General features: G+C 43.7%; 1 protein-coding gene and 1 long non-coding RNA gene across 4 annotated transcripts; one reads left to right on the top strand and one right to left on the bottom strand.

Annotated features, from left to right (window-relative positions):
- Positions 1-10,700: 10,700 nt before the first annotated feature.
- On the top strand, positions 10,701-108,154 carry Gpr176 (G protein-coupled receptor 176). Of its 3 annotated transcripts, none has more exons than XM_030251820.1 (3): positions 10,701-12,231; positions 101,153-101,344; positions 104,896-108,154. In XM_030251820.1, the coding sequence occupies exons 2-3, from the start codon at positions 101,259-101,261 to the stop codon at positions 106,019-106,021; spliced, it is 1,212 nt and encodes a 403-aa protein (XP_030107680.1). In that variant the 5' UTR covers positions 10,701-12,231; positions 101,153-101,258; the 3' UTR covers positions 106,022-108,154. The 3 variants fall into 3 exon arrangements, with proteins under 3 accessions (XP_030107680.1, NP_958755.1, XP_011237950.1); NM_201367.3 differs by having other exon boundaries at positions 11,831-12,231; positions 101,092-101,344; positions 104,896-108,152; XM_011239648.2 differs by lacking the exon at positions 10,701-12,231 and adding an exon at positions 83,129-84,062 and having other exon boundaries at positions 101,092-101,344.
- Positions 77,084-80,336, bottom strand: 1700054M17Rik (RIKEN cDNA 1700054M17 gene). Its single transcript, NR_045919.1, has 3 exons — positions 80,315-80,336; positions 79,291-79,373; positions 77,084-77,423 (listed from the first exon to the last, which is right to left on the bottom strand). It is a non-coding gene; the product is annotated as an RIKEN cDNA 1700054M17 gene (long non-coding RNA).
- Positions 108,155-117,467: the final 9,313 nt, after the last annotated feature.

Here is a 117,467-nt window from a genome sequence, read left to right as displayed (position 1 = left end):
ATGTATGATAGTTTGTATACCTAGAGAAACTCCACATTCCACTCACTTGTCTCTTAGATAATTCTCTTTAGACTTTAATAGCTGGTGTCTTAGTTATTTTTCTATTGCTGTAACAAAACACTATAACCAAGGTAACTTGTAAAAGAAAGCATGCAATTCAGGGCTCAAGGTTCCAAGGGGCTAGAGTCCATGATCATCACAGTGGGGGAACAGGCAGTAGGCAGCAGGCATGGCCCTGGAGCAGAAGCTGAGAGCTTTCATGTGATCCATAAGTATAAGATAGAGAGAGCTAACTGGGCTGCTGTGGCTTTTGAATGCTCAAAGCCAACACCCAGTGACACACCTCCAACAAAGACATACCACTTAATCCTTCCCAAACAACCCCACTAACAGCCTGAGCATTCAAATATATAAGCCTATGTGGGACATTCTTATTCAAATCATCACAGTTAGATACCTACTATTTATAAGAAACATCAAATGGCACAAAATACTAAGTATAAGTAAGAGATTCTCACATGGCTGTTTTATAAAGAGAATGGGGCCCAAAGGGTTTGAGTGTTTGTTGTTGCAGCTGGTGTTATAGCACTTCAATGGAACCCAGCCTGAAGCTAGTATGGATTTTTCAGTTTTACTGTCTTAGTTAAGGTTTTACTGCTGTGAACAGATACCATGACTAAGGCAACTCTAATAAGGACATTTAATTGGGGCTGGCTTACAGGCTCAGAGGTTCAGTCCATTATCATCAAGGAGGGAGCTTGGCAGCGTTCAGGCAGATATAGGTTGGAGGAGTTGAGAGTTCCGAAGGCAGCAATGAGAAGATTGGCTTCCAGGAAGCTAGGATAGCAGTCTTAAGCCCATGCCCGCAGTGACACACTTCCTTCAAAATAGTGCCACCTCCTAATAGTGCCACTCCCTGGGCCAGGCATATGCAAACCATCACATTTACTGTGTCAAGATCATCTTTTCTCTCTAAGCCAGTTGAGCCTGGATTTCTATGAACTATTCTGGTAAGAAGACGGTGTGAAATAGGCTTTAACAAATTAGAACAGGGCGAGGGGTGTGGTTCAGTATTAAAGTAGTTGACTCATATGCATGGGACCCCTGGGGCTGGAGATGATGTCTCAGCAGTTAAGAACACTGACTACTCCTTCCAGAGATCCCCAAATTCACTTCCCAGCAGCCACATGGTGGCTCACAACCATCTGTAATGGGATCTGGTGCCCTCTTCTGGTGTGTCTGAAGACAGCTACAGTGTTCTCGTATACATTAAATAAATAAATAAATAAATAAATAAATAAATAAATAAATAAATATTAAAAACAACAACAAAACCCTGACATCTCAGGAGAAAAGAGGGGGAAGAGCCAGGAAATGCAACAAAAGGACAGGGAGCAACAGAAAATGAATAGTAAGTACATCAGAGGATAGGTTGCAACTATGTCTCAATTTTAGAAGGCCTGCTTCATCGATGATGTCACTGTTGCTTCTTGGTGGATCTGAGTGTTTGCCAGTGGTCTTTTCTGATGAGCAAAAGCACGACTTCCAAAACCTGCAATTCAGTTGCTCAGGCCAGTCTGGAATACAGGCAGGTTTATTAGGAGGCAGCTCTCAGGTGGGATCCCTATCTCACAGGCAGAGGGCAGTGAAGCCACGCTTCCAGGCCAAGGCAGATGAGTTTTATGAGCCTGGGCGCAGGGTGATGATGTATGAGCTAGGAGCTAGGATTGTGCCCATACACAGTCAAGGACTGAACCCCTGGTGGCCACTCTTTTGGTGGGTTGTGTGAAACTCGAAGAGGAGCAATGATGATAGCCTCATGTTAGCCCTGAGGTTTTCCAATCAGACAGGGGAGGTTTCTCTGTGCAGACAGGGTTGGGGGAAGGAGGGCAGACGGGGTTTCCCCAGCCTGTGCAAGGATGCTCAGGGGTTCCAGCCTAATATTCATCTCTCCCAGTGGTCAAGAGGGTCAAATGCATTGTTTGTTTAATTGTAGCTCTGGGGAGGGATAAGTGGTGCTCTAACACTGAACCACATCCTTAGCCCAACAAAGTCTCTTAGCACAGTGCGCAACCCCACAGCACTTACTAGGGGCCTGCTTTTCTCACGGTTCAGATTCCAGGAGAGCATCGACTCCTCTGTGTTCTGTAATAGGCATGTTGCTCAGAAATCGACCAATGCAGCTTCTTTCTGCTAAGCAAAATCTGCAGTGCAGTCCCTGGACAGTCAGTCTGGGCCATCCCACACGTGGTTCGGCATGGCTGTTGCATGGCCTGTAGTCAAAATGTTGGATCAGAAGCCTTTAATCTTAGCACTATGGGCATTCCAGACCAGAAATTCTGAGTTGCAGGGAGCTACTGTGGGATGCTGAGTGATGTCTCTAGCTGCTGTCTATCGTGGGCTGACTGTATAGAGCAGACTGGGTTTGAACTCACTCATTGTGTCTTACTTTGCATTTATGTCACCAATAGTTTGATCATCTTTTCCTATGCTTATTTGAAGCCCTTGTATCTTCTTTTTTACCTGACCCATGGTGCACCTAAAGTGTTGAATTGTCTTATGAGTTTAGAGAGCCATTTATATATTCTCAATGTACATTCTTTATCATCATATATGTGATTGTTAGCATATCTTTTCATTCTCTTGACAGAGTTTTCTAGAGAACAGTCGTTACTTTCGGAACCAATGAATTTTTTTTCATTTGACAATAGAATCACACACATACACATACACACACATGTATATAAACACTCACAAAGATATACAAGCACACACATGTTAAGCATGTACCTATGCAGTTCTGCACCATGATTCCATTCCTGTAATATACTAAGAAACACACATTTAGTAATAGAAAGAGGATAAGTGCTTGCCTATGGCCAAGACTAATTGAGGAGGAGGAGAGAGGGATCCCACAGACACTAAATGTCCATTTTGTGGGTGATGTATACATTCATTATCTTGTGGTACCCGTTATCAGGACTAGGGTTACAGCTTAGCAGAGCACCTGCTTGGCAAGTACAAGGCCTTAGGTTCTATCCCCAGCAAGGCAAAGCAAAAGGAAATAAAGTTAAAACGCTGCACTAACCATCAAAGTGTAATGTGTCATATATGTGCTATATCCTAACATGCTGGTAAAAGAAATTCCTCTATTTGCAGTGGCTTATTAATCCAAAAATCTAAACAACATGTTGCTTTGGGTTTCTGTATGTTCAGTCAAGGGTCAACCCAACAGGTTTAGAATCTATAAACATACATTTCAAGGCTTGTTAGGAGTGGTTTTGTCTGTCTGAAGTCCCCAAGCCTCTCAGCATACTTGGAGATTCTCTTATTCTTTAAACCCTCTCTTCCTTCTGTCCTTCCTTCTTCCTTCTTTCCTTTGTGGTACAAAATTCTTCATTTCTGAAGGATATTGTCACTGGATGGATAACTCAGTCAATCATTCTGTTCTTTCAGCAATAATGAAACAAGGCGTTTTAAAGATGTTTATGTGGCATAAGATAGTTGTCATATTTAGGGGGTGCAGCACAGTGACACTGCTGTACGCGTACGCAGTGTGTGAGGACCAGATCGAGATGTCCACCATCTCAAACGCTGTACATTTCTTTGTGTGAGGAATACTCAAGGTCCTCTGTGATGTGGCTGTTCCTGGTTGTCAACTTGACTATATCTGGAATGACCTACAGTCCAGAATTGGAGGGCTCACCTGTGATCCAAATCTTGAGGCTGGAAGACACAAGTTTCTGACCTGGATCATGGCATGGAGATCTTGAGGCATAGTGGCCATAAAAAGCTTAGGCTCAGGTATGGTAGTACATGCCTTTAATCCCAGGAGACTGAGGCAAGCAGATCTCTGAGTTCAAGGTCAGTATGGACAAAGCAAGTTTTAGATCCAGGTGTGGTGATACACACCTTTAATCTGGGTCATACCTTCTGCTGGAGGCCTACATAAAGACACTGGAAGAAGGAAGATTCAGTCTTCTTTGACTGCTTGTACTTACATCTGTTGGAAACTATTTCTTCAGGATTCCAGCTTATACCAGAGACTAACCGAAACAACCAGCTTCATGGGACGGAGCAGCTACTATTGTCTTGGACTTCCCATTCATAGCTGCTCATTGTTGGGTTAGTTGGACTACAGACTGTAAGTCATTACAATAAATTCCCTTAATATATAGAGACCTTCCATAAGTTCAGTGACTCTAGAGAACCCTAATACATTCTCTTTTCTAGATATTTTGGAAATATACAATTTTTGCCTACCTGAGTTAACCTATTAGGCTGTAGAACATTAAAAGTTGTGTGTTATTTATGTGTATGTGTATGCATCTTCACGTGTATGCAGAAGCCTGAGGTTGGCTGTCTTTCTTGATTACTCTCCACCTTATTGAGAAAGGGTCCCTTGCTGAGCCCAGAGCTTGCCATTTTGGCTTGTCTGGCTAGCCAGCTGGCTCTGGGAATTCTCTCTTTGTATCTCAAGTGTTGAGATCATAAGTACACTACCATTCCCACCCAGCTAGACAACTCCCAGCTTCTATGCTACTTAACTGTTGTCTATGTTTCTCTTCTATTGCCATATAAAACACCATGACCAAGGCCATGTATGAAAGGAAGCATTTGAGGATTTGTGGTTCCAGATGGTTAAGAGTCCATGATCATCATGGCTGGGAGCATGGCGGCATGCAGCCTGACATTGCCCTAGAGCAGTGGGTGAGAGCTTACATCGAGAGAGAGAGAGAGAGAGAGAGAGAGAGAGAGGGCAAATGAGCTAACTGAACTGGGAATGGAATGGACTTTTGAAATCACAAAGTCAACCCTTAGTGACACACCTCCTCCAACAAGGCCACACCTCCTAAACCTTCCCAAATCATTCTATCAACTGGAGACCAAGCATTCAAACATATGAGCCCATGGAGGCTATTTTTATTCTAGCCACCACAACTGTTCTCTTTCCTCTCCTCTCCTCTCCTCTCCTCTCCTCTCCTCTCCTCTCCTCTCCTCTCCTCTCCTCTCCTCTCCTTTCATTTTCCTGACTTCAGTTACCACGAGTCTACTCTACTTTAGTGAGATGAACATCTTTAGCTTTCTCACTCCTGTTTCTTAGCTCAATGTCCTCCAGGCTCATTCATACTGCTGGGAATGACAGAATTTCATTACTTTTACGGTGGAATAAGATTCCATTATATGGTTATTCCATGTTATATCTATTCATCCATTAATGGATGCTTGGGTGGCTCCCTTTTGTCTATTGTGAACCAGAGCAGCAGTAACCATGGTGCCCTGAAAGAGTGGCTTCCTTCATTTCCTTTGGAATCATGCCCAGGAGCAGGATTACATGATTTTTATAGTAGTTCTGTTTCCAATTGTATTTTTTTAATTGCCATACTGTTTCTCATGATGGTTGTACTAATTTATATTCCCACTGATAGTGTGTAAGAGTTCTTTCTTGTCATACCCTCCAGAATTTTGTCTTTTGGTGACAACCATTTTAACTGTGTGGGATGTATCATTACAGGATTCACTTGCATTTCCCTGATTCTGCTGAGCAGACCTTGCACACGTGTCTCTGCTGCTTTCTTTCTGACCTACAATGGTTTCAGTGAGAAACTTGATGTCATTCAAATGATTTTTTTCTTCTATAAGAAATGTTGTGTGTCTCTTCGTCTACTTTTAAGATTTTTCTTTTCTTCTGTGATTACATTCATAAGTTTAGTGATGACAAGGCTTAGTGTAAATTTTCTCTAAGATAACGGCTTTTTGTTTTTGTTAATTATAGAGTTTTGCCATTAATTTTCTGGACACCTGTTTTGAATTATTCCCCCTTTTCACTTTTGGTAGGTAAAGGCTCTCTGTGTCCTGGCAGCCAGACAAGGAGACTCAAGGCTGTTCCTGCTGTTCCAGTCTCTGCATATACAGTCCCAAAGGTGTCCTGTGAATCTGTCCGTCCGTGTCCCTGTGTCTGTCACCTGTAAAGAGCTTGCCTTGCCTCTATTGAACAGCACAGAAAGCATCCCAGGGAAGGAGTGATACTTTATTGAAATCTTAATGGAGTCTTACAAGGGAGTAAGTTACAGACTCCACAGCACCCAAGTAACATCACTGTTCAGCAAGTAATAGCCCTGTGTTGGATTCAACATTTATGGTGGATATTCATTTTTAGAAGATCGCTTTCAACATCCATTTTTGCTGCTTTCTGCAGGTGAGTATTAGAACACAGGTGCATTAGTCTGGTCAGGGTAGTGGAAGAGTATGTAAGATTGCACAATGCATTAGCTTAGGTGTAAATGTTGATTACACGGCAAACCCAAGGCAAAAAATGTTAGTTGTTACACTATTCTAAAGGCAGGTTAAATAGGCTGAGTGCACAGCAGGATAGCAGTCTTAAGTAACCTCAGGGCATAGTGATTACTCTGGCTGTGAGGTCCAGTAAAAGTTCCAGTCTCTTAGAATGTAAGAGATTTTTGTCCTAACATTGCACTGCACCTGTGAGTCTTGCCTTTTAACTTTTGGAATAAATTAAGTATATCCTTTTATCCCAAAGCTATGCTGTGTCTTCCAAATTAGGTTCTGAGTCATAGCCATGGCTCATCTTTTACTGAAGGAGAGATATTACTGTATTGATCACTTAATTCACCAAAATTGGTTCTAGATAACTTTCAACTCTGACAAAAAAAAATCAAACTTATCTTCAAAGGATATATTTATCATGAACAGAAACACAGGAAAGAATGTGCTAGATCCCTAATTTTACAGTAACAGAGGCGCTCCAAAAAGGTTAAGTCTCAAAAAAATATCCCACAACTATGTGGCTTCCCAAGACTACTGGAGGATGACAGTATTCATGGAGATTTTTAATTTACTACTAGAACCTGGCCTGGGCTGGGGATGTGACATAGTGATAGAGTGCTTGCTTAAGATGTGCAAGGCATTTGTTTTGTGTACTGGGAAGAGGGGTTGCTTTATGATCAGTACATATCTGTATGTGAATGTTTGCGTGTGCATGTGTGTGTGAGTGTGTGTGTGTGAGTGTGTGTGTGAGTGTGTGAGATGTTGGTGTGTATGTGACTACTGAGGCTTCCCTGTGAAGGAAGGAACTTCGTATTTTCCTAATATCCTCGAGAACTTTAATAGCAAGTCTTTAGGTGCAAAGTCTACTAAAACACATTTGTAGATTCATATCCATGGGGAACCATTCTCCAACTGATATACTGGGATTGTTTAGAATACGTGAAGGTCTACATTAATATTACTATCTTTTATGAGACAGGGTTTTCATTATATTGCCTGGAACTTGCTATTTAGACCAAGCTGGCTTTGAACTTAGTGTTCCACCTGTCTCTACCTCCTCAGTGGTGAGGTTAAAGATGTGCGCCACAGTTCTAGAACAGTAGAATATTTATAATTATGGACATCTAAATCTTTTTTTTTAATTAGGTATTTTCCTCGTTTACATTTTCAATGCTATCCCAAAGGTCCCCCATACCCACCCACCCCCCACTCCCCTACCCACCCACTCCCCCATTTTGGCCCTGGCGTTCCCCTGTACTGGGGCATATAAAGTTTGCAAGTCCAATGGGCCTCTCTTTGCAGTGATGGCCGACTAGGCCATCTTTTGATACATATGCAGCTAAAGACAAGAGCTCCCAGGTACTGGTTAGTTCATATTGTTGTTCCACCTATAGGGTTGCAGTTCCCTTTAGCTCCTTGGGTAATTTCTCTAGCTCCTCCATTGGGGGCCCTGTGATCCATCCAATAGCTGACTGTGAGCATCCACTTCTGTGTTTGCCAGGCCCCGGCATAGTCTCACAAGAGAGAGCTATATCTGGGTCCTTTCAGCAAAATCTTGCTAGTGTATGCAATGGTGTCAGCATTTGGAAGCTGATTATGGGATGGATCCCTGCATATGGCAATCACTAGATGGTCCATCCTTTCGTCACAGCTCCAAATTTTGTCTCTGTAACTCCTTCTATGGGTGTTTTGTAAATGGTACATCTAAATCTTAAGCAATTTTTTTTTTTAACAAAAAGCTACTGTGTCCTTTGCTAATTGAAAATAACTTGCCTGGTATGGTGTCTCACGTCTGTCATTCCAGCACTCAGGAGGCAGGAATATCAGGAATTCAAGTTTGTCCTTGGCTCTAAAGTCAGTTCAATGTCAGCCTGGGCTACTACCAAAGACTTTTTGTGAACATCTTCCCTCAATTAAAAAGAAGCAAGAAAAGTAAGTGATTCTTTCATTTTTGGGGGGAAATACAGAGTCCGGTAAGTGATATTTTACAGAGCCTACACAGAGAAGCTTTAACATGTTGGAAGGGGGATGTTTCCCCCTCTGTGGTATTTGCTTTCTATAATCATCAACAAATAGGACTTGATCTAATAGTGAAGTTTAACATATCTGACCTTGAGGTTTTTACTAATTCAGTATTGCAATCTCCTCAAAAAGCCTCCCCAAATGGCTCCTCCTATGTCTATTTGATAGAGGAGGGCACCAAGTTCACAGAGGTCAAGAGGGCTGGAAATGGCACAGGCATTTGCACACAGGTTTGAGGGACCACTCTTCATGCTCTGCCTTCTTTGCCCCCACTGCCCCTCCGGCTAGATGGACTCTGTGATCTTGAGAAGGTTTGTATGTCTGCCTGGGTCAAAAGCCAGTCCAGGTTTCCAGAAGAGAAATGGCTTAGCACCCATATTAAGTTTAAATACTCTCAAAAAGCCATTTAAATGAAGTAAGTTTATCAGAGACTGACACAGGTTGGACATGAAAAGCCCAGCAGTTTAATTCAAAGGTTCCCAGGGGCTCAGTTATCCATTACCACTCTCATTTCCTGAGGACCAAGAATTTTCTATTGCCACTACCAATATACACAGAGATTTAAAAAAAAAAGTATCAGACTTAATACCTGCTGTGCACATAAATAAAGTATATTCCCTTAAATATGCAGGCCTATTTCCATGAGTGTCTGCCAGCACAGGCTGGGTTGTGCTGTAAGAAGGAATAACTGTAAAGATATTTGTAGCTTAGTACAACAATGTTTATTTCTTGCTCACACAAAATTTATTGTGGGTGGCTGTGTCTCCAGGACATGAGTCCTCCCATGTGGTGACTCAGAGGCTGCTCTGTGTTTAGGCAGTTCCATTCAGAACAAGACTCCCTTCCCAACCACTGTGGCAGGGCAGAAGAGGGACTGGGTAATCAGAAGTAGCATTTCACTGTCTCAGCCTACAAGCACCTCATCATTTCTGTTCAGACTTCATTAGTCATAATAGTCATGTGGCCTTGCTTACTTGAAAGGGCAGTTGAGAAAGATTGCTTTCTGTGTGTCTAGAAGAAGAGAATGGGAAGCTGTTAACATGAGTAATGTCTGCAGAGTAAACCACCGACTATAAGCACAGGACTATATAGGTACAGGGCTATAGGCACAGGACTAGCCACATACAAATACAGAACAGCCTACTCAAGATGGGAAGTCACCTACCACAGGACTGAGGACAAAATACTTGTCTCTCCAGCCTTCTCTCTTCCTTCAGTAAAAGCCACAGAAGAGCACATGGAGGTGTGATGTAAGACAGGGGTCAGAAGGAAGGAAAGAAAACCACAGCCCACAGCATCCATCTTACTTAACCATCAGTTTGGTCTTTGCAAGAATCCTAGATCCCATTCCATCTGTTTTTCCTCCTACCCAGGATCCTTCCTGCTTTTAAATGAATGTCTAAGAATACTAAAATCCAAGAATTCTTCTGAACATAAATGAAGAGATAAAAGGAAATAAGCTCTCATGTATACAAGCGTTAGTGCTCTTTTGGACCTCCCAGTCTGGAGCTACCAGAAACAAAACTTTGTTGTTTATAAGCTGCTTGGTCTAGGGCATTTTGTTTCAGTAGCCTAAGCAAATCAGAACAACCACAATGGGTTTTGACCCGGTCATAACCAATTCTAGAAAAAAATATCCAAATTAAATTTTTTTCAATAGGAAGCTCTTTTGACATATTTTTATTTAATGACTGCAATATCAGGCTCCATATTCTACATGTTCGTCTTACTAGTGATCGACACCCTTGAGGTTTGCCTGCTTAAATGTAGTATGGTTTTGTGACTGCTTCAACAAATCTAGTGCAGAGGACATGGTACCATGTAGATTCTAAAATGACTTATAAATGTCAGTGTAGTTTCTGCGAGTCCTCACTTGAGGAACAGCATTGCCTATGAGGACGCTAAGCAGCTACGTAGTAAGGCCATATGTAGATTATTCGGAGCACAATTGCGTCTGACTTCTAAGTTACGGCCAGTATCTCCTGCCAGCGACGAATAGCCTCCAGATGCCAGACGCTGGCGACATAGGTTGTTCAAGCCGCTGAATTTTGTGAATTTGCTGTATATTAACCAGAAAGTATAACATTTAAATGATGTCTCACCTCATGTCATATAGAACCTTACCCCTGACTCATCATTGTAGTCAGTGGAAAATCCACCTAAGACGCGACCGTAAGACCGATGTTACCTTGTCCCTGGTTCTGTATTTTCATAAAGAATGTGTGTCTCAAATTTGGGGATCAAGGTGACCTCCACTTTTTTTTTTTTTTTTTTTTTTTTTTTTGCCGTGAAAGGTCTCACATATTCAAGCCTGCCAATTTATTTTGTAGCAAATTCCCAATTCTCTTGCCTCTCCCTCCAAAACTCTGGGATTAGAGGTATGCACCACCATGCCTGGCTCATTTCTATATTTTTCTTCCCTTGATCCTTCTCTTAGTTCCTTGTTTCCATTTCACTCCTCCTGCCTTATTATTTCTTCTTGTATGCCTGCTTATCCCAACTTCCCAATTTACATCAGCCTGCAGGAAACCCCCTCCAAGTCTTCATCGCTGAATTCATTAGCAGTGCCCCGTGTGGAGGTGAGGCCCAATGAAAGGGCCTGGGAAACCATCAGTGGGTTCCTTTAGTCCACCTTTCGAAGATGGACAAGGCTTTGACTTGACGGAGGGCCCGGGAGGCTGGGCTCCCTGCCCAGATGGCAGTGGCAAATGATATAGAGCCTGCAGGCTGTACCTCTAAGGACGCTGGGGCAGTAACCACAGCAGCAAACGCAGTGCATCCTTCAGCAGCTAGATACTGAAACTGCGCGCCTCCCACGCGCCCCGCGACGAAGTCACGCTCCACTGGGGCAAAATGGCGCTACGTCCCTCACCAGCAGCGTGAGGGGGTGGGTCGTGCGTCACGTGACCTCGCCTGCCTGCCGCGCGGCCCCGACTGCCCCAGGCACGCGCTGGGAGCCCGGCTGCAGAGCGGGCGGCGGCTCTGCCCCGCTAGGGGCATCCTACCTGGTCCCTGCTAGGTCACGACAATCTGTCCAAGCCAAGATCCGACCTGGAGTGGTGGGGCTGAGGCCAAGGGTGGGGGCGGCTTGTAAAGGCAAAGTGGCGGGGGGTGCAGAGCCGGCTCCAGGGGTTCAGGCAGCCCTGGGGATTAGACCCCAGCTGAGCGTCCCAGAGTCCTGGCGTTCAGCCGAGTGTGCGGGGGCCAAGCTGTGGACACTCAGGGCCTGTTGCCCAGCCTTGGCTGCCCTTGGTTTAGCCCCCACCTTCCCAGCTATGATCACTAGGCTGGGGCATTTCATGGGGATTCGCACCGCCCCAGCTTCGAAGCTACTAGCGGCATTGAAATATAGCTTCAGCCAAATGCTCCCATCCCACTAGGGAGAGAGGATCAGAGCGTGCGCGGGGTCCTCCGCAGCCACCGATGTGTGTGCTGGGTGGGCTTGGCCGCGCTGCCCGCCCCCTCCCCCCCCCTCGGGAGGAGGGCCCAGCGATGCTCTGTGACCGTGCCGCCTCCATGTGGTTGCTGACGGGCCCAGGGGGGAGCAGGCATGGGGCGCGGCCGCACCTCCCTCCCACCCCTCCTCGCGGATGGCTGGCTAGGCGATGAGCAGACGTGAGGGGCTAGCCGGCTGGCCGGCTCTGCAGGACGCTGCCTGGCTCCCGAGCGTCGGTCCCTCCACGCCCGGGGCAGGAGCGGCTGTGCGCTGGGCTCAGAGGCCAGGCGGACGAGCGCAAACCCCGGGCTTCGCTATGGGGCACAACAGCAGCTGGGTGTCACCGAACACCAGCCACCCGCGCAACACGTCGGGCGCCGAGGCTGGCGCCAACCTCAGCGCGTTCGGGGAGCTGAGCGAGGCTCAGCTGTACCGCCAGTTCACCACCACCGTGCAGGTCGTCATCTTCATTGGCTCGCTACTGGGTAAGCCAACCCGCGGGGCCACCAGCGGGCCGGACTTTCCCGAGGACACAAGAGCTGCCGTGGGGTGCGGGGTGCCTGGCCATGTGCGGGGAGTTGAAGGAGGTTTAAGTTAAGCAAGGACGGTCACCTCCAGCCTGGAGGCTGGAAGCAGAAGAGTTGGGACAGGGCTTCTCTTGGCAGGATGGTACAGGTACAGGGTTCTGGCGAAAGACCTGTCCAGACAGCCCTTGTCCAAAGCTTCAGACTCCGCGCATCACCGCTTACCTTCTGGTGCCCGGGAGCATCGCTGCCTCTAGCTCTTGTTTACAAATAGGAGCAACGATTCCCGGGGAATTTGTGACTGATGAAGGAATGTTAACTCAGTCAAAAATGTGTTTTTGCGCTACTATTTCCGATATAAGATAATTATTTTTGAGAGAGCTCTATTTTACATGTCAGTTTTGGTTTGTTTCTAGTAACGGGGACTTTTTTTTTTTTTTTTTTTAAGAGCGTGTGAAGTTAAACTTTACATTGTCTTCAGATAATTTTACAATCTTTGAGTAAAACGAAACCCACTGGACTCCTCCACCTGTATTTTAAGTGCATAACAGAGATAAGAAAAAAAAAAAAAAACCAACAACAAATGTCTCAAACCACTCACAGAAGATTATAGATTTCCTCCCTTGTTCAGAGGGGATTAAAGAAAATAAATTGACCAAAATGAACTGCGCTACTCTGTTACAGGGCACTGGATCCGTTTTCAAAAAGAGCTGCAGGACATAAAAAGGATGAAAGAATTACTGTTCTTGTAATTTCTTGTGCAATGGCTAGTAAAATGTGTGTGGGTTAGGGTGAGACTCATCTTTCCTCCCCCCTACTCTTAAATGGCTCTTGCTTTTTAGGGCAACTCTTTAAACAATAAACAGTACAATCAGACTGCTTTCCATTGAGGTTTGGCAAGCACAATGGATACTAGCAAACAGGCTTAAATTCTCTGTTGTGACATTTTTAAGAATGTGAAAAGATTACAATTTATGTGTGGATGTTGTGGAGAAGAGAAGTCAAAGTTTCAAAGTCAGAATAAATTATATTTCCTAGACACTTGAGAATTTCCATGGAAACCAAGACATCTGAGATATTAAAAGACTATATTTGGAAAAAAAATAACGTGTGGAATTTCCCTTCATACTTTCTCAAGTTGTCATCCTTCTAGCCCTTTCTGTTGTAATAGCTAGCTTCCACGTTCTATCATGGAGCATTTTCAGCTGTCCATGTGACATTGTCTAGATGTGTGTTTTCAAGTGGACCGCTAAATGCACATTTACACAGTAAAACCCTATGTTCCAAATATTTCTGAGATTCATTTAACAATCACTAACTAAACATTTACTATGCAAAAGTACTATGCAAAGAGTTAAATTCCAATATTGCTTCTCTTAAAAGGTATATTAATGGGAAAGTCAGAAAAAATGACTTTGGGTTTTTCAAATATACACCTCATATATATATATATATATATATATGCATATATATGTATGTATGTATATACTCACACACACATACATACACACACACACATAGCTTTTTCCCCATGGTAACTTTGGTGTTGAAATTTTTTTCATGGATTGAATTCAAAAGGTATTATTGGAATAGAAGATAGATATCATGTCTACAAAAGACATAGTGAACAGTGGGTATAGAAATGCTTTTTCAGCTGTCTCTCTGTATTTTTCTCTTTCCTGTCTTTCCTTGAATTGGATTCAGGAACTTTTAGGTAAATGGACTCTTATTTTCAGTTCTTTTCCACACAGCACTTGTGAGTGACATGCAAAACTGCCTTCACGGATAGGTCTAAAAAAAAAAAAAAAAGGACTAATTTCCCATTGATCTTTGGTTATTCCTGACTAGACCTACTGAGAAATCTATTTGCTCTATTCTATTTCCAGAAAATACAAATATAGATAGCATTTCATGTTTCCTTGAAAACATTGTAACATTGTCCTGTGAGTTCACTCTTTGTGGGTGATCTTGATTCATTGTTCTAGATTTCGATCAATTCAAACAAATCTATGTACATGAGATTTTCCTGGAAATGCCAGTTGAGGCTCAGTACTTACAGTCCAAAGCTATGTCCAGTTACATGCAAGGCGTGCAAACTTAGGAATGAAGCTCCAAAGTCCACAAATACAGGGCAGCCATGGATTAGCAGGAGGAGGAAGGTAAAGTCTTTGGAGAACGGAGTGCTGTCTCCTGATAGATTAGCCATGACTTAGTGTACCTGCTTCTCATCTCAAACACAGGCAAGTGAGTTGTTCTTTACTTTTTCTCTCTAAACAAATACAAACGCTCTTTACACATCCTCCAAACAGGTTTCCCCTTCCTAGGCTTCCTGAGACGCATTAGTACTCCGGAATACTTTCCTTGCACTGCTATCCTGTAAAACATTAAGCACGTTAACGGGAAAATGTCGCAGTAACTTGGGATAACTGTAATATTTCTGTCATAGCAATATTATTTACTGTGCTGAAAACGACTCAAGCATTGCTCAAATAATGTGCCCTTTGGGGATCTGGGTAAATGAGAGTTTCTCAGCCATCGTGATACAACATCTTGGGATGCCTTCAGTTAAATGGGAATCCTGGAAGAGCCACATAATCTAGGTCCTCTAGTAGGTGCCTCACACCACCTCTAGAGTCAACAGTTAGAAAGGAAAGACTCAGAAAGATTTGGAGTTGCCAATTCCAATAAGATAAAACTTGGAGGGCATGGTGGCACATGCCGCGCCCTTCATCCTAGTGCTTGGGAGGCAGAGGCAGGCAGATCTCTGCATTCCAGACCAACTTGGTCTACAGAGGGAGTTCCAGGACAGCTAAGGCCACACAGAGAAACCCCATCTTCAAAGACAAAAAACAAACAAACAAATAAAAACCTGAACCCTACAGGACTGATCTTTCTTTTCTCGGTCTCCTTGGATTCCCAATGAAAATACCCGCAGAGGTATATTTCTCTTTGTTGCTTTGCCTTAGAAAGGTATGACTGACTAAGGTATGACCACTAAGCTACGCCTACCCAGATCGCTTGTCACCGTGCCTGTTATCCTTGGAGACATGGGAGATATTTCTAAAAAATGAATTTCCCATTAAAGTCACCACTGCAAACAATAGCCAGCATGTAAGTATTCTACACTAGAATTTACCTAAAAGTGTTTTAAAATATAGACGTCAGTTTTCCTTCCTCCCGGCAAGCCATTATGTATAAATGGTTCTCCTTTTGTAAGTTGGCCTCCTTTGCCAACTGCTGTGCACTGAATATTTGCCGGATACCCGCACCCTCCTGCATTCCCATGTTACAGATAGAACCCCTGTGTGATGGTCTGAAAGAAGTAGGTCTTTTGGAGAAAGTTTAGATGAGGTCAGGTTTAGGGCTCACAGACTCTGTCTCTATCTCGTGAAGATGTAGCAGGAAGGCAGTAGTCCATAAATCAGGAAGGTCTTCCTCAGAACCTGCCCAATACTGCATCTGATCTGGGACTTTCTAGCTTCCAGAATTGTTAGAAATAAACGTTGTTCAAGCCACCCAATCTATGCGTTTTATTTGTTTCTTTTTTAATGGCAGCCTGTGCAGGCCACTATGCACTAACACTATTGGTGTATAGTGAATCATGGTGAAAATGATGACCACAAAGTAATTCTTTATCACCCTTCGTCTTATTCTTTCAAAACAGGATCTCTCTCACTGACCCTGAGCTAGGCTGCTGGCCAGGAAGCCCCAGCTCTCTCCCTGTCTCCGCTCTCCTTCCCTCACACCACTAGGATTACAGCTTGGCCCTTTACATGTGCTCTGGGATCTGAACTGAGGTCCTCATGTTTTCAGAGTAAACACTCCTATCCACTGAGCCATCTCCATAGCCCTAAAGTAGTCATCTTAAAGGAAAAATAGGCAGAAGGTACATGCAGCTCAGTTAGGTAGCGTGCTTGCCTAGCATGCAAGAGACCATTGGTTTGATTGGAACAACTGGCGATAGGGTGAGGGAAGGAAGGGAGAGAGAGAATGAGCTTGTTGAATCTGTTCAACAGATAGATGATAAACACCGTTTTGCCTCTTGCTTGTTTTTTATAGTCTTCCAGCAAAATCACATTGCATACAAGGGATGGTCATGATACTTGGTAGAAACATATATTTGTGGCTTTGATATGAGCTAGATGATTCTTAGAGTTTCCTAGTTAAACATTTGACAGGTGATGTATTACGCTAGCTTGTACTCATAATTTATAATTATATAGAATAATTTTTGGTTAACCATAATTATAGACAATAGTAACATAATACCAGCTGCCTTACATCTATATGCCGTTTCTGTTTTGGCATGTTTAGAAGCCTGTATAGACTGCGTAAAAAAAAAAAAAACCAAGGTATCCTAGTCAGGTGTGGTGTTGCACACCTGTAATCCCAGGATTTGGGATTTGGGAGGTGGAAGCAGGAAGATCAGAATTCAAGGCTTAACTACATAGTGAGTTCAAGGCTAGGCTGAGCTGCACAAGATCCTGTCTCAACACACACACACACACACACACACACACACACACACACACACACACACACACACACACACACACACACACACATACAGATGGAGGGAGAGGGAGAATAATATATATCAAAATCAGGACATGGCAGGGTCAGTAATTAGCTTGGATAGATAAACCCAATATTTTGAGTCCAAATGCCTCATGTTTGATTTTCATATGATAGAAGTCCATCTTCCTCCCTCCATTTTTATGCTCGTGTGTGCATGTGCATATACGTGTGTATGCATGTGTACATGCATGAACATTTTAGTGGCTATGAAGTGATATCTCATTGTGACTTCAGTGTAGATTTCTCTAATGGCTAATGAGATTGAGCATCTTTTCATGTGCTCATTACCCATTTGGGTATCTTCATTTTAGTCGCATCTATTCAGATCCTTTGTCTTTTTTGTTGAATTGTGAGTAAGCCGTCAGGACACCAAGCTCTTAGGTAATTTGCAGATATTCCCCCGACTCTGTGTGTTGTCTGTGCTTCATTTTCTTGTTGCCAAAGTCAGAAGTTGAAGAACAAATGAAGCACATTAAAAACAAAAATTGGGGTGATTGCTGTACTTGATGCCAGACGTCTTTAAACCAAATTTAAATTGCTTGCAAAATGGCATGGTGAGATTTGATTAGAGTAAAACTGTTCTGTGAGAGTTTGGAAAATTGGCAGTGGAAGTGAGAAAGAAAACACAATAGTAGGGAAGCTAGCCTGAAAAAAAGTAAAGATGACTATACCCATATACACATTGTTTATAGATGTATATATTCATTTAATTTTAATATTACATGTATGATTCTAAAATTTTGTTTGTAGGTGCATTTGCTTGCACATATGTGCACCATGTGTGAGCCTGGTGCCTGTGGAAGCCAGAGGAGGGTTACAGACAGTTGTCAGCTGCCATGTGGGTACCACTGAGCCATCTCTCTATCCCCTTTGTATTTCCAATACTTGATCATGTTTGACATTTAAATTAAACTGTAATTCTACATCTGCATTAGTTCCTCTTGTATCTCTGTAGCCGTGACCTAGCGTTGGTGTACGCAACTTGCCTTGGCAAATGCCCCATGTTCTTGGCATCCTCAACATCCTGGAGTCTTTATTCTAACTTAGGCTTTACCCTCACAGCTTTATGCATAGTCCTCTCAGGAGTTCCTGCAAGGAATCTAATCTGACTTCACTGGCTTTTCTCTTGAATTTTGGTGGAAGCCTGCATGACCCTGTAACTCTTGTGTTATGCATCCTTGCAAAACCAGCAACATATATGAGATGCCAGTTTCAGCTGCCAGTTTGAGCAGTAGCCTGGGCCTCTTGGACCATGGTTGCAGTGCCCTTTGAGTGCCCGAGTGGCTGAACTATGGAAAACACTTCCCTACTGTGCTGGCTTTATGTAAACTTGACACAGACTGTAGTGATCTGAGAAGAAGGAACCTTGATAGAGAAAATGCCTCCATGAGATCTGAGTGTAGGCAAGCCTGTAAAACATTTTTTAAAATAGTGATTGAGGGGGGAGATCCCAGTCAAATGTGGGTGCTGCCATCTCTCAGCTGGTGGTCCTGGTTCTGTAAGAAAGCAGACTGAGCAAGCCAGTAAGCAGCACTCCTCCATGGCCTCTGCATCAGTTCCTGCCTCCAGGTTCCTGCCCTGTTTGAGTTCCTGTCCTGACTTCCTTCAATGATGAACAGTGATATGGAAATGTAAGCCAAATAAATCCTTTCCTCCCAAGTTGATTTTGGTCATGGTGTTCCCTCACAGCAATAGAAACCCTGACTAGGACATTTAGTGAGCTCTTTTTAAAAGTAGAGATCCCTTGATAATGCTATTTATTTGTTTGTTTGTTTGTTTGTTTATTTTAGTATAGGATAGAGTTTATTCAGGTCATGGAGAGGGGAGTCAAGAGGGTAGTAGAGGGAGAGAGAGAGAGAGAGAGAGAGAGAGAGAGAGAGAGAGAGAGAAGAGGAGAGGAGAGGAGAGGAGAGGAGAAGAGAAGAGAAGAGAAGAGAAGAGAAGAGAAGAGAAGAGAAGAGAAGAGAAGAGAAGAGAAAATAGAGGAGTAGAGGCCAGCCATGAGCACGTGGAGAGAGCGGGGAAGGGAGTAGGGAAGAGCAAGAGAGGAACAAGAAGATAATGCTATTTTTTATTGTGTTATATTAAACTTTATTTCTATTTATGTGTGTGTATATGTGAGCACCTGATTGCCTGTATGGGTACCACCATGTGCATGTGCCTATGACGATCAGAGGAGGGTGTTGGAATCTCAAGAACCATAATTACAGGCTGTTGTGAGCAACCCCAACTGGATGCTGGGAACTGGCATGAAACCTACATTATCTGCAAGAGCACCAAGTACTCTGAGCCATCTCTTCAGCCCCAACACTTTCCTTGAGAAAGAAATGCTTTTAAATGAGTGCAGTTTTATATCCTGGAACCTACTATGGGTGCTGGGTCTTGCCTGTTCTTGAAATGCGCACAAGACATCTTTCCTGTTGTTACAGTGTAACACGTTTAGTTTCTTGTAGCCCCTGAGTTAGATGGAGAGCCCACAACTTGAGTGAGGCAAACTTAACTTCTCAAGGGAGGAGTAGAGCAAGTCTGAGATCGAGATCCAAGCTTTTTAGCCAACATACTTATAAACTCAGTTCTAGCCTAGTAATCATTATATAGCTGACCATTTCCAGGACACCTCTTTGAGCTTAGATCCATGATTTAGTTGTTTGGTCATGATTTGTGTAAGTTTGGTTCTCTTAAAATTCCACTATAGGCTAGAGTATTGCTAAGGATTAAGAGGAGAATAATTACAAATAAAAACTTTCTCAACATAGTTTAAGGTGTGTGCAAAAGTCCAGAAGCCAAGTAGAGTCCTGAGCCCTTCCCTTTATTACTGCATCCGTTAAAACGGTAAAACAGTAGCTCCTCCCCTAGCACACACAGATTTGTTAACCTTATGCTGAAAACTGGAGTGACTGTCTTCACGAAATTGGTTCAGTCTCTCTCTGTGTCTGTCTGTCTGTCTGTCTGTCTGTCTGTCTGTCTCTGTGTCTGTCTCTCTCCTTCTCTCCCTTCCTCCCTCCCTCTTCCCCCTTCTCCCTCCTCTCCTTCCCTCTGATGGTCTAGGCACTTTTGACTTATCCACCAGCATGGTGACCATCAAGCAAGGTAACTTACAGAAGCCTCACTTTCACACAGAGCTTTTTAGTTTTTTGGCAAAAACCATATTATTTCATTCCGTCATATTTACTATGTGAAATGATGTAAGGGATATTTTATTTCTTTTTTTTCTTCTTTAATAGTAAAACCCCAAAAGTTCCAACAGGGAGTAGCTGGAGCCTGCCTACTGGAGACTGCAGAGCTGTGTTGGCTTTCTGTCACTGTCATAAAATGCCTGAGGTTATTAGTCTTATGTGGAGGAAAGGTCTGTTAGGTTCTTGGTTTTAGTTTATGGTTATCTGGCTCCATGATTTGGGGCCTACAGGCTGGACAGTGAAACAAAGCTGTTCATCTCACAGCATCCAGGAAGTAACAGACAAAGGAGATGCTGGGGTCGCAACATCTTCTAGGCTCTACCCCAGCACCTAACTTCATTTCTCTAGGCCTCATCTCCTAAAGATTCTATTCCTGCCAGACAGGGCTGCAGGGCGGGTACCAAACCATCAATTTATGGGCCTTTAGGGGATAAGCCAGATCCAAACAACATCAAGATCCCATTGTCCAAAGAAGAGTCATATAGTAAAGAAAGGTGCTCACCTGAGAGGAGGAATTGCAAGCATTTTCAGGTTTTACAGAAGGGAGCCCAGTCTTGGCAAAGAAAGCCTGCAATAGGCATTAGATAGAAAACAACCTTCAGATTGTAATGTTCCACGGCTCTCTTTTGTGATAGCCCTTCAGCAACTGCACAGCCCCACTCTTACCCTGGGGAGAGAACGGGCACTCGAGCCAGCCTTGCTGATCCTAGATCATATTTACTTGTCCTCAGTGATTATGTCCGGACTAACATGGAATGCATGCTTTACCTGTCAAATCAATCAGGGTGCTTAGTATGGAGCCCTTGGTAGAGAAGCCCTCTTTCCCCAAGGGCATCTTCAGGAAGCCCTGGACATCTGGCAGGTGTATGGTTGGAGAACATGCCACCTTGTGTCCTGATTTTTACCACCAAGGGTTTGGTAAGTAGTCCAATGGATGCTGAAAGCTGTCTGCTTAGGCTATGAGGCTAGCGGGAGAAGCAGATGTAAAGATAAGATGAGGAGAGAGAAACGGAGACAGAATGAATGTGCTCTGATACTGTTTGATTCCCTGGAGCTCTGGAGCCCATTCTATTTATATTTTCCAGTTACACAAACCCCAAAACCACAAATCTTTTTTAGAATTTAAACTGGAGTTGGGTCACAGTAAAATTTACAGGAGTAGCATTATTCTTATTACTCATTTGGGTAAAAAAAAAAAAAACCCAGAGGGCTTCGTGGCTAGTTTAATAGCACATTTTAACAGCCAGGAAGACCCTCTGCAGTGGAAACTAGAGGCCTTGCATGAGCAGCATTGGAAACCCAGAGCTGTGAGAACCCAGCAGGAACCAGAGAGGCTCTGGCAGCTGGAGACATAGTAACAGGCTCTGAGGATGGTCAGGCCCAGCAGAGGACAAGGTCAGGGTAGGGAGGTCATGCTCAGGCTCAGAGGGTCACGAACGCAGGAATGTGTTAATGCTAAAACCGTGGGTCTGGCAAGATGCTTCATGGCTGCATAGAAGCAGAAGCCCAGAAGTGATTCATTGAGTCAGGAAATGTTTTAGCTACTGTCTGGGACTAGCACACAGCCTCTGATGTTTTTAATCTTCATTTAAACATGTACTTTTACTCAGTAACTTTTCACACATAAATATCATTGATGGTTAATATAAAAACCCAATAATTAGGAAAGAAAACCTAGCTGCATTAGAAAAGGGAAAATGCTGTCAGCTGTCGCTCCCCAGAATGGCTCTGGGTTGGATGGAAGCTGACTTATGCATTCTTAGTGTTTCTAGCCTCTGACTGGGAATAAAGCTTAAAGGTGAGGCATGAGAATCCCAGCCCTCACTATAGTCGTTTTGGGACAGCTTTGGGAAGCCCTGGGCATCTGGCAGGTGTATGGTTGGGGAACATGCCACCTTGTGTCATCTGCTTTTTTCATCATCAATATCCAGCAGGTCACTTCTGTGAGGTTGAAATGAGTGTTGTCAGCTGAGCAGTGCCCGGGGCTTGGCAGAGAAGTGAAAGCTTTGCTAACAGGAGATCCACATATCCAAGCACTGAGAGGAATCTGGGCCAAGCTCTTTACCGCATTGTCAGGTTCAGCAGACAGTACAAAGGCAGAAAGCAAGAAGTAGGAGAGGGCCAAAGCAGAGGCAGCACACGCCACCTGCACCTGCTCTTGGCTTCTTTGACACATCAAGTTCAGTCCAGTGGAAGGCTCGTTCCTGGATGTTCTGTCTGCCATGGAATACTCTTCTCTGGCTGTTTCCCATAGCTTGTCTGTCTGTCTCCCTTCTTCCTTCTCTCCCTTTTCTCAATACATAGCACGGGCTGGTTTTGAACTCTTGATCTTCCTGCTTCTGTCTTTCCCACCATCATGACTATCTGCCCTCTTTTAAGTTACAGCTCACATGCCATGGGCCTTTTCTGTGCATTTATCTAAGGAACTCTCCCCACTTCTGTTCTATCTACCCATTTGTAGAAATTGTATCCCCAGGAATGATTGTACTGCTGCTGTATTATCATGTTCTGTATGAGGACAGAGACTTTGCTGAAAGCATTACTGTGTCTCTGATGTCTGTCTTGTCTGGCACTTAGTTGGTATTCAATAGTCAGTGATTTGAAATATTTGTGAGGATAAACAGTTAATTAACTTCTTTCCTGGTCTGCTTGAGACCTAGGAACATATAGGAATGATAATGAAGTTTACACAGCCAAGATTCAGATACATGAAGCCACGTTCAGTGGACTGGAGCAATGCCTTCTAAAGTTGCCTTTCTGGAAGGATGGCAGCTCTTTTGATGGAAAACCATAAGGAAAGAATTTATGGCTCGATTTAAGCTAGAATGAGTCTATGAGATGACACAGTATGAAACAGGCAGAATAAGGGATGTGAGGACATCACTACAGATTCTGGAGTCTTTGGGATCTTTGGCAAGACTGGAAGTATTGCTAGAAGTATTCTGAAGTCACAATGTTTCCTATGGCTGAGGCATAGAGGGGCTGAGAGGCAGACGTTGTCACAGGGAATCAGTTGACATTTGGCTATCTCTGCTTTGAAACATGGCTCCTGGATGTGTGGGATCAAAGTGGGCTTTTTGTGTTTCTGTCAAATGTAAGGAAAGCCTCTCTACCTGTATACCGTGGAAGCTTAGCAGTGGAAAGGGAAGTCAAATAAGAATCCACAATAGTGAAATATCTTCATCCTAGTCAAGGTAGCCGGCAAATGTTTGAGCAAAAGTCTGAGTTTTGCACAATGAAGGTAGTAGATTTACAAATGAGTTGAATGAAGCATCGCCTGTTAGTGGGATGTGTGTCTGACAAAGGCTGTTTGTCACTTGTTCCAGCCACTTGTGCATACACAGCTCTCAGTCTAAACAAAATAAACTTATTTTACTTGGACATAATTATAGATTTCTATGCAGTTACAGACAGCTGGGCATGGTGGTGCACACTTGTAAATCCAGGAGGTTTGTGACTTTGAGTCTAGCTTGGGCTACATAGCAAGACCCTGTATTCTTTACCCTGTTTCCTAATGACAGCATTTTGCAGTACACAATCAGTACATATGTGGGCTTGTGTGTGAGGTGGGGTCCAGTATCACAACCAGGATCTCACTGTTATTTCTGTCACTGCAAGGTTTCCTCTTGTTGCACATTTATAGCCATGCCCACTTCTCTTCTGCCACGCAGATACCATCTTTGTCCTTGGCCACTAGTGTCTTCTCCATTTAGGTGACTTTTCCATCTCAATGACATTATATAAATGAACCAATATCTTACATGACCTTTTGCAATTGGCCTTTTTTATTCAGTCTAATTTTGAAAAATTATTCAAATTATTGCATGTATCAATAATTGTTCCCTTTTATTTTGATTCCACTTACATGACCTTTTTTGGATGAATGTATGGGCAACTGTCTACACTTTCCTGGTCCTTCGTAAGCCACACACTCTCTGTGCTATGAGATGAAAGAGTCAAAGTGCTGAACTCCACTTAAAACGAAAGGCTCTCCTGTTCATGAAATCCCCAGTCCAGGCCTGTTCCTTGGGAGAAGGCTAAAGTCGGATAACCAGATGTGAAGTCACGTCTGGTTCCTCCCTCATCTCAAGTCTATGGCCAGATTCTCTTGGCTGAGGTTTGAGGAGTGGATAAGGGAAAGAGATATAGATGGCAGAGAAATGCTTCTCACTGATGCTGCTGTAAGTGGTCCATAGTCTCCAGGTTTCCTTGGTGGCCATGATGCTTCCTTTGTGCTCTCCACCTGGGAGTGCCATTAACCCCAGCTAACTCACCAGCCACCCTCATCGCTCCTGTGTTATAGATGTGCATGGTGTATTACATGGGTCTGGGGAATCTGAATGCAAGACCTCGTGTTTGTGCAGCAAGTACCCATCATCACTGAGTCATCTCTTCCGCCCTGAAGTCTGAACATGCCCTCCCAAAGATATATTTTGAATTATGTAAGTGCATATGTGCACTTGTGTGTGGGTATATGCTTGTGTTCACCTGTGTGTGGGTATATGCTTGTGTGCACCTGCGTGTGGGTATATGCTTGTGTGCACCTGTGTGTGGGTATATGCTTATGTGCACCTGTGTGTGGGTATATGTTTGTGTGCACCTGTGAGTGGGTATGTGCCTGTGTATGAGTATATGGGTGCTCATGGAAGACAGAAAAGGGCATCTGATCTGCTGGAGCTGGAGTTACAGCTGGTTGTGAGCCAGCTAATGTGGGTTCTGAATACTGAATGCTGGTCCTCTGCAAAAGCAAGCACTGCTAAGCACTGAGCCACCTTTCCAGCTCAGGCTCTGACACCTCACTGTACAATGCTCCGTTCTATCTGGTGCCTTGGTCACATTTTCTCTTGCCAGTCACACAGCATTATGCTAATTTAGAAAAAAGAGTTTGTACCTACTTAAAACTTGAGAGGCAAACAAACAAACAATCACAAAACCCTTGAAGTTTCTAGGGTTTGCTGCCATTGCTTCAAGTTCTGGAGCCGAGACACTAACTACCCTTTTTTAAAACCTCACAGATGGCTTGGCCGTTGCGTATTTTACAGCAACCCAGAGGCAACCGGTCTGATCTTTCTGTGGCATTTTTTTTTCCTCCTCCCCATTTGTGTGGCCTCCATTCACAAAGTCCATGAGACAAACGATGAGATTCACTTTTCAGAGTCCTTAACAAAGCTTGAAGTTCCCAATTCACACAGCCAGGGATAAAGATGACCTCTCCTCCAGTTCTTACTGATCCTGTGAGGTGACCTCTAGTGGACCTAATATATCATCAACAGATAATTTCAGGTTATATTGCCTTCTCCAAAGTTCAGACAATTTATTACTTGTTCTGGATAAAGTAATTGGAGAGTGCCTTGTATTAAAAATGACTTCATATTTTCTGAGCCAGGATATTTGAGGACATCTCTGTCTTGTGTGCTCTAAATGTAGGTGTTATTGACTCCCTGGTTTTCCCCGGCATCCTTGTGTGTACTCATTTGCACCTTTAATTACAGCTACATTTTGTTGGGACCTACTGTGCAGTTTCTTAGGACAAGAGACACTTTTTGCAGCTGCTAAGTGGAAAGGAAAGAATAACTTTCCAAAGTCTATGTGAGTGTGAATTTAATTTCCAGGAACACAGAGTTCAATAGAGACTCACACAGAGACAAAATAATCAAATTTCAGTTCCTAACCCCTCTCACCGATTGACGAGAATAGCATCTTTTATGTGTGTCCTGTTGTTTCTGTGGCTTGCTCCCAAGACTGTAGATCATTAGAGGCAATGAATCTACCAATGATCAGCCTGAAAATGAAGCCTTTGGCCTGTGTGAAAGGGAGGGCAAGGGACTGGAGGGCTAACTGTCTGTTTCTCTGTGGGATGTTACCCTTGTTAAGATTGGATAGGACTTAGCTCTGAAGAGCATCCAGTCATTTTTTCTTGTTAGTAACAAATCAATGGGATTTAGCAGGCAAGGATCACAGGAGGAGGGATGAAGTCTGGCCTGGCCCTGTTGCTGAGTCAGATGGATACCAGGTAAAGTTGTTTCTTTGTGATTTTCATCAAAGCCTAAGATTCCTGGACTTAGGAAGCCCTCCCTGGGTTGTATCCCTATCCCTATATAAAGTGAGTGTGGTACTCCTATAACATCAGAAATTAGGAGGTGGAGGCTGGGGATTCAGAGGGCCAAAGTCATCCCATGTTACACTGAGAGTTGAAGTCTAGGCTGGGATACATGAGACTGTGTCTCAAAAAAAGAAGATAAAAAACACCTGTTAAGCCGGGCGTGGTGGCGCACGCCTTTAATCCCAGCACTCGAGAGGCAGAGGCAGGCAGATTTCTGAGTTCGAGGCCAGCCTGGTCTACAGAGTGAGATCCAGGACAGTCAGTGATACACAGAGAAACCGCATCTCAAAAAAACAAACAAACAAACAAACCAAAAACAAACAAACAAACAAAAAAACCAAAAGGAAAAAAAAAGAAAAGAAAAAAAGAAAAAGAAAAAAAATGCAGGTTTCTGGGCTGTCGATATGGCTCAGTGGTTGAGAGCACTGACTGCTCTTCCAGAGGCCCTGAGTTCAATTCCCAGCAACCATATTGTAGCTCACAACCATCTGTAATGGGATCCAATACCCTCTTTTGGTGTGTGTGACAGCTACAGTGTGCTAACATACATAAAACACATAAATAAATGTTGAAAGACAGAAAGAAAGAAAGAAAGAAAGAAAGAAAGAAAGAAAGAAAGAAAGAAAGAAAGAAAGAAAGGAAGAAAGGAAGGAAGAAAGACCTATCAGTACATTCTAACCAACTAACAAACAAAAAACAAAACAAAAAAGGTTCTTGAGTTCTCCTAACAGAAATTCTATTTTAGTGGGTTGTTTTGGTCTCCCAGAATCTGTTGTTTTGCTGGAGACACTGGGTGATTTTTAAGCAGGTGCTTCACATTGACTGAGGGATGCCTGAACATTTCCTCAGAGTCTATTGAAGTGGCAAGCGGGTACCAGCATCAACCCCCACCCCCAGCATATAGCCCTGGGAGTTAAATGACAAGGGCGAACGTCCAGAGACCGGAGGAGAGAAAGTTGATTATGTAATGGACAGAGGTCATTAGGAGACCTCCATCCTCTTTGGGGAGTAGACTTGTCTGTAGTCAACTTTTTCTTGTAAAGGTAAAATTGGGAAGGGGAGGTATAGGAAGTTAGTCTGGAGTAACTGGCACCAGTTTTACTATGGCTTTATTTTTATTATTTCTGTGTACATACACCAGAGGTCAACCTTAGCGTAATTCCTTTGGAGCCATTTATGCGATTTTTTAAACAGAACTCTTCATTGGTACCTGGGGCTAGGCTGGTTGGCCAAGGAACCTCAGAGACCTGCCTGTCTCTGCATTCCCAGTGCTGGGATGACATGGTGATGTACTAACTGAGTGTTCTACTTCCTCTACCCATGCTCTAATGAGCAGTGTTACCTGAAAGCTGAGGGGGATATAAGAAAAACAGAGAGACTCTAATACAGCTGGGCAGGACCCCTTCAAAACTTGATGGCTGAGATCACTGAATTTCCAAGCCATGTTCCTGCTAACCATCTCTGTGATAATTCCCACCCTGTAAGTAGTCAGTAAGTTACCTATTCCAAAGGCAGAAAGGGAATGCTGACGGTTGGTTTTTATGATGAATCATTTTATAGATATTGTGTTGGATGACATCACTATTTTTTCATTACTTTTGGGTGTCCTCGAAGCCTCATATCTCAGCATAGATGACCAGATGGGCCACTGGGCTGTCAGAAACACGGTGGGACTTCCTACCGTGCTCTATATATTCTGAAAAAACCTGAATCTTTCTTTACTTGTTCTGGGTAGAATTTTTTAAGACTCACAAAACTTCAATTGACCCAAGCACTGTCCCAGGGAGTCTGGTCACGTGCATTCTGGATTCTTCTCCCCCTTGAACCATTTCGATCAAATTTACTTCTACCATCTTCTGGGACTGTGGTCAAAAATTGTTTTCAGCTGGGCACAGAAGAGATTGGAGAGGGCATGTGGGTGATCAGAAAGAGCAATTAAGGGCTATTTGGCTCTGGGGAGAATTGTGACAGATTTAGCCTGCAAATCTGTTGTTAGAACATAGGCGACCAGGGAGCAGGTGGGCAGTGTTAAAAGTACATTTCTCTGCGATTTGCCTTGTTTGTTAGGCCTTTTTATTGTTGGGATTAGACATCTTTAATTTGGACTCTGGGACCTCCATGTATCACCTCAGGCTGTGTGCACAAAGGCTGGTTTAAATCTCTTCTGCCCACTTTCCATCTCTACATGAGTCTTGCGACATTAGGTTGTGGGAAACTTGGCTTCATTGAATTTCATGTAATCCTGTTGACTTGTGCTGATGGTAACTCGTCGACCCATTGAGTTAACTGCTTACTGAGCCTTTATGTCACGTGCTGTTGTTTTGCTTCTCTTTCACTGGCCTTGTCTTTGTCTGATTTAGGAGGTCAGATTAGCACTTTAATCATTTCTTAACTGAAATGTAATCACAACTTTTTGCTTTTGGATAAGGTTTCTCTGTATAGCCCTGGCTGTCCTGGAACTCATTCTGTAGACCAGGCTGGCCTTGAACTCACAGAGATCCACCTGCCTCTGCCTGCCTAATTCTGTGATTAAAGACCTGTGCCACCATGCCCAGCTAGTCACGGTATTTTAATTCCTTTAACAACCTATTAGTTTGGGGGTGGATACGGGAGGATCTGATTATGCTATGCGACAGTATTGCTCTCAGTGAACTTTGCTATGTGTCTTTTATATCTTCATTTAAGTGATTAGTTTAAACAGGGTTAGTGGTGAGGGAGCAAGATTGCCTCTCCAGGTTGATTTTAATTAATCAGTCATAATCTTTTGGGAATAATTGTGAAACTAATTATGAACACACAGAGTATTACTGTCATCCAGCTCACATTGGTTTATCTTGTTTACAAAAGTATTCTGATACATTTTGTCAGAGACGGCACTGAATGCCACATGGTGTGCGTTTGCAGTGTGTGCCTTCCTGCCAAACACTGATACCACTCTCAGGCTGACCCGTATGAAGTTTGCTCTTCCTTCTTCCTCCTTTCACTGTCTTTAGCCTTTGGCTGGTCTGTTTGTGCTTCCCACGATTCCTTGGAGCTCTGCAGAGTTGGTGTGCGATCGTTCTCACATTTCAGTGTGTAAAGGATCTCTTAAGTGAAGATTCTGATGCAGGAAGTCTGGGATGCTGCACTTCCAGCAAATGTTTGGGCAGTGTTGACACCGATGGTGCTCAGACTATGAACTCTGAGCATCTAGAGGCTAGAAGACTTGGCGTTCCAGATAAAAGTCTAAATTTGAGTTGGAGGTCAGAGGTGTGTCTGATACCAGGTGTGTCTCCTTCAATCAGTCTGCACTTTATTTATAAGTGGGGTCGCTTTGTTGAACCCAGAGCTCACCCATTTGGCCAGTCTATCTATCCAGCTAGGCCTGGGAGTCCCTTGTCTCTCCCTCCACCCACCATGCCTGCCTGGCCTTATGTGGTTGCTGAGGATCTGAGAACTGACTGGTCCTTCCATTTGTGCAATAAATGCTTTACCTGGCGATCAGTCTCCCCAGGCCCAGTGCTCTTCAGTATACATCACTGAGCAGATCTTTGTCTCTTGACTCGTCTTCAGGGCTGCTTGCCCCACTGCTTGCTCACCCCTGCCCTGCCTCTATGGTGCCTTTCTCCTTTCTTCCATTCATGCCCTGGGAAGAACAGCCTTATTCTTTGTCCTTGTTTCATCCCTTTCTGATCTCTCTTCAATCCACCAGTCCGATCATGTCACTCTTCTCTTTAAAAGCTTTCCCTGGCTCCTCACCCTCTGTAGCTCTGTATAATGACATCTCTAATGGGGCTCCCACTTCCCTCTAGCCTGCTCCTTACACTGCAGGAGCACCACACTCTATTTCATTCTTACTGCGCAGCAGTGTGGTCGCCCTCCTTGCTGCTGTGACTTAGCATCTCTTGTCCCACCGTCCATAATTGCCTCTTTTTTTTTTTTAACATTAATCACTTGACTAACCCCTCTCATTTTCTGTATATTCCTCTCAGTCTTTCATTCCTACAGCTAAGAGTTTGCCTCAAGTCTCAAAAGAGACTTTGAAGAGTAGGCTTTTGAAGAGTTTTAGGTCTGGGAAGACTGTGGGAGACTGGTGAAGGTGGAGTAAACGCTTTTTGCATTGTGAGGTGCCCACGAGCCCTTCAGGGTAGGGGTAGAAGATTACAGTTTGGATCTAAAGTGTTCCCCGCAGGCTCTCATCTGAAACGCTTGGCCCCTGGCTTGTAATACTAGCAGTGAGAGTCTCTGTCTCTGCTTGGATTTATTTCTTGAATAATTCAAGAACAACTGAAAGGGGTTCTTGTGCATTCCCTTCCTAGGCTGCAGCTATAACAGTGGGTTATGATGGAAGATGCGCTATCCCAGCTTCTCACTGAAAGGTTTAAGGGCACTGAGTCACTCTGTAAAATGACCATCAATCTTATTTTAAACAATCTTTATTTTACCCATCTCTCTGTGAATGACGAGAGAGAACAATTTAAAATTAGTTTATCAGTGTGTGAATTACTCTCGCTTATCTACACAATATTTGTTATCTTCATGGGAATGGATTAGTAAAATTTCGTCAGAGGTGAATACACTCATGGTGTCTGTAGAAATAACAATGAATGGTAAGCTTGGCACGCCAGTGTCATCTTGCACTAGCCTCCCTTCATAGCTTTGTTGGTCTTCAGAGTGGCTGGTCACAGACATCGCTGAATTAATTTGGTTTTCTGAACAGAAATGGAGACTAGAGGAAGCAAGCTGACAGCTGCCTGCAAGGGTGCAGATGTTGAACCATTCATGATGCAGCACAGAGAGGCGCAGGAAGCTGAAATAAATTAAGACCCAGAGAAACTGGGCTGTGGCCAAAGGAACATTTTTGATAAAACTTGAAAATGTTTTCCATAGCTGTGGTCATGATCCCTGAGGCAACCAATGCCATTTGCTGTTAGACAGGTTGCCATGGCCCTTGCTGACCACAGGAGGGTTAGTGAGAGGAGACCGAAGGGCTATCAGACTTGACAGTTTGTGCCTTTTGTGGAAGCACTAGGGATAGGTCTTAATCCTCTGAACACAACAGGCACTTAATGAGTGTATATAGAATGAAATATTTACAATTAAGGGGAGGGAGCACCAAGTTTTATAATGAGGTTTTGGGTCTGCTGTGCCTCATGGTGACCTAGATTTCTGTGCTGCTTAGAAAGCCATGTGAGGGGAACTGGCAGTTTCATTAGGACGTCACGAGTATTGATCTAATATCCTTTCCTCCTGGGACACGGGGCTGCTGCTGAATTATGTTCTAGCCAAAATGCCTGAAGAGGGAACTCAGGCCCCTTTGCCTGTGACTGATGTGCTGGACAGTCGGTTTCTGGGTCTCTGCCACCCTTCAGCCTAAGGCATTAGTTTAAACTGAGCTCAGCCTCCAGCAGGTTGTACCAGAATCCCGAAGAACCACAGCCTGAGCTGGAGGTCATAGTTTGAATTGTGGAAGTTCCTAGTCATAACAGTTTGTTTTGTGAAAAAGCACTCGGCCATGACAAAGCAATTCTTCTGAGGATAATGTTCCTGGGGACAAAAATAGACTTTTACACAAGACCATTGTGAGTTCTGTGGCTAAAGGGTTCAGAAGTCAGGAAGCTTTTGGGGTTAAATCCTGGCTCTGCCACTCGCTGGCGTTTTATCCTTGGCTCAGCATCTACTTTTTAAAAATAATGCTTTTTTTAAAAAATTGTAATAGATAAATCCGGGGCTGGGGAGATGGCTCAGTGGGTAAGCCATGCAAGCATGAGAACCTGAGTTTGAACCTTCACTACCCATGTGAAAGCTGTGCATGGCCTGTGTGCATGGCCCTGTGTGCATATGACCCTGTGTGCATGGCCTTGTATAACTTCAGCGTTTGAGGGCAGAGGTGGCTGACTCCCAGAAGTTTGTGGTGGCTAGGCAGCTAGCCTAGCAGAAACAGCGAGCTTTAGGATCAGTGAGAGACCCTGTTCCCCAAAGTAAAGTATGGTAGCCAGACAAAGTGATGGATGCCTTTAATCCTAGAACTCGGAGGCAGAGAGGCCTCCTGTTCAGGACCAGCCTAGCCTACATAGTGAGTTTAGGCTAGCCAGGAATACCTGGTAAGACCCTGTCTCAGTAGATAAACAAACACTAAATAGGTATTAATAGACAACTGACCACCCTCCTTTTGTCCCTGAATGCGCCACATGCAGATCACATACATATACATTTAATAAATGAACAAGTAAATAGATAAATAAGGTGAAATTTCTCATCTTATTTTTTTCCATTTCCAACATTCTACTGTGTTCCTAGGATTATAGCACCAAACTGTCCCAAGCCAAATGGTCTAAAACATCTGAAGTTTGTTCTCTCAGTTTTGGGAGGCTAAAACTCTGAAATTGGGGTGTGTGGAGGGCTGACTCCTTCTGAGAGCTCTGAGGAAGAGTACCCTGCCTTGTGCCTTTCTCATGGTGTATGGTAGCTTCCATCATCCTTGGCTTTCCTGGACTTTAGCTGTGTCCCTACATTCTCTGCTTCTGTGGTCACATGGCCTTCTTCCCAAGGTGTCTCCTACCAATGTATGTTCCTTGTTATAAGGACACATGTGCATCACACACACACACACACACACACACACACACACACACACACACACACACACTAAACTATATTATTTAGTAAATAAACCAGGAAATACTAGAACAGGGCTTTCTTATTTTACTGTAACCTTGCCTTAATTTAATGACATCTGTAAAGACTTTCCTTTTAAGTATGATTGTGTTCACAGCTCAGGTGGGAGGAGCTAGATAGAAGAAGATTTAGGATTTGAACATAAACTTTTTGAGGGACAGCTGGACCTCTTCAGTGGTGAACTCACTAAGTTCACATAGACATTAATGATGTCATTTCTCCTTCCCTCCCCTCTCCTCCCCTCCCCTCCCCTCCTCTTCTCTTCTCTTTTATTCTCTTCTCTTCTTTCTCTTCTCCTTTCCTCTCCTCTCCTCCCCTTCCATGCCCTTCCTCTCCTCTCTCCTCTCCTCTAGCCTCCTCTCCCTCTCCTCTCCTCTCCTTTTCCATCCCCTCTCCTTTCCTCTCTTCTTTTGTGGACTGGTGTGTGTGTGTGTGTGTGTGTGTGTGTGTGTGTGTGTGTGTGTATCTTATGTTGTCCAAGCTCACCTCAAGCTTGCAATGTAGTGATCCTCTTGCCTCTACTTCCCAAGGCTGGGCTCACAGGGTTCATCAACTTGCCTTGCTTCTCCTATTGTCTTTAACTTGTAGTTATCAAGTCATTGACTTAATTGTTGGCTTCCCATTACCTACTGTATTTAGTATGATTCCCTGTTTTGCATTCCCTGATGGTGACTTTTTAAAGTCATTATATCTAATGATATAATGAAATCTGTACATATTTATAGGATGCCATGTGATGTATACACACACACACACACACACACACACACACAGTGTTCAAAGCAGGGTAACCAAGATAATTTCTTATTGTAAGAAACTGTTTTCCCTAACCCCAACTCCTTTCTTTGTGCTGTTAACTCTACATGGAAGGCCTTCTCTATTTATGGAAGTCAGATTTTTCTTTTTCATAAGAGTGAGGATTATGGTCTATACTTCCTTATTTTCCTATAGCACCTGCCCCATTGCTAATCACTTATACGCTCAATAAATACTCGGATTAATTTTATGACAAGGCAGAAATATACAAATTTTAGATTGGAACAAATTAGGTTATAGCTTCATCCTTTTGATTTCCCAAATTTAAGTTGCTTGGAAATTGATCAATTCTAACCGATTAAGTTATTCAATAGACTTTGTTTATCCCAACCAGATACTAACAAGGCCTGACCCTGCTTAGCTTCCAAGATCAGCAAGATTGGGTACATCTCAGGGTGGTACAGCAGTAGACTTGCTTTACATTTTTACCAAGAATATCAACACTGTAGTCTAGTCTTGTTCTGTTGCTAGCATAGCCTATGTTAATTCTTTCCCTTCCCTTCCCTTCCCTTCCCCCTCCCCTCCCCTCCCCTCCCCTCCCCTCCCCTCCCCCTTCTCTCTCTCTCTCTCTCTCTCTCTCTCCTTCTCTCTCTCTCTCTCTCTCTTTCTTTCTTTCTTTCTTTCTTTCTTTCTTTCTTTCTTTCTTTCTTTCTTTCTTTCTTTCTTTCTTTCTTTCTTTCTTGTTTGTTTCTGTGTGACAAGGTTTCTCTGTGTAGCCCTGCCTGGCTGTGCTGGAACTCAGGCTGGCTTTTAACTTAGAGATGTCTCTGCCTCTGCCGCCTGCATGCTTGGTTTAACGGTGTGTGCCACCATGCCTGGCTCTGTGTTGGTCTGGTCCTTAAATGCTCCCATCACATCAATTACCCTACAAGTCAACACTGAGTTTAGTATCTGAAAAATAATTTAACATAACATCTAAAAACATAAATGCAGCTAATCTGGAAGCAGGAAAAAGGTTTACGAGGATTCTCTTGGTGGGGAAGTGGAGGAAGGATGGGGTCATCTGTGGGACCTTGTGCGTGCTGAGCAGGTTCTGTTCCACTGAGCTGCACTCCTTAAGAGACCTTTCTAATTTAGTCTTCTACCTCTTCAAAAAGGGTAAGGCCAAAGGCAGGGTGGCTGCTTAAACTTGAAATGACACATACCAGGGCCAAGTTAGGCCTGTGCTCTTTTGGAAATCTAGTCAAACCCAGCTCATCCAAGGTCTGATAGATCCAGTTCCAGGTCGTCTTTCTTCCAGGTCTGGAGTGAAGACATAGATGATAAATGGATTCATGTTTTTGGGGTTTGGCAGCAGGAGGGTAGGTAGAAGTCAGCGATTTCTCTTGTCAGAAAATACTGAACAGTTCTCTCATATATAGACTCAGTAAGCAAAAGATCTAATGCCAAGCACATAGTAGATATTATAAATATGATGGAAAATAAATTGGAAGTATAACACAGTAAAATACCACACTGCTCAGGTCACTCAAACCACTCAGCATCTCCATGGGCTCTCAGCAGGCTGAGCCCAGAGCTTGCCTCCTTGGTCTTCCATTCACCTCTGTGGTCAGGTTTTTGTCTTTGGTGACTTAAGTGGCCTTAACTGTAACTTCAGTGAAACCTTCTCTACAGAGAACTACAAAATACCAGGACCAGAAAACTGGTGAGATTTTAATATTTCAACCAAATATCTTACCATGTGCTGTGCTATCTTTTAGATTAGAAGTGCCAGGACCTGAGCTCAATTCTTTCTTGACTTTGTGTTTGTAGAATCTTAAGGGAGCTGGTGTGTTGTTGGTATTTATTACTTGGCTCTAAGCAACAAGCCCCGGTTGTTGTGATTGTGCTTGTGATTGTCATGGTGCGGATGCTCCTCCATGGCCAGCACCAGTGTGACGTCACTGGAGTGGAGCTATGCAGACGGGAGGAGGATAATGTTCCTGTAAGAGGCCTGCTTTCCACAGACTGATGGAGGATTGAATCAAAGTAGCTCCCTTTGAAGTTGCCATTACTTTATTTCTTTTTACAAATATTTAGTAAGCATCACTTTAGATACTGGGAATTGAGGTAGGGACCAGAAAAATAAATCCTGAATTCATGACATTTGTGTCCCACTGTGAGGCACCCAGAACGTTCTAATTCCAGCTGGTTGGTGCCTTACTATCCCAATAATTGGGAACTGCTTGATTCAGGGTACCATAACCCTTTTATTTATTCTTTAAAAACTTATTTTCATATTTATTTTCTCATACAAGTATGAGTGGGGGTATGAATGGATGAAGGGAGAGAGGGGGCTGCTACTCATGTGTGGGTACCCATGGAAGCCAGAAGAGGGTACTGGATCCCCTGGACCTGGGGTTCCAGACAGTGTAAGCTTCCTGGTGTGAGGGGAACTCTCATCCCCTGGAAGAGCAGCAAATTCTCCTAACTACTGATCCCACCTCACTTTACTAAACAACGAAACCTGAGTTAAGTTCCTATAACACTTTGCTAAATGAGGAAAACTGTGTGGGCTCGTTGTCCTGTTCCTGGGTGTGAAGCAGGGGTTATCAAGGGAGGGAGAACTGTTGTTTCAACTGCCCTTGGAATTGCAGAGCCCTGAACCTTACAATGTTAGGAGTGTGGGAAATGTGCCACTGTGATGGAGTTAAAGAGCAGACCGTGTTCTTGCTGTGGATTCCAGGCACCTAATAATCTGGAAGTGATTGTGGCTCGCAAACCATTCCACGTTTCATTTAAAGTTCCCATAAGAGTGGATAGGCTTGTGGAAACCAAAATGAAGTCTAGGATCAGGAAGCACACACGCTCAAGAAGGTCAGGGCAGGGTTTAATGAGGCTCCTGAAGGCAGAACATTAGAGAGAAGGACGACTCAGACACTTAGGGAGGAAAGATGTTTTCTTCCTTTAATGAGTCTCAGTTCTCAGCTGAGCCTCTTGTGTGGTGAAACAGACAAGTAAGAGAAGAATAAACGGATCCCTATTAATAGGTATGTCCATGTTATGCTATAATAGATGAGGGAGTCCATAAAGCAGTGAGACTTTCTTATGGTTCTAAAAGCTAAGAGGTCTCGTATTGAGGTGCCCACATCTGATGGGGCTTCTCCCTATACCATAATATGGTGGAGGACGTCACTCGCCAAAAGAATAAGAGCAAGAGAATATGCTGGTGTTGAGAGAGCTCAGTTTTTGTCACAAAGCCATTCTCCTGTGACAATGTCATTAGGACATCATTTGAGTGGAGCCCTCATGTCATAATCACCTCTTAGAGGTGTTGGTGTTCATCATGGGCACATGACCTTTGAAGGAGACATCCAAGCATTACAACATGGGCAAAACTCCAAGATATGAGTGGATCTCAAAGAGTGCTCTGACTTCTAGAATGTCTTTAACAAAGAGCAATACAGTTTTAAAGAGACTAAAAGACCAAAGAAAAGAGTCTTGCATTTCTAGGGACACTACAGTCTGGGAAGGCAGATCTGGTCTTGCGTACTTCACACTGGGTTATGACCTGAGAAGTGGTACGATTCTGTCATTGTGTGAACACCACCCAGATGGTAGAACCTACTACACACCTCCATGAGACAATAGAGCTATAGCTCATTGGACACATCTGTACAACGTGTTATCACACTGAATACAGTGGGAAGTTATAGTACAGTAAGTGCTTGTACATCTACACGTACCTAGAAGAAGAGGTGCAGAGACACTGTTAGGTGTATTGGCCATTTTCCCATGAGAATTCTTTATCTTTTTTAGGATTTCATATGTGAATACTATGAAATACAGTCACATTTACTCCTATTTCCCTCCAACTCCCCCATATCCTCCCCAATATCTTCCCCTTGCCAACTTGATACCTTCTTTTTGTGTGAGAACCTATTAAGTCCAGTTCATGGTGTCTCTACACACATGGTTGTGGGGCCATCCACCGGAATATGGGAAACTTACCAGTGGCCACACTTCAAGGAAGAATGGCCTCCTCTTCCCGACACAATTGTTTTCTTCAGTAAAGAATGAAGGTTGTTTTGTTCCCTATTTAAGGAGGAATGAAGTATCCACACTTTGGTCTTCCTTCTTCTTGATTTTCTTGTGTTTTGCAAATTGTATCTTGGGTATTCTAAGTTTCTGGGCTAATATCCACTTATCAATGAGTGCATATCAAGTGACTTCTTTTGTACTGGGTTACCTCACTAAGGATGATGTCCTCCAGATACATCAATTTGCCCAAGAATTTCATAAATTCATTATTTTTAATAGCTGAGTAGTACTCCATTGTATAAATGTACCACATTTTCTGTATCCATTTCTCTGTTGAGGGACATCTGGGTTCTTTCCAGCTTCTGGCTATTATAAATAAGGCTGCTATGAACATAGTGGAGCATGTGTCCTTATTACCAGTTGGAACATCTTCTGGGTATATACCCAGGAGAGGTATTGCGGGATCCTCCGGTAGTACTATGTCCAATTTTCTGAGGAACCGCCAGACTGATTTCCAGAGTGGTTGTACAAGCTTGCAATCCCACCAGCAATGGAGGAATGTTCCTCTTTCTCCACATCCTCACCAGCATCTGCTGTCACCTGAATTTTTGATCTTAGCCATTCTGACTAGAGTGAGGTGGAATCTCAAGGTTGTTTTGATTTGCATTTCCCTGATGATTAAACAAAACACCCATGGAAGGAGTTACAGAGACAAAGTTTGGAGCTAAGATGAAAGGATGGATCATCCAGAGACTACCCCACCTGGGGATCCATCCCATAATCAGCCACCAAACCCAGACACTATTGCATATGCCAGCAAGATTTTGCTGAAAGGACCCTGATATAGCTGTCTCATGTGAGGCTATGCCAGTGCCTGGCAAATACAGAAGTGGATGCTCACAGTCATCTATAGGATGAAACACAGGGCCCTCAATGGAGGAGCTAGAGAAAGTACCCAAGGAGCTGAAGGGGTCTGCAACCCTATAAGTAGAACAACAATATGAACTAACCAGTACATCCAGAGCTCGTGTCTCTAGCTGCATATGTAGCAGAAGATGGCCTAGTTGGTCATCATTGGAAAGAGTGGCCCATTGGTCTTGCAAACTTTATATGCCCCAGTACAGGGGAATGCCAGGGCCAAGAAGTGGGAGTGGGTGGGTAGGGGAGCAGGGGGCAGGGTATAGGGAACTTTCAGAATAGCATTTGAAATGTAAGTAAAGAAAATATCTAATAAAAAAAGAATGAAGCTTTTGCAAGGTACCCCCACCTATGCCAGAGTTTTGGCTGCGTTGATCTCATGCGGGTAACCACAGCTGCTGTGAACTTGAGTGCAATCGACATGCTGGGTCCAGAAGATGGTGTTCCAGAGCGCTCTTCCACCCAGGCTTGGTCTATTTGTCAGTATGGATGAAATTAGAAGTAATTGTTTTCAGTTGTTAAAGTTTAATTCTCTTAGTATTATTTTAAGAGACTTGGCATTTGCATAAGAATGGACAAAATGATCAGGATAAATAAACATTTTTCTGTCCCTGTGACTCCTTTCTTGTGTTTGTGTGCCAAGTGTGGTTTCTTGAGCTGGCCTTGTGCAACGTTGAGGGGAAAACAACACAGCGGCCTTGTCTGGGTTCAGTGTTTGTCATTTATGCAGAGGTGAAAGTCAGGATGGGATAGCGGATGCTGTCCAATAGCACACACATCAGGCTAGAGGGAGTCCCCTGATCTCCAGTTCCAAGGATTCGTCTCTCATCGACCTGCTGTCCCAAGGGGAGGGAAGAATCTCTAAGTTCTCTGCTGAGTCCCACAGTTTTGGACCTAACATTTCCACTCCTGAAGACATATATGGGTTGTGTTCTCCTAGCAGGGAATTTGCTAAGAACTGTCACTCAACCTGAGACAATGCTTTCTTGTCTGCATCTTGTTCTACAACAGTGAACCATCTCATATTAAAAGAGAGGGCCCCTGTGTGGCTGAATTAATCTAAGCCAGGGGACTGCCCTCAGAGCCTGTGAGGGCAGGTGTGCTGTAATTACCGAGTCCTGTGATAAATGTGCCACACTTAATTAATTGGAAGATTTGTCTCTAATTTACTTTGGAGACACACAAATGATTCAATTAATTAATTCATGGCAAGTAGCTGCCCTGGATCAGAGGTGGGGCTGGGCTCCTATAGATTTTGAATTCCTATTCTGTTTTTTAATCCTTTCTTAAGCAGATAAGCTTTGGAAACCATTTTGGCTTTGGAAAAGAGCACCGACAGCATTCGTTCGTACTGTGGAATTTGCAGAAAAGGGGTAGTACTTTGTTTTCCCAAAGGAAGCCACCAGCGAGTTGCAGAACCTCTGATTTCAGACTGTCTGGTCAATCCAGTTAGGGGGAGAGGGGTAGTCTGAGTCACTGGTAAAGAATAGGTTTGATAGTTGTGATAGTTACTGTTGTTGATCTGGATTCTCTAGACTGTCTCTGAGCATGCCCATGAGGGATTATGCAGACTAGGGTAATTGAGTGACAGCAACCCATGAGTTTGGGTTCTGGACTTTTTTAAAAGCAGAAGCAGTTAAGCAAGGCATTATTTATTGCTTTTTCCCTCCCGACTGTGATTGCAATGTGACCCACAGCAATTTCCTTGCCATGTTAGATTCTACCCTTGAACTCTGAGCCCAAACAAACGCTTCCTCTCTTAAGTTGCCATTCATTCATTGTCAGGGCATTTTATCACAACAAGAAGGATAATACAGGGGTAAAGGATGGGGCAGCTTAAAGTAATTTCTTGGAAGCAAAACAACTGCTGACGTAAGCAGACAGTCTGAGGTTTGAGTCAGTGGGGTTTTGATTCCTAGAACTTCCGCAAAATTGGGAATGCCGTTATTAGTATGTCAGCCTAGGAGGTTTCCATCTTCTTATTTCTTTCCTAAAGGATCCTGCTTCTGTCTTTATCAACGAAGTGCCCAGATGAAAATATCTCCCACACTCCTTTGCAGATGGGGTAGCAGGATCAGCTGTGTTTTGAACAGAGAGTGTAAATGTGGGTGCCACTGGGTAAAGTTCTGAAGCATTGTAAAGTAGGAGGGGAGGACTAAGCTGAGAGCTGCCTTTTGTCTTCGACTTTCCTGCCTGGAAGTTGGGTCCTAAGGATGGGCAGTTTATCTTGCAGTTATGTGAAGGATGGGTAGACTATGACATTACAAGTCTTGGCCCTTCCTTAATAATGTCTTTGGGTAACTTCCTTAACCTCTGGAGTTAGGTTTATGGAATAGATTAACCTTCATTCTTTTGATCTGTTGTTTTTCTGACAGAGTCAAATGTACCTTTCAGAAGCTATTAGGTGGAATATTACATATATGTGTCTATATATGCATGTATTACTAGGTGTGTGTAATTATAGTGTAGGATAGTGCGGCTGGAGCTAGACATTTTTGATATGGAGAGATTCCTGAGTCCTCTGTGCTTTCTTTGTTGGAAGTTCAAGACACTGAGGCATAAAGGCTTGGCTGCGCCAGGCAGTGTTTAACACAGTGACGTCATCATTCACACTGTTTACTGCTCTGTGTGAGGGAAGACCACACCCAAAGTTGGTCAAGGCAGGAGCTGACAAGTTAGTGTGCCTCCTTTGTTGGAAGGATGTGAGTTCAGAGGCCTTTGCCTACCCCTGGACAGGAGGCTCTGTGTGCATGACCTGGTGTCTGACTCCACAGGAATGTTTGGCCTCTTTTTTTCCCCTCTCAGCCAGAGATATTGGTCTGGGAGTATGTCCAGCTATAGATCTGTTGCCTTATTGAAGGCAGTTCCATTGGGTAGGTTTTCTCTAACTAGATCCAGTAAGCATGGTTAGAACAAAGGGTCATTATAGGAGTCTTATAGCCGTCACAGACTCTACTTTCCTTTGGCCATTTTAAAATATGTCTTCTAGATTTTACCATTACAGATTACTATAGATTATTAATTCTCTCGTCGAGTGAGAAGAAAGGAAGAGTACTCAGTAGGGAATGTTTTAGGGCTTTATGTTCAGAAAAGGAAAAAAAACTAAATATCACACAGAATATTCTAGACAGTGTTTCTTTGTGTGTGTGTTATCATTTTTTAAAAGTTGGATATTTTATTTATTTACATTTCAAGTGTTATCCCCTTTCCTGGTTTCCCCTCTGCAAACCCCCTATCCCATCCCCCCTAACCCTGCATCTATGAGGGTGCTTGACAGTGTTTATTCTGTGCCTTGATGTTTCTCAGATGTTTAGCAACCACACAATGCTCAGGACACTTTGTCAATGAACACACCATGATTGAGGTGAGCTTTAAAAAACAATGGCCAGCCTGGTGGTGATGGTGCATGCCTTTAATCCCAGCACTTGGGAGGCAGAGGCAGGCAGATTTCTGAGTTGGAGGCCATCCTGGTCTACAGAGTGAGTTTCAGAACAGCCAGGGCTACACAGAGAAACCCTGTCTCAAAAACCAAACCAAACCAAACCAAACCAAACCAACCAACCAACCAACCAATCAACCAACCAACCAACCAAACAAACAAACAAAACAATGGCCAGAGCTGGAGAGATGGCTCAGCAGTTAAGAGCACTGACTGCTCTTCTGAAGGTTCTGAGTTCAAATCCCAGCAACCACATGGTAGCTCACAACCACCCGTAATCAGATCTGATGCCATCTTCTGGTGCGTCTGAAGACAGCTAATAGTAAATAAATCTTTGAAAAAAAAAAAACAATGATCATTTAGATAATCTTAATTATATTTTTAATTATGTTTTTATTTATTATACTTATTTATACTTTTGTTTGTCGTGTGTGTGTGTGTGTGTGCATGTGTGTATTTATCTGTTTATGTACAGGTACCATGATGTGCCTGTGGAGATCAGAAGACAACTTGTGGGCATTTATTTTCCTTCCATTTCTTGGGTCCTGGGGATGAGACTCAGCTCATTTACCCACTGAACCATCTCACTGACAGAGCTAAACTTGTAAAAGTGAAAAGGTTGAGAAATAAGAAGCATGCTCAGTAGATCTCAGTGCGGCATGCTTCCTTGGTCTTGGTCTCTATCTCCAGCACCAGAAAATAAACAAAACCAGAGAGAAGCATGGATCATGAGAGATGGGAGGAAGCTGGGGATGCTCATATATTTGATGGTGGGAATGGCTTTGAATGCCAGGTTTACCGACTTGTATAAATTAAATATGAATGGCTTTGTGTGTGCATGTCAACCATGCCTCAGTAAAACGATCTTTTTCTTTTAAAAAACAGAGTATGCTTGAAGTGCTAATGATAAATAGCTGAGAGCTACTAATGGTAAAGTCTAAATGAAACCTCTAATTTTCCACTAAATCAAGCTATTGTGAAAGAAAACCATGTCTACTGGATTACTTTTCTTACCTTTACAAAAATAGAAAATACCTCTTCCTAATTTACAGTGTCTTAGGTTTGGTGATAAATGCACGGTGACTCCACCAGTGTGAGAAGTTTGGATAATTCATACTAAACTTGTGTTAGAAGTATGGTAAGCGTTCCACCTGTGTATCTGTAGGCAAACCTCCCTAAACTTGCTGATCAGTCGCAAAGATTTCTGTGCTTATTCTTAATATTTAACATAGGCATGTCTTAGTCCTGGAAGGAGAGGGGTTCAGGAATATCAGGAGGCTCTGCCCCTTCCCAACATGATCCAAAGAGGACAGCAATGTGTTGGTCTCACTTCTAATTTAGACGTTTTTGTGATGGTGGGACTCATGGATAGCTAAGGGGGAAATATTCCATGTGGCTATTGCCAAGACAAGCCATGTGTGACCCTTGATGAGACCTGTGGAGCAGGAAGGACAAGGAAATCAAAAGAGAACCTCCCTTTTGCCCTTGAGCCCGGAGGCTTGCAGAAGCAACCTTGACAAGCAGAGTCTGGGGACACAGTCACTCTAATGGTCTCTACCTCTTTGTAGAGCATGCAGAGATGATACTTAGTGGCTATGATTTTTTTTCATATTTACCTTTAAAACTCTTTTCTACTACCTTGCAGGAGCCATATCGTTGTGTTTCGTATATTTGGGTGAATGAAGAAGTGTATGTTTTGGGATCAAGGGAAACTCCCTCTATGTGTGGTAGCTTTACGGCTCACTGCCACTGGCTGTTCTCTTGGCACTGACTTCAATACTCAGTTTCCAGTTTGTATTACAGCTCGCAAAAGAATGCTGAGTAAGAGGAAATTGTTCCTTTCCCTTGGTTGGTTGGTAATAGAACCAAGAGTCTTTAAGTACTTCTCTCTCAATCGTGTTCCACTCCAGTGAGTACTCTACAGGCCTTTGATTTTACCCTGAGGAAAGTGAAATACACGTGCCTGTAAGTCCACGATTTCCAGTGTTCCATGCCATGTACAGGTATTTTCACACAGGACCATTAGTAACACTGCTAGTTTGCCAGTGCACTCTCACAGTTGTATTTTCCTCTGAGGATAGTGTCCTTAACTCTGTGGCATGATCCCTTAAGTTCTTGAAAGTGATTTTTATCTGCTTTGTTTGAGGAAAGTAGCTTTGAGTAAGGCTTCCACAGTTTTGTTTTATTTTTTTAAAATCCTTTCACTGAAAAATGATTCAACTCCATCCTGAAAGGTGTTATTTTATACTTGTTTTAGAAAAATTCAGAAAGTTCATAGGGAGAGTATTTTGTGTTGTGCCATCTTTGAAATACCATTTAAAACTGATTCGAAGCCTCCGACTGCTTCAAGCTGCTTCCTGACACAGGCGTATGACACAAACACTGCCACATGGAATAATTGTCTAATATAATCTCCAATATGTTCCTTGGCCGCTGATTGGACTTTGAAGTCACTGGTGTGAAATCATCTTATTCTCATTTTCTCCCTGCACGAGGCTGAGATTCACTGCTTGGTATGGTTCTATGAGGTCTAGTATCTTTATTACCGTTTTTTGTTTTTTTGTTTTGTTTTTTTTTTAAATCAGTATTCTTGAATCAAAATGAGAACTTTCAAGCCATCTGCTGTTCATTTGTGTGAACTGGAGATAAGACACATGGGCAACAGTATGAAATGCAAAATTGTATTAGCAAACAGCAACACATAAAGATGCTAAAATACATTAATAGAGACTAACTGCCACAGGTATGCCTTTAGGAGCATGGTAAATACAGAAGTTGCTAAGAACACAGCAAGATTGCTATAAAAGTCCTAATCAATTTTGTCTTTCAAAAGTAATATATATGGAATAAAACTACTTGTCCCTAACTACCCAGTCAACTGTGGATCATTTGACTGATTGCCTCAGAACATAACACTCTTAGGTCCTTTAAAAATGACATAGTAGAGCTGGAGAAATGGCTCACTGGTTAAAAACACTGATTGCTCTTCCAGGGGACCTGAGTTTAATTCCCAGCATCTGTTGTTCTCCACCTTGGCAGCTCACAACTGTTAATCCTGTTTCAGGGGATTTGATGCCCTCCTTGGGCACCGCACACATGTGGTGCACAGACATGCATGCAGGCAAAATGCCATGACCCTTAAAATAAAAATGAGTCAGTAATTTAAAAGGTGACATAGTAGGTTTCGAAGCCATGCTTTTTAGAAGGAAGTTTCTGCGTTTGTTTCTTAATTTTAACTGAGTGTTAGGCACATGCTGCATATCTTGTTACGCTGAGATACAGAGACAAAGCATGGTTTCCTTGGGTATCTTAGCTCATGTTTTACCAGGGAAGACAGAGATACAAGCAAATGCTTGGACGTCACTGTACTAAGTCAATGCTGGAGACACAGTCATGAGAGCACAGTGCTGCGCATGAAAGTTACAAGCAGTTTAGAGAGGGTGGAGCATAAATTACAAGGGAGTGACAAAAGGTGAGGCTGGGTAGAAGCCAGCACCCACAGGGCTCATGGCCAATTAAGAAACTGGAAATTTATCTTCTGAGGCTCAGGGAAACATGGGGTAGTTTTAACAGGGTAGCGACAAGACAGCTTTGTGTTACTAAGATTATTCTCTTTGGGGCTTTGTGCAGGTCAACTGGATGAAGGAAAGGTTGGCTACAGGTAGACCACATAGGAGACCGCTAGCAAAATTCCAAGCTAGGTGTAACAAAGGCATGGCCATGGGAACACAGAGTAGGTGGCAAATATAAGAAGTAAAGAAGATAAAATATGAGGGCTTGAGTGGTCAGGTATGGGGGTGAAGGCCAGGCTCTGTAGTATGGGTTCTTGCCATGGTGCCATCAGTAAGGAGAGAGATGGCATCTGGGAAAGACAGGTGACATAAATCAGGGCATACAGGAGGTAGATGATTGAATCTGGGATATTTTGGAATGTCTGGTTTGACTCAGTTTCAATAATCTGAAGCTTGAGGGTATAAAGCTGAAAATCATCACAGCAAGTGTCAGCACAACTCATATGAAAACATGACATTATAGTCTTTAGATACACACAGTCTTGGTATTCAGTACAGCAGGGGCACTGGTGCCAGTGGTGGAGAGTCTAGCCGTTCCACTGTTCTCCTCATTCACTCCAGGGCATATGCATTTATGACAGAAAGAGCATGAGATTGGGAGTCAGGAGGCCTAAGTTTGCTGCACCCAATAATATGTATGATAAAGGGTGATAAAATGTTTAGAAGAGTCCGTGCTTACATTTAGTGAAGCATCTGTTTGCCAACATTTGAGTTTGAGTAGGCAATACTGGGTGAGTGTGTCAGGGAATGTCCACTTGAATGTAACTATGTGGTGGTCTGATGGTCCATGGGAAGTGGCACTAATTGGAGGTGTGGCCTTGTTGGAGGAAGTGTGTCCCTGTGGGGGTGGGCTTTGAGTCTTTGTTCAAGCTCTACCCAGTGCAGAAGAGACTCTCCTCCTGGCTACCTGCTGAAGACAGTCTCCTGGCTGCCTTTGAATCAAGATGTAGAACTCTCAGCTCCTTCTCCAGCACCATGTCTGCCTGATGCTGCCATGCTTCCCACCATGATGATAATGGACTGAACCTCTGAAACTGTAAGCCAGCCCCAAATACATGTTTCCTTTGTAAGAGTTACCTTGGTCATGGTGTCTCTTCACAGCAATGAAATTCTAAGATAGGAGGGGTGTGGGGAGTACATTTATATGCTCTTAGATGCTGTTCTCCATCTTGTTTTTATGTTTCCTGGCAACAGGAATTGTAATGAAAGAGATTTTTCTAAGCAGATGGAGACATCAAACAAGAATGAAAGTAGGGAGAAAATAAATGTCAACAGAGACCAACATGGATTTGCATTAGGTGTTCTCAGTGTCGCTAGATCCATAATTGGGATTCATAATGAGACTTCTAATTGTATTATTAACAAAAAAAGGATGAGTGAATGCTAAACAGATGAGGCAGTCAACTAGGCAGCTGAGGGAAAGATATCTCTGTAAGTGGAAGAAGGAACCTCCTCTACCTACTGAGTTTTATGATTATCTCAAAGGGACAGAAGACACTGTTGACCCTGTTCCTAAAGTGTTTACCTGCCCCCTGCTAGATTATAAGCCAAGAAGGCTAGTTCTTAGTAGGTAAGTGCATGGGGTTTTCCATAGAAACAACAGCAGTAAGCGCATTAACATCAACACAAATGGAAACATCACTTAGATATTTGTTATTTTTGTTTCTGTGACAAATACCTGAGAAAAGCCAAGTCAGAAAGCGGTTACTTTATTTCATCTTTGAGGAGCCAGTCTATCAGAGTGGGTAAGAATGATGGTGAGGGAGACTCTGGCTGGGAGTCTGCGGGAAGCACGAGGTGGATGGATGGTCACTTTATACCCGCAGTCAGGAAGCAGACAAGTGGATGCTGGTGCTCAGCTGGTCTCATTTAGTTTTCATCCCATAGGGACCCCAGCCTATTAAACCATTCTGGAAACATCTCCCATAGAAAGGTGTGTCCTTGTAGTGATTCTAAATCTCATCAAGTTGACAATGAATAACCATGCATTTTGCCTATTTCACTTAGCAAGCGTGATAACCAACCTACTGTTCAAAAGGAAAACGTGTGTGCAAATACAGTTTTATTGGGCTTGAATTCCTTGTGCACAAGAAGGCACACAGGTGTGATTTGTCCGTTTCTACTTCCCTCTCCTGATTGTTCTGCCTCTGGCTGTCCCTCCCTCTTTCCTTACTCTCTTTCTTCTTCTTCTTCTTCTTCTTCTTCTTCTTCTTCTTCTTCTCTTCTTTTTGGTTTTGGTTTTTCAAGACAGGGTTTCTCTGTATAGCCCTGGCTGTCCTGGAACTCACTTTGTAGACCAGGCTGGCCTCAAACTCAGAAAGCCGCCTGCCTCTGCCTCCCGAGTGCCGGGATTAAAGGCGTGCGCCACCATGCCCGGCCCTTCCTCTCTTCTTTTGGACCTGGGATCCAGCTAGGGTCCCCAGTTGCTAGGCAAATGCTCCACCACTGAGTTACCCTCCGGGAGGAGTAAAATCTCAATTTCAGAGAAAGGAGTTTATGAAATTCCCATTTAATGGGGTTTGGCATCTGCCATTCATTTTAAAAACCTGGTGTTAATTTTAAATGAGTCCCAGTAAAATCTTGAAGAGGGTCATTGGTATGAGGGTGAAGGAAGTTATTTTTATTCCACTAATTGTCTTCTGTATTTAAACTAAACAAACAAAACTCCTCTCTTTTTAAGATGTCAAGCCGGGCATGCTGCTTTACATCTGTAGCCCCTGCTACTCAAAAGGCAGAGGCAGGAGGACCCATGAGCTAAACCCAGCTTGTGTAACATCACAACCCTTCTCCCCTGTTTCAAGAAAAGGAAGAGAGGAAAAGGTATCAAACTGGAAGAGTTTAGAAGAGATTCAAATGTCTGAAAAAAATACACACCAAATAAGATAGTTGATGGTGGTTGACAGTAACTGTATATAAGAAACTTCTTTGAGTTAAGCAGAATATTAGGACCCAGAATATTATGTCATACATCATAATTTCACAGTATCTTGGTATTTTTCAACAGAACCATAAGATGCAGAATGTTAATCTATGCATAACATGAGCCAGGTTTTGACCAAGCTTAATGAGTAGCCGACCAGATGAGAATCTTGCCGATTCTTTAGCTAGTGATCTTTTCAATATTCTTCCCTACCTATATACGTACAGCTTAAAGATGCTGTGTTTGTGAATGAGACAACTTCACTTGTATGTAAAGACCTGCATATTTCCCAGTGTGTATGTCACTTCTAAGAACCATAGCATAGATCCTGCAAAGATAAATATTTCTTCTAGAACAAATCTTGCAAAGGGATGTTAACTACTTTTGTAATTAATTACACCACGGGCATTGATGTTTGTTGTAATATTTTGACAGTCTTGAATGTCTTTAGGAGTGATTGCTTTTACATTAATCAGGCTCAAATGTAGGCTTAAGGGGGCTGAGTGTGGGGTGAAGCCACACTACCAAGCAAAAGAGACAATTCTGTTTGCTGCCAAAAGATGGCAGTATTGGTTATATACTAGAACATATTTTCTGTTACTCTATGGCCGGCTCCTTTGTTGGCCTTGGCCTTAGTCTCTCTCTCTCTCTCTCTCTCTCTCTCTCTCTCTCTCTCTCTCTCTCTCTCTTTCTCTCTCTCCCTCTGTTAATCTTATTTAAATCTTTTTGAGACAAGATCTCACTAAGCTGAGGCTGTGTAGGTAGCCAAGGCTGGCCTTGAACCCTTGATTCTCCTACCTCCATTGCTGGAGATCTTAGAATATAGCTGTGTGCTACAGTGCCCCTGGCTTTGAAGAGTATTATAAAATTATTAACATCAGCTGCTATCTATGAAAGGAATGATAAGAAGAAACACTTAGTCATTTTTTATTGGCTTTTAAGAATATAAATGTGACAAAGAGGGGAAACAATAAATTCTATATGCATGTAAAAAATGAGTCGATTTGACCCCAGAATTTTCTTGAAGAACTGTAAGTCATGTGATGCATATAACTTGCTATCCTAAAGTGAATAACACATTGAGAATGGAAGGAAATCTGATGCATGCCTGTATCCCTGCACTTGGAGGGGGAGCTTCAGGAGTTCAGGGTCATCTTCAGCTATGTAGTAAGCTTGAGGGCAGCTCAGCATATGGGAAAGCACAGTTTCAAACATACAGACAAGAAAGAGAAGAGAGAAACTATTGAAAAAAATGGAAAAACCTTAGGCTTTGTTACTCTAGAAAAGCCAACCAATATAAAAAATAATGGATGCCAAGTCACCCAGTATGAATCTAAAAATTTAAACATTCATTATTGTATGTGTGTGTGACCAGTGCATGAATGCATGCATATGTAATGCCCTGTGTGGTTGTTGGTGTGAGTATGTACACGCATGTATGTGGAGGTGAAAGGACAACTTTCGGGAGCTGGTTCTCTCCTTCCACCATAGGGTATCCTGGGATCAAGCTCAGGTGATCGTGTCTGTATCGCAAGCGCTTTTACCTTCTGAGCATTTCATGGCAACTTAAATGAGACAGGGAAGCCTGGCCTGGTGGCTATGAATGACACAGGCTTTGAGATTATTCTCATCAGCAGATCTTTCACATGAGGAATCCCAGTCAAGGCCTCACCTGAATTCCATGGGCTGGGTATCTTTGGGGGCTTCATTAAGGATGATGTGGTTACTTCCTAACACAAGTTCTAGAAAAGGATGCACAGTTTTAAAGTGAGAGCAGTGGAAAGAAGATGATGATTTCAAGTGTCACCTGTGTGTTGGAAGCCCAGATGCACATGGTGTTGGCACTTGGGACTTAGAAGCAGTCCTCTGAGGCCATATCTTTAAATAGTAAAGTTTGGGGTCCTCGTGCTGTTGGATTTTAGGAAATGCTTGTTGATTTCACAGATTTTATGTTACTCAGTAATTTGACCATCTGCCCTGGGAAAACTTTAATCAAAATCATCCAGCATTGTATTTTCCTTCTTGGTGATAAGACTGTGGTTGGTGATTGGATTGCTCAAAATGAGGACCAAGAAGAGAATAAGATGGAGAGTAAGTGATGCAAGTGGTACCCAGGCTGGCTGGTGTTGGCAGGGTCAGAGCAGAATCAGAGTGCCCCCACAGTTTGGTTTCCTGGATGACTGTTATACAGATGGCTATTATACATTGAAGATCCATTAGGAGGAGAACTTTAGTCCCTGGCATGTTAGCATTTCCAGAGATGAGGAGCTAACTTACAGCCTAAGGTCTACAGGAGAGTCACATACTCAGCAGCTCTCCATTTCTGTAACCAGGTGGTTGTTCTCAGTCCTGCTGCCATCTTGGTTTGTGACATCCTCACTTACAGACTCCTGGCCTGGAAATCTTTCAGATGCCCTTGATGTTTTTCTCTTCTTCATCTTCAAATCAAGCCTATCCCCAATCCAGACTTTACTAGAATCAATTATCAACAATTCTATCCCTGAAATGGCTTCCCACCCTCCATTCCCCCAATCCCCACCTCAACTTCTGTGGTCTATACCTGGTGTCCCCAAACCTTGGGCTCAAAAGTAAGAGCTGACTGGTAAAGCTGTTACTTCCACCCACCAACCGTATGACTTTGAGCTCGATTCTTGCACTGTGTAAGCCTGGCTTTTCTCAGGCAGAAAATGAGGTTAGTAATAGCAACTATTTTTGTGAGGTCTTGAATAGGAAATGAGATAATGCAAGATCATTGCTTAGTGCCCAAGAACCTGCATAGTCAGCACCTGCATTATTATAATGGAGTCCTAACTGTGTTTCATTTCTCCAGTCTCCCAGAGGCCATTTTCCAACTGCTGTTGGTATTGCTTTCTGAAATCACTGTTTGGGTTCTGTCAATTTCACCATGGAACATGCAGCAGCCGCAACAGCCACTGCCACCCTCTTTAGCACCTCAGTTCCTGTAGGATAGCATTAGCCTGTTCTGACCTTTTACAGTTGGGTCCCATCTGACCTCAACTCCACACCAGTAGAAGCCCAGCCATCGGTCCCTGTCTCCCTCCTGCTCCTTCCTAACTTCCTTCGTGGACAGTGAGAGTTCACCAGTCTGCTTCTGACAGAGTTCTCCCCCACACTCACTGTTCAAGGCCCGCCGGATTATGTCTTCTCCTCTTTCCCACAATGCTTCTGTCTCTGATCTACCTTTATTTTTTTCCCTGCTTCGAGCTTTCACTCGTTGTTTTCATGCCTCTGCCACTGTCACATGCCAGCCTTGGGAATGTCAGGAACTTGTTTTAGGAATCCTCGTCCTCCATAGTGCCTGATTCCGTGGGTTGCAGATTTGCAAGTGCTTGTGAAATAAATGCTGAACTGGATGAAGTAATTACAGCTTCATTAGCCCTTGACATTTAAAAGTCCCATTTGCTAATTCGGGACTTGTTTCTGAATGCCTTCCCATTTTAGCTTTTGGGTCACTCAGCAGGGATCAGCATGGAGCAGGGGTTGGCATTAGATGAATTCGAGATTTTGGATTCAGTTTCTGATTGGTTAGGTTAGTTTTGGTTACTAGGAGATCATGTCAAAGAGATCAGACATTGGTCATCTGAATGGGTGGAGCAGAGTCTGTGTAGCCCACCCCAAAGATGAAGGAAGACAAGTTAGAGGTCTATTCTGAGATGCTTGGAGAAGTGTTCTAGAACATTTTTTAATACTAAGAGGTGAAGGACCTCTAACTTGTCCTTCTAACTTGAGAGTTGGGGAAGGGGTATGGGGTCAAGGTGACAGTTGAGGGAGGCAGGCCCCGTCCACTGTATTTTAGCATTCTAGGCAGTCAGACTTGCTCTAATGGTGTACTCTGTACTGTTTCTCAAAACTGCTTTGCAATGGAATAGACTCCTACATCTCCGCTGTTCGGATAGTTCTAGTGAGATAGTACCTACCACAAATGGTTTGTGAGACCCCAGTTTATGTTCATAGAATTTCTGTACCCTTTCATATCATGCCAGATGATATGAAAGAAACATCTCAAGAGGTCAACTTTTTTCCTGTTTTGTTTTTGAGACAGGGTTTCTCTGTGCAGCCTTGGTTGTCCTGGAACTCACTCTGTAGGCCAGGCTGGCCTCGAACTCAGAAATCCGCCTGTCTCTGCCTCCCAAGTGCTGGGATTAAAGGCGTGCACCACCACTGCCCAAGAGGTGAACTTTTAATGGCTTCATTAGACTCCTAATTCAGTCCCTCATCTTGTACAGGCTGTTAGCCTGCTGAGTAACCAAGGCAAATCGTGAGCTCATTCTTTGACTAATTGTTTATGCATATGGAAACTCTAAATTATTCATGTAATTTCGTGTCTGTTGCTGACTTTCCAAAGATTATTCATTGCCTCCCTGCTCATGTTCTGTTGTCAACTACAATAGTTTCCTCTATCATATAACAGATTACTGAACACATAACGGTGTAAACCACACAAGTCTATAATCTCAGTTCCTGGGAGCACAGGCTTGCTCAGGGTCTTAGCAGGCTTAAGTCAGGTGTGAGGCAGAGCTGTGATTTCATCTGAAATCCTCTGCCATGCTCAGCAAGGATGTGGGCCAAGTCAGCTTCCTTGCAGATCTAGGGATGGCCTCAATTTCTTATCACTGTTCCCTAGGTGTTACTCTGAGCTCTTAGGAATGCACCCATAGGTCACTGACATGACTGAGTAACGGACCCAGAGATATCCTGGTCCTAATTCTCAGACAGGCCCTTCCATGGCAAAAAGGACTTTATGGGTGAGATTAACTTAAGGATATTGAGATGGAGATATTTTCCTGGATCCATTGGGCCAACTCTAAGTATAACGAGAAATGTAAGTTGGGAGTGCTAGAAAAATATGACTGCAGAAGGCGGAGTTGTGTCTGTGGAAAGAGGATAAGGGACAAAGAATTCAGGCCACTTCTACAAGCTTGGGGGGACAAGGAAGTAGGTTTCCCCCTGAACTTCTGTAGGAACCAACGCTGATGGCCTAGTGGCTTCTGACTCTCAGAACTATAAGAGAGATTTGGGGAATGTCAAAGCATTGATTTGTTATAGAAGCCCCAAAGGTGAAACAGACTCCCAGAAATACCTGTGTGCAGACTACATGTAATGCTACATACAGCGAGAGACTAGACGGGGCTTGCCATTCTCACGTCTATGTCTACAGTTTTTTTTTTAACCAATACCCTAAGATGATTTAGGGTTAAAATGATAAGAAGTAAACCCAGGTTAGATTAAAGAAGTCACAATGAGTCTTTGAACAGAAGGCAAAAAAAAAATCACAAATAGTAAGAGAGGAATCGTGAAGGTGGGATAAAAAAGAATGAAGTCTAGACGAAGGGGAGAGAGAGGGGGGAAGACGATGGGCTGGAGGGGGGTGGTTTGGCTGTGCAGACTTGGTCTGCAAACAGCTTATGACAAGTGGCTCTTGTTGGGAGGACCTCTGGCAACTGACCCAGTAGATCTGCTGGAGGGTCAACATCATGGCAGAACTGCTGTTCCCCAGGGCCCTTATGGATGTCACAGCTTCTCTGAGCTTCAGCTGCTTTGTCTGGGGCTCCAGAGAGGAGAATTTCCACTTTTTTCTCCCATCTTCATGGGTACAGTCCTTCTAACATAAAACACTAGTCCTTCGAACTGAAAAGTGTTACATTTCCCAAGATGCCCTGGTTTAAGACAATAAAGTCAGAAACTAGTGTGGTGCGAAGGGCAGGGCTGCTGGTTGAGCCACCGCGGTATGTGTACATTGTCCACAGAAGCTTGGCTGTCAGAACATTCTATAGGGCTAAAGTGTTCATGTGGGGACACTTCAGAAGCAAAGTCAGTCCCCAGTTTTGGTGACCTCAGACCCTTTTGTGAGGCTAAAATCATTACTTTATCAAAGATGGGACATTCAATTGTGCAGAATGGGAGAGAACCTGCCTTTGTCCTTCTAGTCCTTTTTGTGGTCACAAACATAACTCAGACAGCTGGGGTCACTGAAATGTTGGTTTATCTCTATACTTAATTATAATTATCAGGTTAATAGGCTAATATTAATACTAATTTAAAATGTCTTAGAGCCATTTTTTTTAAGTTCATAAAAGTCTCATTAAGACAATTAGAACAGGCCTTTAGGAGAAGTAGTTCTTAAAATGACTATAGATAAAGTATTACTGTTTCTGAGTGGCCTCCTTGACTGTCCTAGATAGGGTGCTCAGCTGTGTGCCAGTTCTGGTGAAGACGTGTCTGGGTTGCTTTTCCTGTTTTGTATCTTTTGTGTGTCTTACTGAAATCTCCTGACCCCCCCTGTCCACACTGCTGTGGTCTTGAAGTACCCATACCCACAGTTGGTCTCAGGAGTCTTCTTGTTCCTAAGATGGTTTATGGTTTTTCTATTTAATGAGCAAACCCCTCTAGGCTGTCTTCTAATTGCCTCAGTAAGCAATTCGCACTGTTAACCAGAAGCCAAATGTCTCACACACACACACACACACACACACACACACACACACACACACAGTGACAGAGACTAGGAGACTAGGAAAAACAAGTTAGTGGGTGGCTCTTCATGATCCAAGGCTTTGTGTTCCTCTGTATTGTCTCCTCTTGCTTTTTCCTTGAGCCTGTGTAAACCTCCGTGTGTGAATTTCCTGTGTCCTTCTCTCAAGTGTTAGGACATCAGTGGAGTCTCACACTCCAACTCATTCTCTGGTGAAGTGTCCTCTATCAACTGCAAGGCTGGCCTCACAACCTACTTTTTGGCAGAGTACAGTCAATAGTGAAGTTGGAGAAGCTACACAAGTCTTCCCCCAGCCCCAGGAACCCAGACTGCCGCCTATTCCAGACATACTTGAGCAAAGACACCCCAGTTCTCGGCACTCATTGCAGGTGGTCTTCTGGAGATGGGATGCACTGGGGGCCCTGGGCTTTCCCTCTGATTTGGCCCTGCTTTCATTTCTCACAGACTCTTCGCTCCTGTCAGTTGAGCCTAATAACGCACGTTTTTTCCTCTTCACTGTGTATTCATGCTCAGGAAGTGATGCTTACGTGGCTTCTGTCTCACCCATTCCTTTCCTCTGCAGTCCTGAGAAAAATCCGTATCTGATGATTTCACGTGGCTACTTAAAATCCCCCAGTGGAGCTAGAGAAATGGTGCGGTAGTTAAGAACACTTGCTGTTCTTCCAGAGGACCCGGGTTCAGTTCCCAGCTCACAACTGCCTGTAACTCCTGTTCCAGGGGAATCTAATGCCCTCTTCTGACCTCTGTGAGTTCCTGAATACACACTAGATAAATGGGTAAATGAACAACAAGAGTCTCTGGTGGCCTGAAGCAGCCTCCATGGTAAAGTTCAGACTCATAGCCTGTGAGGCCTTTCACAGCTAGCCCTGTGTTAGCCTCCCCTCTGACCAGCCACGACTCTGGGAAATTTCCTGAGCAGCCATGTATGCCCAGACCCTGATGTCTGTGCATGTGTGATGGTAGTTTGCAGCCTGGCCCTTCTCTAAATAATTCATCTTTAAGCTCCAAGTTTGAAACCTAAACCCAGTGAGCCCAGTGGCCCCAATGTGGCTGGCTTTTAGCAGAGCCCTTAAGCCACACATAGCATGCTGGTGGTGGAAACACGTGGCTTTGTCCCCCAACAGATGTCTAACACGTATGTTATGGGGCTGTTTTGGATCAGCTGGCATTAACACACACAGGTCAGTTCTGTGCTTTGTGTCTTCACCAGCCTGAAACCATCTATTTTCATGGTGTATGGTTCTTGATGGTTGGACAGTTTGGTCTCTGTTGGTGTGGATTCACTTTGTTTGACATCTTTTATACATCACGCTGGTACTAGTAGCTTCCTTCTATGGTTTCCTATTTGTAAGGGCGCCTACTGGATGGACTCCTCAAACTAGGAATCACAGGTCAGAGGATGAAGGCGTGCGCCATTCTGGCTGATGTTGTCCAGTATATTTGTGATGCCCTTAGAGGTTCCTTCCTTGGGGTATGAAGGAAGCACTTCAGTTCTCATCAGCAATGTACAAAGTCGCAGCTTCTCCATAGCCAATATGACATGTTGTAGGCACGAAGGAAGAAAAATGACATCCGAATGCAGTTTGAATTTCTTATTCTAAAATCTGACATCTCTCCTCATTTTTCTTTCTTCAGGTCGTCTACCTTTCAATTCCTTTGACCTGCCTCCTTGCTATTTTTTTTTTGGGGGGGGGTGCATTTTGTTACTAAGTGTTTGGCTTTTTCTTTCTCAATTTTAAGAGCTTTTTATGCATTAGGAAGATTAGTCATTTGTAGATAAATTGCAGGTATTTGCCTCTCAGTATGTGAATTGTGTTTTGACTTTACCTAATAGCTTTTCTTTTTGCCTTAGAGATCTTTAATGTGTCTCATCCTTCCCGTACCTTTCCTGACATCACCTCTTTCTCTCCCTTCCACTCCTGGGTAAATCCAGGTCTTCATGAATTCTGAGCTTTGATTTTATTACTGAGCTGCACCCCAGGGCCAGATTTTTCAACACTTACCTTTAATTCCTTCTAGATATTTAGTTATAATTAGAAAAGTACTTCCTGCTCCCTATTCTAAAGAACCCAGCACCTTTACGTTTAAACACCTGTGCTCTCCTTCCTCCCCCCACCCCCCCTTTCTCTCTCAACTCTTAAAATCTCTGGTCTGTTTAGGGAGCAGAGCACTGAACAAGCAGTGGCCACTTAAGCCTTTGCCTGCTTTCTTTGTACAATTGCAGAGGTGGTCATGTGTTACCCCTCTGAAAATGGAAGTGACCATGCATTGCGGTCACCTCTGTCCACTCTCTCCCAACTTGTTTCCCTTGTTCTGTGTGCTGTTGGTCTAGTCACTCCACTGTCCTGGTCTCAGGCTATGTGACTAGTTTACAATCTGTTTTGGGGCCTTGTTCTTACTGCCTATGGAGAACTAACTCCTGCCTCAGAGTTCTGTGTGAGCCATGGGAATAAGATAATCTTTTCTGAATGTTATCTAATGCTGGGCCCTGTTATTAAGAACTTCTGGGTTAGGCTGGATGGCTCAGTGGATAGAAACTCTTACTGTGCAAACCTGGTAAACGGAGTTCAGCCCTCAGATCCCATGACACTCGGAGAGAACTGACTGCCTACAGTTGTCCTCTGACCTCCACTTGCTTGTTAGGACACGTGCAGGCCCATGTTTACAGTCCCTGCACCCACTCAATAATATAAATAAATAACAACAACAATTAAAGGTAACCTCTTTTTTGAGGGCACCATAGTAGAGAGGAAAAAGAATTGTTTGTTTGTTGAGGCAGGGCTTCACTACGTAGCCTAGGCTGGCCTTGAACTTACAGAGGTCCACCTACCTCTGCCTCCTAGGTGCTGGGACTGAAGGTATGGGTCACCATGGAACAAGACATATTAAGGAAGGGAGCCAAGGTCAGAACAGGGAAGAGACAGTAATAGAACACAGGGGATATGAAAACAGAGGAAGGAGACCCCTGTTGGGAAGACAGAGTGGGGGAGGGGCGTGAATTAGAACAAAGTAAAAAGACACACATGGCTGGAGATGCCGTAATGAAGCCCATTACTTTGTATGCTAAATTTAAATTTAAATTTTAAGAACCTCCTTTTGCTTCACAGTTAGTGGAGGTGACATTTTTACTTTGTCCTCAGTCTTCCGTTGTTCCTAGCGTACTTTTTTGGCTTTCTGTTCATATGCTAAGTTTAGAGCCTCTGCTTTAGTGAAGACAATTCATGGGGTATTGTCACCCCCTTAGTGCCCTCTCCCATGGTGCTCCCCTTGTTTCATGATTTTCATAGTTATCCCCGTTCATCTTTTCATATGCAACTTAAATCAGCATATCACATTGCAGAGTAAAATAACTTGCTGGCTTTGTTTCAGATTCAGCACACACGCACACACACACACACACACACACACACACACACACATATATATATATGTAATATGATTATGATGTTTAATGTATAATGTATGACGTTTCATTGTGCAACCTAAAATGTACCATGTAGACCAGCCTGGCCTCCAGATTGCAGGGACCCCTCTGCTTCTGTCTTCTCAATGCTAGGATTATAGACATGCTTCCAACTGCTGACTTATCCTGGGCCAAGGTAGGGAATTTAAAGATCTTTGAAAGTTTAAAGAAACCATTATAACTTTTTCAATTGGTTAAGAAATAAATTTTGGTAGTTGAGATTATCTGTTTGTATAGCCATTGGCGAGCAGATGTAAATGTCAGAAGTCCAGGCTGGAGAGACGGCTCAGAAGCTAAGAGCACTTGCTGCTTGTGTAGAGGACCAGGGTTTGATTCCCAGTACCCACGTTTGGCAGCTCACAAGTGTTTGTAATTCCAGTTTCAGGGGATCTGACACCTCTGGATTCAGCGGAATCTGCACTTGTGTGTGCATATCTACACACACACACACACACACACACACACACACACACACACACACACACAGAGAGAGAGAGAGAGAGAGAGAGGGAGAGAGAGAGAGAGAGAGAGAAATAAAATAATAAATCTTAAAAATAAATCTCATAAATCTACAAAAGTGTGGAAAATTGTTATTTCTTTGGTTTATGATTATAAAGTGAGTCCAGTGCTTAAGTTTGTACTGAATAAATATGGCCAGGTAATTGTTTTTTCTTGACAGCATCTACCTCGGCTGCAGTGGCAGCGTCGGTATTTATGGAATATTTAGAATTGTGACATTATGCTGCTGTGGTGACCCGATGGCTGCTGGAAAGGCTTCTTGGAAACCATGTGACTTCTACCTTTGGATTTTGTTTATCTCTTCCAGGTCACAGGCAGGTCAAGTCATTTCGGGTGAGCCAGTGTTTACTTACAGGGAAAATTTGCTACTTAGTTCCCTATTAAAAGCGTTGTGTTTCAGAGTCCTTACCTTGTGTGCACACAGGAAAAGCTTTTCATATTATTATTATTATTATTATTATTATTATTATTATTATTATTATTATTAACAAAATGACTGGTAGGACATGACATTTTGGCTGATTTCTGTCATTTTGAACTTTTGTTCTAGATGGTGCCAGTAAAAATGTAAGTTTTAGTTTAAGGTGTTGCCCCCCACCTCCCATCTCTGCCCTACACCTCTCCTCTCTGCATGCCCTCCGGTGTGTGTTTAGATAGGGAGGCCAGCTGCTCTGTCCCTAAGGTCCAGACCCAGAGAGCTACGAACAGTACGGGTTTCACAAAAAAGACAAGGACAATCTAATACCATGTATGGAGCCAGAGAATAAATTCCCACTCCAGTTCAGAAAACAAAAACAAAAACAAAAACAAAAACAAAAAAACCAGTAACCTAGAACACAGGCAGGGTGACCCAATGTGCGTTTAAGTACGTCTGTTAAGGCACAGGCTTTTACTGGTGGTTCCAGCCTTAGTTCTCAAGCTCTGAAGTGCGGTCTTGTTAAGGCTGCTAGGCAAATTCTGCTTCATTTGTATAATGAATAAGATGTGAGGGATTTCTGGGTTGAAATACTGGCAGTGCTGGCCCAGACCTCCTGATATTGCTGGTGCTAGATTTTCACCTAGCTCACTCATAAAGGGTGCAGAATATTGGATAGGCATTTCTTTTGCAAAGCTTCGTTTTTTGGCTACATTAATACTAGTGCAGTTTCTTTTTCTTTTCTTTTCTTTTCTTTTTTTTTTTTTTTTTACTCAGTAAACTACTCTTTAAAAACCATTGAACAATTACCAAAACTGACCACATTATTTGGTCACAAAGAAATCTTATTAGGTTGAAATCACAGTAACCATCTAAGTTAGATTTATCACAAATAATAAAAAATAACAAAAGAATAAGAAAAATAAATAAGCATATCTGAGAATTGTGGCAAGTGCCTTTAAGCCCAGCACTTGAGAGTCAGAGACAGGAAGTCTCTGTGAGCAAGAAGCCAGCCTGGTCTATAGAGAGAGTTCCAGGCCAGCCTGGGCTACACAGTGATTCCTGGACTTAAAACAAACAAACCAAAAAAAAAAAAAAAAAAAAAAAAAAGGAAGGAAGGAAGAAAGGAAGGAAGGAAGGAAGGAAGGAAGTGATGGAGGGAGACAAGTAGAAAGGAAGGGAAGGAGAGGGGAGGGAAGGAGAGAGGGAGACAGGGAAAGAGGAAGGGAAAGAGGGAGAAAGGGGACAGAAAGGTAAAAAGCAGAGAAATATTCTTATATAAAAATATTCTTTACATAAGAAGTTAGCATTCGATAAAGAACTAATCACAAGTTGAGTGTAAGATTAATTTCTAGGATATTTGGTCAACAGCTGAGAAGAACTTCAGTCACGTTTCATCATAATTGAAAATGACTCAAGATGAGTTAAAATCCAATGTAAATTCTTTTTTTCCCCATTTTTATTAGGTATTTAGCTCATTTACATTTCCAATGCTATACCAAAAGTCCCCCATAACCCCCCCCACACTCCCCTACCCACCCACTCCCCCTTTTTGGCTCTGGCGTTCCCCTGTAGTGGGGCATATAAAGTTTGCAAGTCCAATGGGCCTCTCTTTGCAGTGATGGCCGACTAGGCCATCTTTTGATACATATGCAGCTAGAGACAAGAGCTCCGGGGTACTGGTTAGTTCATAATGTTGTTCCACCTATAGGGTTGCAGTTCCCTTTAGTTCCTTGGGTTCTTTCTCTAGTTCCTCCATTGGGGGCCCTGTGGTCCATTCACTAGTGCAGTTTCAAAGTAAGTGATTTCAGCCATTATCTGTGTGGTGGTTCCTGATAGTACAGCCTGTGTTATATTGCAGATGACAAACTGTTTATAGAGACATTGGACTTTTTTGGACATTTGAGATCTTGGGTCCACGGTGAAAGGACTGGCCATAGCCAGATCTGTCTTAACATCCCTGGGAGAGTCTCTCCCCTTCAGGGTTATAGGAGTGAATTCCTTTAGCCATTCTACCCAATACTTCCCAGTACTTGTTTTCCAAATGGTGCCGGATGCTGGGTACTCCAAAGTGCCCTGCCCTGGAACAATGATCTGGAACTTGTGTTTCATTGTTCAAGCCTGGCATCAGCATTGGGAAAGTTGTAAGACAGTAGAAAGTAGAAAAATGCAATCGGCCACATTAATGACCCCATCCTGTATCAGCAAGCTAGCCTAAGCCAGCTTCTCTCACCTGCCAGCTTCTCTCACCTGTAGCTGAAGCACGTGTCATGAGCTCTGAGGTCTGTTTCTGTGTCATGTTGGGGATCAAACCCCAGAGCCTTGACATTCTGTTTCAAAATAAAATCTGTATATATTTCTGTGTTCTGGGAACCCATGTTCTGCTTTATATATATAAAAAAATCATAGTCATGTTAATGAATTCAGAGGAATGGATACTTTTGAGTGCCTGCTATCTGCTGGGTATTGTCTGATACATTGTAGATATAGTGATAAACCAAGGCCCTAATTTCGCCTGCTGCCTTTCCAGTGCGCATGATAGTCGTCACATTCATTTTAAAGATCTTATAATTAAAGGAACCTGATACAGTATAATGAACTCACCCCCAAGCCAGTGAAATACTTGATCCTCGGGAGAAATCACCTAGGGTTAGAGAGGCCGTCCCTAGAAGACTTTCCTATACCTAGTGGAGAGGTTAAGGGAGCTTTTAATGGCTTTTAAAAGAGGATAAAGCCCCCCCCCCTGGGGTGGTGGGATGTACAGACAAGACAGAGCCTGGGGCTTTGTGTCTTTTCATCTTCTACTGAGGTGTTGAAAGCTGAGTTCTGTTCCGGGGGGGGGGGGGGGATTGAGCCTCAGGTACAAACAAAAGCAGTGCTGGGCTCTTTTGCCCCCCCCCCCCCCCCCCCCCGCTCATACCCGGCTCACACACAGGTGTACTGGTGGGAACTGTGACAAGAAAGGAAACTGCATGCCAGAGCTCTGTGGTCTTCGGTGCAGTGCCCTTGTGCAGCATCAGTTGTGGAAACTTGACCTTTGTTTCAGTCTTTTCAGCCCATGGAGTCTTGGAGCCATCGTGTGGCCCAAGTCAGGTTGTGTACTGTAGACAGAGATAACCACTAATCTCATTTTACTGCTGTGGGGTGACTTGCCCTGCCATTTGGGGCCTTAGCAATGGGGTTGTATTTAATTGCTGTTGATTTCATCTTTTAGTTTTGTGGTGAAGCTGTCTGGGGACTGGCCGTTATTTAACAAAGAGTCAACAAGCCCTGAGCTGCTCTGCTTTAAGCCAGGCAGTGGTGGGCAGCTGCCAGCAGGCAGTGGCAGGCAGTGGCGGGCAGTGGTGGGCAGTGATGGGCAGTGGTTGGCAGTTTGAGAATTTCTTGCTAAAAAGTCAGCATTTGAAGTTTCAAGTTTCCCAGCTGGAAATCTGTCCTCTCCTGATTCCCTAACTTTGCTACCCCAACAGTACTCATGACTGGTTAGAATGGCTTTTGTGTGTGTGGGGGGGGGGGAGCTAACAGGACCACTGGAGACTCCTGTGACTTTGTTTGGGTTAGCCTCATGGTTTAACTGTCTGAGTTGGGAGGTGTGGACTAGTTCACTCTGCAAGTGAGTTCTTTTGACTAGTTTTGAGATCGTTTTGCAAAGCCTTAGCTCCTGTATTGTGATGACTTCAGGACCCTTTTGACTGTTTGTAACACTGGCTAACATGGCTAACAAGTGAGTCCTAGACAGAGAATGGTTTCCCATGGAAGGTGGCGTTAAGAATGACTTGGGGGAAAGGGAAAGTGGTCTCTTGGTAGATTTCTGTATTTGCTGTGGACATGGAGGGAGGTGTAAGAAGTGTAAGTGGTTTGAGTGAGAAATGTCTCTCAAGACTTGGAGAAGGGAGGAGAGGACGGGGGAGGGGGGAGGTGTTACTGGAACACTTGGTCTCCAGTTGGTGGCGCTGTCTGGGAGGGTTAGGAGGCACTGTCTTGCTGGACAAGATGTGGTTTTGGGAGTGGGCTTTGAGATTTCATCACCTTGCCCTACTCCCAGTTTGCTCTCTGCTTTCTGCTTGCTTGCAGGTGTTTGATTTCTCAGATTCCTGTTCTACCCGTCATTCCTGCAGCATGCTTCTCCGCCTTTCTGCCACAGTGGACCCTTATCCCTCGAGAACCATAAGCCCAAATAAAGTCTTGCCTCCACAAGTTACTTCTGATAGTGGCATTTTATCATAATGACAGAAAAATAGCTGATACACTGGGTGACAATAAATGTGTTTATATGTATTCTAGGGATATTTGGAAAAATTTCAAACAAATAATAAATCTGATTTCTCATTCTATAGTAGTTGAGTGACCATATTAAAAATACCTCTTCCACCTTAATGGGATGAGAAATAATTTATTTTGGAGTCAAATTCGTGTGATCATAGTTTAGGTCACTTCAAATTCAGCGTTCTGATGTGGTAACAATCTTCATGAATTTTTTTGTGGTAACAGGGCAAAGAAAGCCTTAAATCAAGATTCTTTTCAATACAGTGATGGCGTTCCAGGTCCCTTAGAGCAGTGGTGGCTCTCTGCAGGCCTCAGATGCTGTCTGACAGCATTTGTTCCTGGATTGATGAGAGAGAGAGAGGTTCTGTTCATACCTTTCCCAAGGGCTTACCCAATAGTCATAAGAATGTTAGTCATATACATGGAAAGGTAATAAGCAGCCATTCTAAGGGGCTCAAGGGAGCCCAAGGTAATTTGTAATTGCGCTCCAAACCTGCAATAGTCCTGCCTCTCTGCGGTTACTGAAGTTTTGATCAGTCAGTCAAGTGCTAATCAGTCCATAGGCCTTGTAGGTAGATTCTTGCAGGAAACTTTAATTCATAATAAATAAATGAGCAATTTATCTTTCATATTCCCTCTCTCCCCCCTTCATCCCTCCCTCCCTCCCCCTCCCTCCCTCCCAGTTCCCTTCTTATCCTTTTTCTTTGCCAGTAGGAAACACTATGTCAGAAAAGCAATAGCAGAACAGGATTGTGACATCATTTCTTTCCTGATTTGTCTGATCGGCTGGATCGTAATACATGACCTAATGATTCCTCCTGAGCCACAATATCAAAAGGGGCAGAGAGCAGCCAAGGGACCAATTACAAGTTTAATTAAAGGACAAGCTGGGAGCCCCTTTTTGTCTTTGCCTTCAGTATTGTGACATTTTAGAAACAGGACATCTCTGAGACAAAAGAGTTGACTAGAAATGACACCAGATCCATCGAGTGCTAAAATACACACCTTTAAAAAGTGCCACTCCAAGTCTGTGTTCTGAGAGAAAGTGTGTTGGTGTGTGAAATTGCAGTTACTATGACAACCAGAGGCTGCAGCCCACTGACACAGCGTTCATAAGGAAAACAAGAATTGATGTTAATGGGTGAAAAGCAGCCATTGATTTAAGAGTTAGCCTGAGCCTCGGATGTGTTTATTTGAGGCCCAGGCCCTTTTTTTTTTTTTCAGATAAAATAATTCTCAGTCCCCTCTTACTTCATTTGCCTTTTGGTCGCCAGCATTTAATCATCTTTAACCAGACAAGGCATGCTTGGTACCAGGGAGAAAAGACATATACAAGAACGACAGCTTGAGTGGAAAATGGATTTTAAATGGAGAATTTGTTTACAAACACAGAGTAGGAACCTTGGTTTTATACATAAAAAGATGATGGAATAAAGGTTTCTGATTTAGCAGTTTGGGGTCTTTTAAAACTTACGTTTTCTTTACTGACTTGACTCATAGCCCCATGGCCTATGTTGAGTCTTGGAAGCTCTTCACGTGCAGGAATAATTCTGGACACTTCAGAAGAGGATAAGTTAATTGAACAATGGTCTCACATCTCAAGTTTCTCCAGAACAGAACTGTCCGTGCTTGAGTGATTGACTCCGCTGTTTGTCTGTTTGTTTAAATGAGAGGCCCCAAAGTCACAGTCACTAGACTGTCAATAGACACTCTTATTCTGCCTCTACTGTATGTACCAAGTCCACCCACTTCCCTCTGTTTTTGTTCCCACTATGTTAGTTCAATCACAAGTCTTCTCTTGTCTGAATGATTTCATATTATTGGTTCTCCACCTTCCTAACGCTGCTGCAATGCTTTAATACAGTTCCTTATGTTTTGGTGACCCCCCCAACCATAAAATTATTTTCATTGCTACTTCATAACTCTAATTTTACTGCTTTTATGATTCATTACATAAGCATCTGATATACAGGATATCTGATATGTGACCCCGGTGAAAGGGTCGTTCAACTCCCAGAGGGGTGGCGACCCACAGGTTGAGAACTGTTAACAACTCTTTCATTCATCACTCCTTTTTCCATTCATTTCCCTGCACCGCTGATGGGTTGTCTTTTTTCCCCTCAATGAAACAGTTTATGCTGAGATAAGTGTATACTGACACACAGTTTGTAAGAATACATCCTGTGTAGTTCTAGCATTGCCTCAGATGATGATGTCATCTATAACTATAACACAGTGCTTCAACTCTGAGATGAATCCAGATCTATCCAGATGTGGCCGACTTCCATTGCCTCAGGGCTCCCTCAGCTGCCCTCTCATTCCATCGTCTCTCCTACATGAATCTCTGCACCCCCGAGCCTCTCCTCTCTTCTCTGGGGCTGCTGTATGGATGGCACCATGCCACATGCCTGTCTAGGATTCTAACAGTGACTCCAAAGAGTGACGGTGATGGTGGTTGTGTTAGTCTGGGTTCTTCAGAGGACCAGAGATTCGGTGAGATTTAGAACAGCTGTATCAATCCTCTTAACACTCCCTCTGACACACGCTCTTCTTCCTACAGGTAGTAGTGGACAGAGAGTGGACGTTAGTGATATGTGACAGACGAGTGACTCCATAGCAGCTTAACATCACAGCTTCGTAGCCTCCCCTGTGAATGAAGGAGAAATGTGATGAAGTGAGCCAAAGTCACATGTAATGGAGAGGCTGCACTTGCTGCCCTGGGTTCTGAAGCTGGGCTGAATGCCCAGGAGATTTTAAAGAACTGTTGTTGTTGTTGTTGTTGTTGAGATCAGCTTCTATTCCATGTTAGCTGTGACAACTGCAGTCAATCCCCACAATTTGAAAGTAATATTTATTCTTAAGTAATATTTCTGCTTTATAAATCCAGATGGCACTTTAGCTGAGAGCTTAGCTTTCCTTTTTAGGAATTGTGATTATGTAATAATCTTTGACATCAGCAGACACTGATATTGATCCATCAATTGACTGGCATGTTTAAACTCCAAATATGGGATAACTTGCAAAATGGGATTCTGGGAGTGGCTGATTGAGTCTCTGCAACTGGGGCTGTGTGAGTCTATTTCCTGTTACTATAACAAACTACCTGAGATATCATCAGGTCTATGCGTATCAGGAACTGCTGTGGGTTTGCAACAATTAAAGAAAAATGGCCATGAGTTTGAGAGACAGCAAGTAGGGTGTGTGGGAGGAATTCATGGGAAGAGAGAGAAGGGAGAAATGATATTATCAAAATTTAAAAACTATTATTAAAAGTGTCTTTGGAGCTGGGGAGATGGCTCAGTAGGTAAGAGCAGTTGCATTGTGAACATGAGAATCTGAGTTCGAATCCCCAGCACCCACACAGAAATCCAGGCACGGCTTTCAACGTGACTACAATTCCAGTATTGGGGGCCAAAGACAGGTAGAGCCCAGGAGTGTTCTGGTTAGCCAGATGTGGTGAGCTTCGGCTCCTGTCTCAAGACAGCTAAGGTGGAGTGGTTCAGAAAGATGCCTCATGCTGTTCTGTGGCCTCTGAAGGTATACCCATGGGCATGCCTATCTGCACACTCATATGCATGCAACACACACACACACACACACACTCACATCTTTGATGCAGTCTGTTTTATTTTCTTTTGTCTGAATATTTGAAAATAAAAAATTAGTTCCCTCACAATAATTCCTTGTTTCTTATGTAATATAGGTTTGTTTATTTATCCTCTTCCTCCCTTCCTTCCTCCCTCCCTCATGTGTATGTATATACGTGTGTGTGTGTGTGTTGCTGTAGTTTGAGGCCTGGCTCTTATCCATGCTAGGCAAGGGCCCTGCCACCAAGCCTCATGTTTTAATGTTATAGCTTCCAGTCAGTGGATTTAGAATTAAAAAATAATAATTTTATAAAAATATTTTTAGTGAGATTTTTAAAATAAGAAAAGTGGCCATGTTAGGCTCGAGGCTCTAATTGTGCTTGGGAGTGGTTGGTGGAGGCTTTCAGCAAGCTTGCTTTTAGCAAAATGAATAAGCTGTTGGTTGAACTGTGAAAGATACAGAGAGAATACCCTGGGCTACCTCCAGGGAGAATGGCTACAGCTTTTTCACACACACGAGAGAACGCACGCACGCGCGCGCACACACACACACACACACACACACACACACACACACACACACACACACACGAGAGAGAGAGAGAGAGAGAGAGAGAGAGAGAGAGAGAGAGAGAGGAGAGAGAGAGAGAGGAGAGAGAGAGAGAGAGGAGAGAGGGGAAGGAGGAGGAGGAGGAAGAGGAAGAGGAAGAGGAGGGAGGGAGGGACGGAGGGAGGGAGGGAGGAAGGGAGGAAGGGAGGAAGGGAGGAAAGGAAGAAGGAGAACTTCCCTTTGTGGGGTGGGGGAGAGTGATGAGAGCGAGAGCTAGAGAGCATACATCTTCAAACCAAAGCACTTGGTATGTTTAATTGTTGCTGGGTTCATAGCTTCCTGGGGAGCAGTAGGCACATCCCAGGAGGGGGACAATGTCATTTTCCTCTGGAGCATGAAATTGACTGGTGTCTGAGAGGCCAGACACATGGCTGTGCCAGCTGTCTTTGTATTCTGGCTTATTCAGGACATCACACTTCTTGCTAGTCCCTTAAAAACAACCTTTAAGAGGGACGTAATTGAATAAACATTGATGCTTCCTTCATTATGTGTGTCTCAGGCCTTCAGAAACATACCAGTGGACTCATTAAAAAACCTTGTTGAGATATTCACTTGCAGTATGCTCACCCCTTCAGAGGATGCAATCCAGAGCTTTAATAGCCACATTCCAGAAAAAGCCAACATCACATTTATTGCTTCAGAAAGAAAGCCCTGCTCATTAATATCTCCATTTCTTCCATTTCCTTTCTTCCCCATCGTAGGCAACTACTAATCTACTTCATATATTTAAGGAATTGCTGATTCTAAGCATATGCAAATGGAACTGAACAATACATGGTCCTTTTACATTGGCTGTTGAGGTTCATTCATGTTGCTGAGGTTTATCCATGTTGTGGAACATGCCAATATGTCATCTCTTTTTATAGCTATATAATATTCCACCATCTTTATGTACTACTTTTTTTTTGTCAGTAGATGAATTTTGGGTTATTTCCTCTTTGGCTATTGTGAACAGTGCTGTTATGAACATTCTTGTACAAGTTTTGTGTGAGCATATCTTTTTATTTCTTGTGAGCATAGTCCAAGGAGTTGCTGGATGTGGCAGACAGCAGGCCAGTGCTCCCGCCATACTGCCCTGAAGATGTCTACGTCTTAATGCTCTGAACTGTGACTTTGTAATGTCACAGGGTAATCAGACGTAGAATAAAGACTGCAGATGGAATGAAGGTTGCTAATCAGATCACTTTAAAATAGATGATTCTGTACCATCTGGGGGAGTTACCCACTGCAGTCAAAGGGTCCCCAGGGAGGAAGAGAGCAGAAAGGGAGTCAGAGCGAGACTCCGTGTGGAAAATTCATGCAGCTTCTAGAAGCTGGAAGAAGCAAGAAAGGCATTTTCTCCCTAAGTCCCAAAAGCAGAGTTTCCTTTCAGCACAGGCAGATTCCTCGTGGACCTTCGGCCCAGAGGTTAGGGAGGTGATGATCTTGTATTGTTCTATACCATCGAGTTTGTAGCAGGTACTGCAAGACAGGAGCACGGAGTCTTCCAGGGACTATCAAAATGCCTCCGTTAGCATCCCCCACACCCACCTGGAGGGCTGGAAGGGTCAGCACCTGAGCTCTGCACACTCTTAGTCTCTGTCTTTCTCGGTAGCCTGTCTAAGGGATGCAAAGTGATTGGTGGCTTTGATTTGCATTTTCCAGCTAGTGGTGTTGCACGGCCTGTCAGGTCTTTGTACATCTTTGAAGAAGTGTCAGTCAGATCCTTAATGCAAAGGCCCATTAAAAAGTCATATGGTCTTTTTGATATCATGTTGTAAGATTTTTTTTTTACATTCTAGACACACACGCCTCATTAAACCTGCAGATATTTTCTCGTATTTTATGGGCTACCCTTTGCTTCTCTTCATGATGTCCTTTAGATTTTAATTTTGGTGAAATTCAATTTATTTGTTATTTTTTTCATTAAAAGTTTTATCAGCACATATTATATGTAATAATGGATTTTGTTATGACATTTCCACATATGTATATTATATATTTTGATCATGTTTATCCCCATTACCCTCTCTTGTCCCCCTCTCATCCCTGCCAAGTCCCCCCTTCTTTCCAACCAACTCCCTTTCTCATGCTTACTCTGTGTGTGTAACACGATTAGTTTAGTTAGGGTTGCCTAGAGGAGCCTGGGCCAGGGGTTTATACAGGAGCACAGGCAACTTGCCAGTGGTTACACTCCTGGAGAAAATGCCTCTATTACTTTTGTTATCGTGCTCTTGATGTCATGACTAAGAAGTGATTGTTTAGTTTAATAAGCTTTATTGTAATAAATGAAAATTTATCCACCAATAGTAACCAGACCCAAAGTTTGTACAACCTTATGGACTTATATACAATTAGAATTGGCTTTCAGGACTTAAGTCTTGAGATTTCAGTATCACATAGACTTTGTGCACTTATGGATTTTTTGGTGGTGGTGGTGGATAACTGAATCCAGCTTCACTGGCTGAGGTTCAGGGATGGTTTAGATGCTTTAGGCCAGTGCTTCTCAATTTTTCTAATGCTGTGACCCTTGTTGCAGTGATCCCCAACCATAAAATTATTTTCATTGCTACTTCATAACTGTAATTTTGTTACTGTTATGAATTGTATTGCTCTTTGGCCTTGGCATATTTGCTCATAAGGCATTGCAGAGACTTTTCTTTTCTCTTCTTTTCTTTTCTTTTCTTTTCTTTTCTTTTCTTTTCTTTTCTTTTCTTTTCTTTACTTTTCCTTTAAAAAAAAAAGATTTATTTATTTATGTATAGGAGTACACTGTTGCTGTCCTCAGACATACCAGAAGAGGGCATCAGATCCAATTACAGATGGTTGTGAGCCACCATGTGGTTGCTGGGAATTGAACTCAGGACCTCTGGAAGAGCCGTCAGTGCTCTTAACCACTGAGCCATCTCTCCAGCCCCTGCAGAGGCTTTTCTTACACCAAGAGTTTAAGCAGTCTTGCAGAGATGTGTGCGCATACCCCCCCCCCCAAGCAGGCTTGCATACATCTGTGTGCATAACCCCCTGATTGTGATCTTGTAGTCAATGCCATTGCTTGCTTTGTCTTCTTAATTCTTTCACATTCTAAAATTTCTTAAATTGGGATCCACTGTCCAATCCAGATGTTAAATGAGCGGAGTGACATAATTGGGAAAGCATGTTAGGATGCTTTAGTCTGTTGACCTTTTTGCTTCTCCTAGTTCTCAGAGCATCAGCTATTGGCACCTTGTCTGCTAATTTTATTTTCCCCAAAGTCACCTTGCCTCTGATAAGCTCCTTGCTGTTAGTGTACTCATGCTGTGTGACCTTCCTGCACAGTGGCAGAGCTTCATTGCCAATCTGGCCCCTCTCAGGTTTGCTGGAACCTCCATCTAAAACTCTGCCTCATGATGTCTTCTGGTACCCCACCTCCCCTTCCAAGTAGTGTATCTTCCTTTCTCTCTGTATCCCAGGTAACAGAATATCCTCCACCATGTTAAATAACTACTTGTCTACTGTTATGGTCAAGTCATTTGTCTTATTCCTTTATCTGATATTAAGCTCAGAGCCCTTTGGCCTAATAATTCAATGAAAGCTCCCTGAATTACTTAAATTTTTCTTTGCTACTATCTTACAGTTCACTGGTTGTTTAATATCAAATATTTAAAGTCAAATTTATCTCAATAGAGTCTTGTTGTGTTGCCCAGGCTGGTTTCTAACTTGGAGGCTCAGTTTATCCACTTGCCCCATTCTTCTAAGTACTGAGAGTACAGGTGTATATTACTCTACCCATCAAAGACCCTCTTCAGAGTCAGAGAAATGATCTAATAATGCTGAACCCCCTCAGCAGCAGTGGCCATCTCTTCATGGCAGTGGCTTTGTGATGCCAAATGCACCATGACAGGAATTCTTGTTGCTGCCAACACTAGCCTCATAGCAAGGCTTGATCTGACCCACTGGTCAGGTGAGTAGATGTAAAAATATACAAAGTTGTCAGGTGTGGTGGCACATGCCTTTAATTTGGTACTTGGGAGGCAGAGGCAGGTAGATTTGAGTACAAGACTAGTCTAGTCTAAGTGGTAGGATGTTCCAGGCTAGCCAGGGCTACACAATGAAAGCCTATCTTAAAAAACAAAAACAAAAAACAATTTTGAAGCCAGGTGTGGTACATACTTATATAGACAGTGATGCTCTTGTTCAAAAACATGAGAGATAGATAAAGAGATAGAAAGAAAGAAAGATAGATATTTGTGTTATTGTTCAGACAGAGAAGACAAAATCTACTGTCCTCTTCATGCTTCTTATTTTGCAGCAGCGGCCTCTGTTGTATAACAACTTAGGAGACACTAGACAAGACGATCACCTGTCACTGAATCAGGAGCTAGGCAGTTGGTCCTGTCAGTGTCTTTCCTGCTCATGGCCTGGAGAGGGATACTTACAGTGTTTACACTGCCGCCGTAAAGCCAAGTTGCCAGGTTTTTTGGTGGTGTAGGGACAGTGCTAATGGCCTCAAAGCATTTAAGCATGTATGCTTTACAGCGGAGGAGCTCACTGGAACCAAACAGGAACCTTAAGCAGCTCTTTCCATTTTGTTTCCAGTCTGAAGGCACAATGCCTACAGGTTCTTCATGAGCATTTCATGTCGACCCTCTGTTCCCAGGATGGCTCCGTGTCCCCGCAGGCTCCAGCAGTCACTGTCCAGAGCTGTTCTGGATTCTGTCCAGACCACAGGAGCTCCTTCCATCCTCTCCCTCAAGGACTTCCGCTATTTAGTCTGCTCTCATGGCTTCCTTACATCTAGTTAGGTACAGATTCATGCCGCCCAAGTCTCAATGGGTCCCAGGGACACTTTTTAGCCCTTGCTCTCAGCGTCAGTGGTGGCATGGTAAGGAGGTCCCTTTAAAAAGAGGCAGTGGGTGCCATGGTTACATCCCAGGCTCTAGAGTTCTGTGACCTGGCTCTGAATTCTAGTACCTCTGTTTTTTTGTGTCTGACTATGGACAAATCATTAATGTCTCAGCATCTCAATAAAAATCCTACTTATTGCATGGCTTCTAGCAAAGACCACACCATGAATTCTAGTTGTGAGATCTATTTGGCTCTTTAGATTCTGGCTGTTGGTATTAGATCTTCTAACACCAACATGCTCTATCTGCTTCTGTCCGATTACCCCTATCTGGACAGTTAGGACAGCATGCAAGGTTGGGGGAGGGGAATTTTGCTGTATACCCTTCCAGCTCAGAGAATCTGTACACTCAGGTTCAAATCCTAGTGGAAGTGGCAGCAGCTCATTTTTTATCTATTTATCCTTGGAGTATAACAGTGTTTCCTGAAATGGTGAGTGTGTGGGGGGCATATGTGTGCACCCGTGGAGGCCAGAGGTCAACAGTATATGTCTTCCTCAATCACACTCCACCTAAGTTTTTGAGACAGGGTCTCTCATTGACCTTGAAGTTGGCTGATGTGTCTAGATTGGCTGGCCAGTGGGTCCTAAGGATCACATCGTCTCTGCCTCCCAGGTACTAGGATTACTTGTGTGCACTGTCACACCTGGTTTTGGTGCTGTGGACTGAACATAGATTCGTGTGCAAGTGCAGCAAACCCTTTACTTCTAAGCCATCTCCACAGTCTCTCTTTAATTGAATAAAGAATCCTTTATTGATTTTTCTGGTATGTCATAACAAGAGCAGGCCTTCTCTTTTTATTGGAGCAGAGGAAAACCACACTTGCCTAATTAATTTTTTCTTTTGTTTGTAAATAGAATTATCCCCCTTACACCCTGCTTATGGTTTCCCCTCCCTCTTCTTCCAGCTCCTCCTACCTCCTCTCCTATCAAGATCCACCTCCTTTCTGTCTCTTATTTGAGAAAAGACAGGTTTCTAAGGGATAATAATAAAATAGGATAAAATGAAATAGGATAAAACAAAAACGAATATACTGAAATTGGACAAAATAAACAAATAAAAGGAAAAGAGCCCAAGAGAAGGCACAAGAACCAGAGACCCACTCATTCACATACTTAGGAATCCCATAAGACACTAAACTGGAAGCCATAGTATATACACAAAGGGCCCGGTACAGACCCACGCGGATCCTATGTTTGCTGTCTCAGTCTCTCTGAGTTCATATGAGCTTTGATCATGTGTACTCAGAGGGCCTTGTTTTCTTGGTGTCTTCCATCTCCTTTGGCTCTTAGACAATTTCTGCCTCTTTTTCCACAGGGTTCCCTAAGCCCTGATGGGAGGGATTTGATAGAGACATCAGTTTAGAGCTGAGTGTTCTGAGGTCTCTCTCTCTCTCTCTCTGCATAGTGTCTGGATGTGGTCTCTGTGTTTGTTCCCCTCTGCTGCAGGAGGGAGCTTCCCTCAGGATGGCGGAGCAAGGCGCTATGCATATCGCAGAATGTCATTAAGAGTCATTGTATTGCTGCATCCACAAGTTTTGTGCCACCATTGCCCTAACATATCTCGCAGGCAGGACAACATTATACATCAGAGGGTTTGGGGCTGGACTGGAGTTTAGGTTTCTCATTTGGCAGACTGCAGAGTATTTCCTTATACAAAAGATGCTAGGACATAGGGGTGAAGAGATTATGTGGGCATCGGCTTGTCTTCTCTATGTTCAAAGAGTTGTGTAGCTGTTGTCTTTGGCAACAGGGCCTTGCATCCGTTTGTGGAGAGCAACCTATAGTCTTGGCAACAGCTTGGATAGTTTGGGAATCCACATGGGACTCCTTTGGCCATCAACTCAATTAGATGTAACTCAAAGCCAATACTGGAAGCTTCATTAGCTGATGAGAGATAGCCAGTGGCACTCTGTCTCACCGTTATTTGGCAATTACATTAAGTCACCTTCATATGTGCATGGATTTTAGGAAGCATCTACTGTATTAGGTTTACATACTGCTCCTCAGATGGCCCTTCATTTTAGCTGTCTCTCCTCCTATTCACTCCCTCATTCTCCTTTCCCCTCTCCCTCCCCAACTGATTCTCCTATTCCAGTCACACCCTACCCATCCATTCTGTTCTATTTCCCTTCCCTAGTGAGGCCTATCTGTATGTTCCCCCCCACCACCACCACCACCACACACACACATCTTGCCCCTTAATCTATATTTAACCTCTGTGGTTCTATGAATTGTAGCTTGGTTATCATTGACTTAACACCTAATATCCACCTATAAGTGAATACCTACCATATCTGTCTTTCTGGATCTGAGACACCTTACTCAGAATGATTTTTTTCTAGCCCCACCCATTTAGCTGCAAATTTCATAATTTTGTTTAATGACTGAATAACTCCATTGTGCAAACATACCATAGTTTCTTCATTTTTCCTTCTGTTGAGGCACATCAGGTTGTTTCCAGCTTCTGGCTAGTATGACTAGAGCAGCAATGAACGTGGTTGAGCAAGTGTCTCTGTGGTAGGATGAAGTGTCCTTTGGGTATATGGCCAAGAGTCACTTTCCTGATTAGTGGTCTGGCTTTCAGGTGAATCACAGGCACCTTCAATTCCTGTTGGGCCAGCTGCTCTCTCAGCTGAGACTGCCTTGTCCACTCTTCCATGGTCACTGTTGAGTGGCCTTCCTGTTGGGAGATTGCTAACTCATCCCTTGTGTGAATCCCCACGGATCAGGAAGGACCTGCTGCACACCCTCCGGGACACTAGTGTCAGGCAAAGATGAACAGTGGGATATGTGGGTGCCCTGCAGCCTCCACTGTTTTGGGGTTCCTTTCCAATGAGGTGGTAAAAGTCAGCAAGGTATGAGGGGTGACATAGAGGACAGCATACCAGTCAGGTACAGGCTGTGTGTCTCAAGTGCTAGTATGGAATATGGGGATCGAACAATGGTCTTTACTCTTGCCTTCCCACACTGAGTCCTGTGGCTATTTCTGTCAGCCCTCTGTCATAGCTGGAAAGAAATGCAAACATTGTCTCTAGGTGTTGAGTAAGCCCCCACCCCAACTCTTAAGAATTTGTGTATTTTTAACAACAGATTTACATAAGTTAGCTCCCATTGGGCAAGGCATCCTACACATTTGAGGATAACCTGCTCTCTCAATAGTGAGTTCAAGGCCAGCGTGAACCGCATTACAAGATCCAGACTCAGAAAGAAAGAAAACATTAATTCCTAAAGTGACATTTTCAGCATCATATTTGACTGGTTGGAAGAAGAAATCTCTCTCTCTCTCTCTCTCTCTCTCTCTCTCTCTCTCTCTCTGTACAAACATATTTTCCATCTCATATTTAGTAGAAGAATAAATGACCCCACCCCTTTACTATGCCATTTCTAGTTGCACTTGGTTTGGGATGATCAGAGTTGAGAGCCTGGTGTGTAGTTTTCCTCATGACTGTTTCTGTTCTCATGGGGACATGCCACTGTTTACCGTTTAGCTTTATTATATTTGAGCATGCAGCCGAATGCATTGATTTTCTTTATTTATAGGACACTCCATCAAAACTAAGACTGTCTAGGGCTGAGGAGATGGCTTATTTGATAAAGTGCTTACTGCACAGCATGGTGACACAGTGAGAATCCTTAGTACCCATGACCCATGCAAACGCAGGGCAGGCGTGGTTGGCCTGCTTTTTAATTCAACACCTCAGGAAGCCAAGGCAGGGGCTCCCCAGCTGGCTGGTTAGACCAGCTGGAATGGATGAGCTCTGGGTTCTTTAAGAGACCCTGGCTCAATAATACATGGAAAAGAGAGGTCAAGAGAGACACCACTGTCAACTTCAGGTCTCCATATGCATGGGCACACCTGTGCAAGTACACCTGTGCCCACACACGTGTACCCACCCACATGTAAGCACTCTCATCTCACTAACACACACACACACACACACACACACACACACACACACACACACACTCACAAGCACTCACATGCACATCTCATAGGTACTGCCAGGTTTCTTTCCTAATGTCTATAATAATTTACTTGTAAACCCAAAACCTATAAGGATGCTTCTATCTCTGTATGCTTTAGTACTAATAAGGCCAGGCTGACTCCATGTCAGACCTCAAATTGGCAATTTAGGAGACTAGGCCTAAGAATTGGGCAAGTTCAAACAAGCCCAGGCAAGTCAATTACTAATAGAAAACTCCAGGCTCTAGCCTCCACACCTGGGTAATGGTTCCAGAATGCCTAGAGCTAGAGCCAGATAAAGCTCATCTATCCTGGAACCCCAATGTGCTTTAAATTGAGCCTGTGAGCTCACTTGGCTCTCTATCTTGGTAATGGGAGATTCTGCAGAATAAAATACTCTGCTTTTACATACTGTTTGAGTCCAAGGTAACATTCTTCAGAGAATCATGGATCCTTATAGTACTAGATGTTGTCAATTTTAATTCCAGTTTTTATTATTTTTGGTTCGGTTTGCATTTTCCCATTTCCTTAGCAGTCAGCATTAGGTTCTCTTTCGATCTTGTTGGTGAACATTGGCACTGCTTTCCTGCCAAGCCTCCACTGACTTCTGCTTCTCCAGGTGGGAACGGACGCAGCAGCTTCAGTGAGCGTGATGAATTTTAGTCCTAATGACTGGTGTGTGCTGTACTCATTTAAAATCGTCAGAAAGATAGATTTGGGGCATCTGATTTACCCAGCTCTCTGCAGAAGCCACCTTGTGGGTCCAGGACCTTGCTGTGCTCCGTAGATCGAGTAGAGCATGTGGTGGTAGCTCTCTGCAGGGAGGAGGAGCTAACATTACGTCATATTAGGGAGAAGCATGTGTGGAGAGGAACTGCGCAGCATGCTACATTAGAGAGAGGCTTGTGTGGGAGGAGCTTGGATGGCGTGTATATTAGAGAGCTCCCAGCATCCAGCAGCTGCACCTTGACCTGTCTCTTGCCCACTGCTAACACAAGGTGAACAGACCCCGGCGCCCTCCATTTCTGAGGATTTTTCTAGCATTTGAGCAGCCATGGCATCCTGTTGTGACTCCACCTGGAAAACCTGATGCTGCTTTCTGAATCGTTTGAGCATAGGTCAGTTACAAACAGTCCAGAAACTAAAATTATGGTCACAGTGAGAGAGCAAAGAAGTGGAGAACAAAGAAATAGAGGGGAGAGTTTCAAGTTTTTAAGACTCATCAAAGACCCCATAGAGCCTGTCACACCCCTAGGTAGGGCCCCAATTCACATTCAAAGCTGTAGGATTTTTGTTAGTTATAGTGAACTGGGGCAGGTGGGGTGCAGCTTCTGTCGTTCTTGGGGGGTTTCCTGGGTGGAGCACATAGACTCCTGGGCCACACCAATGGACAGGAAAGGATGGAAGTTCCAAGTAGTGAAGTTCCTAACTAATTTTAAACTGGTGTAAGTAGAGAGTGAGGTGGAGAGTGGGGGAGGGGTGCGGGATGGAGCACCTTGGCAGGCTGGGGAGGAGCAGATGTCTTACAAGTGCATCTTGTTGGAGGTGGCAGATTCAAATACCTGGCTGCATGTGTGCTGAGGGTAAGATGCTGAGCATACACTGAAATTGCCAGGGAATTAAACAAAACAAAACAAAACAAAACACCCCCCCCCAATCTGTGTTGGAGATTCTACAAGGCTCAAAGACTGGTAAGAACTACATGATTGTAGAGAGTTAGAATGTTGCAGATCCAGAGAGAGATTATCTTGGGCTATTCATTGCCCATCCCTGTGTTTAACCTAACATCTTTTTGGCCATTGGGTAAAGCCTTTGAAAGGTATTCATAGCAGAGCCCCTTACAAATCCAGAAGTTAAGCATGGCATCAGATAGCGCCTGAAACCTCCCAGCAGAGTTTCCTGCTCTGCTGTGTGGTCACTGCCAGCCTGTTCCTGCTCTGTCGTGTGGTCACTGCCAGCATGTTTGCTAAGCACATTGATTTATGACTTTCCTTTCATTCTGTGACTAATGAGAGCCCATGGAACTTGTTCTCCAGGGAACACTGTCACCAGGAGCTTTGAAGAACACCACATCGGGCACCACATTTTACTGAGAAATTGGGGTTCTTTTTTTCTGAGCTCTTCTCTCTTCTTAATAAAAGAATTTTCAAAATGAAACTGGAGGACAGTTTTATTTGAGAGAAAACAACAGGGCAGGCAAGCTGTGGATCTGAACAGCTGCCCAGAGGAGGGATGTGGAGGGTGAGGGGTGAGGTGGGGCATGGGGGCAGAGGTCGGGGTGGGGAGTAGGAGGTGCTGGGGAGACAGCCTTTTGAGTTAGGGCAGGATGTTTAGCCATGAAGGTCAGCAAACAAGTACATGGCAAAGGGCAGGTAACTTCAGAGAAAAGATGAGACACCCAAAGTTCCAGAGACAACATGTTTAGACTTTGGCCAATATCCGAGAAAGAGAGAGAGAAAAGAAGAAAAAGGGAAAGCTGAGGAGAGCTGAGAGCTGAGTGGCTGCAGCTCCAGGACGACTGCACTGAGGGTTTCATGAAGGGAACGTGCCGTGTCTCATCCCATTAAGGGGATACCTACTCCTCCTAGCTAAGCTTGGCTGCCGGGGATCAGCCTTGGTTAACAGGCCCAACTGGATGAACTCTTAAGGGAGGGTGGAGACAATCATATGTAATGTTCTTACCTTTGGAATGGATCCTGTCTCCACACAGGAAGACTCCACCAGGGAGAGGTCCATCCTCGGTGGCCTTCAAGGCTTTAAGGCATCTGTAATGACATGTTTTTCAGAGCAGCTTGAGTCTGTGTTCCCAAGTCACAGTCGCTCATATTTGGTTCAGGAACTCTCTTATTCCCTTTGTTGTGAAAGCTGGATTTGCATCAAGACCATAGGATGCTTTCCAGACATGTAACCTGCGGTACCCGAGGATGCTATATCCTGAGATGGATAATACCAGAAGAAGAGGAAGAGGCGTGGGAAGATTTAGGTTTTGTGTGGGCATCGTGAGTTGCTTATGATGCTTATGAGGGTGCAAAGTGAATGTGTAGGCACACAGATAAAGGTTTTGTCTTAGCCACTGTTCTGTTGCACCGTGACCAAGGCAACTCTATGAAAGAAAGCACTTAACTAGGGGCTGGCTTACAGTTTCTGAGGCTTTATTCATGTCACCATGGGGGTGGGGGCATGGAAGAACACATGGAGCTGGAGAAGTAGCAGAGAGCTACATCCTGGTCTGTAGGCAGTCCAAGTGACATTGAACCTGGGAGGGGTGGGGGCTTTTGAAACCTCAAAGCCCACCCTCAGTGACACACCTCCTCTGATAAGGCCACAGTTCCTAATCCTTTTCAAATAGTGCCACTGCTGGTGACTAAGCATTCAAGTGTATGAGCCTACCAGGGGCCATCCTTATTCACTACCACAGGTTTGCATGTGAGTATGTGGGCCTGAGGCACGGATGAGAGCCTCAAGGTGGGCAGTAAGCACAGGCGTCATTCCAGTTTCACTGGAAATGGTCTAGTGGGTGGGACTAGAAGGGCCAGGATGGCCTTGATGGGAAGAGAATCCAGCAAAAGAAACTGCAAAGTAGGAGTAGGAAACCCAGAAAGGGTCCGCTGGGTGCAAGTATTACTGGTAGAGTTTATAGCTAGTCATGAGCAGAGTCCTATAATCTGGTTAGGGTCAGCACATAGGAAAAGGTAGGTGTTGTTACCACTAGTCCTTCACTGCCACCTCTCAGGCCTTACTGCCACCTCACAGGCCTCACTGTCACATCACAGGCCTCACTGTTACCTCACAGGCCTCACTGTCACCTCACAGGCCTCGCTGTCACCACATAGGCCTCGCTGCCTCCTCACAGACTCTCAGTGCCACCTCACAGGTCTTACTGTCACCTCACAGGCCTCACTGCCACCTCATAGGTCTTGTTGTCACCTCACAGGCCTCACTGCCACCTCATAGGTCTTGTTGTCACCTCGCAGGTCTCACTGCCACCTCACAGGTCTTGTTGTCACCTCACAGGCCTTACTGCCACCTCATAGGCCTTACTGTCACCTCATAGGCCTTACTGTCACCTCACAGACCTTACTGTTACCTCACAGACCTCACTGCCACCTCATAGATCTCACTGTCACCTCACAGGCCTCATTGCCACCTCGCAGGACTCACTGTCACCTTACAGGCCTTACTGCCACCTCATAGCCTTGCTGTCCACTCATGGGCCTCACTGTCACCTCATAGGCCTCACTACTACTCACAGGCCTTGCTGTCATCTCACAGACCTTACTGTCATCTCATAGGCCTTGCTATCACCTCATGGGCCTCACTGTCACCTCATACAGGCCCTCACTGTCAACTTACAGGCCTCGCTGTCACCACACAGGCCCTCACTGTCATTTCACTGGCTTCATTGCCATCTCACAGGCCCTCAGTGCTACCTCATAGGCCTCGCTGTCACCGCAGTCCCTACCTGCCATCTCCCAGGCCTCATAGCCACCTAGCAGTCTCTCATTGTCAAAGCACCAGCCTCACTTCCACATCACAGGACCTCACTGTACCTCAGAGGTTCTCACTGCCACAAGACCTGACTGCCACCTCATAGAACCTCATTGCTCCCCTAGAGTCCCTCACTGTCATGCCACAGACACTCAATGTCACCTCATAGCCCTTGTGGCTACATTAAAGACCATGTCACCTCCCAGAACTCCGTGTAACCCAACAAGGTAATATTTGCATTTCACAGAGTCCTCCTGCCACCACACAGGACATGGCCACCATCCCACAAGCCCTCACTATGATCTGACAGTCCTCACTGGTACCATACAGTGCCTTCCTGTTGTGTCACAGGCCTCCTCAGTCCTTATAGGCAGTCACTGTTGCCCCAGAGGCATCACTGCCACTTCATAGGCCCTAACTGTTACCTCACAGGCCACAGTGCCATTTTACGATCTCATTATCACCTCACGGCACTAACCTTCCATCGCACAAGCCCTTCCTCCCACCTCACAGACACCTCATAGGCATCACTGCTACCCCAGAGGCATCACTGTGCCTCACGCCTCACTGTTCCCTCTCAGGCCTAACTGCCATCCCCACACTTTGACACCTCACTGACACTCACTTAGACCACACATCCTCATTGCCACTTCTCAGCACTTCCTTGTCACTACAGAGACTCAGCTGTCATATAGGCCTCTCTGCCAATCTAAAGCTCCTCTCTGTTCCACTGCAGGTCCTCAATGCCACCTCAGTCCTCATGGTGACTTCATAATTACTCAGACCACAGAGGCACAAGTCACCTCATGGACCTTACTCCCACTTCAAGGACCTCACTGTCAACTCACAGGCTTCACTGTCATGGCTCTCACTGTCACAGACATCCCTTTAACAGGCTTTGCTGTCACAGGCTTCAGTGTCACAGGCTCTCACTGTCACAGGCTTCACTGTCACAGGCTTCCCTGTCACAGCTCTCACTGTCACAGCTCTCACTGTCACAGGCTCTCACTGTCACAGGCTTCACTGTCACAGGCTCTCACTGTCACAGCTCTCACTGTCACAGGCTCTCACTGTCACAGCTCTCACTGTCACAGGCTCTCACTGTCACTGCTCTCACTGTCACAGCTCTCACTGTCACAGGCTCTCACTGTCACAGCTCTCACTGTCACAGCTCTCACTGTCACAGCTCTCACTGTCACAGCTCTCACTGTCACAGGCTCTCACTGTCACAGCTCTCACTGTCACAGCTCTCACTGTCACAGGCTCTCACTGTCACAGCTCTCACTGTCACAGGCTCTCACTGTCACAGGCTCTCACTGTCACAGCTCTCACTGTCACAGGCTCTCACTGTCACAGGCTCTCACTGTCACAGGCTTCACTGTCACAGCTCTCACTGTCACAGGCTCTCACTGTCACAGGCTCTCACTGTCACAGGCTCTCACTGTCACAGGCTCACACTGTCACAGGCTCTCACTGTCACAGGCTCTCACTGTCACAGGCTCTCACTGTCACAGCTCTCACTGTCACAGCTCTCACTGTCACAGGCTCTCACTGTCACAGGCTCTCACTGTCACATCTCTCACTGTCACAGGCTCTCACTGTCACAGGCTCTCACTGTCACAGGTTCTCACTGTCACAGCTCTCACTGTCACAGGCTTCACTGTCACAGGCTCTCACTGTCACAGGCTCACACTGTCACAGGCTCACACTGTCACAGGCTCACACTGTCACAGGCTCTCACTGTCACAGCTCTCACTGTCACAGGCTTCACTGTCACAGGCTCTCACTGTCACAGGCTCTCACTGTCACAGGCTCTCACTGTTTCAGGCTCACACTGTCACAGGCTCACACTGTCACAGGCTCACACTGTCACAGGCTCTCACTGTCACAGGCTCTCACTGTTTCAGGCTTCACTGTCACAGGCTTCAGTGTCACAGGCTCTCACTGTCACAGGCTCTCACTGTCACAGGCTTCACTGTCACAGGCTCTCACTGTCACAGGCTCTCACTGTCACAGGCTCTCACTGTCACAGCTCTCTCTGTCACAGGCTCTCACTGTCACAGGCTCTCACTGTCACAGCTCTCACTGTCACAGGCTTCACTGTCACAGGCTCTCACTGTCACAGGCTCTCACTGTCACAGGCTCTCACTGTTTCAGGCTCACACTGTCACAGGCTCTCACTGTCACAGGCTTCACTGTCACAGGCTCTCACTGTCACAAGCTCTCACTGTCACAGGCTCTCACTGTCATAGGCCTTACTGTCACAAGCTCCCCGTCACACCACCAGCTCACTGAGCCCACAAGCATCACTCACCCCATGCCCCTCTAGCTTCCAGTGCACCTCAGTTTTGCGCCTTGCTGATGCCTGTGTGCCTTTCAGTAAGCACAAATCCCATTTCACCAGCCCAGTGACTGCCTTTCCTGATTTCACTAATTGGACTGAATGGGAAGAAGCAGGACTGGTAAACTTGGGTTAAGGACTCTAAAGTTTAGGTGATTCACACTCAAAGAGTTATCAGGGCTGTATGTGGGAGAATGGTTTAAAGAATTTCTTTTAAATCCTTTTTGTGAAGGAAGAGTAATTCAATGCAACCCTCTGAGGAAGCAATTCTTTTGTGGTCCCACACTGAATGAATTCTGTGATGCCATTCATGAAGTCACCTGGCATCACTGTTGTTTAACACCCATTGTGAGTGAGGTGTAGCTTGGCACTTTTTATACATCATTTCATCGCAACAGTGGTCCTTCAAGGCCAGCATTCTCATTCTCCTCCTGTCCGGGAGAGGAGTAAGGCAGCCTGTCAATACTGGTTGAAGGAGTGGATCTCAGTGCATAGCAACGTACAGCAGGAAACGTGTCATCTCTCAGCTGCTGGCGGTCACCGATTTGGTTGTAGCAGGGCCATGTGCTTCTTTTCGTGGTCCAGTTGCTGACCAGCGGTGCAGCACAGAAAGGCTTCAGCACAGGTGGACCCCTTCTGCCATGTCCTATTTATGCTGGTTGGCCCTATTCATTGTGAGAGAGGCCCACACAGAGACATGAATACCAGGGAGGTGTAAACCACTGACTGCCTTTCAATTACTTATTGATTAATCTGTTAATAATTAATTCTTATGATGCAAATGTTAATGTAGCTTTCAGGTTATGAAAATAGAAGTCATAATTACAGCTAGTCGATATAAAAATGGTTCTGGCTATTTAAAAGTTATACAGAGTTAGCTTGGGATGGCGGTATGCCCAGCACTCAGGAGACAGAGACAGGAGGATCTCTGAGTTCAAGGCTAGCCTGGTCTACAGAGCTGATTCCAAGACAGGGCCACATAGAGAAACATTATCTTGAAAAATGAAATAAAACAAAACTTGTAGAGGGTATGGAGAAAGCCATCCTCAGTGGTTTAATTGTTTATTGTTAATTATTTGTAATTTTTGAGATTGTTCATAAGGGAAAGAACAGTGTTTGCACATTTTGATTTTTGCTGCAAAAACTGAAATTAAAAGATTAAAAATAGAAATAAGCTCATCTTAAGTAGATTTTAATGTATATATTTTGATCAATGCTACATAAAGATATGGCTTAAATGTTAGTTCTGCCCCCTTTTACCAAATTTCAATAGTATGTTAGAAATAGTGTGTATAGTCTTGGTCAAGAGTAAATTATTAGTTTTTAAATTAAGTGAAACATTAATTTTGGTTAGAGTGAAGAAACAAAAGAGGTATAGTTAGCTTTTAAACATTTTAAAATTTGCAAGGATTTTGAAGTTTAACCAAAAACTTCCTTTTAACACGTAAAGTGAATGAATTTGTTCTTTTGAATTTTATTATGAAGATCTTCTCTCTGTTTTTCATTTAAAACAATAGTGAGTGAGTCATGTAACAGGAACACATTTTGGAACAGATCCACTTGCCCAAGGCCACATAGAAGAACAAATCACAAATGAAAATATGTTTCACTTCATAGATAAAAACATTGATGGCACAGAACTCAAGCGGGGGCAGGAGGGAAGGGAGGGTTACTTACCTGGTGGAGGCAGGAAGTATACAGGGGTCTGTAAGTCAAAGTTTCTATGGAAGACTTAGTTAAGGGTGTCACCAGGAGACATCATTGGCCTTACTTCCATCTCTGCTCTTAGACCTTGTCACTAAGTTGGGTTTCTTATTGACAGTTTATCCCTGTAAGTTCTTGAGTAAGTTGAGACCTATATTGGGGTCCAGGATGAATGTAATGAAAAGACCTTGAGCTCTCAGTCTTGGAGCACAACCGACACTCAAGACCACTTGGCAAGTTGACCTGTTGGCTTAGATTCAAAGCCTGAAAGTGGGCTCCAATCTTAGCAGGTAGATAACAAATAGGTGGCAGATTTTCCCTAATCAATCACGTACATCGGTTTTAGCTTTGCCCTTGGATTTTTTTTCAGTGTGTGTGTGTGCACTCATTTGTGCACACATTTATGCATGTATGAATCCATGTGTGCCTGTGTGTATGCATGTATGTGTGTACATATGCATGTGGAAGCTAGAGGACAACCTCACACGTCATCCCTCAAGGGCCATCAGCTTGTTTTTTGAGATAATAGCTCACTGGTCTGGACCTTGCCAAGTAGCCTCGGCTGGCTGGCCAGTGAACCCCATAGATCTGCCTGTCTCTTCTTCAGCCCTTGTATTACAAATGGGCACCACTGTGCCTGACTTTTGTATGTGGCTTCTGGGGACCAAGCACAGGTCGTCTCTACAGTCCTGGGTTTTTATATTTATGAATCTCAACTTTGTATTAAATTTTTATTTCTACTACCTCATTAACTAAATCTGATAACATTTTCCATATCTCTAGTTGGTTAACTCATTTTAGAAGGAAATATGTTAACATTAGAAAACTTAATATGGGAAAAGACTACAGGATGTATATGCAATTCATATACATCAAAAAGCTATCCTAAGGAGCTGAAGAGATGGCTCTGCAGTTAAGAGCACTAGCTGCTTTTTCAGATTACCCTGGTTCAATTCTCAGCATCCATATGGTAGCTTACAACTGTCTATAACTCCAGTTCCAGGGGATCCGAAGTGCCCTTCTGGCCTCCGTGGGCACATATATGCAGGCAAAAACACCCATACACATAACATTGAAGAAATTAAAAAGCTATCAGATATTTAAAACTACATTACTAATATCAACTAAAAATAGCGTATCATCATAAAATTAACCAAATAATGAAAAGATTCCACTCCCCTCCTTAGGGCCATGTTGTATGAAACCTCAGAGGTAGCAACCCAGGAAACTAGCTTTGTGATGAGTTAGCTCTGAGGCGCATGTTTAATAGTGCTTTAAGAATGTCACTAGTGGGGCATACGTGGGAAGCATGTGAAAGGGATCATTAGCACTCTTAAGGGCAACAGTCTAAAAGGCAGCAGCTTGGGAAGGGTGTTTCCAGGAATAAAAACAGATAATTTATCTTAAAGAAATTTGCCTTCAGCACAGACTGGCTTCCAGTGCTTGTATAATGAAATGCACTGATTCACATAAACTTCGTTTGCTGGAACTAATGGGCTGTGGAATGGGCTTTTGTCCCCCTTAGCTACTAGCCCAGTCCTGAAAAAGAAATGGAAGCTGGTGCTCACTCCACATGATGGTCTAAGGTGTGAACAGAGCAACCAAGCTCTGGTTGAAGGCAAGCTCTGTTTCCATTGATCTTCACGGTTCCATCCGTTACAAGGGGAACTGTAGGCAGGGATAGGTAGGTCACTTGGCCACAAACTGGTTGGCAGTATACCTTGTTGATCTGGAACTCATTAGAGATCAACGTCTCAAAACAAAACAAAACAAAACAAAACAAAAACAAAACAAACAAACAAAAAACAAATTCAAGACATCCAGCCCCATAACATCATTTCCATTGCACATTCAAGTGGCCTTGTCAGATGCAGCCAGAGAAGGGCTTCTTTTTTTGTCTTGGTAAATATTGCCAAATTCCCCAGCAACTATTCATGTCCAATCTACTTAAGTTTTAAAAAACCACAGACCTGGTCATCAGGGAGCTCAAAATAGTTTTTCCCAGCAGTGCCACATCACGAAACATGTGACTCTTTTGAGAGAAAGGGGCTAAGGGAGGAGGGAGAAAGAAAGAAGGAGGAAATGGGAGGAGGAGGAAGAGGAAGAAGAGGAGAAATAGGTGTATCTCTGTGAGTTAGAGGCAAGCCTGGTCTACATAGTGAAACCAACAATGGAGGTCAGAGCAGGACATAAGCCACCAAACCCAACAGAGTAACAACAAACAAGAAACAAATAACGGTTGTGTCATCTGGACTTTTCAACGTGCCCTGATTTTCCCATCATTAGCCATTGTAAAGCAGATGACTGGGCAGTGGCCTTAGGATACTTCTCTTCCCAGTCTGCGTCACAATTAGCAAGCATCCCTCTTCTCTTAAGGCTTGTCTAGTTGCCTCTGGAAACAGGAGAGATGTAGATGGCTCATATGGATTTCCTCTGTCCAGATCCATGTATACAATCTGTCCGGTGTGACATGTCTCTTTCTTCCTCCTGTGAGGGAACGTCAGAAAGTTTGTTATGGGACAAAATAGCGATTTTATAAGTTGTAGCATGTCACTAGTCATTGCACATAAGGGGATTTTCATTTCCTTACTTGGCTAGTTAAGAATCATGAGTTCATGCTGTATCCTTAGCCATGATATCTGCATACTTAAATCTTCCTAAGAATCGTGTCAAGGGTAGACTAGTGGAAAGTGCAGCTTAGTGAAGGGGAATAGCTCTATATTTGATCTTACTTGCTTTATCCATATACTTAGTGACATTGGTCCTCCTGTGAAAGGCAGTCTTTCATGAACCCTTAAGGTAGGAAATCATGCTCTCATAGGATAGCAAACATTTCTCCCTGTCTCTTGTTTTGTAATGGGAAAATAAGAGGTCATATCTTCTCATTTATGCTTTAAACAGGCTAATAATGTTGCCTGCTGGGTTTATTTTTGAACTTGTAGGAAAATTACATGACAAATAACTGTGATATTAAAATTAACTAATGCGAGAAGGGAAATGTGGGAGCTGCAGGCCAATTATTCACGAAATGATAAAATGTTCGGTAAGCCTTTCTGTGTTGATCTGCATCTCTGTGGTCACCATCATCACGAATCTTGGATTCTTAGAAAATGATACAAAAAAAAGGGAACCTTTTGTTCAGTTTTCAGCAAGGAAGATTCAGCACAGAAAGCCCGAGTTGCCTTAAATAGCTCCTGGGAAATGCACATACACAATGGAGCTCAGCACGGGAGGTGAGTGGAACAGAAATGATTCTCTCAATTGATTTGTTCCCAATGCTTTGCCCTCCTTTTTTTCTGTCTCTTAACCCTCATGTAGCATCCTCTGTTACAACTTGAGGGAGGGCAGAAGAGGTAAAGGGAGAAATAAAAGTGTTAGAAGTTGCTTTAAAAATTAACTTGCCGTGAGTGTGTGTGTGTATGCGCACGCGTGTGCGAGCGTGCATGGGTCAAAGCATTTGTCCCACAGTGAGCCATTGGCGGTCAGAGGACATCTTCATGAAGTCAGATCTGTCCTTCCACCCTTATGTGGGTTCTGGGATTGAACCCAGGTTGTCCCACCTTTACAGCAAGCTCGGCTACTACTGAACCATCTCATGGCTGTGGCTGGCTTTTTAAACGGCATCATTTCTGTCCACTGTACTGCCCTTCGTTACAGGCACACACTTCCCAAGTGCCTTACTTATCGAGCTCCTTAAGTTAGCAGTGTGCCCATGTATCTCATCACTTACTTTAAACCTCTCTCTCCAGAGGATTATTGACTCCTAGTATTCTGAGCACTCATTCCATGTTCATAATTTGAGTGTCCACATGGGGCTGTATGCTGTGAGATATCCTCTCAGTGATGCGTGTGTTCTCGTCTCGACCTTGCTCTCAACTTCAGACCTGTCATTTCCATCCAGAGCCGTCCATGTCCCAACCATCTGGCCTCCTCGAGTTCTCGCCCCATCTGCTGCTCTGGTTCCTTCAGCAGCTCATTCTGGGACCATCCTTCTCTGCTGGTCTCCATCCTGTGGGAGAGGAGGAATTGCTGAAGGACTTGGAGCTGGTGTGCTAGGGGGAAACCATCTTCCTAGTCCTAGGAGAATGGCCTCAAATCTGTTAGAACTATGACACATCTCTGAGCTGCTCAGCCCCCAGGCTTTCCTGTTCTTCCTGCCTCCCCTCCCAAACTCAGCCATGAAAAAGGAATGGAATCTGAACTTTTAACAAATGTCATTGTCAGACTGGTCCATCCAGAATACAAGTTGCAAAATTCCCATTCCAAACCTTGCCCCTCCGCCAACTTCCCAGATGTGTGGGTCCCAGGGGACTGAAGCAGAACACGCTCACTTTCTTTTCTTAGCCCTCTAATTATTTTACCCTTGAGGCCCTTGGAAATATTACCAACATGATTTTTCCTTTCCGACTGCATAATTATAGTCACTGGAAGCGAGCGAAGGAGGAAGTGAGCGTGGAGCATGTGAGCACCACATGAACACTAATTATAGTAGAGCACCATGTGCCTTTGTTGACTGTATCTCTCCAGCCTGCTCTAACAGCGTGTTGACAATGGGAGGTTGGAACCACTCAGCTTATGACTGGGGGGGTCATTGTCATCAGTAAGTGTACCTACAAAGCCAGAGGAAAAAAGCTGATGGGTCTGATAGGGAGCTTCAAGTTATTAGGTTTTTATAAAGCAACTCTTAACTGTAAAGATGTGCTTGGTTCAAACTGGTTGTGATGCTTTGATCCCAGCACTCAGGGGGCAGAGGCAGGCAGATCTCTGTGAGTTCAAGGCCAACCTGGTATTCAGAGTGAGTTCCAGGGCTCTGTAGAGTGAACCTGTCTCGAAAAAAAAAAAAAAAACAAACACCAAACCAAACCAAAAAAAACCCCAAAAATCAACCAACCAAATAAAAGTGCTTAGTGTAATGAAGATGAAGGTGAGCAGAATCGTAGCAGACCACAGGCTTTTCATGTTTGTGTGTGTATGTATATGAGTGTGGTACACATACATGCATATGTGCACCTTGCATGTGGAGGCCAGCAGAGGCTGTTTAGTGTCTTCCTCTATCATTCTCTGCCTTATTCCTTTAAGGCAGGGTCTCTCCCTGAATCTGGAACTTTTGTCCTCCCCGACCCCTCTGTTCTGCGGTTTCAGGGATGTGCAGGTCCATGCCCTCACTTCTTATTGGGTGCCGAGATCCTCACTCTGGTGCCCAGGCTTGGATTATATTAGATGGTGACTATGCCTGATTCTCTGAAGGAACACTTTTGCATCTTCAAAGACCTCTTACTGAGCTGGCGTGTGTAGTAGCTACCTAGGATCATATCTAGCTCACCTCTTTGCAGTCAGTTTGGCTTGTTTGCATGCCTGATGATGGAGAAAGCCAGACTGCTTGGTTCCTTTTCACTAAAAGCATCCTCTCCACACCCATTCCTTTGACGTGTCTCCTATTGCTGTAGAGGTTTATTTAGTTCATAGTCTAAGAGTCTGACCAGCTTTTGGTAAGCGTTTTATGAGGTGAGATAACTCAGGGTGAAGAGGGGAAGGGAGGCAGGTGTAGGAAGAGGGGAGGCACTAGGCTCAAGTCACAGCAACACGCTCTGCCCTAAGCCAACCCAGTTGCAGGGGAAAGGCATTTCTATGTCTTAAGGAAACAATCGCCTCTTAAAGGCCCCAGAACCTCTCAATGCTGTTATGTTGCCAAGTAACCCTTAACACAATTTCTGATGCAGACAGTCTGTTTAATTCACAGCATCCATGAAAGGAAAATGGAACACGAGGTCTTTCAAGGCTCTCATTGCTGTTGTAGTTAGACAGGGCAGGTGATTCTGAGTTCTTGCCATAGCTTTTCAAGGAGTAACATGCTTTCCAGGGAGGCTGCTGCCAGTAGGAGAGACCAGAGGAAGGTATTTGTGAACCATGAAGATTTTATAGTTTATAGTCTTGACTCTTTTTCTTACCTTATTCATTTGTGTATTGAGGGACCCAAGGGGCCATTTGAAGGCCTTTGGCCGAGAGAGTCAAGACCCTGGCCATTGTCATCTTGATGGCATGCAGTTTGCCTTACCATTTGGAAACTGTTGCTGCCAGAACCTCTGTGCTTATTGCGCTTTTACCTAAAGCTCTTTGTATAGCTTCATTGGAGATGACCCGACAAGGCCATTATTAGAGTCCCTTTTTTATATTCTAAGGAATTACAACAGTGAATCTCGTTAATACTTTTCTTGAATTATTCATTGGGAACAAGTACTCCAAGAAGAAGCAGCTATCCAAGGCTAAATTGGAAAGATGCTTTTCATTCAAAGCGATGGCTTAAAATCCACCATGAATTTTAATATACTCACTGTGTAGCTCTCTCCTGATAATTCAATTCCTGCTTAATTTGAACTCCCTGAATCTTTCTTAAATGAAAGGGTGTCTGAATCAAATTAATTGTAGCTGAAATAACATAATTTTGTCATGATAATAGCGATGGGCTTAAGTAGCGTGGGGCAGATATTAGGCAGTTTAATCATAAGTTATAGCAAATTGACACTTCATTAGTGAGGAAAGGGTACAAATTTCAAGTGAGGGAATAGAATGAATTGTGTTGAAAACCACCAGGCATAACTGTCTGGCTATAAGCTAGCTCTCTCTCTCATATGCCTCTCTGTGGTCAGAGTTCTACCAACATCAACAGCAAAAGATCCACTTACCACCTAACCAGCATTGGCCTTCTGGGTAGCTGAGAGATTTATCTAAATAGATTATAAAGAGGGAAAGGTTTTGTAAAAGACCAGATAGAATCCTCTAGCCTCCTTTGGTGATATGAACTTTGAAAAGCTTAGCTGCTGCGTTTGATGTTCTATCTCCTCCCCACCGCCCTGAGGTTGACCCAGCTCAGCAGCGTCTTTCTAATTTTCCTTAGGGGTCATTTGTTGCCGTACACCAACGAAGTTCTTCCCTCCTGTCTTGTCTTTCCTTCACTGTTCCTTTTTGATCAGTCTCCCTTTCTGGTGAGTGAGAGTTCCCTGTAAGGGTTTGGGTCAAGCAGAAGGGTTCAGAGAAAAATATGCACTTGAATTTTGCTCTGGTTTCAATGTGTCCCCCTTTAAAACGTTGGTGTTTAAGGCATAGCAGTTGATATGATGATATTAAAAGTGGGGCTTCTAAAGATTAGGTCACGAGGACATTGGGACCACAGCTCTCATAAAAGAGGTTCACATGGTTATTGGCTCACTTGCCCTCCTAGATCTATTGCCTCCAGAGCACACACCACAGGCAGCCATCTTGGAAACAGCATCCCTGGTCAGATAACTGACATGTGCCCTGATCCTTCATTTTCCATACTTTTCAATAAGAAGCGTTTTTGCTTAAGGTTTTTTTTTAGTGTGTGTGTGTGTGTGTGTGTGTGTGTGCATGTGTGTTTACGTGCACACATAGTGGATATGTGGAACTCAAAGGACATCTTTCAGGAGTCACTTCTCTCCTTCTACTATGGGAATTCCACGATCCAACTGAGATAATCAGGCTTGGGCAGCAAGTTTTTTTATCCACCGAACCATCTCAAGCCCAAATTTAATTGGGTTTGGTTACTTATTTCTTTTCTGAATAGCTTAGTCTGTGGTATAGTCACCATCAAACTGCTACTCACCCCTTACAGCCTTACTTTGTCATGAAGAAAGAAGAATTTCAGGACCACTCAGAGAGTGAGTTTATTGATTAAACAGAAAGATAAGATGCTCTTGCCCAGAGAGAAGTGTGAGCATTAGGAGAGGGATGCACTCAAGTGGCTCCAGAGTAGCTGCTTGTGTGATTTGGGGGCTTTGAAATGGCCTTGGGAGACAGATGGTAGGGAGAGAATGTGTGGCTATATTCAGCCACAGAAATCTGTCCTGACACAGAGACCTTACTTTAGGTACCCTGTGCAAGCTTTCAGTGAAGATGGCAGTGCCATTAAAGACAAATGCATTGAACAAATAAATTCTTCCTCTTGTAGAGGTTGAACTTAAGACAGAGTTCATGAGCTTTTTAACTACCTCGTTTATGGTGAGTCTCAGGACAGGCAGTACAGCTCATCTGTAGCCTTCTTAACGACCTTATTTACGGTGATGGTGGTGGAGGTGGTAGTGGTGATGGTGGTGGTGGTAGTGGCAGTGGCGACAGCAGCATCAGTGTGGGGTGGGTGTTCCTTTCTCATGTGCCCTTCGTTTGCTAACCAGCTCTCTTGCCTCAGTGGTCTGCTACAGCAGTAGGAAGGACCAAGACAGGTTCTAGGATCATTTTGTTGCACTCTGGGTAATAAGCATAGGGCAGCCAGGTATATCTTAAAGAAAAGATATCATGCAGAACTGGCAAGTTTGGAGTCATTTATTTATTTTTCACTGGTGGCAATAGGGATTATTGAATGCTTTTAGTAAAACCAGTCACGTCACCTTTGCCCCTCTACACTTTTAAATGGACTGCACTCAGGCTCATCCTTTTTGTCCTCTGGCAGAATGTGTTTGCTTATTTATGTATTTTTAATAAGTGAATAACCAACTTGAAGAAGAAACTCCAGTATCATAAAGAACCCACATAGAGTTATACTGAAAGAAAATGGAAACGTGTCCTTAGGGATGTTCTTGACTTCCTAGTGATAGGATTAAAAAGAATGAATAGTGGGTCTTTTTATCATTAAAATTCTTGGTTGCTTAGCTTGTGAGAAATTAGAGAACTTCTTGCTACCTATGGGAAGATTATGGGTAATGCTGTTTTTAAAGTTAAGAAAACCCCTCAAAATAGATATCCTTATAGTTGCTTTATTATTTGTAATATATTTTTGGCCAAATGACATTTTATCCTCTCCTCTACCCCTCCCTGCCCCAGGAGATGTTGAGATGGCTTAACATCTTTGTGATTAAGAGAGCTTATTGCTTTTCCAGAGGACCTGAGTTTGGTTCCCAGCATCCACATCAGGTAGCTCACAACTCTCTGACTCCCAGTTCCAGAGCAGTCAGTGCCCTCTTCTGGCCTCCATTGATATAGCATGCATTTGGTGCACAGACACAAATGCATGGAAAACATTCATAAACATAAAATAAAATAAAATAAAATAAAATAAAAATATTACATATTTATTATTACACACTTATATATTGTTATTTGTATATTTGTTTATATTATTTGTAATACATATATTTTAATTATTTATGTATTTATTTTATATATTATATACTTATGTATAATTTTATTTTACAATTTTAATATACTTATGAAATATATTGATAAAATAAATATAAATATAAGTAAAATATTTTAAAAGGCTATTTGAACAAACTGTAAAGGAGAACCAGTAGGCCCAGCAAATGGGAAAATTAGCATTTCCAGAAACAGTAGACTAACTTGAAAGAAACTACAAGTGCATAAAGATGATTGGATTATAGAAAGGAAGGAAGCCCACAAAACTAACGATGTTGGAATACAGAATAGGTTGCATGACTTTGTTGAAATACTGTCTTAGTTAGACTTTCCATTGCTGTGAAGAGACACCATGACCCAGACAACTCTTATAAAGGAAAACATTTAATTGGGGCTGGTGAGAAGCAAGACAGCATCCAGGTTGGCATGGTGCTGGAGAAGGAACTGAGAGTTCTACATCTTGATCCAGAAAGCAGCCAGGAGAGAGACTCGTCTTCTTCACTGGCAGAGCTTGAGTGCTCAGAGACATCAAAGCCCGCTTACACAGTGATATTTTCCTCCAACAAGGCCACACCTCCTAATAGAGCCACTCCCATGGGCCAAGCATATTCAAACCACCACAAATACACTTTTCAAAGTTGGATTTGACTACCTCTGATGAATTAGGACTCAATAAAATGGAGGGCTATCTGAGAATTCTCTCCCAGTTTGTAGAAGAGGGTAATTGTTGAAGACATAAATGACACATGCAGTGGATGAGATCTGATGCACATCCAATACTGGCCCAGGAGAATAAATAGGAAGGTAGCAGTGCAGGAGTAAAAGAGGCTGAAGCCAGGCCTGGAATAGGCTTCAATCACAGGTGCTTGGCTGGCTGAAGCAGGAAGATCACAAATTCAAGGTCTGTCTGAGCTCCAGAGCCAGGTTCAAGGCTTTCCTGGGCAACTTGGTGAGACCCCTCCTCAAAACAAAAATGGCCTTGGATGCAGCTCAGTCAGAAGCATGAGGACATGAGTTTTGATCTCAAGCGTCCATGTAAAAAGCTGGGCAAGGCGGTACACTCCCCCAGTCCCAGTGTTTAGGAGAAAGTGATGGGAGAGAGGTATATATATATATATATATATATATATATATATATATATATATATATACTCACATATACAGAGAAATGCTCATAGGAATTTCTCATCAATAAATATGCAGTTTGGTTTTCTATCCAGCTTTGTATAATAATGGACTGTTAGAAAGAGCTTAAACAAGTCCATTGATATACAGTAAATAAATTAATTGGGATATAATTAGACAAGCACTATTGCTTTACTTAGCTGTCAAGATGATGATATGTATCTACTTTTACTTATTGTTACAGAAACATAGTCCACATAATGACTAGATCTTGTGCAGTATGCATAGTTTGCTACCACTGGCACAGACAAAAATCCCTATTTGTGAAAAGCATCCCTAAAGTTTTCAATAGGTAATCACTGGGTGCTTTTACTTATTACCCTTTTGTAGGCTTAAAAAAATATTTGTGTGTGTGTGTGTGTGTGTGTGTGTGTGTGTGTGTGTGTGTGTATGCACGCGTACACATTCAGGCTACTAGTGTGTAGGTACCCATATAGTCAGGCCAGAAAACGAGTACCCCCAAGAGCTGGAGTCACAGGCAGTTGTGAGCGCTGCTCATGGTTTCTGGGAACCCATCTCTGGAAGAGCAGTAAGCATTCTTAGCAGCTGAGTCATCTCTTCAACCTTTGTCCTTTATATTTTTATACATTGTCTGCATTTTTTTTTTTTTTTTGGTTTTACGAGACAGGGTTTCTCTTTATAGCCCTGGCTGTCCTGGAACTCATTTTGTAGACCAGGCTGGCCTCGAACTCAGAAATTCGCCTGCCTCTGCCTCCCGAGTGCTGGGATTAAAGGCGTGCGCCACCACGCCCGGCTCATTGTCTGCATTTTAAGAATTGGTTCTACATCATCTTGGTAATCACTCAAAGGCATTTCATTGGGAAACAGGAAAAACCTGAAGTCCCAGACTAGAAGTAACTAGAGCAAGCCTGAGGGCTCCCAGGCTGCAGCAACCAGATGGCACCCTGGCAAGCAAGCCTCCGGGAAGCAAGCCATTCAGATCTCGTTCTCTATAATTCCACCAAGTGTACTCCTCCCCTGTACAGCTTTTAGTGAGCAACTCCCTCACCCCAACTTCTTCTCTTCTTTCTAAAACAAAGTCGATAGTTCCAATATACTTAAGGCCACACCATGAAATGGGGGTGCTAGGAATATATCTATTAAAGCTAATTAAAATATTCTCATTTTCTGGTTGCCCAGTGGGTCTGTTGGGAGAGATTAAAAAGTATCAAAGAAGGTCAGTTATAAAAAATTAAAACTGGGTCTGGTGATGGTATTCCCAAAGGAAGAGCTGCCCCGTGGCTGGAGCTCTGCCCACACTGAAGTGGGGTCAAGCTCCACCCTGATTCTTGATGGAGAAGGCTTTCCTCCAGGCTCCATGGATGCTTGTTTTCAGATTCTCTGAGATTTCTGTGTGTGCCTTTATGGTGTGTGTGTGTGTGTGTGTGTGTGTGTGTGTGTGTGTGTGTGTGTGTGTTTTGAGGGGGGAGGTGTTTTTCTTTCTATTTAAGGAATCCTGAGTGTAGTATTCCTGAGCTGCTGGGTTTGGTGAAGCTAGGTGTGGTTACTCCATCCAAATTTCCTGCTGTGCACATGAAACTGAAGATTCCTATGCTCTCTAAAGTTCTGATGTAGTAGGGTTAGATGTAGGGACTCTGTACTTTAGAAGTTTCGTGGTGATCCCAATGGTCATGTAGGTTTATGAACTATGGGCTTGGGGCTGGAGACTTGATGACATATGGTTACTCAGTAAGAAAACATCACAAGTGTTTACACACACACACACACACACATGCACACGCACGTTCCCACTTATTCAGGATAAGAGTTGCTTATACTGATGCCACTGTCACCATGGTGATAAGCTGAACGTAATGACGTATGGGCACTCCTCTGATTTGGAAGCCTTGCCAGGCATTTCTTACACACTTGACTCAGCAGTTAAGCACTAGATGCTTTTGCCAGCATCCCTCAGAGGTAGTCATTGTCAGGGCTTCCTCATCCAGGAAGCTGGTGTTGGACTCAGTGAGTCAGAGTCCTATAATGGGCACCCCCTGAGCCTGCCATGGGACCTACAGTGGGAATGTGCTGGCTTCCTGCTGTGGACTCAGTGGAAATGCTTCCCAGGGTGGAAAGAGCAGTCCAGCCCAGGAGCATGGGTGAAGGCTGGTGAGTCTGTTGCTAGTGGTCGTTTGGGACTTGACTACAGATCTGACTCAAACAACTTTGGAATGGATGGATCCAAGTGCTGAGGTGCCTAGCAGCCTCATGGTGCTACAAGAGGAGACTTAAACATGGGTGACAGGGTTAAAATTATGGATTGAAAATCCAAAATATATGTTGTTTCAAATATACAGACTGTGGGACCAGTGCAAAGTGACTCAGCTGGTAAAGGTGCGACCTTTACCTTGGAGTGCTACTTTAAGCTTGGAGACCATAGTCTGATGGCCAGAAGTTTCATAATGGTGGCTGACCACCACATATGCACCATGGCAACCCAACCCAACACAGGTGTGCATGCAAATGCACACACACACACACACACACACACACACACACACACACACACACACATTCAAAAAACAACATGAAAATCCTCAGGATTTTGATTCTCACAAAGGGAATAATTTATTTGTGAGAAGTTCTTTAAGGGATAAAGACTCTTCTAGCAGTGAAAATCAAATATACCGCAATGTGTACATCTCTTCATAGACAATATCTTCCAGTGGACTATTACATTAATAGATCCTGAGCATATTTTTAAGTCTTGCCTGTAACACTATGTAAAGAAAGATGCTTTGGTTAGACTCAAATCTGTGTACCAGTGACGAAAGGCTTCCAAATCAGGAGGATTCTCATAAATCATTATTGTTCAGCTTATCACCATGGTGACTGGTGGCATCAGTATAAACAACTCTTATCCTGAATAAGTGGGAGTCCGTGTGTGTGTGTGTGTGTGTGTGTGTGTGTGTGTGTGTGATCACTGTTGATGTTTTCTTGAGTCACTATCACCAAACTAATGCAGAGTGCTTTAGAGAATTCCTGGAAACAGCTGGCCCACATGTCTAGATGTATCAGTTGGTTTTTCTACATTGTCTAGAAGATCACAGAACATTGAGTTTGAGAAGACCTTGGCAGTAAGTTCTGTACATATTCAAGGACAAAGGCAGCTCCTTGGAGTGACTCTGCCTGGAGCTCTGGATAGCCTGTGCCCTGGATAGCAGGCTTAGTACCATGTCCTTCCCATAGCGTGTGGCTCTGCTGTCAGATTGGCTTACTAGCAGCATCCTTTGGGCAGATGCACAAGAGCAAGCAGTGTCCTAAGCGGGATGCCCTAGTTACAGAATGGACCAAGGAAGGATAGGCTGTGTGATACTGAAGGGTACCACAGGCTGATGGGCCCTGGCCAGCTTCACGGCCTTCAGGTTCCATGTGTAGGAGTCTGAGGGTTGAGTTTAGAGCCCACTGTGCTGGGGCATCTCTGCAGCTGCAGCTCTTCATCCCAAACAGGCCTCCTTGCAGTATGTCATTCTGACTTAGAGTTTTCTTTGGAAACTCTGATGACGACATACATACTCCCAAAATGGATAGCTGCACTGCAGGGACTTTTGATTGCTGTCTGCCCATGTATTTTGATAAATTCATTTATTTAACAATTATTTATAAGATGGCTACTCTTCCTAATAATGAGCTATGTAAGGACTTGTAACTGAACAAGGGTTACATATGTTTTCCCCAATGAGAGAGAAACAAATGGCTAATAATAGTTAGGAATGTACTGTAAAGGCACAGTAAAGTATTGTAATGTAAGTGGAGGAAGAAATGCATGTGTTTGAAACAGAGAGATCGTCAGAGAAGGCCTTTTGGAGGAGACAGTATTTAAACTAAAACCTGGATTAAAAGGAACCAAACTTATGAAGAACATTCCAGGCAATCTAGAAATGCTACACAAAGACATGTGTGGTTAGTGTTAATCTTGGTGTAGCTCAAGAGCAGCTAGAGAGCTGATGTTCTGCAAACCAGAGGAGGAAAGGTGTGGGGTCAGACAGGCAAACACCAGGCCCTGGAGGATGACACAGTGGGAGAGCGATAAGGAATCGGGCTGGAAACAGGAGTCTGGAGAGAGGAAAAGGCTCCTTTGGGCCATGAATCTGGGGTCATCAGCATTTTGATGGGAAGTCACAGGGAAAGGTGGTCTAACTAGGAAGAGGCTGTAGCAGCAGTGAGTCCCCGGAAAAGACCAATCAGAAGCTGAAGGAAGTGGGAGAGTAGGAACAAAGTTGGAGAAGGTAGGCTGTGGAAGCCATGGGAGGAGAAACATCAAAGAGAGGTGGTTGATGAGGTCATTGTTATGCAAAATCTAGAATCTCAGTGTCCCCCATGTGGGTCACTAGTTATAGGTACTGGTGGTTTTTTTGTTGTGTTTTGTTTGTTTTGTCAACTTGACACAAACAAGGGTGATCTGAGAAATGAAATTTTAATTGAGAAAATACTAACATCAGGTTGGCCTGGATCAACTCTGTAGGGCATTTTCTTAACTAATGATTGATGTGGGAGGGCCCAGCTCACAGGGGCAGTGCCAGCAATGGGCAGCTAGGCCTGGGGACGTGAAGGTAGTTTTACTTGAGGCTGGAGAGAAAGCTGGTAAGCATCACTCCTCCACCGTCTGCTTCAGTTTTTGACACCAGGTTCCTGCTTTATCTCTTGCCCTGGTTTCCTAGATGATACACTGTGGTGGAATGTGAGCCAAATACGAGCTTTTCTCCCCAAGTTGTTTTCGGTCATGGTGTTTATGACTGCAACAGAAAGCACACTAATTAACTGCTCGTGGCCACTCAGCACTTTAAATGTGACCATTCCAACTGAGAGAGTCTGGAAATGTAAGAGCAAAACCAACCAACCAACCAAAACCAAACAAACAAACCACATTGGATTCTAAAGACAGCACAAAACCAAGAATATAAAAATGTTTTATCAATAATTTATCAGTAATGATGTGTTGAATCATATATTTGGGATTAATTGGGTTAAATAAATCACAGTGTTTAGGATTAATTGGGTCAGATGAAAGACATCATTTAAATTCACTTGCTTCCCTCTGTGAGATACTAGAAAATTGTAAAAAAGAAAAAAAAAAGCTAAAAAGTGTGGCTCTCACTGTGCTGCTTCTGGATTGTTCTACAACGCAGAAATCATTAGCTAGTTTGAGAAGAGTAGACTGCCTGATGGTCGGAGCCATCAGTTAGTGCATACACAAAGTCCTGGGTTTGATTACACACTTTGTAAACTGGATGTGGTGAACATACTCAGAAAGGTCAGAAGTTCAAGGTCACCATGGGCTATAGGAGACCTCGCCTTAAAAGAAAAAAAATTAGACTGCCTGAGACCTGACTGACTTTTTCTAATACTGACCATAAGACTGCTACATCATTGCACAGTATCTTTTGCCTGAAATCAAATAACCAAGTAGCAATGCAATTTCTTGGATTTTTGGTATATATGTGCTCTAATAATTTTGCATAAATTGACACTATATCCTTGAATAGCCTGAAGTAAACTCTTAACATTTTAATATATTTAACCTGTGTTTCTTTCCTTCCTTTTTTTGTCATCTTTCCTCTTTATTTAAATCCTTAATTCACTTTTACTTTTTTTCTTTTGTTTACATATCTGGCCAGGAAACTTCATGGTGTTATGGTCAACTTGCCGCACAACAGTGTTCAAATCTGTCACCAACAGGTTCATTAAAAACCTGGCCTGCTCCGGGATTTGTGCCAGTGTGGTCTGTGTGCCCTTCGACATCATCCTGAGCAGCAGCCCTCACTGTTGCTGGTGGATCTATACGATGCTCTTCTGCAAGGTGCTCAAATTCCTACACAAGGTGTTCTGCTCTGTGACTGTCCTCAGTTTTCCTGCTATTGCCCTGGACAGGTAACTGAATTTATTTAACTTTTAGCCGTGTGTGTGTGTGTGTGTGTGTGTGTGTGTGTGTGTGTGTGTGTGTGTGTGAAGAGGGTGTTAGTTAGATTTTCATCTCCTGGAGTTAAGAGTTACAGGAGTGTGGGTGTGGGTGCTATGAACTAAACTTAGGTTCTCCAAATGAGCAGCAAGTGCCCTTAAACAAATGCTTAGCCATCTCTCCAGCGCTGAGATTTTGTTCTTTTAAATGTATTGAAAGATGAGTGTCATCATGTGAATGACAAGTAGTTAATACGCCATATACTGGTTTCTTTTTTAGTTTGCTTATGACCATCAGAAAGAGAACGTGTGTCCAAAACAGAGTCTTAAAAGGATGAGTTGGCTTATACACTGGGATGCTACTGGACCCTGGTGCTGTTCCAGCCTGGTTGGGATTGGTATTTGCACTGCAATCTGAAGTGGCTTGCTTGCCTGGTTGATAACTTTGCAATTAGGGCTCTTTGATGCAGGATGAAAGTGTTTCTGGGAGAAAAGGGGAATGATTCAGTGGTTATTTAAGGGAGGACCTAAAATTCTTCTGGAGGAATTAGTTCTGGGGTTTCATGCAGCCCTATTGGCACTTTTCCCTTCCATCAGCTTCAGTGGATGTCTGTAAATGGATCAAATGCCTTAGTTACCGCTGTGTCTCCTGACTTGGGCTGAGGGCACTTGCCTCAGTTTACCTTCTGACGCTGTTGTGATGCTTTAATTTCCGTTGGGTCATTTCATGGCAGGCGTCCTTCTGCAATTCCCTTCTGCCCCAGTGGAGTCCCTTTTTTGTTTTGCTTTTTAAAGGTGGTGTCTTTCTGTGTTGTCTAGCATAACTTCAAATTCCTAGGCTAAAGTGACCCTGCTTTAGCCTTTCTTTTAGCTGGGATAAAAGATGCACATCACCACACCTGGTGTTAGCGAAGGGCTAGGTCTTCACTTTTACTCATTAACTCTTTTTTTTTTTTTCAGCAAGTTTTTAAAAATAGCTTTGACATATAGATTACATGTTATAAAAATCACCTATCTTAAGATTCAAGTCAATGAACTTTAGTTCCTTCTCCGAATTGTGCCTGCACTACAGTCTAGTGTCAGAATTTCTGTAACTTTCCCAAGAAGCCTCATGCTGGTTGGTTCTTGCTCCCATATCCACCATTCCCATTGCCATACCTCAGGCAGCCCCGAATCTGCTTCCCAGCTCTGTCTGCCTTTGTGTGGCAGTTCATGTAAGAGGAATCACAGAACCCAAGGTCTTTTGTTTCTAGCCTCTTTCACTTAGCATGCCAGAGCGTGTATCAGCATCCCATTAGTTTTTTATGGGCACATAAAAGTCCATTTTGGACCCACCATAGTTTGGTTATTCATTTACCAATTGGTGGTTATGTGTTTTCTACTTTTTGGTTGCTATGAATGCTGAAAGTTGTTGTTTTCTTTTTTTTTTAAGATTTAAAATTTTTACTTTATGTGTATGTGTATTTTGTCAGCATGTGTGTATGTGTTTTGTGTGTATATGTCTGGTGCCTGCAGAGGTCAGAAGAAGGCATGAGGTCCCTTGGAACAGGATCAGTTGTAAGCTGCTATGTGAGTTCCGAGAACTGAGCTCAGAACCTTGGAAAGAACTCAGTTTATAACCACTGAACCCTCTCCCCAGACCAACGTGGAAAACTCCTAAAGAATAGGACTCAATGAGAATGAATTGTGTAATATGGATCATATTATTGTTGTTATACGAGATCAGCAAAATAGTTTGTTTTGTGTTCGCCCTTGATCTTAGACAGGGAAATATAAAAACAATAAAAAAAAAATCCCTGTTTTCCTCCTGGCTGATAAACCGTTGCATTTTAAAAACCATTACTCATTCAAACAAGTAAGCAAATGCTTTAATATGAAATCCAGGCTGATAAGCTTCTTGCAGACATCAGTGGGGTGCACTTGAAGAGGGAAAAGGGATCTTTTTCTCTTCCTTGCATCCATTTGCTTCTTGACACTAAGGGGGGGAGTTAATTAGGAGGCCCTCCTACTCGTCCCACATCCACTTCTTAGAGATGTGCACATTAAGAGCATTATTTCTGATGAGCTGTGTGCACATCTTACAGTTCATTTCCCAGTGTGTAACAGGATGGGTAAATGATCGTGTTTAAGCAGATGACAACCAGAGCCAGGACACTCCTTAGGCTCGTTTTCACGTGTGAGAGTGGTCTCATCGGATGTGTGTAAAGTTGTGATTAGAAACGTTGATCTGTACTCAGAGCCAAGGTATTTTAAGAACATGCATTGTTCATGCACAATCTTTTCTTATCTTCCCCGGGAGCCTAAATTAGTAGACCCCTCTTCACATTGTCCCACCCTCCTGTGATCACCCATTGCCTGTGCATACCGCCATGGATTACGTCTGTGTCTCAGAACATTCTATATCTGTCCACCTTTAGATTCCACAACAGTGCCACTTTCTCTGATCGTTCCCCAGGTAGCCTTACCTACTCCTCATGGAGTGCAGAGATGTTTGTAACTCTTCAACTTTTCAAGTTTGTAACTCGGTCTGGCACAAGCATGCCCACAGCATCTGTTGTGGTTCATTGTCATCTGTCCCCATGAGTGAGGGGCTGCCATCAGGGTAGGGAGATCAACTCCAGTGTTGGCTGCCAGCAGAGCTAGTAAGAAACATCTCACCATACCTCTGGTAACTGGTGGCAGCCCCTAGGTGATGGCTATGAAACTACTCAATCCTCCAAGGTCATTGATGACATGAAACCAAGGTCCATTTGGAATTTTCCCTTGCTACTTACAGAATGATTACATTATAGCTTGGAAGGAGGGAAACCCTATATTATTTTAACAACTAATTAATGATGTGGGCCTTTCAGACCTGCTGGTTGCTCTTAGAGTTGTGATAACTGGCTACTGGGTAAACACCATGTGATTGGCTGTATTTGATGGAGAGCCATCATTCATCTGGGTATCTTCTGCTGTGGGCAGCCTTAGAGGCTAACAGCCTTTAGTGTACCGACTGGGGGTGAGTCTGCTTTTGATATGTATGTAGATAAATTTGTTGCAACAGTGGCTTTTAAGTTTCTCAGAGGCTTCGCAGTATAGAAATTTTACAAGTTACTCCTTACCATTACATTGAAAACTAGATATCCTTTGTGTGTGTGTGTGTGTGTGTGTGTGTGTGTGTGTTGGGGGGGGGGTTTAATGATCTATACTTTATGTTGAGGGCACAGGAGATCTTAGTCCTGGTGGCGATAATTCTAAGGCTAGCTATGAAATGAATTTATTTGCTTATTTTCCTGATAGAGTCTTAATTGCTACATAGAGACAGTGCTTTTCTCTGCGTCTTCACAAAGCTTTTCGGTTTATTGCCCTCCTCATTGTACCCCAGAGTCCTCAAAACATAAGGTCTGACTACCTGACTCTTTTGAATGATTCCATCTGACTCAGTTCTTGTTTCATCTTGTCTACCTATGCTAGTTTAGGTTCCCCTAATTTCAAGAGTATTTTTTCCCCTGTGAAATGAATTTTGCATTTATGTCATGCAGGTACTATTCAGTCCTTTATCCTCTGGAGAGAAAAATATCTGATGCCAAGTCTCGGGAGCTAGTGATGTACATCTGGGCTCATGCAGTGGTGGCCAGTGTCCCTGTGTTTGCTGTGACCAATGTCGCTGACATCTATGCTATGTCCACCTGCACGGAAGTCTGGAGCAACTCCTTGGGCCACCTGGTGTATGTTCTGATCTACAATGTCACCACAGTCATTGTGCCCGTGGCTGTGGTATTTCTCTTTCTCATCCTGATCCGGAGGGCCCTGAGTGCCAGCCAGAAGAAGAAAGTCATAATTGCTGCACTGAGGACCCCACAGAACACCATCTCTATCCCCTATGCTTCCCAGCGAGAGGCAGAGCTACATGCCACCCTGCTCTCCATGGTGACAGTTTTCATTCTCTGCAGTGTACCCTATGCCACCCTGGTTGTCTACCAGACTGTGCTCAATGTACCTAACACCTCTGTCTTCTTGCTTCTCACGGCCATTTGGCTGCCCAAAGTCTCTCTGTTGGCCAACCCTGTGCTCTTCTTAACTGTGAACAAATCGGTACGCAAGTGCTTGGTGGGGACCCTGGTGCAGTTGCACCACCGGTACAGTCGCCGCAATGTGGTTAGTACAGGGAGTGGGGTGGCTGAGCCCAGCCTTGAGCCCAGCATGCGCTCTGGTAGCCAGCTCTTGGAGATGTTCCACATTGGGCAGCAACAGATCTTTAAGCCCTCGGAGGATGAGGAAGAAAGTGAGGCCAAGTATCTCGGCTCAGCCGATTTCCAGGCAAAGGAGGTGCTCACTTCCTGCCCAGAGGGCGAGCAGGAGCCACCACAGCTTGCACCGTCTGTGCCACCTCCAGGCACAGTGGACTCTGAACCTCGGGTGTCCCCAGTAGCTCCCATGGAATCTGGGATATTTCCTGATAAGTATTCCCTGCAGTTTGGCTTTGGGCCTTTTGAGTTACCCCCTCAGTGGCTCTCTGAGACCCGAAATAGCAAGAAGAGGCTGCTTCCCCCACTGGGCAATACCCCAGAAGAGCTGATCCAGACAAAGGTGCCCAGAGTGAACAGGGTGGAACGGAAGATGAGCAGAAACAATAAAGTGAGCATTTTTCCAAAGGTAGACTCCTAGCAAGGCCTGTGAGGGCCCGGAAGCCACAGGGAGCTTGTGTAGTCCTGTTCCCCCCTCACTCTGGCTGCAAGCCACCGTGGGGCGACAACTCCTCTATGGGGCAGATGCTTCTGAGTGAAAGGGAAGTCTACATAAATCCAATGTCCTCTTTATTGAGGGAGTATATATTATCTATCTTAGTGGTCTGTGTCCTTCGTCACATTCAGTGTAAACTGGGCAGATCGGAACATTTTTTTCTGGGAGATTCCTCCTTTCCCTGTGTACAACAGAGAACTCAAAGGGAGTAGGCACTCTGAGAGGCCCAGGATAATTATGGGCATCATTGGCCACAAAGAGGAAGCTGATTTGGTTTTATTTATTTTTTATTTTATTTTATTTTTTTTGAGACTGGATCTCTCTATATAGCCCCACCATATAGACCGGGCTGGCTTTGAACTCAGAGATCCACTTGCCTCTGCCTTCTGAGAGCTGGGATTAAAGGCCTTGCCCGCATGCCCACTTAAGAAACATATTTGGATAGCTAAATAAGAATAACAAACAGAAAGATATCTGTACTGAGAAGACAGAGCCATGGTGTCCAATGCTGTTCGCTAGATTTTGCAACCACCTGGATCCTGTTTGCCGATACCCCTCATCCGGATTTCTGGGTCATAAAGGGGGGATGACTGGTCCTACCTTGTGGCAGACAGGGCAGTATCGGAGGGAGCCTTTTTGTCCTTGATTATCTTTCCATCCTGTTGGTATCACCAAGGCCTCCCACAAATGTCCCTTCTGTCACCAGTCACCACTGCTGCCAGGAAACCACTGCCAACCCTTCCTTCGCTGTATGTCCGTTTAAACTGCACTTGATCAGCAACAAGGAGAGAAGCTTTGTGGCAGTGAAGGCAGGTTGAGAAATGCCCACGATGCATAGCTTTTCTTTCTTTGACGTGATCTAGAACAAAAGACTAGAGTCAGTATAGTGGGATATATTGAGTGACGTATAGGCACAAAGTAAAACGTCATAGTTGGCAAATGTTTGGAGTTAAAAGGTGCTGAAGAAATGTAGGTGACATGCACTGGGTCCTTTGACACCTTTAAGGTAAACTTCCTTTATTAGCACAAGTGATTCTGCCCCAGGACTTGTTAGTCTGACCTATAGAATGGGCCCGCCTGACAGTCTCATTTTCAATATGTTCAATGATTCTGGTCCCCAGAGAAGGTGAGCAGAGCAAGGAGAAATAATGATTGCAAAATGCTAAAGCAATACCCACCCTGATTTAGCACCTCACCCCCTACTTCCCAGTGAAGGTTCAGTCTGAGCCATGGTGGATGGGAGAACGTGTTCTTTCAGCAGCCCAATGTCCTGGTTCTCACGTGTGAGCCACTCTGGGACTGATGTACCAGGCCTAATTCCAACCAAACCCTCCCCTCATACGTCAAGTCTGCAGCTCTGCTCTTCTTTAGGGTGCTTTGTTCTTGTTCGTGGTACTTAGTGGAGCCAGCCGGCTGGCTTGAATGGATGGGTGTTCCTTACTGGCAAACCTCTACATCTCAAAGGCAGTGGTCCTAGCAGCCTGTTTAGTCATGCTGGCCCATCTCCCCTAGGCAGAAGTTCAGTCCATGTGTGGGGAGACTCCTTTTCTTTCCTTCTGTTGTGTTATGTCTTGTGAACCTCAAAATCTTCTCCTTGAAGAGGGAGCACCTTCCTTTCTGTGCACCACCTCACAGACTTGTTTGCTTGCCATAGAGACAGGGCACTGCACCCCTCTTGAGGCTCTGTGGCCCTCCGGGCCCCGTGTACATGCCATCTGTAGCCCTTGGTCCTGACTCTGTGTTAATGCTGTGGCCCTTCAAGCTCATCTTTCAAAGCCTTCTTAATTGATACAGCTTTTACTAAGGGGAAAAAACAATCTGTCAGAATATTGTATGTACCTGAGAAGAACCTGTGAAATAAACCTGTGTTGCTGTCACCGTCCTGACATGTGTATGTATGACTTTAGTACATTCTCAACAACAGAGTTTCGTTCACCAAATTCTCATGTAAGCTTGAAAGAGAAGGCTGACGCCTAACAGGCTGTCACCGAGTGTATTTCTATACTCTTTGAAGAATAACATTTTAATAAAAATTACAAAGCTGTTTCTGAGCTCGAATGATTGCTTGGGCTGCTCTTCCTCCTTGAACGTCTCCTTAAACATGGCCTCAAATATAAGACAGCCGTTTGTCTCCCAAGAATGCAATCACAGCACCATAGAAGCATTTGCCTATGCTTGTTGTTGTTGAATGAATGGAAATTAATTCCCCAGGAGCAAATGCCACATCTGAATGAATGTCACAAAGATGGATTCTGAGTTGTGCTGGAGGGAAGGGGGTGGGCTATGCAAATTGCCCAATGGCTCCATGGCAGTGGTGGCATGAAACCTCATCAACTTTCCAGTCTGTAGGATTCTAGACTTGGACAGGTGAGGAGACTGCCACGTGCCTCAGTTTCCTTTCTGTGACATGAAATGATAACTGTGACAGGCTTTATTGTTGTGATGTCATCTCTGATCAGATTGAATTGTGTCTACAGCCAGCCCTCGTTGGGCTCATCCACTCTCTTCCCTGAATGCAGCTAAGGTTCACTTTCTCTGCTTTCTGCCGTGGGAGAAGTTATTCCTTCTGGGGATAATATTTACCCTCGGGACATGGAAATCAGTGAAAATACCCTTGCTCCCTGCCCTTCTGCTTGACAATCACAGGAGACACCCGTCCAGGTCTTAGAAGGCTAGATAGAATTAAATGCATGTTGTCACTTTGTTGCCTAATCAATGCATCCCTAGATTGGCTCTTACTCTTTTTATCTTGATTTTTCCAGCCTCATTTATACTCTGAAGGATTCCCCTAGTCCCCCAATTTTCTACCTGCACAAAACTTTATCTCAAACTGTGTGTTCAGTAAAATCCAAAGCCTATGAGAGAAATTCATGAACATGCATAAGGGTTAAACGGTGTGCCTCGACAGGGTCTGGCCAGAGTACAGCTAAAGCAAGACAGGTCCTTAGTGTGTTTTTAAAAAGAGATCAGGGGATTTCTTTAGAATCACAGAACTACATTAACTGGTGTTTTCCCAAGTTGTTCTGACAATGATAATCACAATGCTGATACTCTGGACAGTGCCTACACGGAGCACCGTTTAACTCCCCAGGGAGAGGAACCGGAATCCACAGCGTTACTTTGGACGATCCAGAAGCCATATCGGAAAACAAATGCACATAAATTATGATGCCGGTGACACAGAAGGAGAACGGAACATACAGAGGGAGTCAGGTGTCACGTACAAACCCAGAGTGGCCTATCTACAGAAAAGGAGGCTCAAGTCCATCACCCGTAGCACTACATTTCTGCTGACATTGGCAATCAAGCCTGATTGGTGGGACAGGAGAGAAGAGCCCCTCGTTGCCCTAACTCTGTGCCCTGACTCTGTGATGTTCAGCTTGTGGCCCAACTGTATCCAGGGATCAGGGGGGCACCACAGACCTGGTATGTTCTAGGGGGAAAGAGTTTATGTTAGTTGGATTAGTAACTTCATATTTTTTAACTGCATTTTAAGGGTTTTGAAATTTTCATAATATATATAGTGCACTGGGATCATATTCATACCATGTCATTCTTTCTTATCCCCCAACTCCTGCTAACAACCACTTTCCTCCCAACTAGCCTCTGCGCTACTTTCATGTCTTTTTGTTTATTTTTCTGACCCACTGAGTTTAATTAGAGTTTTCTGCATGAACATGGGTTGGGGGCTATTTTCTGGAGCATGGCAACGTACCAGTGGTTACACTGCTGGCTTTTGAAAAAGGACATCTCCCTCCCTGGCAGCCATTAACTAATGCTTTCAGACTGAAAGTATCTACCAAGGTATAATGTCACTAACACTGTGACAAAGTGATTCCCTTCGCTCAGCATAGTTACAAAATTTTACTGGGTTTATGCCACAACCGATGTGCTCCATTAGAGTTCTGTGGCCCAAAGAGAAGTGCATCATGGTAAATAAGAGGAGCGTGTATGTGTGAATGAATTAGTCATTGTGATCAGTACGAGCTCCCAGGGCAGCTTCAAAGGCCTTTGTGTGGAAAGCTTTTAGAATACGTATAAAGGATCTCTGGGTCCCCAGGTACGAAGTATTGGGGGCTAAAACATTCTCTCTGCTTTAGGTTCCAGCCAGTGTTTTCCCTCACTTGTGGCGAGGGCATCAGTTAGTTAATCAGGATAATAAAGTCCTGGGGCCTTTCATAAATATGAATCTCATCTCTGGCATGGCTTTATGGAAACCTCCACAGCTATTCCATGTTCTCAGCATTCAAGAGCCTCTTACTGTCAATTTAAAATGAATTAATGATAAGTGAATGAATAAATACATAAGAAGTAGTAGCCTATGGGGCAGTGGTGAAACCTTTCTGGTGGAAGATCTGCTGTTTAGGGGTGCAGTTGCTGGTTCTTAAGAATTCCTATAAGGACTTTGGCCAGGGCTAATGGCACGGAAGGTGGGACTCTATATCCTTCTGGCCTCCCCCCACCCCAACTCTTGTTTGCATTTCAGTAGAGACTGTGTAAGTTCTCAAGCCGTGTGTGTGTGTGTGTGTGTGTGTGTGTGTGTAATGACATGGTTCCTGAGGTACATAACTGGCATGAACAATAATTATTTCTCCAGCTGTATTGATCAGAACTTAATGATCCCAACTTTATTTCTGTTTCTATTCATTGCAATCAATCAATAAAAAAGCCTCTACAGAAGGAAGTGCTAGAATGAACACAAAAATTTCCAACCCAGATTTCTCTACCCAGCCAGATTTCAAATGTAAAGGTAGAATAAAAATATTTACAAATAATCAATTCTCAGAAAATTTGCCTCTCATGAATTCTTTCTAAAAGACACCAGAGAACATTGTCCTATAAGAGGAGGAGAGGAAGGAGGAAGAGGAGGAGTAGGAGGAGGGAAGGGGGAGGAGAGGAAGCAACTAGGGGTTAGACAGAAGGTCTATGTCACTGATGAGAGCAGTAGTTAACCCTCGTATCCTAAGAAGGGGACCCTAGGGTGGCAGACAGTGCAAAAAGCACTGAGGTCACCAGTCTATGATGGAATGATATGATTTGAGACATGTCTCAGTCCACTTGTGCTCCTATGACAGGATTCCACAGACCAGATGACTTATGAAGAACAAATGTGTTTCTCGGTTTTGGACTCTGGGAGTTTAAGATGGAGGTGTCAGTAGGTTCTACTCTGTGGAGGAGGGCACTTCTGTGCTTCCAAGATTGGCCTCTTACTGTATTCTCTGGAGGTCTGGGATGTACTTGCATAATGAAAGTAGAGAAGCAAGCCCATTAGGTCCATGACATCTCTTTTTTTCTGAATGGAGTAGCTCCATTCAGAAGGGAGGAGCCATATCTTGTGGCTTAATCACCTTGTGAAGGTCCAACATGGTAAAGGCATCACATTTATGTTAATGTGATTCTCACCTTGTGGTCCTTTGTTCTGTCATGGCGTTGCCATTATAATCTAATAAAAGTAGAACATGTGCTTAGGATGCATGAGGCTTCCCATTCAGTGCCTAGAACCACAAAAAGCAAAAGCAAAACCTACCAAGCAAGCAAGCAAACAAATGAACAAAACAAAACAGGCAAGACAAACAATAACAAAACCCAGGCAAAAAGAAGGCAAGGAAAGCAGGCAGTTCAAGTGAAAATTTTTGGTTTCTTTGGAGACTCAGTTGTATCATATGATGTTTTTTTTTTCTGGAAACTATCTTATGAGAGGATGTTTTTGCTGAAGCAGACACCCAGAGGATGTTTTGGTGAGAACAGACTCATGGTGTTTTTCTGGAAGCTGCCTGGGAAAAGGGCATGTGATGTTTTGCTAAAGCACACAATTGAGAGAACACATAGTGTTTGGAAAGGGCATAAATATAACCCAACAGACAGTAGAAGACACTCTGGCATTGGTTCACCTTGCCTTCTTCACTGAACATTGTTTATTATGAGTTTGTAGAGAAAAATCCACCATGAAAGTTTTGGTGGTGCTCCAGTGGCTTCTTGCTGATTCTAAAGATTTGTGTCAATTGTCAGAGCCTTGGAATGTCTTCAGGATCGAACTGCCATTGCTGATTTGTGAGTGGTGTTTGCAAGTGAATCAAACTAACGCTGCTGATTCATGTAAACCGAACTGCTGCTATCCTGACAACGAAGATTGAAATCACCCCAAAGAACAATTTCTAAACAGGTCCACATTGTCCTTTGCCCTATTAACCTTTTCTTTCCACTACCTCTGGTGGGTGGTGGGCCAGAAGGGAGGCTAAAACATCTAAGAACCCTTATTAAAGTAGGTTCTGAAATATATAAGCTTACAGGCAGGATGTATTTGTATTAGGTCCACAAATCATGCTGCCCAGATGAAGGAAACTAGACTTCTTTAGGAAGATGGCTGAGGTGGACATATAGGAATAGCACTTGCTGAGAAGGCATGAGGACCTGAGCTTAGATCTTGACATCCGTGTAAAAACTCAGGTGAGGCTACACAAGTGCATCTAACCTACAGGATTGTTGTTGGTCTTTGTTGGCCACCAGCCTAGCTCAAGATTCTGTGAAAGATCCTACTCTGAGGGAGTAAGGTGAACAGTTGAGAGGACCCTGCTTCCTTTTATAGCTGCACATGTATGTGTATGAACATGTATACACTTAAATGCCTATACCACACACACATGCATATTACCCCAACTCCACAAACAAGAGTGTAATTCTTCCTAGAGGATGGCCTCAGAGTGTATGGGCAGCACAAACTTGACTCAATGGTTTATTAGAACAAAACAAAACAAAACCTCTCCAAATAAAAAGATGAAGCCATTAGGTTGGGAGGGGTTGGGGAGGTGGGCGTGGACCCGGGAAGAGGGAGAAGACTGTGTGTGTGTGTGTTAATATGATCAAAATATATTGTATGAAAATCTCAACAAATTAATAATTTAAAAAAACTTACAGAATCCTTGCTAGTGAGCTGTACATGAAGGCATTTGAGAGACACAGGAAGACTCAGCAATGGGTACAAGAGATCCAAGCAAAGCAAGCAATAGGCGATTGTGAAGTCCAGGGCAAATGAGAGGTGAGAGGGGAATATGGACTAACTCTCGGGGGGTGAATGATGTTCCCATGAGCAGGTCAGTGTAAACACCAGTTACTGAGTTAACCAAGGACAGCATGCTACCGAGAAAATGAAGGAGAAGCAGGAAGAGTTCACAGTGGTAGACATCTGCCGTGACAGGAGGCAGCCCCAGATGACGCAAAGGATAGAACACGCATATTATTTAGATCTGTGGCTGTTGTGGATGGGCCTAATGCTGTTCTTGTGAACCAATCCCCTAATGAATAAAGGAGCCAATCACTGGGCGAGTAGGAGGGACTTCCGGGTTCGACAGAGGAAGAGAGGCCTCAGGAGAGAGTGAGGTCCTTTGGGACGGGAATAGCGTGAGGACAAGATGAGGCCCAGAGTCTCCTGGTTTCAGTGGCAGATCTGTCATGATTCTTCACCGGAGGATTTAGATTTAATAAGGCTTACAAGATTAGGATTTTAGTTGCTGCACCCAGTGATTGAGTTACCGTTGTTTCTGAACTAGGTTTGTGTTGTGTTTTCCTTCACGTGGTGACTCATCTGGGTCCAAGAGAGGAAGGTATGGCGGCAAAGCGTGGGTTTGCCTGATGTGCACCACAAAGACCGTGGGGGATTTGAAGCACGGGGTTGGCATGGTAGCGACCCGCCAGTAGGAATTTAATAAGCTGGGTGAAAACATTGTCGAGTTATGAATCAAAGTCTCCACAAGTTAAAGACAGGTCGGCCATTCCCGCCAGTGTCTGGCCGGCCAGGCCACTGGGACAGAGGCACAAGTGAAGGACATGACGGTTCTTTTTTTTTTAATATTTCCTGCAACATGTGGCAATATATGAAGTGCCAGAGGGCACAGCTCGCATGAAGGCAGGTCCTCATCTCTGGGACTCGTTTGTTGTGTTTTAAAGCTTTTTAGAAAAGTTATAAAGAAAATCCATCTACATGTATCATTTTGATAAAAATAAAAAATTTAATGTTCAAAAACTTCTGAATTTTGGAGTGCACCATCAGACTAAACCAAAGAAGACACTGATGCTTCACTAAAGGAAACTGAAGACATGAGGAGATTGTGGCTGTTGGGTGGAGTCAAGGGCTTCTGCAGGCAACCATCCACTCAGCCTGTTCCTTTTGTTTTGCCATACAAACAAGGCAGTGATGGGCCATTATAAACTGCATTCCCCCTTGTGTCTTCTGGGTGACCAAGAAGAAAAATGCCTCCTTTTGAGCTTATTACTATTCTTTTGGGACACTACTATTTTGTTATGGTAAATTTAACCTAAATAATACTAATTAGCTTCAGAAATCAGTTTTTAATATTTATAATAATTTATGACATTCCGGAGAAATATATGCAAATATACTGATTGTAATGAACCCAAGCACCTTAGCACTCATTTACTTATTAGTAATTCATATTATTTGCTTAAACCACCTAAAGTGAATGCAATACAAGTTCATTTGCATCAACCACTCCAAGCCATGAGAATATTATTGAGAAATCCTTAATTAATTTTAATTTATGAACTCTGCCTCGAAGCGTGCTCCCTCAGTAGTATTCGGCTTATTATTGCCTGCTTTGTATTTATATATGATGCTTCACTGGAGAGTAGTAAAGCGAGCCCACACACTTTCTGCAGGAAACGACACGATCTCTGTTTTGCAGATGGAAACTGGAGGCACAGATGGCTGTGTCATTAGCCCTGAGAGATGAAGCAAGTTCGAGACAGCTAAAAACAGTACCGGGTATTAAAGCCCATTCTTCCGCTTGTACCCGCCGGAGCGCTGATGATCATTATCATCTGTCGTTATCATTACTATTTTTTGAATACCCACTTGGCACATTTTAATAAACTGTACTAGGGACTAGATTAAAAATCCTTAAAGCTTGGCAGCTGTTTCTCGCAGTGTTATTTTCTGAATTTCCGTCTGCCTCATGATCTCCCTTGTTCTGCTGCAGAGACATTTGGTTTGGAGTAAATGTCTTAAAGTGAGGAGCTGGCTCTGCTCAGACTCCTCATTGGCATCATCTTATGTCTCTTGGCCTCCTTTTAATTCTGCGTCGGGTTTAGCCTTAGTTGAATTGACGGACCCCTGCCACCAAATCACTCGCTGTCACTCACATTTCCTAGGAATGTGTGCTGCTCACTCTTTATTGCGAGTATATAAAAGATTGTCAAGATTTATTCATCTATAACAGCAAATACTTCTGAACTTAATATTGCCATTATATTCAGGGTGAAGTGTTTGGGTTATGATCCGTGCTCTCTAGACATATTAAAGGAGGAAAAGACCATGCGATGGTTCAGTAAATGATCGTAAGCTGGCAACAATCATGGGCAGAAAGTGAAAATTAGATTTCATAGAGAGTAATTTTGACTGATGGGTGATGGCAATGTTATTTTAAAAACCTGGCAAAGTTCCTTCTCCATAAAATGACCGTTTACTGCATATAGTCACAGCACTTAGAATTTAGAGGACCTTAGCCTAGCTGTATATCAGCCCTGTGATTTAATAGGAAGAAGCCATCACTCTAAGAGTAACTACTTTGCTCAAGACCGTAGAACAGAATTTATGACCCTTCAAAAATCCCTACTCCATGAGAAAGATGTGTGGAGTGGAAACCAATGCTTTTTTAGTGTCTTTATCATTGTGAAGTTTAACTCACTCCGTAGATAGTAGATAAAAAAGATAATCAACCTTTTTCTAATGTGCATTTTATTTTCTCCTTGCTAGTTATTGGGGGGGGGGGGCAGTACGTGGGCATCAGATAGTTCACCAGAAGTGCCTGGCTCCTGACACTTTTGACCTAAACTGAAAGAGGAAATGGAGAGGATTTATGTGATCATCCAAGTGCTGCCCTCCTTGGGATCTCTGGGCTTGATCAGAGACATGTTGTAAGGTTCACTTGCACAGAACCTGCTTGCAAGGGCACTCAACACAAATGATCAGAGAATGAGAGCCAAATAAACGCAGGAGTCTGAGGCTGTCTCCCGGGTATAAAATTCCCTGAAATGTGGAGCAGAGTGATGAGATTTAGATTCATGAGAAAAAATTCTGGCAACTTTCAAAAGTTACACCATCAGAGCTGCGGATGCAGCTTAACGTTTGAAACTCAAACCCGGTAGTTCACCTCAACAGCAATTTTAATGGCGTGTTTAACTTCAACATGGCACTGTTGCAGTAATTTCCAACCCCAATAATCCTGTAAAAAAACCATCAAACCTACAAGTGATAAGTGCTAAGCCTAGGTTGGGCAATATTAGCACTATGCTAACTTATTCCCAGCTATGAGACCCTTTGCTACTTGCAGTTTCTCCTGGCCATGTGGTTCTGCTCCACCATTGCTTCCTCCTCCTCCTCTTCTGTCCTCTCTCCTTCCCTTCTAGTCTTTCTCTCTCTACTGCCCCCACTTTCAAAGACCTCCCATCCCACCTTTCTCCTTCACTGCCCGATCACGACTCTACCTCTTATTGGCCAGTAAGTGGGGAGAAGGTTCACATGAGATCACTTGAGTTCGTGACTGACTGCTTTTCCGGGGGCAACCCCTTTTGAGGACGCAGAATTAACATCAGAATTCAAACGGCATTAGGACAACCCACAGCATGGCGCCTCCAAAATATTGTATTTTCTCTGGCAGGTGAGATGGCTAGCAGAAAAGGGTGCTTGTAACCAGCAAAGGCAACCTGGATTTGCCCTGTCAAGGTATCCCTGATTGGTGGGTGAATAAAGATGCCTACAGCTTATAGCTGGGCAGAAGACAGATAGGCAGTGTTTTGATTCGGCATCTGAGGGTCTGAGGCAGAGACCATGAGGAGAGAGAGAGAGAGAGAGAGAGAGAGGAAGATGGAGAGAGGAGAAGATGTTATGGGTTATGTGAGTCATGAAAACATGGCCATGATAACTGGCCAATTGGAGTTAAGTGCTGCTCAGATGGAACATGGCAAGTTATAACTCAGTTATTGATAGGGAAGTAGATTTTAATAGCTTAAAGGGTAGATATCTGCCCAGCTCTAGTGCTTTTAAGGCTTATTATAAATATAAAAGTGGTGTGTCTTTTATCTGGGAACTAAATGATCAAAGGCTGGGTAGAAACCCCTGCTTGAGATTAAATATTACAATATCTGACTTCTACACATGTGCACTCCTATGCATGTGCATACACATACACTAAATAAATAAACAAGTACATAAACCACATATTATTTTCTCTAGTTCTACAGAACGAGGAAACATTTTGGGTGTTTTCATTCCAAGATCTGATAAAGTAGCAGAGTTGGTAATTGTAGTAGGACTTTCTTGGACATACCAGTGATATAAATCAGGACACAGAGGCTT

This window comes from Mus musculus, chromosome 2 (genome assembly GCF_000001635.26).
Source record: "Mus musculus strain C57BL/6J chromosome 2, GRCm38.p6 C57BL/6J".
In the NCBI taxonomy this organism is placed as follows: Eukaryota; Metazoa; Chordata; class Mammalia; order Rodentia; family Muridae; genus Mus; species Mus musculus.
This window is presented reverse-complemented; position numbering and strand designations above follow the sequence as displayed.

Coding starts and splice junctions, on each gene's coding strand:
- Gpr176 (NM_201367.3), top strand. CDS start 12,063: ATGGGGCACAACAGCAGCTGGGTGTCACCGAACACCAGCCACCCGCGC. Junction 12,232..101,091: donor CTTCATTGGCTCGCTACTGG/GTAAGCCAACCC, acceptor ATATCTGGCCAG/GAAACTTCATGGTGTTATGG. Junction 101,345..104,895: donor CCTGCTATTGCCCTGGACAG/GTAACTGAATTT, acceptor TATGTCATGCAG/GTACTATTCAGTCCTTTATC.